At 44.2% G+C, this 121896-nt stretch overlaps 3 protein-coding genes across 3 annotated transcripts; 1 reads left to right on the forward strand and 2 right to left on the reverse strand.

Moving 5' to 3' along the window:
* Window positions 1-5113: 5113 nt before the first annotated feature.
* LOC149275745 (uncharacterized) lies at window positions 5114-10010 on the forward strand. Its single transcript, XM_089504373.1, has 3 exons — window positions 5114-5125; window positions 5537-5657; window positions 8101-10010. The coding sequence occupies exons 1-3, from the start codon at window positions 5114-5116 to the stop codon at window positions 9417-9419; spliced, it is 1452 nt and encodes a 483-aa protein (XP_089360499.1). The 3' UTR covers window positions 9420-10010.
* Window positions 10011-21571: 11561 nt separating this feature from the next.
* On the reverse strand, window positions 21572-90745 carry LOC149275746 (uncharacterized). Its single transcript, XM_089504374.1, has 4 exons — window positions 89954-90745; window positions 42044-42708; window positions 22340-23072; window positions 21572-21618 (listed from the first exon to the last, which is right to left on the reverse strand). The coding sequence occupies exons 1-4, from the start codon at window positions 90627-90629 to the stop codon at window positions 21572-21574; spliced, it is 2121 nt and encodes a 706-aa protein (XP_089360500.1). The 5' UTR covers window positions 90630-90745.
* A 23102-nt stretch (window positions 90746-113847) lies between these two features.
* Window positions 113848-121572, reverse strand: LOC149275747 (uncharacterized). The gene is made up of 3 exons (XM_089504375.1): window positions 121068-121572; window positions 118350-118357; window positions 113848-114821 (listed from the first exon to the last, which is right to left on the reverse strand). The coding sequence occupies exons 1-3, from the start codon at window positions 121391-121393 to the stop codon at window positions 113848-113850; spliced, it is 1308 nt and encodes a 435-aa protein (XP_089360501.1). The 5' UTR covers window positions 121394-121572.
* Window positions 121573-121896: the final 324 nt, after the last annotated feature.

Below are 121896 nucleotides of genomic sequence, written 5' to 3' on the forward strand. Positions count from 1 at the left end.
AAATTAAGAGGAGTAGCTAATAACCCAGAAGACAGGATCAAAATTCAAAATTACCTGAATAGACTAGAAAGCTGGGCCAAAGCTAACATAATGAAATTCAATATGGAGAAATGTAACGTACTACATAAGGGCAGAAAAATGAAATGCACATATACAGGATGGGGGGCACTTGGCTGAATGAAAATACACATGAAATGGATCTAGGAGTTCAAGTAGACTACAAGTGGAACATGAGTCAACAGTGTGATGCAGCAGCTAAAAAGGCAAATGCAATTTTAACCTGCATCAATAGAGGTATAGTGTCTAGATGAAGGGAAGTAATAGTCCCACTCTATTCTACTCTGGTCAGGCCCCACCTGGAATATTGTGTCCATTTCTGGGCCCCACAACTCAAAAAAGGATGTTGAGAAACTGGAGTGTGTCCAAAGGAGGGCGACTAAAATAGTGAAGGGTCTGGAAACCATATCCTATGAGGAACGACTTAGGGAACTGTGGATGTTTAGCCTGGAGAAGTGAAGGTTAAGAGGTGATATGACAGCCCTGTATAAATATTTGAAGGGATGCCATATTGTGCAGGGAGCAAGCTTGTTTTCTGCTGCTCCAGAGAACAAGAACCGGAGGAAAGGATGCAAGCTCCAGGAAAAGCGATTCCACCTCAACATTAGGAGGGACATTGGGACATAATCCTTCCTCAGAGTGCATTGGAGTCTCCTTCCTTGGAGGTTTTTAAATAGGGGCTGGATGGCCATCTCTCACTATGCTTTGATTGAGAGTTCCTCCATGGCAGGGGGGGCTGGATGGCCCCAGTGGTCTCTTCCAACTCTATGATTCTCTAATTCTCTGATTCTGAGATTACAATGGGACAGTCTCAATGCTTAAGGTAAGGAGCAGCAACCTGAAGTCACAATAGTGCCATCTGAATACTTCAGGCAAGGTACATCAGCCTGAAATCAAAATGGGCCGACTCAATGCATGAGGGTAGGAGCATCAGCCTTAGGTCACAATGGGCCATTCTCAATCCTTCAGAGAAGGTGCTTCAGGCTGAAGTCACAATGGGCCAGTCTCAATCCTTCAGGTAAAGAGCACCAGCCTCAACTCATAATAGTCCTATCTAAATCTTTAAGGCAAGGAGCTTGAGTCTGAGATCACAATGGGCCAGTCTCACTCTTCAGGAAAGGAGCATCAGCCTGAGATCACAATGGGACACTATCAATGCTTCAGGTAAGGAGCATCAGACTGAGGTCACAATGGGCCATTCTCAGCCCTTCATGTAAGGAGCATCAGTCTGAGGTCACAATGGGACACTATCAATGCTTCAGGTAAGGAACATCAGACTGAGGTCACAATGGGCCAGTCTCAAAATGGCTGCTGGACCACAAAATGGCTGCCAGAACACAAAATGGCCACCTCAACCTTAGCACTTCACAGTTGGCAGTTTGAGGCCTTCAGGAAACCCATAATGGAGGATGTAAAGTCCCTAAAGTCAGAAGTGACACCAAACAGGATTTCCCAACCTTAAGAATACCTAAAGGTTTTCCTGATGCTATAAAATAGAGACTCCCTGAGATAGTCAGTATTCGCAAGCAAAGGAGGGCCAAGAGAGCGCTGGAGAGCCTTGCTTTGGGGTGGCTCTGGATCTCTGGTGCCAAAGAAACTACAAATCCCAGGATTCCACAGGATGGAGCCAGGCGAGTTAAAGCGGTTTCGAACTGGAATATTACAGCCTGAGCTGGTTGTAATAGGGTCGAAGCACCCAAGTCTGGTTTTTACCCTCTTGATAATGGTTTTACTTTCAAAAAATAAGCACTTTTGTTTTTCTGTCTAATCCTTATTTTTGTTGTTGTTTGTTTGTTTCTATATTTGTTTGTTTCATTCTTGGTAATATGAGATGGTCTGGTTTGTCAACTTCCTTCGTGCATAAAAATCTCTTAATAAGAAAACTGGGGAGACTTTTAAAACCTCCCAAAGGAGCCACTTTTGGCCTTTTTGGGGGACTAGCCTCCTCTTAGAAGCCAAAGCCCTATGTTTCTGAATAATAATAATAAGGCTTGTATTAAAACTATGCTCCCCATTTCTGATCCTTTTTAAAACCCATGTTCCCCAGAAGAAGCAGAGCTTTGTAATAAGAAAACCCTCTCAGAAAAGAGACACAAAGAGACACACATCCTTCCTTTTGGCCCAAGGAGCCTGGCCTCCTTCTGACTCTGGAGTCTCAGGAGAGAAAGAGAGGACTCTGTTTAACTGAGGCCTCAGAGAAGGTTCTGGAACATTATTCCCTACAGTCACAAGCAGCACAAAATGGCCGCCAGAACACAAAATGTGAGTCTGGGGCAGTGGGCGTGGTCTTCCAGCTGCTCTGCCCCATTGGCCAGCTTCAAGAAGAGGCGGAGCTTCTGCTTCTCTATTTAGCTTTGCACGCAGAAGAGTGAGAGAGGAGTAGAGTTTTAGAGGGAGAAGGAGACAGAGAGACATTAAGGGAGGAAGGAAGGAAGGAGAGAGAGGGGAGTGAAGTGAAGTGAAGCGACAGCAGAGAGACAAGGCCTGGAATCACTAGGCTTCACTGCTGCACTGAGGTCTGTCTGGGCCTGGCTTGGGTCTAGTGCTGCTGGTGCTTTCCTTTGGCCACTGCCATTAAGGAGGGGAGGAAGGAGGCCCAGCAGTCCTTCTAAGCATAGCCCACTCTCTCTGAAGGTGGGAGAGTGGGACTCCCAAAGGGAATTTCAATGCTTTTAATGGTGGCTCTCATGTTGTAGCAAAGATGATGATGATGATGATGATATCAGGCCTGGGGGGGAGGATAGAGGTGCCCCCAGACCTTAATCATCATTAATGCCACCATCCCTGGGCATTCTTGTTCTGCACCACTGTAATGGCCATGGCTCAGTGCTATGGAGCTCTGGGAATGTACTTTTGGTTTGGCATTTTAGGGGTTGTTAAGGTTTGGAAATCCTGTTTGAGGATCCTTCTGACTTTGGGGCCCCTTCATCCTCCCTTCTGGGTTCCCTGAAGGCCTCAAACTGCCAAATGCCAAGTGCTTAGGAAGAGGCAGCCATTTTGTGTTCCAGAGGTCATTTTTTGTTCTGGCGGCCATTTTGTGTTCCAGAGGCCATTTTTTGTTCTGGCGGCCATTTTGTGTTCCAGAGGTCATTTTTTGTTCTGGCGGCCATTTTGTGTTCCAGAGGCCATTTTGTGTTCTGGCGGCCATTTTGTGTTCTGGCAGCCATTTTGTGTTCTTATGGCCATTTTGTGCTGCTTGTGACTGAGGGGAATACAGTGGTGCCTCGGGTTACGAAATTAATTCGTTCCGCTGTCAATTTCGTAACCCGAAAGGCTTTCGCAAGCCGAATCCCCATAGGCGCTAATGGGGAAAAGCCGCGATTCCGTGTGAAATCGCGCCGAAAAGCACCAAAAGTTTTTTCGTAACCCGAAAAAACTTTCTTAACCTGGAAAATTTTTTTTAAATTATTTTTTTTCGTATCCTGAAAATTTCGTAACCTGGGTATTTCGTATCCCGAGGTACCACTGTAATGTTCTAGAACCTTCTCTGAGTCTCAGTTGAACAGAGGCCTCTCTTTATCTCCTGTGGCTCCAGAGAGAGAAGGAGGCTCCTATCTAATTCCTCTTGAGAGTTTGTCCATTTTGTTTGTTTGTTTGTTGTTTTTTCTGTTTTTTAAATATTGCTTTGGATTTAATGCTTTTTTAAGGAGAGGAGGGTACCATTATTATTATTATTATTATTATTATTAACCTTTATTTATGAAGCGCTGTAAATTTACACAGTCTGGTTTTTAAAGGCTGCAATAGATTCCTCCCAGAGGACCTGAGGGTGCAGTGGGGCAGATTATATGGAAGCAGGCGATCCCTCAAATAGGTTGGACCCAAGCCATGTAGGTTTTTAAAGGTTATAATCAACACCTTCTACTGTGCCCAGAAACTAATAGGCCCGGAAACTAATAATAAATCAACTTCCAAAATTGTATCGCTTTCCCACAATTCCACCACATTTGATAGATTGAGCCCTGCTCCTTTTCACATTTTCAACACGAATTACTGCAATGCTTATACATCTTGCTTATTCTCTCTGGTGTTAAATACCATCAAAATGTTTTATAATAACTCTCTGTTTGATGTTTTGGCTGCAAGTATAGTTCAATCTTTTTTTCCAAGTGTATTCCCATTGGTCTAAGTCAATTACAAAACCAAAGTTTTGAGACCATCTGATCACATTTTCTTTAATAATGTTTTCTTATGTACAGATTTTAAGAATACAATTATAAAGTCTTGCTAACAAGGCATCTTTATTTGACATAATTTCTTGTTCTAGATCAGAGTCTGATTGGCAAATACCGGATTGTTTTTTATCCATTGGGAAGAGCTTACTTAAAAGAACCATGAAAGATAATACCCTGATAATTACGATCTTCTTGTGTCTTTATTCTAGAACCAGTTCTATTTGCATCGATTCTTTATAGGAGATCCAATTTGCGTCCTTTTTTGAATCTCTGGTCTCTTTTCTCAGGAACTGCATCTCGGCCCCTTGGACACAGCTTTGGGGCACCTTTTGCTGGAAGTGACCCAAGGGCCAGACCACCAGGACCCCTGCCCACCTGATGGCCGACACAGAGGCCAAGCGGAGGGAGTTGGGCTCCCAGAGAAAGAGGATGCAGAGGTACAAGAACTCTTTGGTGAGTCGAGGTTCTTGACTATTAGTTTCATCTGTGTCACTGCTGGGATAGTTCATGAAAGCAAGCAGGGAACATAATCTCCCAATTTAGCAGAGACAGTCCTGGTTAATCCTCTGTCGCCCCACTTTTTCAGGCGCTTCCAAACATGTCCCGGTTGGTCTCCCCTCCTCCCACTTTCCCCCTTCTCAGCTCACTTCAGCTCCTGAATGCCATTCAGTTTGCCCCCCATCAACTCAAAAGTGGGGAGAGGAGGGGAAAGAAAGAGGCAGGATATTGCCCTTCCCAGGAGACTGAAGCAAAAGCAAACTGTTGTGCACTTCCTAGCTTGTGTGATCTTCTTCATAAACAACTTTGGCCATCTTGAGCACCTTTTGGTGTTGCTTGTCCACATGTGTCTTCCTTTTCCCATCTGTGAAATGTTAGGGGACATGGTAGAACATGTCTGGGTCTAAATATGGGGTGGTCCCAGTGGCCCTCAAGCCCACAGTGCTCCCCAAAACAGTTTGTTAAAATTAACTTTGGCCTCTGAAATGTGGCAAGAAATATCTAAATGCACTATAATTCTTTGGTGGCTAAATGTACTGTATGTGTTGGGATAGTGAGTATCATAATCCATCCTCTATATCCCAGACATGGCCTAAATTATATTGTTTATTATATTGTATATTATATTGAAAGGATTCAAGACAAACTGGATCTCGAAGGCAGTAGTTTTTTTTTCTTGCTGACAGAATTTAAAGTTTATTTCCTGGACTGAATTCTAAAGTGATGAAATAATATTTGGAGGCACCATGTGCTTTCCTCCCCTTTTGTTTAGTCACTCTCTGGATGAGGGCTATTTTCTGTTGCAGGTGACCTTTGCAGATGTGGCTGTATATTTCACTGAGGAGGAATGGAAACTGTTAACAAACAAGCAGAGACTGATGTACAGTTCTGTGATGATGGAGAATTATGAAAATGTGGCCTCTGTGGGTAAGGAACTGGAATCCATTGTCTTTTCTATGAAGACTGAAGTCGTCTTTATGCTTAATTATCATGTTGCTATGATTCCACTAGAACTAGAGTTGAAATAGACCACAAGGGCCATCCTGTTCAACCCCCTTCTGCCATGCAGGAATACACATTCCAAGCCTCTGTTTAAAGACCTCCAAAGAAGAGGACTCTGCCAAACTCTAAGGGAGTATATTCCACTGTCGAAGAGCTCTTACTGTCCCAAAGTTCCTTCTAATATTTCGGTGGAACCTCTTTCCCTCTGGCTTGCATCCATTGTGGTGTCTCCTTTTTTCTGTAGCAGCAGAAAGTATGCTTGCTCCATCCTCAATACGACTCTTTCCGATATTTAAACAAGGATATCATATCCACTCTTAACTTTCTTTTCTCCAGGGTAAGCATTCCCAGCTGTCTAAGTCGCTCCACATAGGGCTTGATGGTTTCCAAATCCTTCACCACTTTGGTTACTCTCCTCTGGGCATGTTCCAATTGTCAACATCCTTTTTGAATTGTGGGGCCCAGAACTGGACACAGGATTATTCCAAGTGAGGCCTGACCAAAGCAGAATAGAGTGGCACTATTACTTCCCTTGATCTAGAAACTATACTCGTATTGATGCAGCCTAGAATCACATGGGCCTTTTTAGCTGCCGCATCACACTGTTGGCCCATGTTCAACTGGTGGTCTACTAGGAGTCCTATATCCCTTTCAAGCGTAGTTTAATTGTGATAGCAACATCCTGTAGAATATCTGAATGCGAAGTTTAGTGAGGCACTATTGGAGAGACACCAAAGGAGAGGGGTCTTGGGGATTGGGAGCCAGCCACAAACCTGACAGATTTTATGAACTGGTTTGAGGGAACCTCTGAGAATTGGTTCAAATCTTTGTTTTCAGACATATTTAGGGGTTGCATTTAGCAATTATGAGTGATTCCTATGAAGGGAGGAAAGAGGGACACAAAACCTACATTTTTCTCTTATGATTCTTTTCCTACCTGAGCTTGCTTAGTTCCATGGTTGATTCCAGAGGCCCTTTGTTACCCAGAATGCTGAAGTCTGGGGAAGACACCCGCAAGTACTATGCTTTTAGGGAGAATTTGGTACTTAGCTGAAAGCAGACATATAATTTGGTTGGGGCAAGAGCGACCTTGGAATTCAGCCCAACTATACCAGGCCTGGAAGCACAGAGAACTTCAAAGGCATTTGAAATAGGTTTTTATGTTTTATTTAGGGGAAAAGCAAAATACCCGCATACACACGCACATACAGATATAAGTGTTCACACACACACACACACACACACACACACGAACTAGGTAACAAAGGTGGGAGTGGTGAATAGTGTGAGGCTTTGCTAATGGTAAAACTTTACCTAGATGGATCTTGATTGCAATTGCTGAGGGTCCAGAAAGGGGAGAGAAGTCAGTAACTCCAATGGAAAGTGGGGCTGGTGAGTGCATTGAGGTGTTTAACAAACTGACAGACTGTCTGTCTGTAATTGGACTGACATAAAAGAACAGCCAGTCTGGGCAGATATTTATACTGTGATTGTTTCTTGGGGTCAGAAACCGAGTGTTCAAAAACGTTTAAATTGCTTTAGAAAGATTCCTGGGGGAGAGAATGGTTTGAAACCAAATTGAATGTAATGGGTGCTTGATGCAAATATCTCAGACAAAAAGGATTAGCACACTGGATCTTGGTCCTTCTTGGCTCTGAATTCTGATCACATTAACAAGCACAATCTGAGGGTAATGCTCCCAGATGCAGCCAAGAATAACATAGCAGAGTATGGAAACAGATGTCCAGATATAGATATTGGCAAAGCACTGGCCACTTTTCACATAAAAATAAGACACAAATGCAGTTGATTTCATCGAAATACTTGGAGGTTCTCTATTTTGCAAAACAATACAAATATTTGCCAGCTCTCCTCTCTGACTTCCATCAACTTCACCATCTCTTGTACACACAACTCTGGTCCAATCTACACCAATCCGCATGTGAGCTGTATACTGTATTGGTTGGGAGTCATCTCCTGGAGCCAAACAGCATGAAGTGTCCTCTGCAGTTAGGTCGCATCATCCCTTGGGCTCTGACTCTGTACTCTATGGCAGTCTCACAGGATATGATGCCACTTTTTAATCAAAATATCTTTACATATATTTAATGGAATATGTTTCACCAGCCTAACTCTCTGATTCCAGTTATTTTCTCATGAAAGTTCCCTCAATCTCTTCTTTGCTAGCTCCTATGGGTAAGGATACAATCATTATATGGATTTGGGGGTATCCAGAACAGGGTCACTCACACCAACTTTATTAATTTAATCTGAAATAGGGAGGGGTGAACGTGGAGCTAAATCTTTGGGTAACATCTTCCTCTCTTAACGCTGAGATTGTCTTGTCTCTCATTTTCCTTGTTTACAGAACTTGTCAGTCATGAAAGAGTCCACACAGGAGAGAAGCCATACAAATGCCAGCATTGTGGGAAATGTTTTTCTCAGAAGTCACATCTAGTGAGACATCAGAGAGTCCACACAGGAGCGAAGCCATACAAATGCCAGCATTGTGGGAAATGTTTTTCTCGGAAGTCACATCTAGTGACACATCAGAGAGTCCACACAGGAGAGAAGCCATACAAATGCCAGCATTGTGGGAAATGTTTTTCTCTGAAGTCAGACCTAGTGAGACATCAGAGAGTCCACACAGGAGCGAAGCCATACAAATGCCAGCATTGTGGGAAATGTTTTTCTCGGAAGTCACATCTAGTGACACATCAGAGAGTCCACACAGGAGAGAAGCCATACAAATGTCAGCATTGTGGGAAATGTTTTTCTCTGAAGTCAGACCTAGTGAGACATCAGAGAGTCCACACAGGAGCGAAGCCATACAAATGTCAGCATTGTGGGAAATGTTTTTCTCTGAAGTCAGACCTAGTGAGACATCAGAGAGTCCACACAGGAGCGAAGCCATACAAATGCCAGCATTGTGGGAAATGTTTTTCTCGGAAGTCACACCTAGTGAGACATCAGAGAGTCCACACAGGAGCGAAGCCATACAAATGCCAGCATTGTGTGAAATGTTTTTCATTGAAATCATACCTAGTGATACATCAGAGAATCCATACAGGAGAGAAGCCATACAAATGTCAGCATTGTGGGAAATGTTTTTCTCTGAAGTCAGACCTAGTGAGACATCAGAGAGTCCACACAGGAGCGAAGCCATACAAATGTCAGCATTGTGGGAAATGTTTTTCTCTGAAGTCAGACCTAGTGAGACATCAGAGAGTCCACACAGGAGCGAAGCCATACAAATGCCAGCATTGTGGGAAATGTTTTTCTCGGAAGTCACACCTAGTGAGACATCAGAGAGTCCACACAGGAGAGAAGCCATACAAATGCCAGCATTGTGGGAAATGTTTTTCTATGAAGTCACACCTAGTGACACATCAGAGAGGCCACACAGGAGAGAAGCCATACAAATGCCAGCATTGTGTGAAATGTTTTTCATTGAAATCATACCTAGTGATACATCAGAGAATCCATACAGGAGAGAAGCCATACAAATGCCAGCATTGTGGGAAATGTTTTTCTTTGAAGTCAAGCCTAGAGATACATCAGAGAGGCCACACAGGAGCGAAGCCATACAAATGCCAGCATTGTTGGAAATGCTTTTCTCGTAAATCAATCCTAGTGACACATCAGAGAGGCCACACAGGAGAGAAGCAACACAAATCCCAGCAGTGAACTAACATTATTTTTATCAATAAGGAATACAAAAAATATATTTTAATTCAGAGGTGCTACGAAAAGGCCCTTGTGATTTTGTTTGTAAGGTTTGTCTGTCCATATGTCTGTTTGTATTTTAAAGTTGTATTTCGATAAGTTTAGGTTTTATTTGCTAATAGTATAGATCGTTGCTTTGGGTTACAAATTTGGTTGGGGATTTTGGGTCATGGTATAGGTTTGCTAGATGGGGGGCTGGGATTTGTTGCAGCTATCTAGAATAGTTATAGCAATGATAGCTTTTGCAATGTTTGGGATGTTGGCTGAAGAAAGTTGGAGGCCGGTATTAACAGAAAGGGGTCTAGTTTCTGGGAATGGCAAAGAGGGGCTTGTTACCTTTGGGGCATAGATTATGGGAATTGGAGGTGGGGGCTAGGTTTGGAAGAGGGTGGAGTTTTAGGTTTTGAAGTTTGAATGTATTTGCTTGGAATGGGCAGTTCTGGCTCAAACACTGAATTCCTAAGTGTTCTCAATAAAGTTCTTTGCTATTTCAACACACTGGACTCTTTGATGCACAGAAGGTCTGAATTTGCTCAAAATGGACACTTTCTTCTCTCTTCAGTCCTCAGCTCCATTCCCAGCCATAAGAACAGCAGAGACAAACACATACACAGAAATAGAAGATACATAGAGAGAGCTTGATTTCCAAAGCAGAGCCTTCCTTTCCTGCCTTTCCCTCTGCACCTTGAGCTCTATTGCGGTCTCTTCAAAGGAGGAAAGGAGGGAAGGAAGAGGAGGCCGCTGAACCCCCAACGCATACCTTCTTTTCCCACAAAGGCCTTAGCTGAATAAGCAGCAGCAGTACCTAGGCCCTGGCAATCCCTGCGCATGCTGAGGAGGGGCATCGAGGAGATGTTGCGATCGCCCAAGACCAAAAGCCTAGGTGACTCCAGCAGCAGCTCAGTGACTAGTTGTCTCAACTTGGCTAGGGAGTCTGTTAAGGAACAGGACGGACCTTAAACCGACAGAATCCCTAGACTTTGCCTAGTCTTTAAGCTTAGGTAAATGCATTAGATGTGGTCCATCATACGGATAGGTATCCTGCTCAAGCAAAGATTGTCTTTATGGACCAAAGGCAGTCCTCTTACCTGCTCTCTGATGGAGAACCCGGATGGTAAGGCCCGATCCCAGGTGGCTGCGCTATCATCACCCAGCCAGGTCTCCGTGAAACAAGCCAAGTCAGCCTCTTGGTCCAGTAGGAGATCATAGACTATGTGCGTTTTATTTTGGACTGACCTGGCATTACACAAGAGCAGGGAAAGGTTCTGTGGTTGGCTCTCCAGCCCTTTTGGGATAGCAGGGTGAATGGAAGGGGAGAGAGATATCTGTCAGGGTCTTAATTGCAGCCCCTCTTGCAACACAAAAAGCAGTACTAATGGAAGTGAGTTTTTTTTTAGGAATGAAAGAAAGTATCAACATATCCCTTTTATAACCATATGAATCCACCGCACTCCATTCACCAATAAAGCTAATTAACTGGATAGCCCTTTCCCGCACAGCGTTCTCCCGCCCTTTTCTGCGCAGTGTCCTCCCATCTGGGATTCTGGCACTTTTCTAAAAGCAATTAAGCTCTCATGTGCCTTTTCTCAACCACTGCACCTGTGGCCTTGGACCACAGAACTCAGCCACACAACGGTTTTCATTAACATTATGGCTTAACTATATAGATAGCTATCTATAATATAAAACCCTATCAATCTCCACATAATATGATACCATATGAAAATATAATAAGCACAAACCTTATACTTTGAATTATTGCATTCTGGGAGTCACTGCTGGGAGGAGTCTCAACTTTAAATTCTACAGAAGGCTGGCAGAGGCGCGCGCCGTTAGTTCTGATCTCAGCCTGAGTTTCCTTGCCTGAAGAATTGAGACGGTAATATTGTGACTTCAGGGTGGTGCTCTTTACCTGAAGGATTAAGACTGGCCCATTGCAACCTCAGGCTGATGTTCCTTGCCTGAAAGATTGAGACAGGAGAATTGTCACTTCAGACTGGTGCTGTATACCTGAAGGATTAAGACTGGCCCATTGTGTGTCAGAATTAGTGTATAAGAGTTCTGTCATAAAGAGTAAAAATATCAGAGTTTGGTTATTAAAGTAGGAGTTATAGTTGTAGTTCATAGTAGGTAGTGTAGAGTGATGGGTTATAGAAAGCATATCATGGAAAATGATAGAAGGACAGATGTAGTGGCTTTTAGATGAAGGAGAGAGGGATGGGGTTGCAGCTGTAGATGGTTCTCAAGGAGGACTGAAGCTGGCTTGGGAAGACCGCTCTTCAAGGTGAGGCTGTCTGGGAGAAGGGAAGGGAAGTATAGACAACCTTGGTATCTATGCAACCTCCGCTTGTGTTGCTTTAGCTTGGGAATTGGGGGCTGGCTTAGGGAGGGGTTGAGTGGGTTAAGAAGGGAACAAGTTCCTTTGGACTTCAGACTTTGCAAAAAGGTGTTAATGGATGTTTCTGCCTGGATTCATCAATAAAGCTTCTTTTGTTTCAAATGAGATTTATTTTTGAGCACAGGACTGACTCCAGATCTCACCGACTGCAAAGTATCACACTTTTAACTCCAATGGAGACCCAGGAACAAGAAGAGTCCTTGGAGAACCCGGTGGTTCTGGAGAGTCTGGTGGTGTCTTCTTCAGAGGAACTAGGGCCAAGCCCAAGACTGGGAAACCTCCTGAAGCTCACACCATCCAGGCCACCACTGGAGGATTTGGGTTTCTGGCCCCAAACTGGGGAAAGGAAGGCCGTCAGGGGCAGAGTGACAGCCTGGGACCTGGCAGTGGGGGAGTCGCTTGATAGCCGCCCCAGGACAGAAGAACCCCAGGTAGACGTTTATCGAATGGAGGAAGACATAAAGGAATTAAAGGACCTTATGAAGTGGATGGTGCCCAAGTTAAAGATACGGAGGAGGAAGATGTGAGAGGCGAACCGAGGGCAGCTGATGCTCCTTGCCTGAAGCATTGGGACTCTCCCATTGTGACTTCAGTCTGATGCTCTTTGCCTGAAGCATTGAGACTATCCCATTGTGATCTCAGGCTGACCTCCATGGATGAGGAAGCTGGGCCAAGTCCATGACATACAATGGCCCAGTGAAATGATGTCCATGTTGTAGGAGCCAATGTCACCTAGTGGTTTGAGCATAGTGAAACTATGACTTTGGAGATCAGGGTTTGAATCATAGCTCCAACATAGAAACTCACTGGATGACTGGGTCACACTCTCTCAGCCTTAGAAGAAGGCAATGGGAAACATTAAATATAGACATTTAATATTGTGATTGCTATGGTTCTTATTGGGTTGTTGTTGTTATTGCTGTCTATCTATACAGTATGATTTTATGTAGCTTATTTTAAGAAAAAAATAAAAAATAGACCCATTAAAATCAATCAGACACATGAGTCCTACCCAGCCCTCCTCCTCTTGACCTCTTTGGGAGTGATGAAGGCTTGGGCCAACCCTAGGACTCCAATCCTAGCCCCATTTTCTGGAAATTAAGGGGATGTACAAGCTGCCCCTTTTAGCGCCAGATCAGGGCCAGGGCAAACATGCTGTTTTTTGCAACTCCTTTTTGCATTATGATAAGGCTACGCTGTGGCCCTGATGTAGCCTTTCCGTGGTGCAAAAAGGAGCCCCTTTCTGTGCCGGGGGGAAAGTGCCATATTCACCAATGGTGTGACTTTTCTGCACTCCTTTGGCACTGCGTCATCTGGATGTAGCGCCAGAGGAACACTGTGTCGTCACCTGCAATGTGGTGCAGTGTGCAGCGTCAAACCAGCATGCGTGAAGAGTCAGGGAGTGTGCTGTGCAGACGCCATCTTCACCCTCATGCCAGCTAACGATGCTGGTCTCTACGCCCCAAAAGGCCCAGTGAACTGTCTTAGTATTTCAGCATTCACTAGATTCTCTCTCTGAGGGTTTGGAGACGAGACTAATAATAATAATAATAATAATAATAATAATAATATAATCACTAATTTATATCCTGCTTTCCAATGGATTTATTTTGAATTTTAAGGAAGGTTCAGGTTTGATTTGCCCTTAGTGCTGTTGAATTGTATTTTCAGTGGTCCGTGAAAGATTGCATAAATATGTGAACATAAGAACACTTTGTATTTTCTGCAGGTGTGGAAAGAACCAAGATGGCTTCCAAAGGAAGGGAGAGAAGAGAAAGGACCCTCAATTCCTCCTTTGTGGAAGAAACTGGAGGAAAGAAGACCTCCAGACAGGTTAGTGTCCAGACCTCCTTTTTTGTGGTGGAGCCATTGGGAATTTGACTGACTAGGAAGCAATGGGGCTGTTATTTACAATCCTCTGTCTTTCAGCGAAGGCTATTTTCTATTGCAGATCACCTTTTGAGATGTGGCAGTGTTCTTCTCAGAGGAGGAATGGCCACTCTTGAGTCCAAAGCAGGAATTTCTGTACAAAGAGGTGATGATGGAAACCTATGAAAATGTGTCCTCTGTGGGTAAGGACCCATCGCCCTTCCTATAGAATGGGGGCAAGTGCTCTAGAAAGCTACATTGCATGCAACACTGGTTCCAATTCAATTTTTATAGCAACATCCTGTGAAATCATGGAATTTGTAGTTTGTATTTTCTACAACTGCCCACATTACACTGGTTCTTAAATCCCTCCACTGGCTGCCCATTAGTGTCTGGGCAAGATACAAGGTGTTGGTTGTAACCTTTATTTATTATTATTATTATTATTATTATTATTATTATTATTTATTAATTTTACATAGAAAAATACTACATAGCATATTATTACACAATAAACCATATTGAACAATATTACATTGTAGCAATACTTCAATATTACACAGTATCTATTTACTGTTTCACATCAAACAAAAAACTTTTGTTCACATCAATCAAAAAAAAAACCTTTTTAATAACTTCCTGTCTTTGCAAATCTTCTTTATACTACTAACATCTTTCTATATACCTTCTTGCTAATCTTATATACAACCCTTAAAGAGGTGAAAAATAAAAAGAAGCCAAACAATTTGTGTTGCATAGTCTTTTATGTATTCTCCCAACATCTTTAACTATCTGTAGCCTTGTTAAGAAAAACCAAAAGAGCTTTATATTTCCCTGGTCATAAATATTTCGTTTTCCACTTCACACACAAATATTTCTTTAATAGTGACCTACATTCATTTATATTATCCATTCAACCAGTCTTTCCTCCAAACCCCATCTTTTTTGCAAAAATAACATTATTTTTTCCCATTCCAGTTGCATTTTCTCTTTTTTATCCTCGTCAAGTCTATATGAGATCAAATCTAACTGCTTGATGTTATTTAATTTTGACAACCATTCCTCAATTTGCAGCTCTTCGGAGTCTTTCCAATGTTTAGCTATGATTAATCTCGCTGACGTTATCATATATAAAATTATTTTCCAATATCTTCTTTCATCTTCTCTTTTCACAAAATAAGTCATATTTAGTAAATAAATCTCCGGTGTCTTTTATAACTAATATTAAATACCTGTTGGATTATATCATGTATATTGTTCCAGAAAGGTTTTATCTTTTCACATCCCCACCACATGTGCACCATTGACCCCTTTTCCTTTTGACATCGCCAACATTTATCACTCTCTAATTTAAACATTCTTTTCAATCTTGCAGGGGTATAATACCATCTGTGACTGATCTTAATGAAGTTCTCCTTATAATCCAAACATTTTGTGAAACCATTTGTCCTTTTCCACGCCATTTCCCATGCCTCCATGGGGATTTCTCTTCCAAAGTCCCTGGCCCAATCCACCATGTATTGATTGATCGGTTCCATCTCTAAGGCCTGTTACAGACTGCCAAAATAAAGCTGCTTGGGGTCTCTTTGGAGGCATGCTGTTTAAATGATGCATGCATCCAAAGAATCTGGAAGCTGCACCAAAGCTGCACTCCAGTGCTTAGGAAGGGAGTGTGGCTTTGGCGCGACCTCTGGACTCTTAGGACCCAAGCATCATTTAAATAGCATACCTCCAAAGAGACCCCAAGCAGCTTTGTTTTGGCAGTCTGTAACAGGCCTAAGTCTCTTTGCCTTAAAATATTATAATATTTAGTTATCTTTTTTTCCTCATTTTCCAAAAGAAGTTTATCTAATTCTGATAATTTTGTCTCAATTCCAATTACTTTCTTATCATTATCAAATCTCATTTTTATTTGGTAATAACTAAATTAATTTAGATTTTTCCCTTCTCCTGAAAGCACATCCCTAGTTTTAATACATATTTCCTTACCATCTTTAACATCAAGCAGGTCCTTATATGTTATCCATTCATCTTGCCTATCCCATCTGTTAGCGAAGGCTTCCTGAGTTGAAACCCATGCCGGCACATTTATATCAGGGCCCTCCTTATCGGATTATTATAGAAGTCTTTATTAATGCTGTCCTTACCATACCAAAGATATCCGTGCCAGCCATACCTAAGATCCGCACCCTCCCAATTTAATATATCTTTATCTTTTAGTCTAATCCACTCCTCCAACCAGCTCAGATTCCAGGCTTGTTTATATAGTTTAAGATCAGGGAGCGCACATCCTCCATTTTCTTTCCTTTCCTTCAAACAGTTCCATTTAATTCTGGCTTTGCCCCCCTTCCAAATGAAGTTCTTTAAATCTTTATTCCATTGTTCTAACGTTTTATTATTAATATTAATTGGTAAATTTGAAAAAAGATATAGAATCCTAGGTAGGACTGACAGTTTGATGGCGTTAATTCTTCCCAGTAACGATAGATTTAGATACTTCCATTCATTTAATTTTCCCTTGATGTTGCTCCACATTTCTTTGTAATTATTATCGTATAGATTCATATTTTTATCCGAAATATATATTCCCATATATCTGACCTTTTTAGTCACTTCACATCCCGTTTTTTATGCAACATTTCTTTCTCAATATTAGTCATATTTTAGTGATTATTTTAGACTTCTCTCTATTTATATTAATGCCAGATAACCTGCCAAACACATTTATTTCCTTCATCAAACTTTCCACATGCCGGAGGGGTTCCTCCACTATAACCAACAAGTCATCTACAAACGCTTGTATTTTAAGTTCTCTTCCTTTAACTCTAATTCCCCTGATTTCTTTATTTCTCCTAATATTATTTAACAAATATTCCAGTATTATAATAAACAGGAGGGGGGAGAGGGGGCAGCCTTGCCTTGTTCCTCTCTTAATATCAAAATCTTCTGATTGTTCCCCATTTAATATTAATCTTGCCATTTGTTTAGAATATATTTCCTCCACATTCCTCACAAAGTTATTTCCCATGTTCATAATTTTTAGTAAGCAAAACATAAAATCCCACCTAACAGAATCGAACGCTTTAGTTGTAACCTTTAAAGCCCTTCATGGCTTGGGTCCTGACTACTTGCAGGAGAGCCTTCTTCCACACAATCCTTTCGCACTGGAAAAAGTCTCCTGAAGCCCAAGAAGGCTAGATTGGCTACAACAGGGGTAGGCAACCTGCGGCCCATGGGACAGATGCGGCCCGGCAAGGCCTTGGGACCGGCCCCCACCTGGTCCCACTGCCGATTGCCGCCAGAGCCTTTGGCCTCTCGCGTGAGGGCGTGGGGCCATTGGCCTATCAGGAGGAGGTGGGCAAGGAGGGCAATTGTCTATAGAAGCCTCCGAAACATAAATGTATATTAACATATTTTTAAAAATCAGCATTTTTTTTGCGTGTCCTCCATTTTAAAAAGCGTCCTCCACTTGAAAATTTTGTCCTACATTTGTTCCAGTTTATTTATTTATTTAATTTTTTAAAAATTATTTATTTATTTATTTATTTGGCTTTGGCTCCCTAGTTTTCTGAGGGACAGCAACCCGGCCCCTGGCTCAAAAAGGTTGCCTACCCCTGGGATACAACAACCCAGAGGACCTTTTCTTCTGCCACTCCTAGGCTTTGGAATGACCTGCTGGAAGAGATCCTTCACATCACCACCTTAGAAGCCTTTTAAAAGGCTGTTAAAATGGATCTCTTTTGGCAGGCCTTTCCAGATTAGGGCTTTTCACTGTCACCGACATTGTTATTGATACAGATACCCCAGCTACCCTGCATAGATAGAAGTTCTCCCCTCAGCCTCTTCACCTTATCTAGTCTTCACATGCAGTTTAAAGAATAAAGGAGGTAGGAAGGAGCAAGATGTAGATGGTAATAATAAGAACAAAAATAAGAACAAGTGTGATGTATTTTTGAATTATAATTTTATTGATTGTATGGTTGTTTATTCTGAAAACTAAAAGAATTTGAACATTATTTACAGTTTGACCTCAGTATCTGCTGAGGTTTGGTTTCAGGACCCCACTTAGTAACCAAAATCCGTGGATGTTCAAGTCCTATTACAAACAATGGGGTTGTAGTATGGTGTGCCTTACATAAAATGGCAAAATCAAGGTTGGCTTTTTGGGGATATATTGAGATGCAGAATCTGTGGATCCTGAGAGCTTACTGTGAAAGGTTAAAAAGCAGTTGAAATCATCCTATTAAGAGAAATGCAACCCATGTAATTGGACTCATGGAGAAGTGGTCAGATGGAACCAAGGAGAATGTGTTTCTTTGGTTGGTTTCCCTGGAAAGAACTGAGAATCTTGGCCAAGGTGGGAGTTGAGTCAGTTGAGGCTGAGAGAAGGAGGAGAGACCTCAGGACAAGAGCATTTCTCTGGGTTAGTTTCCATGTTTCCTATTCTATGTTAGTGTTTAGAGTACTGTCTTTCTTACAGTGGAACCTACTCCTGCTTTGTGAAGGCATCACAAGTTGGACTGGTTGATCTCACCTGAAAGCATCCTTCTTATTCATTCATTCCTATTGTATGTTCTTTGAACTGTATGGTTGTGTTATTTATTAGATTTCATCCCACCTTTCTCCCATGGATTGGTCTCAAGGTGGCTTACGATACAAAATGTAGAATGAACAAAAGCATTTCTTAAAAAAGAACAGATGCTAGTAAAATAAGGATACTGCTATTCATTCGGTTGGAAGTTTGTTCTCTAAGATCTGCAAAGGATAATCTACAAATGTTAACTGGGAGGGAAAGAGGACATTGGAGGACAATGGCTTGGAGTTATATCACATAGACAGTAGTGAATGGAGACTTCCATGTTAGTGGGTTGGTGAATCTGCTCTGTCTTTTAGTCTGAGCTCTCTCTGGTGCTGACTCTATTTTGGAAATGGGCTCCAGCCCCATGGATGAAAACCTGGAGGAAATTCAGTGCCCCAATAATATGGAAGTCACAGTCTGTCAAAGTTTACATGAACTGTGTGAAATGTGGTTTTTGTTTTGCTGTTGTCTGTCCTGAATTTCCCATCTCCACTAAATGACCCCAAGATCAAGCGAGAAGAGAGGAGGAGAAAACTGTGTCTCCTTCCACTTTCTCAACCCCATTTAGAAATGTATGAACCTCTTTCATGGCCATGCTTAGACACAGATTTGCTTCTTAAAAAACACAAGGCTTGTAATCTTTCACAGAAGACATATTATTTGGGAGGCAGTTCAAGAAAAATCCTACCAGGAAGGTGCCCTCAATTTCTTTTCTAGGCATAGAGGCTAGATGAATGAGAAAGGCCTCATGCGAAATGAAGAAGAGACGGCGATCCTGAACCAGACAATTCTTTCTGACCCAGAGGAAGGGAGCCAAGTGAGTCTGGGACACTTTTATGCAATAGGTTCTTGGCCTTAGGAGAAAAGCCGCAATATGGAAAAGGGGCACCAGCTCATCTTTCTACTCTTTGTTCAAATGGACAGGTTTTCTCTGACCTACGGAGTCAAAGCAGCCCATTTGGATGTTGAATGCGGATTGGAGGATGACTCACATTTGCCGCTGGGATCTTACTGGCATGGCTGCAGGAACATGGATCTCATAGAATCAGAGGACGACCTGGAGCTAAATGACAAGGTACAGAAGAAGCCTATGCACTTTCCATGTGTTTTAGAGTTGGGCAGCGTGTTTGCATCCGGCTGTCTTGCAAAGAGAGTTAGTTATTCCTCCCCACTGAGAATTTATCCTTTAAGTAACAGAGGTCAGGGCAGGGCAACATTAAATCCACCCCAAACTTTTTACTGAACTCTCTTCCCCCCAATTAATTCAATGCCTTGGACAGTCAGAAAACCAACGTTTTCATGTTTAAAATACCATTCAAAAAATATTTTGTAGTAGTTTTTCCTTAGGGCTTGGGAAGCTGTGTATTTTATCCTCCTTTTCCAGGTTAACTCCCATTCTTCCATCTCAATATTGTGTCCTGTTTTCTTGGCCATTGAACCATGTTTTCTTGAACCACTTCAGATTTCATATCATGTTTTAACAGGATTTTATACAATCTCCCCAAAAGTGGACCTTTCCCGATAGCAAGCACATTTCCTAGTATTTCTGTACTAATTATTTCTATTCCATATGTTTTCATATCCAACAAAAACCTCTCTCTTATTTGCCTGAAAATAAGCCAATTACATTGTTTACCTTCTTCTCTTATTTCCTCTAATGTTTTTAATTTAATCATATTGCCTTGGTTATTTATCAAATCATTGTATTATTATTATTATTATTATTATTATTATTATTATTATTATTGCGCTTCTCCAAACAGATCAAAGAGGCTAACAGTAAAAGCATAAGTAAAATACAATAGCAACTTATCATTGTTGCATCCAAAACTCTCCCAATTCCTCCCATCCACATTAAAATACAATTAAATTCTTAAACAATTATTAAAATAATTATTAAAAACAGAGCAGAGGCAGTTAGAGCAGTTGTTGAACAATTTATTAAATTAATTGGAGATTGCTGTAATGTTAATCTGAAAAGGCCTGCCGGAAGATATACGTCTTGATCGCATTTTTAAAGCCTTCAAGACGGGTGATATATCAGACCTCTTCCGGAGGCCATTCCATAAACTGGGAGCAGCAGAAGAGAGGGTCCTCTGGGTAAATGCAGAGAGCCTTGTTATGGTTGGCTGCAGTAACCTTTTACTAGAGGACCTCAATGTGTGGGGCAGATTGCGTGGGAAAAGAGGATCCTGTAAGTAAGCTGGACCCAAGCCATGAAGGGCTTTAAAGGTTATAACTATCACCTTGTACTGTCCCCGGAAATTAATGGGCAGCCAGTGAAGAGAGGTTAGTATAGGTGTGATATGGTCACCTCTAGATCTTCCAGTGACCACTCTGTCTGCCATATTTTGGATTAGTTGAAGTTTCCGGACTTGATATAAGGGTAGCGCTATGTAGAGCACATTACAGAAGTCAAGATGTGAGGTTACCAGCGCATGCACCATAGTTTTTAGGTCTTCAGGTTCCAGGAAGGGACGCAGTTGGTGTATCAGTCAAAGATGATAACATGCATTCTTGGCCATTGCATCTATCTGAGCTGACATCTGGAGCAATGGATTCAGGAGCACCCCCAAACTGCAAACACAGTCCTTTAGGGGAAGTGTGACTCCATCCAGGACCGGTTGACAAACCTCCATACCCAGATTAGGACCTCCAACAACACGCACCTCCGTTTTATCTGGATTCAGTTTCATTCTTTTCTTTCCTTATCCATCCCATTGCTGCCTCAAGACATTCATTCAGAGGGAGATGCCTTCTTTAGTTGACACAGAGATATCTCTGGATGTCATGAGCATACTGATAGCACCCACCCAATGCCTCTGGATGAACCCTCTTGGCCGTTTCATGTAGATGTTGAATAGCATTGGGGATAGGAAGGCGCCCTGGGGAATGCTGGATTTAAGCTCCTTTTTAGAGGAGCAACTGTCCCCAAGCATCTCCATCTGGAATCTGCTTGAGAAATAGGACCGGAACCATTGCAATGCATTGGCCCCTATCCCCAATTCTCTCAGGAGTTCCAGAAGGATGCCATGTTCACTAGTATCAAAAGCCACTGAGAGGTCCAAAAGCATCAACAGGGTCACACTTCCCCTGTCAATACTCAAGTGGAGATCATCTAAGGTGAGCATAGCAATCTTGACTCCGTATCCCATCCTGAAGCCAGTTTGAAATGGGTCTAGATAATCTGATTTTTCCAAGACTACTTGGTGTTGAAGAGCAACTGCCTTCTCAATCACCTTGTTTAGAAATGGAAGATGCTGCTGTTCATTCTGCTGGCGGCCTGTTCTTATAACTGGGAATGGAGCTGAGGGCTGAGGAGAGAAGAAGGTGTCAGTTTTGTGCAAATTCAGAACTTCTGTGCATCAAAGAGTCCAATGTGTTGAAATAGCAAAGAACTTTATTGAAAACATAGTCAGAAATTCAGTGTTTAAGCCAGAACTGCCCTCCCCAAGCCAAAGGATATATTGAAACCCAAAACCAAAAACTCCACCTTCTACCAAACCTAGCCCCCACCTACAATTCCCACCATCTATCCCCCATTATTAACCAGCCCCACTTTGCCATCCTTCTCACATGCACAATCTCTCCCTGCCCCAGACATTCGAAGAAGCTAGCTCCCTTTCTGTTACTACCGGTCCCCAACTTTCCTGAGCCAACATCCCACAAATTCTGAATGCTATCATTGGTATTCTAGCTAGCTCCAACAAATCCCAGCCCCCCGTCTAACTAACCTAAACCATGACCCATAATCCCCAGCCAAATTTATAACCCAAAGCAATTATCTAAACTAGTAGCAATTAAAACCTAAACTTAACAAAACATAACTTTAAAATATAAACAGACATATGGACAGATAAACCGTACATATAAAATCATAAGGGCCGTTTCTTAGCACCGCTGGATTGAAAAATAGTTTTTATTCCTTCTTTACAAAAATAATGTTGGTTCACTGCTTGGATTTGTGTGGCTTCTCTCCTGTGTGGATTCTCTGGTGTGTCAGTAGGTGGGACCGCTGAGAAAAACAGTTCCCACAATGCTGGCATTTGTAAGGCTTCTCTCCTGAGTGGATTCTCTGGTGTGTCAGTAGGGTTGACTGCTGAGAAAAACAGTTCCCACAATGCTGGCATTTGTACGGCTTCTCTCCTGAGTGGATTCTCTGGTGTGTCAGTAGGGTTGACTGCCAAGAAAAACATTTCCCACAATGCTGGCATTTGTATGGCTTCTCTCCTGAGTGGCTTCTCTGGTGTGTCAATAGGGTTGACTGCCGAGAAAAACAGTTCCCACAATGCTGGCATTTGTATGGCTTCTCTCCTGAGTGGATTCTCTGGTGTGTCAGTAGGGTTGACTGCCGAGAAAAACATTTCCCACAATGCTGGCATTTGTATGGCTTCTCTCCTGAGTGGATTCTCTGGTGTGTCAGTAGGGTTGACTGCCGAGAAAAACAGTTCCCACAATGCTGGCATTTGTATGGCTTCTCTCCTGTGTGGATTCTCTGGTGTGTCAGTAGGGCTGACAGCTGAGAAAAACAGTTCCCACAATGCTGGCATTTGTATGGTTTGTCTCCTGTGTGGATTCTCTGGTGTGTCAGTAGGTTTGACTGCTTAGAAAAACATTTCCCACAATGCTGGCATTTGTATGGCTTCTCTCCTGTGTGGATTCTCTGGTGTTTCAGTAGGGCTGACAGCTGAGAAAAACATTTCCCACAATGCTGGCATTTGTATGGCTTCTCTCCTGTGTGGACTCTCTGATGTGTCACTAGGCTTGACTTCAAATAAAAACATTTCCCACAATGCTGGCATTTGCATGGCTTCTCTCCGGTGTGGACTCTCTGATGCCTGACAAGGATCGACTTGTAAGCAAAATGTTTCCCACAATGCTGGCAGTTGTATGGCTTCTCTGATGTGTGGACTCTCTCATGACTGACAAGTTCTTCTGTAAAGAAGGATAATGACAGATAATACTGAATATCAGATTTAAGAGAGGAACGTTTTAGCCCAAGCCCACCTCTCTATGAGGTGAAGAAACCCAAATATCAGTGTTTGGTAATATGCAAGAATCAATGTATATCTAGATGGAATAAAGTATGAGAGTGAACCAAAGTACACAGTTTAGAATAGAGGCCTCTGGGAGAGTGGAATGCAGAAGGGAGGCAGATGTGAAGTTGTTCAAGGTGAAGCATTTGTCCAAGCACTTAAAGGAAACAAAGAGCCTTAGGAAAAGACTGATATAGAATGTAATTTCACTGGCAGAAGTTCCTCTGAGTGCCACCATATCTGATAAGGAGCAATGGGGTGTAGCCAAAGGTATTTTAAAGAATATTTAAATGTATTCATGTATCTGAACTATGATTGTTGGAAATGTATATGTTTGGAGTGTGAAGTGCCCAATAAAGTGATGAAGATGAGTTTTCTTTGTTTGTTTTCCTATAAAGGTAGCCATTTTCTTTGGCTCTGGGCCTTAGTTTTGTTAGAATGGGAATTCTACTGAGGACAGCTAGCTTTGAATAAATCTGAATTGTTAAAAAAATCTGGCTCCTCTGCCTTACTCTATTCTGTCAGAATCTTTTAAAGCCTATCACCCACAACACTTATTTGATATTAAATTAATAAAGTTAGAGTGGGTGACCTGAGCAATGCCCTGCTCCTTATGCCCCTAAATACATGGAATGATTGTATCCTTACTCATAGGAGATAGCAAAGAAGAGACTGGATGGGGATTGCCTTGAGAGAATCAGTGGAAGCTGATAGTCAAAGGGCTGTTGAAAAAATATTCCATTAAACATGAGTAAAAATATTTTGATTGACAGGTGGCATCATTTCCTGTGAGACTGCCATAGATTCTTAAGTCAGAGCACATGGCATGATGCAAGCTAACTGCAGAGGATGCTTCATGCTGTGTGGCACCAGGAGATGAATCACACCAATACAGTATACTCCTCACATGTGAATTGCTGTGTATAGGATTGGATTGGAGTTGTATATACAAGAGATGGTGAGCATGATGGAAGTCAGAGAGGAGAGCTTGCAAATACTTTTATTATTTTGCAACTCAAGATAGAGAACTCCCAAAGATTCAGATGAAATCAACTGTGTCTGTGACTTATTTTTAAGTGTGAAAAGTAGTCAGTGCATTGCCAAAACCTGTACCTGGAATTTTTTTTCCATACTTTGCTAAGTTGAGCTGCATCTGGGAGCATCATTCTCACATTGCGCTGTACATTGGCTTTTGAACAGGACTGGAATTCAGAGCCAACAAGGACCTGAGGACTGGTGTGCTAATCCCTTATGTCTGAGGTATTTGCACCAAGCACCTATTGCATTCAATTTGATTTTGGACTATATTTTCCCCACCCAGAAAACATTCTAAAGTGATTTAAACCTTATAGAAAACTCTGGTTCTGCCCACTAGCAACAATTTCAGTATAAATATTTCAGTCTGGTTGCAGACAGACTCTCTGTTGGTTTACATTGCTAAACATCTCACTACACTCACCAGCTCCACTTGCCTTGGGAGTTACTGACTTCTCTCCCCATTCTGGACCCTCAGCAATTGGAATCAAGTTCTGTCTAGGTTATGTATTACCATTAGCAAAGCCTAACATCTATTCACCACTCCCACCTTTGTTACCTAGTTCTTGTGTGTGCGTGTGAACACTTATATGTGTGTGCAAGCGTGTACAGTGCACCTATGTCACATGCGGGCACGCCTTGGGCGGATTTCAGCATACACTAAAAGCCACACTAGGAAAAAGGGAGGCGTGCCCCATAAGTGTTAATGGCGCCTGTGACTGTGCCGGGCACGGACATTCCACTGCGCGGAGCACCATTCATGTAAATAGGGCTCGAGAATACACTGAGTTCCCCTAATGCCGGGGGGGGGGGGCGGAACGGGATGACTCCCGAGGCCACTGTTGCCTCAATCTCTCCTTTGAGCTAAATATGAAATTCCCCTAAAAGCATAGCACTTGGGAGTGTCCTCCCCAGACTCCAGCATTTCGGGTAACAAAGGGCCTCTGGAATCAACCATGGAGCTAAGCAAACCCAGGTTGGAAAAGAAACATGAGAGAACAAGGAATTTTTGTGTCGCTCTTTCCTCTCTTCATTGCTCATAGACATTGCTCATAATTTCTAAATGGAACCCCTTAATATGTTTGAAAACAAGGACTTGAGCCGGTTCTCACCAGTTCAGTTCTTAAAATCTGTCAGGTTGGTGGCTGCCTCCCAATCCCCAAGGCCCCTCTCCTGGCCCTTCCCAGAGGTCCCTTCCTCTCCGCACAGAGCTAGGCAATCCTGGCTTTGCTCCTGCCTTCCCCTCCTGGCTCCCATCTGCCAGATCCCCTCTCCTTTCTTCCTCCACTCTCCAACCTTCCCTCTTGCTCATCTGCACTGCTTCAGCATCTCATTTTCAGCTTCCCTGCCTTTCAATTTTTCACTTTCTCTCCATCTCTCTCTCACAGACACATACCCACAGAGTGTGATTCAAAAAAAGGATACTTTGAGGCTCATTGGTTGATAATGGCAGGATAAGCAATATACAAATAACTCATTGGCAAAGGCAGAGCAAGGGGGCTGGGACTTGGACTCCAATTTTGGTGAGGGTCAAGCACCAGGGAGCAGCCTTAAAACATTATAAGACAGGCATGGACTACTGATGGGGTTTGGAGGAGACCTCAGGGGCAACCCCACATTGTATTGCCTGGGGGAGGTGAGTGAAATAATATTTTGCCCCTCAACATCCCACAGCATCCCTTTGGGGAAATGGAGGCCATTTTGCCACTTTTGGGCCCTCTCTGAGCCATTGCAGACCCAAGGGAGGTCTTTCCCCCAAGAAGACTCTCCAGAGCCTTTAAAGGATGGAAGAGGGGCCAAAAGAGGTAGGAAACTTGCCCAGGGATGTGCTGAGTACCATTTGGGTGAGAAAAGTATTAATCTCTATGGCTTTTTCCTACAAAATCCTATAATAGGCAGTTTAGGATGGAGTATTTAGAATCCTTAGAAACTGGAGAGCAATAGTGCCTCAGTGAACTACAGATTCAAATATTCTACAGGATGTTGCTATCACAATTAAACTAGGCTTGAAAGGGATCTAGGACTCCTAGTAGACTGCAAGGTGAACATGGGCCAACAGTGTGATGAGGCAGCTACAAAGGCCCATGTGATTCTAGGCTGCATCAATACAGGAATAGTTTCTAGATCAAGGGAAGTAATGGTGCCACTTTATTCTGCTTTGGTCAGTCCTCACTTGGAATAATCCTGTCTCCAGTTCTGGGCCCCACAATTCAAAAAGGATGTTGACAAATTGGAGCATGTCCAAAGGAGGGCAACCAAAGTGGTGAAGGGTATGAAAGCCATCAAGCTCTATGAGGAGCAGCTTAGAAAGCTGGTTATGTTTATCCTGGAGAAAAGAAAATAAAGAGTGGATATGATAGCCATGTTTAAATATTTGAAAGGGTGTCATGTTGCGCAAGCAGCAGGCTTGCTTTTTGCTGCTACAGAGAAAAGGAGACACTACAATGGATACAAGACACAGGGAAAGAGGTTCCACCTAAATATTAGGAGGAACTTCATGACAGTAAGAGCTCTTTGACAGTGGAATATACTCCCTTAGAGTTTGATGGAGTCCTCTTCTTTGGAGGTCTTTAAAGAGAGGCTGGATGGCCATCTCTTGGGGGTGATTTGAATGTGTATTCCTGCAGGGCAGAAGGGGGTTGAACTGGATGGCCCTTGTGGTCTATTCCAACTCTATGATTCTATTATTCTAGTGGAACCAAAGCAACATGATAATATAGTATGAAAGGACCCTCAGTCTTTATAGAACAAGCAACGGATTCAGGTTCCTTACCTACAGAAACCACATTTTCATAATTGTCCATCATTACATAATTGTACATCAGTCTCTGTTTCTTGGTCAACAGTTTCCATTCATCCTCTGAGAAATATACTGCCACATCTGCAAAGGTCACCTGAAATAGAAAATAGCCCTCATCCAGAGAGTGACTAAGCAAAAGGGGAGGAAAGCACATGGTGCATCCAAATATTATTTCATCACTTCAGAATTCAGTCCAGGAAATAAAGTTTAAATTCTGTTAGCAAGCAAAAAGCTACTGCCTTTTATTGTGGTAATACATCTTTTTTTTTTTTTTTTACAAAGCTTGCATGTTTACAACAAGATAAATAAAAACATATATCAACAAGCTATAAATCTGTTAGGCTTATTCCTGATAACTCTCCACAAGAAACTGTATAATTTTATCTTTTAATACAACATCTTATTCCCCTATCTCTAGGTATGAATAGAAAGGTTTTGTTTCTTGTACCTCTCCTTACTGAGCAGCCGCTAAATAAAGTCTTACAACTTCCCAATCCTTTCTCCATTTAACCATATCCTTCTTGTTTATTAATGCTGTTAATCTGTCTAGATCTTTCAATTCTTGAATTTCGTTTTGCCAAGTCTCTATTTGTGGGATTATTATAGGTAATTTCCAGTTCTTTGCTATTATCCTTCTGGCAGCCGATATTAAGTATAATATTTCCCAATATTTCCTTTCTTCCTCTGAGTCTAGTAATGAGGTTTTGTTTAACAGATATATTTCTGGTCCAAACTCAAAATCAATTTTTAATATTAACTTTATTTCCAAATGAATCTTCACCCAAAAAGACTTTATATATGTGCTTTGCCACCACATATGTAAATATGTACCCATTTCTTTTTGGCATCTCCAACACCGGTTATCCTTTAATTTATATTTTTTTCTACTGAGAATGGTGTTTGATACCATCTATTTACAACTTTCAAATAAATTTCTTTTATTTTTTGTGCTACAGTAATTATTTTGTTTTTAATCTAGCTTTCCCCCATTTTTCCAAGTCTAAATTGTATCCCAATTCTTGTGCCCATTTTGTCATAGAATCTTTAATTTCCACTTCTTCAAGGGATCTTTTCAGTAAGATGTTATATATTTTACATAATATATTTTTTCATCTTCTTTCATTAATATTCATTATATTCTTTCTCAAAACCAAATAAACTCTTATCCTTTGTAAATCTGGCTTGGTAGACCTATTGTGACAAGGTCTATCATGCACATGATGAATTGGCCACAAGGCCATGAAGGTTCATGTTGCGAATCTCTTCCTTTTAGTTGGTTTCAAGGTGCTACAAGATTCCTTTGCATACTGTTCGGCATGCTTTGATTGTGAATTCCTGCATGGCAGGGGTTGGACTTGATGGCCCTTCTGGTCTCTTCCAACCCTACGATTCTATGAGTCCTTCTTTAAGTTGAATATAATTCAGCCAATTCATATGGCCTATTTTAGTTATGATTTCTTCCTTTAACCTTAATATAACATTTCCTTCATTATCATGAGTAAATATGTCTCTGTACTTTATCCATTTCTGATCTTTTCCCCATTGGTCTAAAAAAGCCTCTTGTGTGGAAACCCAAAGTGGAAGTCCAATGTAAAACATTTTTTCACAGTTAGCCAGTTATTAATGAAAGGTTTCCTCAATAGATGTTCATTAAAGACTTTGTCCCATTGTGCACATCATATGAGACGTATACAAAAAAGGTACTGCCTTTGAGATCCAGTTTGTCTCAGATATTTTCAACATAATATACAATATAATAAACAGTATAATTTAGGCCATGGCTGGGATATTGAGGATGGATGAGGAAGGATACTGACATTCCCAAAACATATAGTATATTTAGCTACAAAAGAATTATGGTGCATTTAGCCATTTCTTGCCAAATTTTCGAGGCAAATGTCATTTTAAAAACCAGTTCTGGGGAGCACTCTGGACTTGAGGGCCACTGGGCCCACCCTCAGTTTAGATCCAGAGATGGTCTCCCATATCCCCAAAATTTCACAGACAGGAAAAGCAAGGCACATGTGGACAAGCAACACCAGAAGGTGGTGAGGATGGCCAAAGTTGTTTATTGGGAAGATCACACAAGCTATGAAGGGCACAGCAGTTTGCTTTTGCCTCAGCCTCCTGGCAAGGGAAGACCCTGGCAACCTATCTCCTCTCCTATCCCCCCTTTTGGGTTGATGGGTGCAAACTCCTTGGAAGTCATTTTTCACCGACCCAAGAGAGCTGAAGAGAAGGGGGAAAGTGGGAGGAGGAGAGAGAAACCGGGACATTTTTGAAAGCCCCTGAAAAGGTGGGGTGGCAGAGGATTAACCAGGACTTTCTCTGCCGAACTGGGACAATATGTTCTCCACTTGCTTTCATGAGCTGGCCCAGCAGAGACACAAATGAAACTAATAGTCAGGATGGCAACTCACCAAAGAGTTCTTGTACTTTGCCAGCCTCTTTCTCTTGGAGCCCAACTCCCTCTGCTTGGCTTCTCTGTTGGCCATTAGGTGGGAAGGGGTCCTGGTGGCCCTGCACTTGGGTCTCTTCCAGCAAAATATGTCACAAAGCTGTGTACAAGGAGACCAAGATGAGGTTCCTGAGAAAAGAGACTAGGGTTAGGCTTGGTTTGTCAAGAAATCCTGCATCACTCAAAGACACATAGAACAGCATGCTGCTACTGAGATATGCAGGTGACATATGCCTCCTTTGGGCCAATGCAGAGATGGGCATCCCCTTCCTCCCTCTTCACCAAACAAAGCCCCCTGGACCTAGCATAGATTCACTGCTGCTCCCCTACACAACAGATACTCCATGTTAAAACACTTTTGACATTGCTATATTGCGTAGCATGTGAGGCAACACGTTAACGTATGGTGCCAGATTCTCCACCTTGACTGTAGTCAGTAGATTGTGAGCTGAAGAAACACCTGTCGCTTTCTCAATGAGCAAAGAGACACTGTAATCTTCTCTCAGATGAGGCTTTTATTCATATAAGAAATTCCACTGTGTACAACACAATATACATCGACACTCTCCACCATCCACACCAGTAACAACCTACTCTGAGGCACACACTGTCTGACTCTTCCTCAGTGACAGTTGAGAATGACAGCTGACAGTTGCATCAACATTCCAACGATGCTCTGTTTAAATGCTGACACATCTAACTGCCACTAGAGCTGTCAATGACTTCCACAACAGCTCCACCTAGTGGCCACATGCATGTCATTTCCTGAGACCTGTTCACCATGGTCCTGACACTCCATGCCTTGTGAGAGTGGAGGGGGGTCAGGGGATGGGGAATTGGAGAGGACCCTGGCTATGTCCCTGTAGCTAGATGTGAAAGGAGCGCATCATCTGCTGAAACCTCCTGACCTGGCTCTTTGATCTTTATACATTGCCTTTATCCATCTTAAATAAGAAGCTCCTGTTTAGATTTTTTCAAGTCTTGCAAATGACATATCCCATCCTATGTTATCGAAGGCCTTTTCTAAATCAACAAAGATAAGTGCAAGTTATTTTTTATAAACCCAGTGAAACAAACACCTTACAAAGCTCTAGTAAACACCATGTACACACACAGTCCCCACACAAAGGAGTCACTGGCTCACTGTGTGTCTGGGTCTGGAAATCTCACTTCCACCTTCCGGGAAGACAATGCTGCCAGAGACTGAATTTGGGGCTTTATGCCTGCAAAGCATGGGCTCAGTCTCTCAGCTGCAACCCTTCCACACAATCCTAGACTGATGCATTTAAACAAAGTCATCATTCAGCTCCAGGAATAAAGGCCTATCTTCAGTACAAAGAGCCTGATTCCTGCAGCCCCAGAAAGGCCTATTCTGCAGTCCTTTATGGCCGGAGCTTCCCTGGGTCAGAGGCCGTCTCCTCAGCCATAGAGAAGGGTTGCTCTGAGTGCGAAGGAGGAAGAGGTCCACAGGGCTGAGGGAGGGAAGGCAATGGGGAAAGGTCAGTGCCAATGGCCATGGAGGGCAGAAGGTGACAATGCCTAGGAAACTCCCCTGAGTCCCAGCCATTCTAGGAATGAGTGGCAGGAGTGAGTCCAGGGGCTGAGGGGGTCTCCTTTCCCAAAGGGGGAAGCAAGGACCGATGGACCCTCCCCAGCTAGGGTCCAAAGGGAGGGTCTCTTTCCCCACCTCTCTCTCCCAGCCCCGAAAGCCCAGCCCTGGGTCCCCTGCCTCCCCTTCCTCAGACCCCCACAGGCCCCTTCCTTCCTTCCTTTCTTCACCTCAAAATGGAGGGTCAGAGGCACAAAGGGACACCCTTCCTTTTTGCCCAAGGAACCTGGCCTCCTTCTCACTCTGGAGCCTCAGGAGAGAAAGAGAAGCCTCTGTTCAACTGAGGTCTCAGAGAAGGTTCTGGAACATTATTTCCCACAGTCACAAGCAGCACAAAATGGCCGCCAGAACACAAAATGGCCGCCTCTGCCTCAGCGCTTGGCAGTTTTCACTTTGTGGCCTTCAGGGAAACCAAAATGGAGGATGAAAGGGCCCCAAAGTCAGAAGGGACCCAAACAGGACTTCTAAACCTTAACAAAACCTAAACATTTTCCTGATGCTATTGAAAGGAGGGACCTGATTAGTTACAATCAATAGTGAAAGATATCAATATTAATATTAAGAGTGCCCATCGTCCACGACCCAGCTCAGGTCTTGACCGCTCAGGGAGGCCAGTCCAGGTGCAGGTGGCCCTCTGTCTGTCCGTCTGTCCTCCTTTCGTTCTGCATTCCTCCTCTTTTCCCCAGCATCAGCCCCTTTCCCAAGAAGGCTGCATCTGCACTTTAGAAATAAGGCACTTTGACACCGCTTTAACTGCTCAGTGCTGTGGAATCTAATCTAATGAGAGCTGAGAGGAACACAATAATAATAATGCTTTCTTGCTTCTGTACTTTGCTTTGCAAAAGAATCAATAGTTACAGAAGGCCCATAGATTGAGCCTACAGAGTAAAGTGCAAATGGGCTATGCTGGCCCCCACTCTTTCTTTCTGTGTGTGGCAGTAGCAAACACACTCACATAATCACCCCCTCCTTCCTCTGGAGGGCTCTGAATACAATGGCCTGTGTTTAACCAGCGGCCTTGAAGAGCCTAGCTTAGCCGAGTATGTATCTTACAGTTATCTCTCTGTACATTCCAAGCAAGCAAGCAAATGTAATGCCAAGCAAATGTAATGCCAAAAAGACAATGTAGGACATAATGCTGTTTCGCTTTTGTGATTGGCTTACGCTAGGAAAAGTAGAGTTAGAAGGGCATAAAAGAAGATGGCAAGAGGCCCTCGGGGCTGCAGTTTTGATAACGCCCACCTTGCTGTGTGTGTGCGTGCTGCTGCCCTTGGCCAAGAAAATAAAGCGTTTTTTTATCCTAGCCAGTTCGGTCTCTTTGACTCTGCTTGTCCTCTGGCAGGCCACGGGCCTTCGGGTTTGTGGATTTGGGGTTCACCCACTACATTTTCTGGGGGCTCGTCCGGGATTCCCCCCTGCCGTTTTGGAGGACAGAGTCAGGGAAGAGGGTGTTAGCCCCGCCACACTGACACCACCCCGGCGGACGACGGGACTTCTGTGCGACGAGAGGGGCCCCTACTGATAACCGTTGGCAGTCTTCACGCTGTCCGACGTGGCTGTCCCAGTGTTAGGTGCCGAACCAGGTGGCTAGGATAACCGCTTCGGGACGACCGGTGCACCGGAGGAGGAGGAGGAGGCAAGTATGAACACAAGGGGAATGTCTTAATCAAATGTGGGAGGCTTTTGTGTGCAGAGTGCATGACCTATGAGGCTGGTACGGTTTCTGTCGCTTGCCATGATCGTCTGGGGGCACAGGCTACCAGTCTGAGTGTTCAAGTGGTTACTCCCCCATTTCCTTAAGTAACCACGAACTCCCTGTCAACCCTTGTGTGAATGGTGATTTATGTACCGCGGTTGGGAATAAAGAAAAGAAAAGGAAAGTCTAGGCTATAAAAGTCGGTCTAGGTGAGGGTGATCCGAGACCCTAGTTACCGCAATGGATATAAAAATAGGTTGTAACCTAAGGGAAACTGCAGTTAAAGTCGGTCTAGGTGAGGGTGATCCGAGACCCTAGTTACCGCAATGGGATCGGGGAAGTCAAAGGGACTGACCCCCTTGGATTGTATGTTAAAAGAAAAAGGAAAAGGGAAAAAAAAAAAGGTTCAAAAGGCAACAGCTGTTAAGACGGGCTAGTGAGGGTGGGTGTCCCCACCCAAGACCTAGTCTGCAATAAGACAGACTAAATCTAGTCTGCAATGGGAGGAAAAAGTTCAAAAGGCAAGGTGCCATTAGGCTAATAAAAACAGCTGTTCAAAAGACTAGGGAGGGTGCCCCAACACCTGGTCTGCAAGGGTTAATGGAAAATCAAAAACTGGAGGCAAGACGTCTTTGGATTGTATGCTAGCAAACTTTAGAGAAAAAACACATTTCGGCAGGCACCGAAAAGCAGGGAAGTTGAAACAAACAAGCAAACCTTTTGTATGTTAGAGTGGCCACTTTTCCCTTTAGATTCCCCCTGGCCAGCTATTGTGTCCTTGGACCTAAAACTTATAAAGAAAGTGTTAACCTTTACAGCAAAGTACCATCCAGATCAACACTACATTAATGCATGGTACAATGTTGTAAAAGAAAATCTGCCATGGTTAAGAACAATGTTGCATGGTAGTTAAAATACAAACTACATGAGAAAAATCTACAATTCTGTGATTCTTCATGTGCTAAAGACATGGAGACCAATTGTGAAGGAGACTGGCAACAGTAATGCAAGTTTGCCTAAGGCAAGAAGAAGATTCAAAAACAAAACAACAGAGAGGGTTCTCGAGTTTTGTGATCTATGGCCCAGTGAATGAGAACCTGAAGGAAAAAACAGAGACTGAGTAATAAAATGCTAAGAGTTTTAATTGTAAAATAAGACCCCTTTTGTCAACCTATTGGAAGAGATTAAAGTTTATGCAATACACTGAATAGCCCATAAGTTCTAAAATGCTCCTAGATGCCCAGTGCCTTTGAAACAGACTTTGCCTGAAACTAGAAATTTGTGATGAAATTTGAAAAAGCCTATGTCCGTTTGCTCTGAGGACTGTGTCTAAAATTTAAAAAGGAGCAAACAGAAGATAAACACAGGAGCATGGGCAGAAGAAAGATTAAAAGCCTGGAGTGTTTAAAATGAAAAATGAAAGATGGGTGTTAGAGTAATTTAAAAGCACCCAAATGGACTGTATATCATATAAGAAGAAAAATCACATTAATGAAATACCAGTTTCTGTGGAAAACACTCCTGTTAAAGAAAAATATAATCCCAATCTGTGTGAGTTTAAAGGAACTATTATTATTATTATTAACCTTTATTTATAAAGCACTGTAAATTTACACAGTGCTATACATTATAATACATACAATATACAAACAACAAACTTCCACAGATTGAGTGAGAAAACAGATGAGTTTTGCTGTCCTAAAGTAACAGAGAACCTGGAGTAACAAAGCAGGACAAGCTTCAAATTTGGTTGTGAGAGCAGTAGAACAACCACATTTAAAGAGTAAAGACGGGTTTGCAAAGTTATGCAGAACACATGAAAGAACCAAGCATGTTTGTAAAAGGAAAGAGACTCACAAGAAGCCTTTGGATTGTGGAAATCCAGGCTGAGGAAGGGTGTATGCATGGAGGCCTGAGAGAGGAATCCTGAGAGAGAAATCCTGAAATATAATACAGAGCACACAGCCAACCACCCAGAGAAAAGCAGCAGACAATGAGGAAATAAATGGGACAGGATTGCTAACAGCTTTTTGGGAAAACTTTCATTGAGCAATTTAAAAAGGAAAAGTTTCCTTCTAGAGAGCGAAGGCTTTCTTTTTTCTCCTGCCCCCCTTTATTCTTGCCATGGAGGATGAAAAAAAAATACTTTCAGTTCCTCAAGGCAAGGCCAGAGATAAGACACTGTGTGCACTACAGAGAGGACAAAGAAGGTTTCTTTTAAGAAAGCATGAGAGAGAGAAAGAGCGAGTTCTCGTAATACCTTAAAAGTGAACAGTGGAGGCACTAAAGAGTCAACAAGGGTTCCAAGCATAACAAGAGTGCTATCTTAATGAAAAAGGAGATGAAGTTACCATTGCAGAATAAGTTTTAGCTGCACTTGATAACAGCAGCAACAACAACAACAATAAAATTACAGAGAGACATCTTGCTAAGTTGAAAGAGTCTGAGAAGGATTTCTAACAAAGAAAAGCATTTCCAGACTTTAAACAGTTTTTCAGTTTTTGCTTTTTAAACTTTTGATGTTTATGAAATTCAACCACTTTTGAGAGTGTTTGGGACTGTTTGGATTTTGATTTTTGGGAAAAGGACATTTTTTCATCAATTTAGTGTTTTTGAGTTTTGGAGGTTGTAATCCTGAGTGAGTTTTAAATGTTTTGTAACCATACCTGGAAGAAGTTGTAGAAGGACTGAGGAATGTCCCAGCCTTGGCAGACAGAAGTTTAAGGAAATGTGAGAAGCAGATGCAGGAAAAAGCAAGTTTGCTGGCCCAGCAGCACTGAAGGAGGATGATGTGTCCCATTGGACTGGAGAGGCCAGATGAGAGTATGTGGAATGATGATGCATGAGGATGAGGAAGAAGGCGTGGATGCGGAAAGGGTGCCATGAATTCAATGCTAGAGCTCCCCTTCTATTCCTCTTCCTAGGATGTTCCTGCCATGGTAATGAGAGATGTGGAGGAAAAAGAAGACTAAAGTAGAAAACAGAATACAAGAGTCTTAGCAGACAGCTGATGGCAAGATACTGTCAAATATGGATTTTAAACCTTGCTTCTCTGGTGAAGCCACTGTATGATATGTTAAAAGAAAAACTACTAGAGTCTGCACTTTTTTTGTGGACAGGCAAACACCAAGAAGACAACTGTAGCCCACCTGTTTTAGGATTACCAGACATCAGCAGACTTAGCATCTTGGTTCCTGGAATAAGCCTGTAGCCTGTTTCAATAAAAATAGGGACCCTGTGAGCCAAAGATAGCCAGGCTGTCTCAGAAACATTGTGGCTATCTCTCTTTTGTTGGAAGAAGCTGTTAAACTTATTTATGGGCAAACTGTTAAAGTTATGAGCTCACATTAAATTCAAACCCTGTTGGAAATTTAAAGGCCTAAGTAGAAGACAAGTTTGAGATTGGAGAAATAATAATAACTTTATTACAGCCATTTGGTCAGCACAGTTAAAGACTGAGCTATGCTTAACTCAGCCACACTGTTTCCCATCCCAAAAGGCTAGGCCATCCCAACTTGGTCTAGAAGTTGTAATTTACATGTACAGCCTGTGTCACTTAGGAGAAGAGACCCTGAGATATTTGACTGAACAAACTATATATATATATTGACTGGCTCTCAAGTATGTGCAGAAATGCCTCCAAAGGTTGTGTGACCAAAGCCAAGTCAAAACCCCTACAAGAGACCTGTGTTACAGCCCGAAGTTGTACTTGAAGAAAATGTGCTAGGAAACTAAACTAAATTGGGTTAAGGTTTTACCAATGGCGTTGTTAAAAGTCAGGTGTACACCCACCAGGTTTTTGGGATTGTCACCTTATGAATTGGTGTTTGGCAGACCACCATTAGCAATTCCCCAATTGCATGCAGATCCAGGAATTTTGGGTCCCAACAGGTTAGCTAAAGAGGTCCAAGCATTAGGGATTATTTTGCAACAGTTGTACAAATATGTGGGAGAAATAAGGTACCCGTTCCCCTTTACTGCTTTACATTCTTTCTCTCCAGGGGACACTGTGTGGTTAGAAGATTGGAAAATGACTACCCTGGGACCCAAGTGGAAGGGACCATTTGTGATTTTGCTGACAACTCCAACTGCAGTTAAACTGGAAGGAGTTAAACCTTGGGTCCATTACACTCGCATCAAGAAGGACCACACCCAACAGAGACCTGTGTGGACCGTACAGACCAATAAAGACAATCCTTTGCAGGTAAAGATCACCAAACATCCTACAGATGGAGATGGAGGAAGGGGCAGCATCGCAACGTGAGCCCCCCTTCCGAGGTCATGATGCTAAGATCAGCCTCGAAGTAACAGGAGGAATGGCTTCCGAGAGCCATTCTGAAAGACAGAAGGGACTTATGGGAAACGGGATGTGTTGCACAGTTGATGTAGAAACACAAACACAAACATTTTCATCACCCCCTCCTATATGCCCACCTTCATCCAGATTAAGCTGCCTCACACTTAACCATATGATAATCATTTGGTTAGTTGGTTTCATAGCAATGATGTTCATATTCCCACTGAGATGTCATGGATTTTCAGAAAGTAATTCCCTTTTGGTATACTCACAGAAAATTGGGAACGCTTTAAATGTATCTGACTGCTGGGTGTGTCACCAAATGCCCCTTGAATCACACACTGGGATGCCCTTTGAGGTAGTACCATTGAACTCTGCTGAATTGGCCAAACCATATAGACCAGACAACAGCACGGGCTGGAGTTGGATAAAGTCTGAACCCTCCACCCAAGGGTACTATAGAATTGGTCAAAAGGCAGGACGATGGTGCTGGCAATGCAATGAAACCACAGGACCAAGAGTGGGCATCAGTAAGTGTAAAGTCAACCTAAAAATAAATGGGGCATATATCAATGGTAGCTGGGTGGCAGGATACACCTTGCAAAATCAGAATGTAAGTGGTTATTATGCATCATGGACAGTGTCTGCATCATGTAAAAGGTCGTTCCCTGCTTTGAAAGGACATTATTTTATCTGTGGGATACGTGTATATGCCATTTTGCCTGAGAATTGGAGTGGGAATTGTTATGTAGCCACCATACTTCCAGCTATTAGAAATGAACTACCTGAGGGAATAATTAGAAATTACTGAGATTTGGAAGAAAGCAAGCAGCTTGTAAAAACTTATGCTCCAATGAGACACTGGAGAGGCCATAGAGGCCTATTGAATGCAGTATATAGACTGCAGGCGGTGGTAGAAATCATGGCAAATGAGACAGGTGAAGCCCTTATTGGTCTAGCCAAAGAATAGAAAGAAATCAGAAAAATGGTGTTGCAGAACAGGCTAGCACTGGACACCATGTTAGCCAGTCAGGGAGGAGTGTGTACACTAATAAAACAGGAGTGTTGTGTATACATCCCAGACAATAAAGAAGATGTCAGACAGCATGTCGACAGAATAGCAAAAATAGCAGAGGTTCCACACATGGGAAAAGGATGGAATCTATGGGACTGGCTGACATCTTGGTTGCCAAACTTTGGATGGTTAAAAGGTCTGTTTGGAACAGGAATAATTGTCCTCACAATAGGGCTATTGTTATGTATGTTAGTGCCATGCTTATTGCAATGTATAAAGAGAAGTATTACTAAGACCACTGCAAGCTTTGTAGCAAAAGAAATGATGATAATGAGGGCATATGATGAACATTCATAGTGAAACTTGTTTTCACAACTTTCAAAGAGAAAAAGGGGGGAATGAGAGGAACACAATAATAATAATGCTTTCTTGCTTCTGTACTTTGCTTTGCAAAAGAATCAATAGTTACAGAAGGCCCATAGATTGAGCCTACAGAGTAAAGTGCAAATGGGCTATGCTGGCCCCCACTCTTTCTTTCTGTGTGTGGCAGTAGCAAACACACTCACATAATCACCCCCTCCTTCCTCTGGAGGGCTCTGAATACAATGGCCTGTGTTTAACCAGCGGCCTTGAAGAGCCTAGCTTAGCCGAGTATGTATCTTACAGTTATCTCTCTGTACATTCCAAGCAAGCAAGCAAATGTAATGCCAAGCAAATGTAATGCCAAAAAGACAATGTAGGACATAATGCTGTTTCGCTTTTGTGATTGGCTTACGCTAGGAAAAGTAGAGTTAGAAGGGCATAAAAGAAGATGGCAAGAGGCCCTCAGCGCTGCAGTTTTGATAACGCCCACCTTGCTGTGTGTGTGCGTGCTGCTGCCCTTGGCCAAGAAAATAAAGCGTTTTTTTTTATCCTAGCCAGTTCGGTCTCTTTGACTCTGCTTGTCCTCTGGCAGGCCATGGGCCTTCCGGTTTGTGGATTTGGGGTTCACCCACTACAGAGCGATTTTGTATCAAGTGTTTTACAATTTTAATGAGGACTGCAAGAGAAAACAAATTATTTGTAAGGATAAGTATAAGTAGAACAATATATATTTACTTTTTACTTATTAACAGATAATTAAAAAATGAATGAGATAGAAATAAAAGTTTGTCTGGTAGTTTGGAAGCAGCGGATGGTAAATGCGAGTAATAGGTTTGTCTTTAACCCTCAGTGCTATGGAATCCTGGGATTTTACCTTTGGACACTTATCCTTCTCTCCCAGAGAGCTCTCATGCCACAAAAACTAGAAATCCCAGGATTCCATAGGATGGGACCAGGAGAGTTAAAGTGGTTTCAAACCGGATTATTTCTGTAGTGCAGATACAGCCAAAGTCGGTTGTAAAAAGATCGAAACACCCATGTCAAATTTTTATCCTGTTAAATATGGTTTTGCCTTTTTTGAAATATAAGCAGTTTGTTTTTCTGTTTTATCCTTATTCTTCTTATTTGTGTTTGTTTGTATGTTTGTATGTATCATTCTTAGTAATATGAGATGGTCGGGTCTGCCTCTCTCCGTCTTCCCTGAAAATGTATTAATAAGAAAACTGGGGAGACTTTAAAAAATTCCAAAGGAGCTACATTTGGCTTTTTTGGGGGGACAAGCCTCCTCTTAGAAGCCAAATCCCAATGTTTGTGAAGAAGAAGAATAAGGCTTATATTAAAACTCTCCTCCCCATTTCTGATCCCTCTTAAAACCCATGTTCCCCAGAAGGAGCAGAACTGTATGAAACACACAAAAGACACACAAAGAGACACACTTCTTTCCTTTTGGCCCAAGGAGCCTGGCCTCCTTCTCTCTCTGGAGCCTCAGGAGAGAAAGAGAGGCCTCTGTTCAACTGAGGCCTCAGAGAAGGTTCTGGAACATTATTCCCCACAGTCACAAGCAGCACAAAATCTATGATACATCTCAGGTAAGTCCTAAGAGCATCTCCTCTTTGGATGACTAGCCATGAAGGGCAAGGGTTGAGAGGGCAAGTTGTCTTCTTCACACTTCCAAGGAGCTTGTCCATGTCTTTAGTACTCACAGATTTAAATTGATCCAGGATGATCCCATTCACAGAGTCACTGGACAACTCACCTATAGCATCAGCAATAATGTCAGCATCCAAGTTGGCTCTTATCTGAGAGATTTTATTTGCAAAATGGTCATTTAAAGCATCACAGTGAGCTGTGGAAGGCTCTAATAATGGGTTCTGGGGGGGGAGTGCCTGAGTCAGGTCCCAGATTCCCCCCTCCTCCCCCCAAGACCCCAGAGAAAACTCCCCCCCCCCCCCCCCCAATAATGTTGTTTCCAATGCTATTGAAGCCTATGCTGTGTGGTGCTCTTTATTTGGCACAAAAATCTTCTCCAAATGAGGCATCAGAAGGGAGGGACTCTCATCTGCCCCAGTTTCCAGGATGGAGGGGACTCCTCAAAGCCCTTTTTATCTTTGGACCCCCCTCCATGGTCATGCCTGTCTCCAATGGTCCCCCTTCCCTCTCTTCTCATGATAACCCCCAAGTACCAGGGCCCCAAGGAATCCCCCGAGGAGGGGGCAGGGAAGGAAAGAGGGAGAGGAGACCTGGCAGGCCCCCTGCGTTTTGGTTGGGGGGAGAAGAGGGGATTCCTTCTTATAATCCCCAAGCCCCCCCAGAAGACATTCCAGCCATTCCTCTGAACCCTTTCCCCCCATTTCCATCCTTCCTTCCCTCAGAACAGAGTGTGAGGGCAGCAATGGCTTTAGGGCTGAGACTGTGCATGCGCACATACATCCAAAGACCCCTTCTGATCATGCGCAGGGATCACCAGGGCTTTACTGGTCCTGCTGTTTATTCCATTGGCGGCCTTTGAGGGAAGGGAAGGAGTGTGCCGGGGGTTCAGCAACCTCCCCGTCCTTCCATATTTTGAGGACACTTCGAAGAGGCCACAATGGAGCCCAGGAAAGGCAAGAAAGGAAGGCTCTGCATTGGAAATAAAGTCTATGTATACTGTATGTATGTAGATATAATACACACACACACACACACACACACACAAACACAAATATATACATATATATATATATAAATGTATGTGTGTTTGCCTCTGCTGTTCTTATAGCTTGGAATGGAGATGATGGCTGAGGAGAGAAGAAAGGGTAAATTTTGGGCAAATGCAGAACTTCTGTACACCAATGAGTCCAGTCTGTTGAAACAACAAAGAATTTTATTGAGAACACATAGTCAGAAATTCAGCGTTTACGTCAGAACTGCCCACTCCAATCCAAACAATACATTAAAACCCCCAAACCTAAAACTCCACCCTCTTAAAACCTAGCCCCCACCTTCAATTCCCACAGTCTATGCCCCACAGGTAACAAGCCCCCCTTTGCCATTCCCAGAAACTAGCCACCTTCCTGTTAATATCAGCCTCCACTTTCTTCAGCCAACATCCTACAAATTCCAAACGCTATCTTTCCCAAAACTATTCTAACCAACTGCAACAAATCCCATCCCCCCATTTAGCTAACTTATACAACGAACCACAATCCCCAGCCAAAGTTACAACCCGAAACAATTATCTATCCTATTAGCAATTAAAACCTAAATCTAACAAAATACAATTTTAAAACATAAACAGACATATGGACAGAAAAACAAAATCACAAGGGCCTTTTCTTAGCACAGCAGGACTGCAAATATATTTTTTGTATTCCTTATTGACAAAAATAATGTTAGTTCACTGCTGGCATTTTTATGGCTTCTCTCCTGTGTGGATTCTTTGATGTCTCACTTGGTGTGACTTTGAAGTAAAACATTTCTCACAATGCTGGCATTTGTATGGCTTCTCTCCTGTGTGGACTCTCTGGTGTGTCACTAGGTCTGACTTCTGAGAAAGAAATTTCCCACAATGCTGGCATTTGTATGGCTTCTCTCCTGTGTGGACTCTCTGATGTATCATTAGGACTGACTTCTGAGAAAAACATTTCCCACAACGCTGGCATTTGTATGGCTTCTCTCCTGTGTGGACTCTCTGATGTGACACTACGTGTGACTTACAAGAAAAACATTTCCCACAACGCTGGCATTTGTATGGCTTCTCTCCTGTGTGGATTCTCTGATGTATCATTAGGATTGACTTCCGAGAAAAACATTTCCCACAACGCTGGCATTTGTATGGCTTCTCTCCTGTGTGGACTCTCTGATGTGTCACTAGGTGTGACTTCGAATAAAAACATTTCTCACAATGCTGGCATTTGTATGGCTTCTCTCCTGTGTGGACTCTCTGATGTGACACTACGTGTGACTTACAAGAAAAACATTTCCCACAACGCTGGCATTTGTATGGCTTCTCTCCTGTGTGGACTCTCTGATGTATCATTAGGATTGACTTCTGAGAAAAACATTTCCCACAATGCTGGCATTGGTATGGCTTCTCTCCTGTGTGGACTCTTTGATGTTTCACTAGGTGTGACTTCATAGAAAAACATTTCCCACAATGCTGGCATTTGTATGGCTTCTCTCCTGTATGGACCCTTCGATGCATGACAAGGATTGACTTGTAAGCAAAATGTCTCCCACAATGCTGGCATTTATGTGACTTCTTTCCTGTGTGGATTCTCTCATGACTCAAATATTTTTCTGTAAAGAAGCACAGTGACAGATAAGACTGAGAATCAGCGTTAAGAGAGGAGGGTGTTACCCATGATTTAGCCCTCATTAACCCCTCCTTATTAGAGATTAAATTAAGAGAGTTTCTGCTAGTAACCCAAGGATGACCGTACTACTTATGCCCCTAAATCCATGGAACAATTGTATCTTTATTTATAGGAGTTAACAAAGAAGAGATTGGAGGGGGACTTAAGGGAATCACTGGAAGCAGATAGTCAGAAAAAGGAATGTTGCAAAAATATTCTATTAAACATGTGGAGAAATAGTTTGATTGGCAAGTGGCATCATATCCTGTGAGACTGCCATAAAGTCCTAAGTCAGAGACCAAGGCATGATGGAAGCTAACTGCAGAGGTCCCTTCATGCTGTGTGGCACCAGGAGATGACTCACAACCAATACAGTATACAGCTCACATGTGGATTGGTGTGGATTAGAGTTGTGTGTACAAGGGATGGTGAAGTTGATGGAAGTCGGAGAGGACAGCTTGCAAATAATTGTATTATTAGGAGCAGGTAACTGTTAAAGTTGCCAGATATTGTGCATCTGCGTTTATTTGTAGCAGATTTTTTTTTGGAACAGACGTAGAAACACCCATGTAATATCTTGAAATAATTATGACCCAGAGTCAGGCTATTACATTTTTATACAACTTCCATTTTGGAATGAATAGGATTGTATACGGTGTTTTCTGCACTATATCCATTTGACTCTTCTGTTTTATATGAATCATTTTAGAAGTTTGAAGTTAATGAGTGGGTTGCCACTATAAACACTATAAACACGCCATGTGCAGCTTGTATTCTGCTTGAAATGTTATATAACTCAGCTTGGGAGATACTCGATTAGGATACAACTTTCTAAGCAACCGTGCCAAAGCTACTATTTTAAGTCTATATTTCTCAAAGTTATTTGGGACAATTTTTACCTGCCAGGTTTAGGATTTCATTTTATGGATTGATGTTTACCCTTATTGCTACAATACAAATTACTTGTTGTGATGCTTTGTGTGTTTTTCAAGCTAGGCGATCCTGGCTTTGCTCCTGCCTTCCCCTCCTGGATCCCAGAGGCCTGATCCCCTTCCTTTTCTCCCTCCGCTCTCCAACCTTGCCTCTTGCCCATCTGCACTGCTTTACCATTTGACCTTCAGCATCTCTTCCATGCCTTTCTGTTTTTCACATTGCCTCCATCTCTCTATCACAGATACACACCCACAGAGTGTGATGCACAAAAGGGACACTTTGAGGCTCATTTCTTGAGAAAGGCAAAACAACCATTATACAACTAATGCATTAGGAAAGGCAGAACAAGGAGTCTGGGACCTGGTTTCTGATATTAGTGAGGGTCAAGTGTGAGGGATGAGCCTTAAAACAACCTTAAGGCATCTCTAAGACAGAGATGGACTACTATTCGGAAGTGGGGTGGTCACATTGGACCCCAGGGGATCTCAGGGGAAACCCCAAATTGTGTTGCCTAAAAATATGGTATAATGTTTTGCCCCTCAATATCCCACAGCATCCCTTTGTGGAAGTGGAGGCCATTTTGCCACTGTTGGGCCCTTTCTGAGCCATTGCAAGGGAGGCCTTTTTCCCACGAAGCCTCTCCAGAGCCTCAAAAGGCTGGAAGAGGGGCCACAAAAGCCAGGAAACTTGCTCAGGAATGGGCTGAGGACCATTTAGGGGCAAAAAGCATTAATCTCCATGGCTCCTTCCCACAAAATTCCAGAATTGGCAGTTTAGGATTGGATATTGAGAATCCTTACAAAGTGGAGAACAATAGTGCCTCACTAAAACTAGAAATTCCAAGATTCCACAGGAAGTTGTTATGACAATTAAATTACGTGTGAAAGGGAACTAGGAATGGTAGTAGAGCACAAGTTGAACATGTGTCCACAGTGTGATGCAGCAGCTAAAAAGGCCAATGTGATCCTAGGCTGCATCAATAGGAGTATAGTGTCAAGATCAAGGGAAGTAATAGTTCCACTCTATTCTGTTTTGGTCAGGGCTCACTTGCAATGATCCTGTGTCCAGTTCTGGGCACCACAATTCAAACAGATGTTGAGAGACTAGAGCATGTCCAGAGGAAGGAAACCAAAATGGTGAAGGGTCTGGAAACCATGCTCTCTGAGGAATGACTTAGGGAGCTGGGTATGTTTAGCTTGGAGAAGAGAAGGTTAAGAGTGGATATGACAGCCCTGTTCAAGTATTTGAAGAGATACTGAGTATGGAGCAAGCTTGCTTTCTGCTGGTCTAGAACAAAGGACACAGAACAGTGGATGCAAGTGTTAGGAAAGATCATATCAGGGGAATTTAATTAGCTCAAATTTACAAGAGGCGTGTCCTAACAATGCATGCAGCAGATTGGGTCCCTATGTGTATACCAGAGGTCATATAGTCCAACCCCAAGAAACAGAGACTGCAATGTCAATGAGTTGCAAATAAAATATAAACATTTATGAAAGCCACACAACCAAAAAGGGATCACACACGCACATGCACATTCAATGCTAAAGCAAGGGAGGGAAGAGTTGGGGGTAAAGGAGAAAGGATAGAGGCACCGTTGAAATATTTACCTTAGGAGTCTTCTCCAAGCGACAGATGTGAGGGATGTTGGTAAGTGAACACGGCAGCGGGGAACAGAAAGCAAGCGGCAACCGCGATGGCTAGGAGCTAAGTTCCAGCGGGCTAAGCTAACAAGAGACCCGAAAGAGACAGTGGGCTTTGGCTTGCCCAAGTGATTTCAGCAGGGCACAGTGCCCAAGAGAGCTCCGGAGCGATTGCTCGACAGAGTTGAGGTTTGGAACTGTAGCTCACAAAGCCCAAAGGAGGGCTGGAATCTGGGTCTTATTTATACTGCGAAACGTATCCTCAGGCTATAGCTACCTGCAGAACAAAGGTCTTCATGGCTATCTATTGACTAAGACTAAAGTTAAACAATGGATACACAAAAGAGTCTGCCACTTCTTTGGGAGAAGACTACTATGTAGATGGCTGGGTACTTAATACCATCAATAGGTGAGGCAAACTTCCTTTGTCCTCATTCATGTTGCCTGCGACAATGGCAACTCCCAGAACTGGTTTTAAAGGTTTAAATCTACCTTTCTGCTTTAGCCATGGCCTCCTAGGCTTGTCTGGCTACGTGGTCAGTTCGCTTTTGGGATAATGGCGGCTGTGATGGGGTCAGTCAGGGGTCATGATTTTTGATCGCTTGGTACCCAAAATTTATATAAATCCAAACTCGATCACACAAGCCACAGGAAAAAAGGTTCCACCAAAATATTAGGAGCAACTTCCTGACAATAAGAGCTATTCAACAGTAGAATATACTCCATCAGAGCATGGTGGCATCGCATTATGGTTATTATTATTATTAATTTCAAATTAATGGACATGGAACAATGGATGCAAGCCACAGGGACAAGAGATTCCACTTAAACCTTAGGAGGAACTTCCTGATAGTAAGAGCTCTTCAAAAGTGGAATATACTCCCTCAGAGTTTGGTGGAGTCTCTTTCTTTGGAGGTCTTTAAACAGAGGCTGGATGGCCATCTCTTGGGGGTGCGCAGAAGATTGAACCGGATGCTCCTTGTGGTCTATTTCAACTCTTTGATTTTATAATTCTAAAGTGGAATCATAGCACTCTGACAGTGAATTATGAAAGGGCCCTCAGTCTTCAAAGGAAGTGAAATGGATTCAGGTTCCTTACCCACAGAGGCTACATTTCCATAATTCTCCATCATCACATAACTGTACATCAGTCTCTGTTTCTTCGTTAACAGTTTCCATTCCTCCTCAGTGAAATATACAGCCACATCCGCAAAGGTCACCTGCAATAGAAAATAGCCCTGATCCAGAGAGTGACTAAACAAAAGGGGAGGAAAGCACATTGTGCATTGCAAATATTATTTCAACACTTCAGAATTCAGTCCAGGAAATAAACTTTAAATTCTGCAAGAAAGCAAAAAGCTACAGCCATTGACATCCAGTTTGTCTCGAATCCTTTCAATATAATATACAATATGATAAACAATATAATTTCAGCCATTTCTGGAATAATATTGATTGATTAACATACTGGCTATTCCAACATGTATATTAGTTTTCATTTAGCCATATTTCACCTAATTTCAGAGGCAAATTTCATTTTTAATAAACAGTTCTGGGGAGTACTCTGGGCTTGAGGGCCACTGGGCCCACCCTCAATTTAAGTCCAGAGATATTCTTCCATATCATCCAGCATTTCACAGATGGGGAAAGCAACACACATGTGGACAAGCAACACCAGAAGGGGGTCAAGATGGCCAAAGTTGTTAATGATAAAGATCACACAAGCGAGAAAGGGTACAGCATTTTGCTTTTGGCTCAGACTCCTGGCAAGGGCAAGACCCTGCCCCCTTCTCTCCTCCCCTCTCCCCTCTCCCCTCTTTTGCATTGATGGGCTGTAGACTCTTTTGAACCTGGAATGCACTTTGCAGCAACTGAACTGACCTGAGGAGAAAGGAGGAAATGGGAGGAGGAGAGTGAAATAGGACATTTCCTAAGCCCCTGAAAAAATGAGGAGACAGAGGATTAACCAGGACTCTCTCTGCCAAACCGGGACAGTATCTTCTCCGCTTGCTTTCATGATCCAGCACAGACACAGATGAAAATAACAGTCAGGATGGCAACTTACCAAAGAGCTGTTAACCCTCGGCAGCCTCTTTCTGTTGGAGCCCAGCTCCGTCTGCTTGGCCTTTGTGTTGGCCATCAGGTGGGAAGGGGGATCCTGGTGGCCCTGCACTTTGGTCACTTCCAGCAAACAATGTCCCAACGCTGTGTACAAGGGGATCACGATGAAGTTCCTGAGAAAAGAGACCGGGGTAAGGCTTGCAAGAAAGCCTGCAGCAGTCAAAGACACAGAGAAGAGCATCCTGCTGATGACATATGCAGGTAACATATGCCTCCTTTGGGCCGATGTAGAGGTGAGCATCCCCTTCCTCCCTCTGCACCAAACAAAACCCCCTGGACCTAGCACAGACTCACTGCAGCTCCCCTACACAACAGTTACACCATGCCTTGTGAGAGTAGCTGGGGATCAGGGGATGGGGAATTGGAAAGGGTCCTGACTATGTCCTCATAGCTGGATGTGAAATGAGTGCATTATCTGCTGAAACCTGTAGAGGTCCACAATGCCCTCAGAGGAAGATTTCTTCAGTTTGCTTCTGACTACAGAAACACAGCTGGATGCTTCTCTAATACCTCACACCAACACTCTCACCAGGCATGGAATGGCCATGCGGGATGCCTTCCACAACTGTATGGTAGGACCTGGGTCACTGAATGGCCAGTTGTAGTCTGATTCCATTCGGAGCAACACTGGAGCATAGACGGTTTTGCTGGGTCAGGCTGTCTGGTCTGGTGGTTCCTCATTCTCCCAGTGGCCAAACCAGCAGAACTCTCTATGCTCCAGTGTTGCTCTGGGTGGAATGGGTCTACAAATGGCCCTTCCCCAGGGAGGCCCCTCGTCAGGAAGGGCAGGAAAGGAGCTCTCTCTTCTCAGGTTATTCCCCTTCCATGGGATCCAGCCCTTCTCCCAGGATTGAGCTGATGGAAAGGGAGCACCCAATTCCCATGGCAGCCTTCTGCACGCAGAGAAGTCACAATTCTGATAGTGTCTTTGCCCATGTGGAGAGTGCCCATTTTCCACACTGTTGCCTGTCCATCTTGTCTTGGGAATATCCTGTTCCAGCCACATGCAGACCTAAATCCTAGCCTCTATCTTGTGCCTAGTCCTGATCAGAGTAGAATCACTGAATCATTTGGATTTATCTATATGTTAACTCACCAGTCACTTATGGTTTCAGTGGGTCTGCTCTCTAGGGTTAACCAACAGGATTCAGGACTCCTCAGATTTTTAAATGCAGGAATGCAAATTTTTCATGCTATGTCATCATGACTGATGAGAATTTGACTTCTCTTTCACACAGAGGAGGAGGGGAGGGCCTGCTTTATGTCCCAGGTGGAGAAGCTCTAGCTCTAGGGCTGGATGAGACATGAATTACTTTACAGATGTAATCCATGTCCTCCCACCATCATGGCCTCCTTCCCATTTAGACACTGGCCAAAATAATTATTTCATTTTTGCAGATGAGACTATTTCTCTAAGCTTAACTGCTGTGTTTGTCTATGTCAGTCATAGCAGGAGCATGAGGTATCTACCTCCTCCCTCTTCTTGCTAAAGCCACATAGAAATTGAGGCGTGTACATTTGTGTGCATTGTTTCTGAATGGATCTATTGTTAAAATTTCTTCATTTTTCCTTGAATATTTTTAAAAAAGATGCACACTGCTGAATATGTTGCACTTGATATAACAAATATCTATAAATGTATAGCTTTATGACTTGAATATTGCACCCTGGATTATGCTCATTTGGGGTAAGTGAAGACGTATATAAATTCATTTTATAAACCCAGTGAAACTAATATCTCACAAAGTTCTAGTAAACAACACATACACACACAGTTCCCATAAAAAGGACTCACTTGCGCACTGTGTGCCTGAGGTCTGGAAATCTCCATTCCACCTTCTGGGAAGACAATGCTGTTAGAGAGCGAATTTGGGGCTTTATGCCTGCAAAGCATAGGCTCAGTCTCTCAGCTGCAACATTTCCATACAATTCTGGACTGAAACATTTAAACAAAGGTCCTCTTTCAGCTCCAGGAATAAAGGCCTACCTTCAGTACAAGGACACTGATTCCTGCAGACCCAGAAAGGCCTCTTCTGCAGTCCTTTATGGCCGGAGCTTCCCTGGGTCAGAGGCCGTCTCCTCAGCCGTAGAGAAGGGTTGCTCTGAGTGCGAAGGAGGAGGAGGTCCAAGGGCTGAGGGAGGGAAGGCAATGGGGAAAGGTCAGTGCCAATGGCCATGGAGGGCAGAAGGTGACAATGCCTAGGAAACTCCTCTGAGTCCCAGCCATTCTAGGAATGAGTGGTAGGAGTGAGTCCAGGGGGCTGAGGGGGTCTCCTTTCCCAAAGGGGGAGGCAAGGACCGGTGGGACCCCCCCAGCTAGGGCCCAAAGGGAGGGTCTCTGTCCCAACTCTCTCTTCCAGTCCCCAAAGCCCAGCCTCCCCACTGGCCCTGAGTCCCCAGAACATTATTCCCCACAGTCCCAAGCAGCACAAAATGGCCACCAGAACACAAAATGGCCGCCTCTGCCTCAGCGCTTGGCAGTTGGCAGTTTGAGGCCTTCTGGGAACCCAAAATGGAGGATGAAAGGGCCTCAAAGTCGGAAGGGCCCCAAACAGGATTTCTGATCCTAAAGAAAGGTTTTCCTGATCGCACCCGATGGCTGTGAGAACACAAAAGTCCCCAAACAGTCCCTTATCCTTGTTTGTTTGTTTATATGTTTGCTTGTTTGTTTCATTCTTGATAACATGAGATGGTCTGGTCTTCCTTCTTGCCTGAAAATCTATTAATAAGGAAACTGGGGAGACATTTAAAAACTCCCAAAGGAGCTCCTTTTGGCCTTTTTTGGGGAACAAGCCTCCTCTTAGAAGCCAAAGCCCAATGTTTGTGAAGAAGAAGAATAAGGCTTGTATTAAAACTATCCTCCCCATTTCTGATCCCTTTTAAAACCCATGTTCCCCAGAAGGAGCAGAGCTGTGTAATAAGAAAACCCTCTCAGAAAAGAGACACAAAGAGACACACTTCCTCCCTTTTGGCCCAAGGAGCCTGGCCTCCTTCTGACTCTGGAGCCTCAGGAGAGAAAGAGATGCCTCTGTTCAACTGAGACTCAGAGAAGGTTCTGGAACATTATTCCCACAGTCACAAGAAGCACAAAATGGCCGCCAGAACACAAAATGGCTGCCTCTGCCTCAGCGCTTGGCATTTGGCAGTTTGAGGCCTCCAGGGACCCCAAAATGGCGGGTGAAAGGGCCCCAAAGTCGGAAGGGATCCCAAACAGGATTTCCAAACCTTAACAATACCTAAAATGCCAAACAAAAAGAACAGTCCCAGAGTTCCATGACACTGAGCCATGGCCATTACAGTGCTTCAGAGCAAGAAGGCCTAGCGACAGTGGCATTAATGATGATTAAGGTCTGGCGGCAGCTCCATCCCCCCCCCCAGGCCTGATATCATCATCATCATCATCATCATCATCATCATCATCATCATCATCATCATCTTTGCTACAGCATGAGAGCCACCATTAAAATAATTGAAATCCGTTTTGGGGAGCCCCACTCTCCCACCTTCAGAGAGACTGGGCCATGCCTACAAGGACTGCTGGGCCTCCTTCCTCCCCATCTTAATGGCAGTGGCGAAAGAAAAGCAGCAGCAGTAGACCCAAGCCAGGCCCAGCCAGACCTCAGGGCAGCAGGGAAGCCTAGTGGTTCCAGGCCTTGTCTCTCTGCTGTCGCTTCACTCCACTCCCCCCTCTCTCTCCTTCCTTCCTCCCTTAATGTCTGTCTGTCTGTCTCTTTCTCCCTCTAAAACGCTGCTGCTCTCTCCTCACTCACTCTTCCCCACCGAGAGCTAAATATAGATGCTGAAGCTCCGCCTCTTCTTGAAGCTGGCCAATGGGGGCAGAGCAGCTGGAAGACCCCACCCACTGCCCCAGACTCACATTTTGCCTTCTGGCAGCCATTTTGTGTGCTGCTTGTGACTGTGGGGAATAATGTTCCAGAACCTTCTCTAAGGCCTCAGTTGAACTGACCATTGGCTTCTCTTTCTCTCCTGAGGCTCCAGAGAGAGAAGGAGGCCAGGCTCCTTGGGCCAAAAGGGAGGAAGTGTGTCTTTTGTGTCTCTTTTCTGAGAGTGTTTTCTTACACAGTTCTGCTCCCTCTGGGGAACATGGGTTTTAAAAGGGATCAGAAATGGGGAAGATAGTTTTAATACACCTCACAAACAACTCTATGATATTGTGTAATAGAGCACCACATTCAAGACATATTAGTTCAAAACCACAATCATATCCCCTGTCCAAGCAAGAGGTAAACTACAAAGTGCCCTTCCGTTAACCTTCTGAATAGATTGGAATTGAATCCAAGGCAAGTCACATGGTGCTGATTCAGGCAAAGCGGAGCGAGTGCAAATTGTATCACCACACGGTGCATACCATTCAGATTCAACGATTTTAACTGGGACCCTTGCGCATGCTCAGTGGGGGTCTGAACGCATCCTGAACCTTTGCACTTCCGGGGTGAAGAAAGGAGCCTGGTTCCACTTTCACCTGAATGCTAGCCTCACCTGAATGACAGCTGCACCTTTCTTCCTCCCTTCCATTTCCCCATCCCTGGCAGCCAAATTCAGAGCCCCCATCCATTTCAGCCACGTCTACATCTATCCTCCTGTCATTCTCCTCTTCTATTTCATCTACATCTCTCCTTCCCTTCGTAACAGTTGCCTTCTCTTAAATTGCATCCACACTGAGGAGATAATCTGGTTTAACTCCACTTTAACTGTCCTGGTTCAGTGCTATGGAATTCTGGGAACTGTAGTGTCCTGAGACATTGAGCCTTCTCTGCCAGAGAGCTCTGGTGCCTCAGCAAACTAATTTAATTAATGAATACAAATTAATCAGATGCAACTGATTGGGGTAACTTCATTAGACTTTATTCCCAAACTAGATTAGTTTCATGGTATGATAAAATACGGCCATACCTCCTCATTTACAAATTTTACGGTTAAATCAAGCCATCTATACAGATTTTGAGATTATATTATAAAATATTACATCTGTTTAACAAACTTTTTACAGTTAACTGCTATTAAGAGACAAAGCTATGAGAATCTAGGATATGGGGTGCACTATAAACCTTTTAATAAATGAACAGGAATTGCAATCCTATTTATACATATTATCAGACATAACTCCAGATAATGTTAGCCTTTTGGATGCCAGAAGGTTCCTCTCATTATTCAGAGCAAGAAGCAACACTTCAGCTGCCTTCTAGAAGATAAAGCAAAAAGGCTTCCAAAAGAACTGAAGCCTTGGGCAAGTCTCACTCTCTCAGCCTCAGAGGATGGCCATGGGAAACCCACTCTGAAGAAACCTGCCAAGAAAACCCCTTCAGAGACTCCCATAAGGTCACCATAAGATCTGGAAACAACTGGAAGGCAGACCCCAAGAACAACATTGGGAAATAGGGGCAAGCCTTGCCTTGGGAAAGTGTAATGACTGGGCTCCAGTCAATGGAGGTCTTCTTCAGGCAGAAAAGGGAGGTTTATGCAAATGCAGAGTGACATCACTGCTACGGAAGGCTCACTTGACCAATCAGAGAGCAAGATAAAGGTTCTTCTGGAAGCTTCCGTGAGAAGGAGATATAAGGCCTGAGAGACCAAGAGACAGTTGGGGGAATTGTGTCGGTTGGAGATCGAGAGAGAGAGAGTGAAAGAGCGGATCTTGGAAGTTAGTCTCAGAATTGGATGTTCGGGTTTATTTAATACTTTATATGAATTGAATATTATATACTTACAAATATTGTTCCTGCAAGATTCTTAGTATCTTGCATGACTTATATTTCAGTTATATTTTGTTATTTATAGTAAATATCTCCTTGGAGTATCTACTACTCATTGCTCCTTTTACACGTGTCTTGGATCAGTTGATGCTTGGAAAGATCAGTAAAGAAGGAGAAATAAGGTTCCTTAACTGGTCCCAGTGTAGATTAAGGGAAACCCTTTTATAATTCACTGGATGATGGCAGCGTGATTTAAGGAATTTAAGGGTCTGCTGGGCTAAGAGCCATAATGTCTAAATGTCTAATTAACAATTTGTAATCCACTCTGATAGCCTTTTGGCTGAAGAGAGGTTATAAAACTACTATTATTATTATTATTATTATTATTATTATTATTATTACAGGGTCGCAGTTTGGCTTCTTGGACCACCGGAGATCATCACAGTGAGTCAGTTGGAAAAGCCCATCTCACTCCAGAAAATAAAGGTACTTGAGGAGTTTGCACTCTATCTCTTTCTGTAATAATAGCTATAAAACTGATAATAGCATTTGGGACATTTAGTGTTTTAATAACAAATATGGTAGATTTAAATGCTGCTTTAAAACCTCTTTCCATCTGCCAGCTTTGTGCTGGTTTTGGGGGGAAATGCGAAAGTGTTGGGAGGGAAGGACTTATTGTAGCACCAGAGCCCTCTGACAGAGAAGGATCAATGTCTCACAAAACTACATTTCCCAAAATTCCTTAGCACTGACCCAGGGCAGTTAAAGCAATCTCAGATTGGATTATTGCTGCAGTGTGTTTTGGACTTAGGTGACCCTTGGCAAGTCACACACTCTCAGCCTCAATGGCATTGGAGACCCCTCTCTGAAGAAACATACCAAGGAAACCCCATGATAAGGTTGCCTTAGGGTCACCATAAGTTAGAAATGACTTGAAGACACACATGAAGAACAGAAATAAGTCTGCAATTATTTCACAAGTTGTACATGGGAATGGGAGGCAGTGTGGTTCAGTGGTTTGAGTGTTGGGTTTCAACTCTGGAGGCCAGAGTCTAGTGCCCCACTCCTCCATGAAACCATCTGGGTCCCTTGGGCAAGAACCCACACTCTCTCAGCCTCAGGGAAGGCAATGGCAAATCTCCTTTGAACAACTCTTGCCAAGAAAACTCCAGGAGAGGCTCCCCAGAAGTCGGCAATGAATTCGGGCCACTCCACAAAAAACAACAAAGCCTGAAAAAAGAGACAGTGTGGATTAGTGGCTGGAGCATTGGACTGTGACCCTGGAGCCCAGGGTTCGAATACCCTTTTGGCCATGGAAACTCACTGAATGACCTTAGGCAGGTCACACTCTCTCAGCCTCAGAGGGAGGCACTTGCAAAACCACTTCTGAACAAATCTTGCCAAGAAAACCCTGCAACAGGCTTTTCTTAGGGTTGCCATAAGTTAGAAACAACTTGGAGGCACACAACGACAACAAGAGCAGTAACACCACTAACACAAGGCAGCTAGGTAGAAAGAAAGAAAGAAAGAAAGAAAGAAAGAAAGAAAGAAAGAAGACATGGGAGTTGTAGTCCTCAGTTCAGAGGGATTGGAGGGACCTTACTGCAGGGCAGGGCCCCCTTTTCTTTCTGGCCATGTGGATGCTGGGAGATCCTGTCCAGGAAATACACTTTAAGTCCCATTGGCAAGAGAAAAGGCTACTACTGCCATTCAGATCCAGTTTGCCCCAAATCCTTTATGATGCCAGAAACCCCTTTGTTAGGAAGCAAACCCCGAATATCTCAGGAAGGCCCAATATCTCCCAAGGCCCCCTCCCTGCAGGACCTCCTTCCTCTCTTCCCCTCAGTCTCTCTCTCTCCCCTGAAGGCCTCAAATGTTAACTGCCAACTGCCAAGTGCTTAGGCGGAAGCAGCCATTTTGTGTTTCAGCTGCCATTTTGTGTTCTAGTGGCAATTTTGTGTTCTGGCAGCCATTTTGTGTTCTGGTGGCCATTTTGTGTTCTGGCAGCCATTTTGTGTTCTGGTGGCCATTTTGTGTTGCGGCAGCCATTTTGTGTTCTGGTGGACATTTTGTGCTGCTTGTGACTGTGGGGAATAATGTTCCAGAACCTTCTCTGAGGTCTCAATTGAACAGAGGCCTCTCTTCCTCTCCTGAGGCTCCAGAGTCAGAAGGAGGCCAGGCTCTTTGGGCCAAAAGGAAGGAAGTGTGTCTCTTTGTGTGCCATTTGTGTCTCTTTTCTGAGAGAGTTTTCTTATTACAAAGCTCTGCTCCTTCTGGGGAACATGGGTTTTAAAAGGGATCAGAAATGGGGAGGACAGTTTTAATACAAGCCTTATTATTATTCTTCACAAACATTGGGCCTCTATTCTCCAGTGTTGCTACAAGTGGGATCAGGCTAAAACTGGCCATTCACTGACACAGGTCCTACCATAGAATTGTGGAAGCAATCCCATATAGCCATTCCATGCCTAGTGAGAGTGTTGGGTGTGAGGTATTGAAGAAGCATGCAGCTGTGTTTATGTAGTGAGAAGCAAAATGAAGGCATCTTCCCCTGAGGGTTACTGGGGAGGTCAGGAGGTTTCAACAAATGATGCAACCATTTCACATCTAGCTACTGGGACATAACCATGGCCCTCTCCAATTCCCCATCCCCTGATCCCCCACCACTCCAAGAAGGAATGGAGTATCTCTTGTGTAGGGGAGCTGCAGTGAATCTATGCTAGGTCCAGGGGGCTTTATTTGATGCAGAGGGAGGAAGGGGATGCCCCCCTCTGCATTGGCCCAAAGGAGGCATATGTCACCTGCGTATCTCACCAGCAGGATGATGTTCTTTGTGTCTTTGGGTGCTGCAGTGTTTCTTGCCAAGCCAATCCTAATCCTGGTCCCTTCTCTCAGGAACTTCATCTCGGCCTCCTTGGACACAGCTTTGGGCCTCTCTTTCTGGAATTGACCAAGTGCAGGGCCACAAGGACCCCCTGCCCACCTGATGGCTGACACAGAGGCCAAGCGGAGGGAGTTGTGCTCGAAGAGAAAGAGGCTGCCGAAGTACAACAGCTCTTTGGTGAGTCACTATCCTTATAGCTTCATCTGTGTCACTGCTGGGCCAATTTATGAAAGGAAGCAAATAAAATATTGTCGGAGTTTGGCAGAGAAAGTCCTGGTTAATCCTCTGTCACCTCATTATTTCAGGGGCTTTTAAAAATGTCCTGGTTGCTCTCTCCTCCTCCCACTTCCCCCTTCTCAGCTCACTTCAGTTCCTGAGTGCAATGGAGTCTGCACCCCATCAACTCAAAAGTGGGGAGAGGAGAGGAAAGAAGGAGACAGGATATGGCCCTTCCCAGGAGGCTGAAGCAAAAGCAAACTGCTGTGCCCTTCCTAGCTTGTGTGTTCTTCCTCAGAAACAACTTTGGCCATCTTTACTGCCTTCTGGGTTGCTTGTCCACATGTGTCTTGCTTTTGCAATCTGTGAAATATTGGGGGCTATGGGAGAACATCTCTGGATCTAAATATGGGGTGGGCCCAGTGGCCTTCAAGCCCAGAGTGCTCCCCAGAAATGTTATTAAAAATGATGTTTGCCTCCGAAATGTGGCAAGAAATGTCTAACTGCACCATAATTCTTTGGTGGCTAAATGTACTGTATGTGTTGGGATAGTCAGTATCCTAATCCATCTTCAATATCCCAGGCATGGCCTAAATTATATTATGTATTATATTGAAAAGATTCTAGACAAACTGGATCTCAAAGGCAGTAGCTTTTTTCTTGCTGACAGAATTTAAAGTTTATTTCTTGGACTGAATTGTGAAGTGATGAAATAATATTTGGATGCACCATGTGCTTTCCTCCCCTTTTGCTTAGTCATTCTCTGGATGAGGGCTATTTTCTGTTGCAGGTAACCTTTGCGGATGTGGCAGTATATTTCACTGAGGACGAATGGAAACTGTTGACGAAGAAACAGAGACTTATGTACAAGGATGTGATGATGGAGAATTACGAGAATGTGGCCTCTGTGGGTAAGGAAGCTGAATTCATTGCCTTTCCTATGAAGACTGAGGTCCCTTTCATACTACATTATCATGGCACTATGATTCCACTTTAGAATCATAGAATCATAGAGTTGGAATAGACCACAAGGACCATCTGGTTCAAGCCCTTGCCATGCAGGAAACACATTGAAAGAATACCCAGTAGATGGCAACCCAGCCTTTGTTTAAAGTCTTTCAAAGACCTTTAAAACCCTTCAAAGAAGGAATAATAGTAATAACCAGAATGAGACGCTAATATGCTCTGAGGGAGTATATTCCACTGTTGAATAGCTCTTACTGTCAGGAAGTTCTTCCTAATGTTTAGGCTGAACCTCTTTCCCTGTGCCTTGCTTCCATTGTTCTGTCCTTTTTGAATTGTGGGGTCTAGAACTGGACACAGTATTCCAGGTGGGCTCTGACCAAAGCAGAATAGAGTGGCACTATTACTTCCCTTGTTCTAGACACTATACTTTTATTGATGCAGCCAAAAACTGCATTGGCCTTTTTAGCTGCCGCATCACACTGTTGACTCATGTTCAACTTGTGGTATACTTGGACTCCTAGATCCCTTTCACATGTAGTTTCATTCAGCCAGGACTCACCCATCCTATATCTGTGCATTTATTTTTCCGGCCTGAGTACAGTACCTTACATTTCCCTATGTTGAAATTTATTTTTTTAGCTTTGGCCCAGCTTTGTCTATTCAGGTCATACTGAAGTTTGATCCATTCCTCAGAGGTATTAGCTACTCCTCCTAATTTGGGGTCATCTGCAAATTTGATAAGTATACCCTCAATTCTGTCATCCAGGTCATTGATAAAAATTTTGAATAGCACTGGGCCCAGGACAGAACCCTGTGGGACCCCACTGATCACTTCTCTCCAGGATGAAAAGGAGCCATCATTGGGTTCAGCCAATCAACCAGTTACAAATCCATGTAACCGAGGCCTGTTCCAGACTGCCAAAATAAAGCTGCTTTGGGTCTCTTTGGAGGTATGTTGTTTAAATGATGTATGCACCCTAAGAATCTGGAAGCTGCACCAAAGCTGCACTCCAGTGCTTAGGAATGGAGTGTAGCTTTGGCGCGACCTCCGGACTCTTAGGACCCATGCATCATTTAAATAGCATACCTCCAAAGAGACCCGAAGCAGCTTTATTTTGGCAGTCTGTAACAGGCCCGAGTGTTCAAAAAGGTTTAAATCACTTTAGAATGTTTCTGGCGGGGGGGGGGGGGGGGAAATGGTCTGAAACCAAATTGAATGCAATGGGTCCTTGGTGCAAATATCTCAGACAAAAATCATTAGCACATAGCATCTCGAGTCCTTCTTGGCTCCGAATTTCGATTGTGTTCAAAATCCAGTGTACACTACAATCTGAGGGTGACACTTTGAGATGCAGCTCAGCAATAACATAGCAGAGTACGGAAGTAAATAGCCAGATATATAGATATTGGCAATGCACTGACCACTTTTCACACTTAAAAATAAGTCACAAACACAGTTGGTTTCATCTAAATCCTTAGAGGTTCTCTATCTTGAGTTGCAAAATAATACAAATATTTGCAAGCTCTCCTCTCTGAATTCCATCATCTTCACCATCTCTTGTACACACAACTCCTATCCAATCCGCATGAGAGCTGCATACTGTATTGGTTGTGAGTCATCTCCTGGTGCCAAACAGCATGAAGGGACCTCTGCATTTAGCTTCCATCATGCCTTGGGCTGTGACTTAGGACTCGATGGCAGTCTCACAGGATATGATGACACCTGTCAATCAAAGTATTTTTGCACATGTTTAATGGAATATTTTTTCAACAGTCCTTTGTCTGAATATCTCCTTCTAGTGATTCCCTTAAGGTAGACACCCTCCAATCTCTTCTTTGTTGACTCTTATAAGTAAATATACAATCGTTCCATGGATTTAGGGCCATAAACAGCAGGATCATGCTTCAGTTACTCACAGAAACTTTCTTAATTTTATCTCTAATAAGGAGGGATGAATGAGGGCTAAACCATGGGGTAATACCCTCCTCTCTTAACTCTGATTTTCAGTCTCATCTGTGCTTGTCTTTCTTTACAGAAGAACACTTGAGTCATGAGAGAGTCCACAGAGGAAAGAAGTCATATAAATGCCAGCATTGTGGGAAACATTTTGCTTACATGTCAATCCTTGTCATACATCAGAGGGTCCACACAGGAGAGAAGCCATACAAATGCCAGCATTGTGGGAAATGTTTTTCTCAGAAGTCAGACCTAGTGACCCATCAGAGAGTCCACACAGGAGAGAAGCCATACAAATGCCAGGATTGTGGCAAATGTTTTTCTCGGAAGTCAATCCTCGTGACACATCAGAGAGTCCACACAGGAGAGAAGCCATACAAATGCCAGCATTGTGGGAAATGTTTTTGTTTGAAGTCACACCTAGTGACACATCAGAGAGTCCACACAGGAGAGAAGCCATACAAATGCCAGCATTGTGGGAAATGTTTTTCTACGAAGTCAATCCTCGTGACACATCAGAGAGTCCACACAGGAGAGAAGTCATACAGATGCCAGCATTGTGGGAAATGTTTTTGTTTGAAGTCACACCTAGTGAGACATCAGAGAGTTCACACAGGAGAGAAGCCACACAAATGCCAGCATTGTGGGAAATGTTTTGCTCAGAGGTCAGACCTAGTAAAACATCAGAGAGTCCACACAGGAGAGAAGCCACACAAAACCCAGTAGTGAACTAATGTTACTTTTGTCATTAAGGAATACAAAAAATATATGTTCAATCCAGTTGTGCTAAGAATAGTCCCTTGTGATTTTGCTTGTAAGGTTTGTCTATCTATATGTCTATGTTTTAAGGTTGTATTTTGTTAAGTTTGGGTTTTTATTGGTAATAGTATATGTAGATAATTACTTTGGCTTGTAAATTGTGGGTTGTGGTATAGTTTAGGTAGCTGGGGGAGGGCTGGGATTTGTTATATATGAGTTATGGGAATGATAGCTTTTGGAATTTGTGGCATGTTCGCTGAAGAAAGTTTGAGGTCGGTATTCAAAGAAAGGGCTAGTTTGTGGAAATTGCGAAGGGGCCTTGTTACCTGTGGGGCATAGACTGTGGGAACTGGAGGTGGGGGCTAGGTTTGGAAGAGGGTGATATTTTAGGTTTTGGGGTTTTAATATATTGTTTGGATTGGAGTGGACAGTTCTGGCTTAAACACTGAATTTCTATGTGTTCTCAATAAAGTTATTTGCTATTTCAACACAGTGGACTCTTTGATGCAAAGAAGTTCTGAATTTGCCCAAACTGAACCTTTCTTCTCTCCTCAGTCCTCCGCTCCATTCCCAGCCATAACAACAGCAGAGGCAAATACACACACACATATACACACACAAACATACAGGATACACAGAGAGAGCTTTATTTCCAAATCAGAGCCTTCCTTTCCTGACTTTCCCTCCTGAGTCCAGCTCTGCACCTTGGGCTCCATTGCTGTCTCCTCAAAGGAAGAGAGGAGGGAAGGAAGGGGAGGCTGCTGAATCCCTGGCACATACCTTCATTTCCTGCAAAGACCGCCAGTAGAATAAGCAGCAGCATCTAGGCCTTGGCAATCCCTGCGCATGCTGAGGAGGGGTCTTTGGGGGCATCTGTGTATGCACAGTCTCAGCCCCTGAAGCCATTGCTGCCTTCACAGTCTGTTCTGAGGGAGGGAGAGAAGTGGGGAGAGCCCTCATTCATTCAGAGGAATGGCTGGAGGGTCTTCTGGGGGCCCTTGAGGCGTTATAAGAAGGAAGGAAGCCCCTCTTCTCCCCCAAAGAAAGGCAAGGGGCTTGTCAGGCTTCCTCTCCCTCTTTCCTTTCCTACCCCTCCTCGGGGGATTCCTTGGGGCCCAGGTGTTTGGGGGGTTATTATGATAAAAGGGGGCAGGAGGGACCCTTGGAGAGAGGCATGACCATGGAGGGGAGGGGGATCCAAAGGTAAAAAGGTCTTTGAGGAGCTCCCTCCCTCCTGGAAAGTCGGGCAGAGGAGAGACCCTCCCTTCTGATTCCTCATTTGGAGAAGGGTTTTGTGCCAAATAGAAAGCATCATACAGGATAGGGTTCAATAGCATTGGAAGCAACATATTTTTTGGGGGGAGAGAAGTTTTCTCTGGAGTCCTGGGGGAGGGGTCTCTGGGTGGGGGGGAGAGAAGAACCAAAATCTAAGCCAAAGCCAAAAGAAGGGAGACAGGGACCTCAAAGCTCTGGCAATCCCCTGGCAATGCGGGAACTAGGCTTAGACACCCACAGGATCCGAATTGGGCACCCCCTCACATACTTACCTTTCCCCTCATAACAACCCTGCAGAGGAGGACCAACAGAGAGACCCACAGCCCCAGAAACACCCCCCTTGGTTCTGGGAGCATTCTGAAAGGGCCTTGGATACCCCTGAAGGGATGTTGTTATTATTATTATTATTATTATTATTATTATTATTTCTTTATATTCCACCTTTTCTCAAAGGAATAAAAGTGGATTACAGTAATAAAATGACATACAATTTCAGAAATACAATTAAAATTCCAAACCCCCAACCCTCCTCCCAATTATAAATGGGTCATTTTCTGAAGGCAAGAGGGGAGGGCAGGAACGATACATCAGTAACAATTTCCATAACAGTAATAATAATAAATAATAATAATAAAAATTATTTATATACCGCTATTCCATGGATCATAGTGGTTTACAGCATAGTAAAAACAATTTAAAAACACAATATACAATAAAATAACAAGATAAAAACAACAGTACAATTACAAGGCTGACAGAATGGAAAAACGGCACATTCAGGGGGAGAAAAATAACACCAACATTCATGGGGGGAACGCCTGACGAAAAAGGTAAGTCTTCAAGTTTTTCTTGAAAACGTCAAGGGAAGTGGACATGCGGAGCTCATTAGGGAATGCATTCCAGAGTCTAGGGGCTGAGACAGAATAAGCCCTCCTTGTGACAGCGTAGCGGGCATCTGGAACCGTCAACAGATGTCTTTCTCCTGATCTAAGAGTGCGGGGCGGACTATATGGGGAGAGGCGGTCCTCCAAGTACCCTAGGCCCAAGCCATTTAGGGCTTTATAGGTGATAACCAACACCTTGTATTCGGCCCGGAAGCGAATAGGCAGCCAATGGAGAGCTTTCAGAACAGGTGTTATATGGCTGGCCCTGGAGCAACCAGTGACCAGCCTTGCTGCCATATTCTGCACTAATTGAAGCTTCCGAGATTGGTACAAGGGTTGCCCCATGTAAAGCGCATTACAGAAATCTAGTCGAGAGGTTACCAAAGCATGTACAACGGTTTCAAGGTCCCCCCGGTCCAAGAAGGGTCGCAGTTGGCGTATCAGCCAAAGCTGATAACAGGTGCTCCTACACCTGAGATGTAAGGTGGAGCGACGAGTCAAGGAGCACCCCCAAACTGCGAACCGAGTCCTTCACAGGGAGCCTGACCCCATTCAGGACAGGTGGAAAAACTTTCTTACCTGGACCAGGAGAACCTATCACCAGTACTTCCGTTTTCTCTGGATTCACACTGAGTCTGTTTTCCCTCATCCAACCCATTACCGACTCCAAGCAGGCATCAAGAGGAGAGATGCCATCCTTAGTTACTGCATCAGTCGGAGACATAGAGAAGACTATTTGGGTGTCATCAGCATACTGATAACACCGCGCCCCATATCTCCGGATGATCTCTCCTAGCGGCTTCATGTAAATGTTAAATAGCATAGGGGACAAAATCGCTCCCTGAGGGACCCCAGATGTAAGGGCCCTCTTGTCGGAACGACAGTCCCCCAGCTCCACCATCTGGAATCTGACCGAGAGGTAGGAACGGAACCACTGCAAAGCAGAGCCCCCGATACCTAACTAAGGCGATCCAGAAGGATACCATGGTCGATGGTATCGAAGGCCGCTGAGATGTCCAAGAGCACTAACAGGGACACACTCCCCTGCCCAGACGGAGATCATCAACTAAGGCGACCATGGCAGTCTCAACTCCATAGCCCGCCTGGAACCCGGTTTGAAATGGGTCGAGATAATCTGTTTCATCCAGGAGTCCCTGAAGCTGAAAGGCGACTGCCCTCTCGATCACCTTCCCTAAAAATGGCAGCAGTGAGACAGGCCGATAATTATTCCGAATTAGGGGGTCAAGGGCGGGCTTTTTTAATAGAGGTTTTACTATGGCAATCTTTAATGCAGATGGAAATTGCCCATCCCTGAGAGATGTATTGATGATTTGGTGTAACATACTAGTCACAACCGTTCCCCCTTGAGCTGTCAGTCATGAAGGACAGGGATCGAGAGAGCAAGTCTTCTTCCTAACACTTCGCAGAATCCTGTCCACATCCTCAGTACAGACAAACTCAAAGTGATCCAGTTTAACCAAGTCCACGGAAGCTCTGGACACCTCTACTCTATATTCTGAACTAATGCTGGCATCAAGATCAGCCCTTATCCGAGAGATTTTATCCGCAAAGAAGTTGTTAAATTCGTCACAACAGGCTTTAGATGGTTCCAGAATAGGGTTCGGGGCAGGGGGTAGCCGAGGGGGACTCCAGTAACGATGGCAAGGGTAAGGGTCAGGGGGAGGGAGAGGCATTCAGTAGATCTAATCTAGTCTGGAAAGGCCTGCCAAAGAGATCCGTCTTAATAGCCTTCCTAAAGGCTTCCAAGGTGGAAATATGTTCCAGAGCTTGGGAGCGGCTGAAGAGAAGGACCTCTGGGTCACTGCTGAAAGTCTGGTCTTCTTGAGTTGTAGCAGGTTCTTCCCAGAGGACCTGAGTCTCCGGATGGATTGTATGGGAGGAGGCTCTCCCTCAAGTAGTCAGGACCCAAGTCATGGAGAGCTTTACGGGTTAAAACCAATATTTTGTATCTTGTCAGGAAACTAATGGGCAGCGAGTGGAGGGATTTAAGAACCGTTGTAATGTGGGCAGTTCTAGAAGTGCCCATAACCAACTTGGCTGCCATATTCTGTACCAATTGAAGTTTCCAAACTTGGCACAAGGGTAGCCCCATGTAGAGTGAGTTACAGAAGTCTAGCCGAGAGGTGACCAGCGCATGTACTTCTGTTTCAAAGTCTCCCTGCTCCAGGAAGTGGCGCAGTTGGCATATCAGCCGAAGCTGATAACAAGTGCTCCTGACCTTTGCATCCACCTGAGCTGTCAGATGAAGTGATGAACCCAGGAGCACTCCCAAACTGCAGACAGAGCCTTTCAGGGGAAGTGTGACCCCATCCAGAACTGGCTGACATAACTCCATTCCCAGATTAAGGTCCCTCTTACAAGTACCTCCGTTTTACCTGGATTCCATTTGACTATGTTGGGATAGTAGGGTGAATGGAAGGGGAGATAGATATTTGTCAGGCTCCTAATTGTAGCCCTTCTTGCAACACAAAAGGCATATATATAATAGGAAACCCCATCAATCCCAATGTAATATGATACCATATGAAAATATAATAAGCATAAACCCATAACAACATACTACAATATAAAACTACCAATAACTCTCTATGTTCCCCCCTCCTTTTACAGAGACCAGTCTTTTAAAGTCAAGCCTCTGTTAGAAGGATGATTCCCATACATTCCAACCCTAGGAAAGAAGCACATTTTTTAGCCATGATCTCCCTACTTCTTTATAGTATCTTCTATTAAAGCACATAATAAAACATATTATTTTAACCCACCATAAATACCATCTATCTTAACTCTAATTTAAACCTAAACCTATAACCCTTATGGCATGAATCCCTAAATGAATAAATGAATAAATGCATGAATAAAGGGATTAATGACATATTGTGACTTCAGCCTGATGCTCCTTGCCTGCAGCAATGCAATGGGACCATTGTGAATTTAGGCTAATGCTGCTTACCTGTAGGTTTGAGATGAGACCATTGCAACTTGAGGCTGATGCTTCTAGCCTGAAACATTGAGACTGGCCCATTGCGATCTCAGGCTGATTCTCGTTGCCTGAGAGACCGAGATTGGCCCATTGTGACTTCAGTCTGATGCTCCTTGGATGAAAGATTGAGATGGTACTATTGTGACTTCAGGATGGTGCTCTATACCTGAAGGACTGAGACTGGCCCTTTGCAACCTCAGGCTGATGCTCCTTTCCTGAAAGATTGAGACCAGAGAACTGTCACTTCAGACTGGTGCTATATACCTGAAGGATTGGGACTGGCCCATTGCGTGTCAGTGTATAAGTGTCCTGTCATAAACATTAAAAATATTAGGGTTTGATTATTAGAGTTAAAGTAGGAGTTATAGTTGTAGTTCATAGTAAGTAGTGTAGAGTGATGGGTTATAGAAAGCATGTAGTGGGAAATGTTAGAAAGACAGATGATTAAGGAGGGCGTTTGGAAAGACGGATGGGGTTGCAGCTGGAGACTGGTTATCAAGGAGGAGTGAAGCTGGCTTGGGAACACCGCTCTTCAAGGTGAGGCTGTCTGGGAGAAGGGAAGGGAAGTATAGACAACCTTGGTATCTATGCAACCTCCGCTTGTGTTGCTTTAGCTTGGGAATTGGGGTCTGGCTTAGGGAGGGGTTGAGCTAGTTCCTTTGGACTTCAGACTTTGCAAAAAGGTGTTAATGGATGTTTCTGCCTGGATTCATCAATAAAGCTTCTTTAGTTTCAAAGGGGTTTTATTTTTTGAGCACGGGACTGACTCCAGATCTCACATTGCAACTTCAGGCTGATGCTCTTTGCCTGAGAGATAGAGACTGTCCATTGTGACCTCAGTCTGATGCTCCTTGCCTGAAGCATTGAGATGGGATTATTGTGATCTCACCCTGAGGTTCCTTGCCTGAAAGACTTAGATGAGACTATTATGACTCCAGGCTGGTGCTCTTTCCCGAAGCATTGAGACTGTCCAAATTGTGATCTCAGGCTGATGCTCCTTGCATGAAGGATTGAGACAGGACTATTGTGACTTCGCAAAGATGCTTCTTTCCTGAAGCATTGAGACTGGCCCACTGTGAGTTCAGTCTGATGCTGTTGCCTGAAAGATGGAGACGGGACTATTGTGATTTAAGGTTGGTGCCTCTTACTTGCAGGAATGAGATGGGACTATTGTCATTTGAGACTGGTGCTTCAAACCTGGAGCATTGATACTGGCCCATTACGACCTCAGGCTGACACTCATTGCCTGAGAGACTGAGACTGGCGCAGTGTGACTTAAGTCTGATGCTCCTTGCCTGAACAATAGAGACTGTCATATTGTGACCTCAGGCTGATGCTCCTTTACTGATGGATTGAGACCAAACTATTGTTAGTTCAGGAAGATGTTCTTTCCTGAAGGATTGAGACTGTCCCATTGTGATCTCAGGCTAATGCTCCTTGCCTGAAGCATTGAGACTGTGCATTCAAGCTCATGCTCCTGGGTTGAAGGATTTAGACTATCCCATTGTGACTTCAGGCTGATGCTTCTTTCCCGAAAGACTGGGGATGGCTCATTGTGACCTCAGGCTGATTCTTGTTGCCTGAGAGGTTGTGACTTCAGGCTGCTCCTTCCTTACCTGAACACATGAGACTGGCCCATTGCTATCTCAGACTGATGCTCCTTTTCTGAAGGACTGACACTAACTCATTGTGACTTTGGGCTGATGCTCCTTCCCTGAAGGATTAAGATGGGCTTATAGACTACAGGCAGGTGTTCCTTACCTGAAGGATTGAGCCTGGCCCATAGCGACCAAAGGGTTATGATCCTTGTCTGAAGCATTGAGGCTGTCCCATTGAGATCTCAGCCTGAGGCACCTTTCCTGAAAGATTGTGACGGGTCTATTATGAATTCAGACTGATGCTCCTTGCCTGAAGGATTGAGACTGGCCCATTGAGATCCATACCTGAAGCATTAAGATTGTCCCATTGTGATCTCAAAGCCATCCAGTCCAACCTCCTTCTGCCATGAAGAAAATCTCAATCAAAGCATATCTGACAGATGGCCATCCAGACTCTGTTTAAAGGCCTCCAGAGAAGGAGACTCCATCATTCTCCATTGAGGGAGTGTGTTCCACTGTCAAACAGCCCTTTCTGTCAAGAAGTTCCTCCTATTGTTAAGGTGGAATCTCTTTTCCTGGAGCTTGCATCCATTGTTCTGGGTTCTCTTCTCTGGAGCAGCAGAAAACAAGCTAGCTGCCTTCTCAGTATGACATCCCTTCAAATATTTAAACAGGGCTTTCGTATCACGTCTTAACCTTCTCTTCTCCAGGCTAAACATCCCCAGCTCCCTAAGTCTCTCCATTGTGGTGACCCTCCTCTGGACATACTCCAAACTTGTGAATGCTGATCCTGTCCTCTGGGGTATTAGCTACTCCTCCTAGTTTGGTGTCATCTGCAAATTTGATAAACATGCCCTGTATTAAAGCAGGGCTGCACAAGTTGTGGCCCAACAAAGGATCACAAGCGAACGACTCTACAGAACGGAAATACAGAGTAATCATACTAATTCCTCAATAACCAAACAAGAGGTAGAAAGAGTAATGCAAGATTTAAAAGGAATTAGATCTCCTGGCCCAGACGGATTCACATCTATATTTTATAAAACCTTTAAAAATGAACTGAGTGAGCATTTGACTAAAAATTACAATGAAATATTGGATAATAAAATAATCCCAGAAACACAGAAATTATCTGAAATTATATCAATACTTAAACCCAATAAAGATCCAGCCAATTCCAAATCTTATCGTACGATCACATTAAGCAATCATAATTATAACATTTTAATGAAAATCTAAGCCAATAGATTAAAAAGAATATTTACCTACTTTAATTAAAGAAGAACAATATGGATTTGAGGAAGCCAGATATATTTATGAACCAATAAGGAATATATTTAATATACTACATCATGCCAAACAATACAAAAATAAATTAGCTTTGATAAAACTAGATGTTTACAAAGCATTCAATTCAATAAATCATGAATATCTATATAAAATTTGTAGGGATTTTGGATTAGGGGAAAGGTTTAGTGAAACCATCAAAGAAATATATAATGATACAGAAGCACAAATTATGATAAATGGAGAGAGATCAAGAAAATCTAAAATGAAAAGTGGAGTAAGGCAAGTTGCCCGCTTTCCCCTTTATTATTTACATTAGCAATGGAAGCGTTTGCAAATATGATTCGGGATCAGAAGAGATAAAGGGATATGAAATAGATTATTGCCAATGGCTCCGATATTACATTTGCCAGTTCTTTTAACACCCTTGGATGTAGCTCATCTGGAAACCATGCCCTATGAGGAACGACTTAGGGAGCTGGGGATGTTTAGCCTGGAGAAAAGAAGGTTAAGAGGTGATATGATAGCCCTGTTCAAATATTTGAATGGATGTCATATTGAGGAGGGAGCAAGCTTGTTTTCTGCTGCTCCAGAAACTAGGACCCGAAGCAATGGATGCAAACTGCAGGAAAAGAGATTCCACCTCAACATTAGGAGGAATTAACTGACAGTAAGGGCTGTTCGACAATGGAATGCACTCCTTCCTCGGAGTGTAGTGGAGTCTCCCTCCTTGGAGGTCTTCAAGTAGAGGCTGGATGGCCATCTGTCGGGGATGCTTTGATTTGGATTTCCTGCATGGCAGAATGGGGTTGGACTGGATGGCCCTTGTGGTCTCTTCCAACTCTATGATTCTATGATTCTAGATAAAGAAGAGATAAAGTTGAATTTATTTGCTGATGATGATCCTCTGATAATGACACAGAAACCGAATGAAGCTGTAATCAAGTTATTGGAAATATTTCAGACATTTGAAAACATTTCTGGGCTTAACTTTAATATGGATAAATCAGATATAATGTTTAGGAATACGAATTGGCCGGAACAAAAAGAAACCCAAATTGTGTCAGGATTGAAATTGGGGATTAAAAATGTGAGATATTTAGGGGTGAATTTACCAATTAAGTTAGATAATATTGTACAAGGTAATTATAATCAATTAAGGGGGAAATTAATAATCAAATTTCTAAATGGACAAGAAAAAATGGGAAAATGTTAACAAAAATTAGAATGCTTAAAATGATGGTACTACAAAAGATTTTATATTTATTTCAAATGATCCCAGAAATAATTCCTAGTAAAGTTTTAAAGGCGGGATACAAACCGCCATATAGTACATCTTCTATACGTACTAGGGTTAGGAAGGGGCGGTGCTTCCGCACCCCCCAACCCTAGTACGTATAGAATACGTACAAGATGGCGGCGCCCCTTCCACATGGGTGCCGCCATCTTGACGTATTGGACGCATAGCGTCCAGACGTGTCGCGGGGGTTGTGACGTAGCGAGTGCGCCCCTGGCGCCTCGCTACGTCGCAAACGCGACTCAAGAAGAAGCTCCATTTTGGAGCTTGTTTTTTGCTCCGCGCGGGAGTCGCACCGTATGGAGGCTCCGGCTCCCCCACGGACTAACCGGCGGCGGCAGACCGCCGCAAAGCAGCGGTTTGTATCCTGCCAAAGAAATAGGAAAGGTCAATATTAAAATGGATATCAGGGAATAAAAAAGCCAGACTATCTAAGGCATTATTATATGAGCATCAAAGTAATGGAGGATGGGGAGCTCCATCCCTGGAATGATATTTTGAGGCGGTTCAATGGCTAAGAATGATAGAGGCAGAATAGAACCATGATATAAAGTGGGTTGAACTAGAAAGACAGAGCAACCAAATGGAGTATGTCTCTGTCTTTAAGGGGAAAATATGGGGGAGATATGAATTTTAAACATGAGGAGACTCTGAGGGCTGCCATTGGCTGGAATCCCCGTCCCTCCCACCATCCCTGGCCCTGATTGGCTGGAATCCCAGTCCCTCCCACTATCCCTGGCCCTGATTGGCTGGAATCCCACTCCCTCCCACCATTCCTGGCCCTGATTGGCTGCAACCCCTGTCCCTCCCACCATCCCTGGCCCTGATTGGCTGGAATCCCTGTCCCTCCCACCATCCCTGGCCCTGATTGGCTGGAATCCCTGTCCCTCCCACCATCCCTGGCCCTGATTGGCTGGAATCCCTGTCCCTCCCACCATCCCTGGCTATCTTGTGTTCTGGCATCCATTTTGTGTTCCAGTGGCCATTTTGTTCCAGAACCTTCTCTGAGTCTCAGTTGAACAGAGGCTCCTCTTTCTCTCCTGAGGCTCCAGAGAGAGAAGGAGGCCAGGCTCCTTGGGCCAAAAGGAAGGAAGTGTGTCTCTTTGTGTGTCTTTTCTGTCTCTTTTCTGAGAGGGCTTTCTTATTACAAAGCTCTGCTCCTTCTGGGGAACTTGGGTTTTACAAGAGATCATAAATGGAGAGGATAGTTTTAATACAAGCCTTATTATTATTCTTCACAAACATTGGGCTTTGGCTTCTAAGAGGAGGCTAGTCCCCCCAAAAAGTATAGTTCAATCTGTTTTTCCAAGTGTATTCCCAATGGTCTAATTCAATTGCAAAACCAAAGTTTTGAGACTATCTGATCATAGTTTCTTTAATAACATTCTCTTATGTATAGATTTCAACAATACAATTATAAAGTCTTGCTAATAAGGCATCTTTATTCAACATTATTTCCTGTTCCAGATCAGAGTCTGATTTGCCAATACAGTATTGTTTTTTATCCTTTAGGAAGAGCTCTCTTAATTGTCTGTAAAAGAACCATGAAAGATCACAGCCCTGATCATTAGGATCTTCTTTAAGATGAATGTACTCCCCAAAATGATTTTCCTCTTTCAAAGCTTACCTATTATAATTAGTGATGTCCCATTCAAACAATGGGAGAGAGATCTATCTAAATTTATTTGGAATGGGGAAAAGCCCAGAATTAAAATGAAAATATTGTATGATTCGGTGAATAGGGGGGGAATGGCACTTCCAAATTTAAAATGGTACTACCAAGCATGCTCTTTAGATTGGATTCTGGATTGGGTAAGGTTAGAAAATAAAAGAAATATAAATTTAGAAAAAATCGAATTAAAATTTGGCTTACATGGATACTTAATCTATGACAAAATAAAATTAGATAAAAATTTTAATAATCGTATTATCAAAACATCTTTATTACGGATCTGGGAAAACTTTAAGAGAAAGTGGTGTCCTAAATCCCGTTATGGGCATCACTAAACGAGGCTATGTTTGGAAGGGAGCAATATAAAAAGGATGACTGAGTGACTTACAATGATATTACTAAAATGGTTGAGGGAAATAGGACTATGAAAACACAGGAGGAATTACAAGATGAGGATATTATTAGTAACTGGTTTGCCTACAGACAAATCCGGGAACGCTTTCTAGTGGATACAAAAGAGGAAGGAATTGGGGAGGGTGATCTAAATCTAGAAAAGATTATAAAAGACCCAAAAAAACAAATTTCAAATTTATATAAATTAATATTGGAATATGAATTAGAATCTGAAACAGTAAAAGAATTCATGATTAAATGGGCCAAAGATATAAATGAAACAATACAATTGGATGAATGGGAAAATCTTTGGAGGGGAAAAATCAAAAATATGATAAGTGTTGACGTAAAAGAAAACATATCTAAGTCCATGTATCGGTGGTACCTTACCCCACTTAGATTGGCAAAAATGTTTTAAAATAATAAAAATTTGTGTTGGAAATGTAACAAAGAGATAGGTAGCTATTTACATATTTGGTGGAATTGTCCTACAGCGAAACAATTTTGGAAAAAGATACATATCGAAAGGAAAAAAAATTGGATTAAAGGGAAGACTGACTGTTAAATTTTACCTCTTAAATATATTTGACATCAAGGAATACGGTAAAGAAATACATGAAAAAGTATTATTCTACGCTTTGGCCGCGGCTAGAACTATATATGCGAAGAATTGGAAGAAAGAGGAAAGTCCTGGAGTAGAAGAATGGAGATGGAAAATGTTGGATTTGTTTGAGATGGATAAACTGACACATTTGGTTAATGACAAAATATGGAAGAATTTAATGATGAATGGGATATTTGGAAGTCATATCTGATTAGTATGAAAGAGGATAAAATGTCTACTATAATAGAAACATAAGAAAAAGAATTAATAGCAGTGGAAATGTAAAAGCAATACTATTGACTTTTAGAACGTAGAACGTATAGAAACTGTTTAGAAAAAGGGGTGCAAGTCATAACTAAGAGTGGAAATATTTAAGGATGGATAAGCTAATAATAACAGGGGAAAGTAGAAAACGCTAATGTATTAGGATGTTTGAATAAGATATTTCTTTTTTATATAGGATTTAATAGGGGAAAAGGGTTTTTGTAGACTCCAGTTGAAATAATTAAGATAATAAAGAACGAACGAGATAAGTCAGTAATCTAGGAAGTAAACAACTTTATTAAGAACTGAAGAAAAATATCTTATAGGATGTAGTGGAATGTATTTTAATTAATGTGAATAAGATTGTATTGTACTTTTTTTCTTTTAGAATGTTTAATAAAATTTATATTAAAAAAAGAAGAAGAAAAGAGACACAAAAGAGACACAAAGAGACACACTTCCTTCCTTTTGGCCCAAGGAGCCTGGCCTCCTTCTCCCTCTGGAGCCTCAGGAGAGAAAGAGAGGCCTCTGTTCAACTGAGGAATCAGAGAAGGTTCTGGAACATTGTTCCCCACAGTCACAAGCACCACAAAATGGCTGCCAGAACACAAAATATGAGTCTGTGGCAGGGGGCGGGGTCTTCCAGGTCCTCTGCCCCCATTGGCCAGCCTCAAAAAGAGGCGGAGCTTCTGCTTCTCTATTTAGCTCTGCTTGCGGAAGAGAGAGCAGCAGAGTTTTAGAGGGAGAAAGAGATAGACAGACAGACAGGAAGGAGAGAGAGAGGGATGGAGTGAAGCAACAGCAGAGAGACAAGGCCTGCTACTACTAGGCTTTACTGCTGCCCTGAGGTCTGGCTGGGCCTGGCTTGGTTCTACTGCTGCTGCTGCTTTTCTTTGGCCACTGCCATTAAGGAGGGGAGGAAGAAGGCCCAGCAGTCCTTCTAGGCATGGCCCACTCTCTCTGAAGGTGGGAGAGTGGGACTCCCCAAAGGGGATTTCAATGCTTTTAATGGTGGCTCTCATGCAGTAGCAAAGATGATGATGATGATGATGATATTATCAGGTCTGGGGGAGGGATGGAGCTGCTGCCTTAATCATCATTAGTGCCACCATCACTAGGCATTCTTGCTTTGCACCACTGTAATGGCCATGGCTCAGTGCTATGGAACTCTGGGAATGTTCTTTTGGTTTGGCATTTTAGGTGTTGTTAAGGTTTGGAAATCCTGTTTGGGGTCCCTTCCGACTTTGGGGCCCTTTCGTCCTCAATTTTGGGTACCCAGAAGGCCAGAACTGCCAAGCGCTGAGGCAGAGGCAGCCATTTTGTGTTCCAGTGGCCATTTTGTGCTTCTTGTGACTGTAGGGTATAATATTCTGGAACCTTCTCTGAGGCCTCAGTTGAACAGAGGCCTCTCTTTCTCTCCTGAAGCTCCAGAGAGAGAAGGAGGCCAGGCTCCTTGGGCCAGAAGGGAGGAAGTGTGTCCCTTTGCCTCTGGCCCTCCATTTTGGGGCAAAGGGAGGGAGGGAGGGACCTGTGGGGGTCTGAGGAAGGGGAGGCAGGGACTCAGGGCCAGTGGGGGCTGGGAGAGAGAGGTGGAGAATGAGACAGTCCCTTTGGGCCCTAGCTGGGGAGGGTCCCACTGGTCCTTTCCTCCCCCTTTGGGAAAGGAGACCCCCTCAGCCCCCTGGACTAACTCCTGCCACTCATTCCTAGGGCTGGGACTCAGAGGGGTTTCTTAGGCATTGTCACCTTCTGCCCTCCATGGCCATTGGCACTGACCTTTCCCCATTGCCTTCCCTCCCTCAGCCCTGTGGACCTCCTCCTCCTTCGCACTCAGAGCAACCCTTCTTATGGCTGAGGAGTGGCTTCCCAGTACAGTGGTGCCTCGGGTTACGAAATTAATTCGTTCCGCGGCCGCTTTCGTAACCCGAAAAGCCTTCGTAAGCCGAATTGCCATAGGCGCTAATGGGGAAAAGCCGCGTTTCGTGCGAAAAAGCCGAAAAAAGCACCAAAAATTTTCTTCGTATCCCGAAAAAACATTCGTAACCCGGAACAATGATTTTCTATGGGATTTTTTCGTATCCCGAAAATTTCGTAACCTGGGTATTTCGTATCCCGAGGTACCACTGTATATCTGCACATAAGAGTATTGTGCTAACATTTGAACCGTCTCCAATTCCTCTTCTGTTGGTGAAAATGAAGGGGGTTTTGACCAACTTTCAAATAATACTCAGGTGAGTTTATAGCGATAGTACGACTTCCCCTGACACTTCCGCTGTTATGAGGTCAACTTGTAAGAAGGCACTTTTAAAACAGAGAAGACACATGCACTAGAACATAATGGAGTCAATGAGCGCTAGCTGTGAAGACAAAGAAAGAGAAGCAATTTTGGGGCGATCTATTCTGCCTCCTTTGGATTCGACTATTCTTTCAGAAAGGGTTTTTCTTTTTTAATTTCCTGTCTGATTTTAACTCTTAAGGTTTCTCCTTTTTCCCTGGCAGCAGTGAAGATTGGGGCTAGATATATTACCAATATTGCTGTTGATTGCTTTGAGGACGCCCTCATTTAGTTATAGTTTTGTTGTCTATATTTTAACCGAATTGAATTTTATACCTTTTACATGCAAGATTATTATGTAATTTACTTGTGTTGTACTTTTATTATGCTGTTCCTACAGCTGTATTGTATTTTAACATTTTGTATGCAAATGGCCTTTGTTCTAAGTATTAATAACTGATTGATTGCTAATGTTATAATTGCAGGGCTTAATGGATTTGTTGCTTCGACTGGCAAAGATTGCAGGGGAATCACTCTCTACTCTGCATCCTCCATCTGGCTAGAAACAAGGAGGCTAAATTACATCTTCTTCATCCTGTCTCTCCAAGGAAGTGGAAAAGAGTATTTCTCTCAGTTCCCAATGATCTGGGAATAGCCTGTTTAAAATGTCAGTCTTCATTTCCACACAGGAAAACATATTGTGAATATCTGAATGACAAGCTGAAGGCAACTGTGGTTGGTACTTTATGCATTAGGCTGAATGGCGTTGCTAGAGGCCCTGCCCCAGGAGCTAGGATTCAGCTCCCAAACCTCAGGTCCTGGGAGGATTCAGGGAGAGCTTATGGGGAATGTTGCCTTCTCCTCCTGGTTGCTTTCCTGCACTCTTTTGTCAGGCTTGAAGACAACACAAGGTCAGTTCATGTAGTAATTCTGGAGTAGGAAGAAGAAAGTTCAACTGAAAACCAACCCTAGGATGGGATGGGATGGGATGGGAAAGAAGGACTCAGGCTCTTAGACTGTTCCTGACCGCTTTTAATTTCCCAGTGAGAGTGGGTTTGTTCTTCATTGGAATCCTATTCTTGGGGGTTTACAGACAAGAGAGTCTTCTTAAAGACTAAGGGTTTTTTTCCAAAATCCCTCTGCTTCTCCCTCCCAGAGAACATGGCTTCCCTTTGACTTCTACCTATGATGCTACACAAAGATTTCCCCATCTTCCTTCTTGAAATGGTTCTGGTTCTGGAGGGAGAAAACCACTCCTTCTTTCCACAAAGTGTTGGCCAGCCTTGCTCCAAGATGCTGTGAAAGTCCCTGGTCTAGAGAGGCCTGTGGGGAGGATGGCATGGACCCACGGTGGGTGGGTTTCCCCACTGTCTCTTGGCTAAAGAGAGCCTCCGTGTCGAGAGGCAGGCGGCCCTTTCCCTCTGAATCCCAGCTGCCCAGGAGGAGAGCAACCTCAGCAGAGGAAGGCTCTCTCTTTGGAGCAATGGAAAGGCATTTCTTGGCCTGTCTCTTCCTGGGAAAAGGAGACGGGGCTCGCTGGGCTTTTTCTGGACCCTTGGCTTATTTGGCTGTTTAGTAGGGCTAGCGCAAGGTGAGCTTATGGCAGAAGGAGGAGAACCGGCTTATGATGTTCTTCAGATGCAAAAAAGAAAGACTGGTTTGTCCTCAGAAACCCACCTTAGGATGGGAAAGGAGACAGACCAAAGAGGCCATTCTGTACTTTCCAGTCCCCAAAGGCTGGCTCTTGCATGTGGGGATGAGCTAACCACAATCCATGTGGGATTTGCAGCATACAGAGAGGCATTTAGAAATCCAAGCCAGAGAGACCTAGTGCCTCGTAAACTACACATCCCACCATTTCATAGCATGTAGGCATTAAAACTCCAAAAAGAAACAGTGCTGTGACAGTGTAGTGTGAAAGAACCCTTTGATTCCTCTTTATCTGTTTAGACTACATCTTACGGGATCCTGGGATTTGTAGTGTAGTCGGCACTAGAACTTTCTTGCAGAAAACTCCAAGTATCCCTTCCAAATGTGCAAAGCCTGAGGGATTCCCTACAGTGATGTCATATCACTTAAAGTAGAATCCTTGTAGTGTAATTCTCTGGGCATCAGCCCAAAGGAACCATTTCATAGGAGCTGTTGAAATCCACATTCCTGTTGGAGTACTCTGCAAACACAGCCAATAACTTCAAGAGGCTGAGAGGTCTGTCCCTTTCTCTTCCTGACAGACCCTGAAACCAATCCTGGCCAGTTCCATCAGGGCTAGCCTGCAAGAAGAAACTCTTCCGTCTATAACTGTCGTCTTCCGGCCTGCGAGGGAGTTGACCAGGCAGGCCGAGCTCCATCAGGGCTAGCCTGCAAGAAGAGACTCCTCCCTCCGTAACTGCCATCTTCTGGCCTGCAACAAATCCCAGCCCCCCATCTGTCCAAAGGAGGGCAACTAAAATGTTGAAGGGTCTGGAAGGCTGAGAGAGTGAGGCTTGCACAAGGCTTCAGTCCTTTTGAAAGCCTTTTTGCTTTGTCTTCTAGAAGGTGTTGCTTCTTGCACTGAAGAATGAGAGGAACCTTGTGCCAACCAAAAGGTTAACATTCTCTGGAGTTATGTCTGATAATATGTATATATAGGATTGCAATACTTGTTCATTTATTAAAACGTGTTTAGTGCATCCCATATCATAGACTCTCATAGCTATGTCTCTTAATAGCAGTTAACCAAATTAAAGAGTATATAAAACAAAAACATGAAACAAGCTAGACAAGGAAACTGTTACATGGATTTGTAATTGGTTGACTGGCTGAACCCAAAGGGTGCTCAACTATGGCTCCTTTTCATCCTGGAGAGAAGTGACCAGTCAGGTGTCCAGTGGGGTTCTGTCCAGGGCCCACTGCTATTCAACATCTTTATCAATGACTTGGATGACAGAATTGGGGGCATACTTATCAAATTTGCAGATGGCACCAAAAGGGATCTTAAATTTGCCATCCTTCATCGCATCATCCTGTCTTGAATGCTATTTAACATCTACATGAAACCACCTGGAGAGATCATCCGGAGGTATGGGATGGGGTTTTATCAGTACGCTTATGACATCCATATCTCTCCATGACCCAGACTTCAACGTCAACTAAGGAAGGCATCTCCCAATCTGAATGAATGTCTTGAGGGAGTAACGGGCAAGATGAGGAAATCAGATTGAAAGTGAATCCATTGAAGACAGACGTACTTGTTGTTGGAGCCTCTAACCCAGGTATGGAGGTTTGTCTACCGCTCCTGGACGGGGTCACAGTTCCCCTAAAGGACTATGTTTGCAGTTTGGGGGTGCTCCTGGTTCCTTTGCTCCAGATGTTAGCTCAGATAGATGCGACGGCCAAGAGTGCCTGTTATCAGCTTCGGTTGATACGCCAGCTGCGCCCTTTCCTGGAACCTGAAGACCCCAAAACTATGGTTCATGCGCTGGTAAGCTCACATCTTGACTTCTGCAATGCGCTCTACATAGGGCTACCCTTGCAGTAAGTCTGGAAACTTCAACTAATTCAAAATATGGCAGCTCACTGTGACAATTTATTGATTGATTGATTTAGGTTCAGGAGAGCTTTATTTATAAATTCACATACAGTTATACATTTGCGATGGTACTTTCCAGTTATTTATAACTTCTGTCAGCATCTCTTGAACATACACAATATTTACAGATGGATCATATTTACAACTTCTAATACCTTCCAATACATGTTCTATTTATTATCTTGGCACAACCTATATATTCTGGACTGATATTTTGCCCTTTCCTGTATTTTCCGCTTACATTAGAAAAGAGGCAGAGAACAAACTCTTCAAGTATCTTTATCTTATTTTCTGGAGTGAGATGGGCTTTTCCAACTGACTCACTTATAATTAGTATTAACTATTAATAAGTCCTTCTTTCTGGGAATGGCTCAAGCCCTTAAAGGCTCCGGCCCCTTCCTCCTCCTCCATTTTCTCCTCTGGAGGGACTGAGCATGCTCAGTGGCAGCCAGGGCAGCCATCTTCCTTCAGGGCAGAGGGGCTTCAGTGGCTGCTACTGAGCATGCCCAGATCTCTTGAGGACCATCCTCAGTACTCTCCCTCCCTCCCTTGGTGTTTCCATGGTGACAACAGACTCTGCCTGGCAACAGTGAAGGAGGCCATTCTCAGAGCACAAAGACACTCCTCTGGGGGATGACATCACTGGTGGGCAACCGTCCAATCAGAGGGCAGCTGTTGGGGAAGAAGCTTCTAGAAGGTGGCTGCTGAGACTAGAGAGGCCTGAATGGGGTCCTAGGATGCTGTGGCTTTGACCATTGGCTGCTTAGGAAGAAGAAGGGCTCCTTCTGGGTCTCCTTGGCAGGGAAGGGAAGGTGGGGCCTCCATGGGGGACTCCCCAGTTTAGTTCCTCTGTGAGAATGAGGACTGGAGAGGAAGAGCTCCATTTTGGAGCCAGTGATGGGGGGATGGAGGGCCTTCTGTAGGGAGGCAGCTTTGGGGATGGAAGCAAGGAAGGCCCCTTCTCCTCCTCCTTCCTCCTAATAAGACAGAAAGGCTCCTCTGGCTGCCAGGCCTCCTCTTCCTTCTTGGGGGTCTCTGTGGGTCTATGAGATTTCAGAGGGGAATCAAAGGGTGTCTCTGTGTGAATATATACATCTGCTTCTGTTCAGGCAAAAGAGGACCATCTCTGGTGTTGAAGCTCTTTCCAGACTCCTCTCCAAAGGCTGGATCCTGGAGGGAGAGGGCTCTGGCTCTGTTTCCTTCATTGCAAACAGTTGGTCTTCTTTCAACTGGGATGGACATCCTATCGCCCACCAGATGTTGACAGACTACAGCTCCCATCATCCCCTTGGACAGCATAACAAATAAAAGAAGGATGCTGGGAGTTGTAGTACACTGACACCTGGAGGCCAAAAGAAATCCCATCCCTAGTTTAGGACCAAGCCTTGTGCGTAATCCCAGCTAGAGGGGTTTGGGGTTGGTTTTCTTAATGAAGAAAGAAGGAACCCAAGACAAGAGCCTTTTCCTGTTCCTTCGTCTGTTCAGTTGGCTTCACTCTGGAGCAACCCTAAGAAGGAGGGAACGCCAAAGACCTTGTTATTAACTGACTGAACAAGGTCTTGCAAGCTGAAAGTCTTCCTTTCCTTGACTCAGTCCACCTCCAGCCACTCTTTCTCTTTCCTGATGCCTTCCACTTTACTGACCATCCTCCTTTTTTCCAGGGAGTCATGTCATCTAACTATCTGCCCAAAGTACAATAGCTTCATTGATTTGTTTGATCTTCTAGGAAAGGTTGAGGCTTGCTTTGCTCTGAGAGCCATTGAATTCTATCTTTGGTGGTCCATGGAAGACTGCATAAGTGTTGCACATGTAAAACACCTCCATTTGTACTTTCTGCAGGTGTGCAAAGAACCAAGATGGCCTCCAAAGGAAGGAAGAGAGGAGAAACTACCCTCAGTTCCTCCTTCGAGGAAGAAAATGGAGGAAAGAAGACCTTGGGACAGTAAATGTTCAGCCCTCCTTTTTTGAAGTGGAGCCACTGGGAATTTGAGAGACTGGGATGCAATGGGGGTCACTTATGTACAATCCTCTGTCTTTCAGTGATTAGTTGATCCGTGGTTCCTGCCATCTTGCCCTTGCTTCCCCTCCCAGCCAATCAGGGCCAGGGATGGATTGAGGGATTGGGATTCCAGCCAACCAGAGCCAGGGATGGAGGGAGGGACTGTGATTCCAGCCAATGATGGCCCCTCAGAGTGTCCTCAGCAGGACTTCTTCTGTTGCTGCCTTTGTCCTTCTGTAAAATTGATTAAGGGAGAAAAAGATGACAAATGCAATGAACTATAAGGGAAGGTTATTGTTGGGGTATCTTTCCCCTTTTTGTTGATTTGTTTTTAGTGGTTTTAATTCTGTGGAGAGTTTGTTTAATTGGGTTTTAGGAATAACCTTTTGAGGTCTTTACTTATGTTTTTGCATATTCTTTGGTCAGCATTGGTTTTAATTCTTGTTAGCCACTCCTGCAGTCCCAGGGCTGGGGAAAAGACAGAAAGAAGACAGAGCAAGCAGAGAAGGTGGGTGGGTGGAATGTGGTGGAAATATTCCTTGTTGAAATAAAAAGCTATAGAAAGATGGAGTCACCTTTGTCAGCCAGAGAGATAGTTTTTAAAATAGAGGCTTGGAGTTTAGAAAAACTAGAGCAAAGGAATAATGAGTGCATCTTGACCTGGATGGAAGCTGGCACCAGTAAAAAGACATAACATAAACTACTGAGATAAGGACATTCAGAAGCAAGGTTAGGAGGAAAGCCACTGAATTCCTACAGGAGGGGGTAAGGAGTGATGATGCAGTTTTAATGTATGCATGTATTTCTGTTCTGATTGTAAGAATTCTGTATGTTTAAATTGTAATTAGCCAATCAGGTGTATTGAAGAAGCTTCTTTGTCTTGAATAATATAAAAAGAGCCATTTTGTCTTGTTCGGGGTCTCAGCTTTTGGAACTTGAATTCCACTGAGTTCATTGTTTTCCTTTGTCGACAATTGGAAATAAACTTATGGATTTTCAATTACTAGGTCCTCTTGCCAATTCTTTTGCTCTGTCAGGCCTAGATTTTTAAGTTTCCTGAAATTTCTGTTACAGTTCCATCATATTTAACAAAAATAGTCTGGGATCTATTTAGATTTATTTGCAAAATCCCTATTATCATAAGATAAATGTCTGTCCAGAATTTCTTCGCTTGTTTTTACATTTCCACCAACAGTGGTAATATGTCCTGACTTCTTCCTCACATTTCCAACATTGGTTTTTAGGTTTTGGGGTTTTAATGTATTGTTTGGATTGGAGTGTGCAGTTCTGGCTTAAACACTGAATTTCTATGTGTTCTCAATAAAGTTCTTTGCTATTTCAACACAATGGACTCTTTGATGCACAGAAGATTTGATTTGCCCAAAAGTGACCCTTTCTTCTTTCCTCAGTTCCATTCCCAACCATAAGAACAGCAGAGGCAAACAAACACAAACACACACACACACACACACACACACACAGCATACACAGGGACAGCTATATTTCCAAAGCAGAGCCTCCCTTTCCTGTCTTTCCCCCTGACTCCAGCTCTGAACCTTGGACTACATTTTGGTCTCCTCAAAGGAAGGAAGGGGAGGCCGCTGAGCCCCCAGCACATACTTTCCTTTCCCACAAAGGCCGCCAGCAGTATAAGCAGCAGCATCTAGGACCTGGCAATCCCTGCACATGCTGAGGAGGGGCCTTTGGGGGCATCTGTGTATGCACAGTCTCAGCCCCTGAAGCCATTGCTGCCCTCACAGTCTGTTCTGAGTAGGGAGGGATGTGAGGAGAGCCCTGGTTCATTCAGAGGAATGGCTGGAGGGTCTTCTGGAGGGCCCTTGGGGAGCTATAAGAAGGAATGAAGCCCCTCTTCTTCCCCCAAAGGAAAGCAGAGGTACTGCCAGGCCTCATCTCGCTCTTTCCTTCCCTGCCCCCTCCTTGGGGGATTTCTTAGGCCCCATGTACTTGGGGGGTTATTATGAGAAAAGGGAGCAGGAGGGACCCTTGGAGAGAAGCCTGGCTAAGGAGGGGAGGGGGATCTAAAGGTAAAAAAGGGCTTTGAGGAGCCCCCTCCCTCCTGGAAAGTGGAGCAAAAGAGAGAGCCTCCCTTCTGATGCCTCATTTGGGGAAGAGTTTTGTGCCTAGTAGAAAGTATCGCTCAGGATATGGTTCAATAGCATTGAAAACAACATTTTTTGGGAAGTGGGGAGAAGTTTTCTCTGCAGTCCTGGGGGGAGGGGGCTCTGGGGGGGGGGGGTAAAAGAGCCAAATCTAGGCCAAAGCCAAGAGGAGGGAGACGGAGGGACCTCAAAGCTCTGGCAATCTCCCTGGCAAACTGGGAACTCGGCTTAGAGGCCCACAGGATCCGGATTGGGCACCCCCCTCAAATACTTACCTTTTCCTTCACAACAACCCTGCAGAGGAGGACCAAGAGAGAGACCCACAGCCACAGAAATATCTCCCCCCCCCCCGGTTCTGGGAGCATTGATGCAGCGTAGAAAGACTTCTTAGCTGCATCTATTGCCACTCTATAGGATTTTAAAATAAACCCTTATCAGGTATGTGACTATATTTCTGCCATCGGCACTCTAGCTATTGTCCAGCTCACTTCATTATTTTGAGATCTTTAGTATAGCACGAATTGAGATTTGAAGCGGGTTGGAAAGGGGGCTTGGGAGCGTTAGTGTCTATAGCTCTGGTAGGACCGTTGTTCCAAGTATTGACCAGAGCTTCAACAGAATCACAGGCATTACCAGCCATCAAACCCTCTAAGGCCTCTGGGAATCTAGTGGGTTCCATCAACCTTCAAGGGTGGACCATTTTAATAGGTCCTCCACCTACGATGGGGGGAATAGTGGCCTTCAGCCTGACCTTGACCAGGAAATGATCCATGGTCCATGACAATGCGGAGATATTGACTACCTCTCCCCATGGATGTATCTGTTCCGTACAGAAGAGCACATCGAGAGCATGACCTGCACAGTGCGTGGGCTCAGAGACATGGGAAAGGCCCATGTTTGTCATGCTGACCATGGACTCCCGAGCTGTACCAGATACGTTCATTAAACCGGCCTCGAGGGGGATGTTGCAGTCACCCAGGACTAAAAGCCTAGGTGAATCCAGCAGCAGCTCAAAGACCAGTTGTGTCAGTTCCGCTAGAGAGTCTGTTAAGCAACGGAGTGGACATTAAACCAACAGAATCCCCAGACTTTCCCTAGTCTTTAAGCTGAGGCAAATACACTCGATGTGGTCCATCGTACGGATACGTATCTTGGCCAAAGCAAGATTGTCTTGATGGACCAAAGCGACGTCCCCTTACCTGCTCTCTGATGGAGAACCCGGCTGGTCAGGCCCGAGCCCAGGTGGCTGAGCAATCCTCACCCAGCCAGGTCTCCGTGAAACAAGCCAGGTCAGCCTCTTGGTCCAGTAGGAGATCATAGACTATGTGCGTTTTATTTTTGACTGACCTGGCATTACACAAGAGCAGGGGAAGGTTCTGTGGCTGGTTTGGTATGCTCTCCAGCCCTTTTGGGATAGCAGGGTGAATGGAACGGGAGAGAGATATTTGTCAGGCTCCTAACTGCAGCCCCTCTTGCAACACAAAAGGCAGTACTTTGAAAAAGGAACAGCTTTTATTGAAGAAGATACATGCAATAGACATGACTTTTTTGTCAGGAAAGAAAGAAAGTATAAACATATCACTTTTATAACCATATCAATGAACCCCACCCCATTAACCAATAAAGCTAATTAATTGGATAGCCCTTTCCTGCACAGTGTCCTCCCATCTGGGATCCTGGCAGCATTTCTAAAAACAATTAAGCTCTCAGGTGCCTTTTCTCAACCACTGCACCTGAGGCCTTGGACCACTGAACTCAGCCACACAACAGTTTTAATTAACATTATGGCTTAACAATGTGTGTGTGTGTGTGTGTGTGTATAATAGGAAACCCCATCAATCCCAATCTAATATGATACCATATGAAAATATCATAAGCGTAAACCCATAACCACATAATACAATATAAAAATACCAATAACTCTCTATGTTCCCCCTCCTTTTACAGAGACCAGTCTTTTAAACCCAAGCCTCTGTTAGAAGTACGGTCCTGCCCCAAATCATTGACTCCAAAATGGGAGCTGTTCCCCCTTCAGTCATCGTTCTCACATAGGAACCAAATTTGGGGGTCCTCACCTTCCATTTCCTGCCAAGAAAATCCAGAAGGAGCCCTTTTCCCAAACCAGCCAACAGTCAAACCCACCAGCCTTCTAGAACCCTATTCAGGCTCCAAGCTAACTGCCAGCCTCTCCCAGAATTCCACACTCTCCCTTCCTCCCAGCAGAGGAGACCGGGAGACGGAGAAATGGGTGCAAACTGCAGGAAAAGAGATCCCCCTCAGCATTTCTCCCTTTTCCCTTCTTCCCTTTTCGTGTCACTTTCAGGTCCCTTTGCTTCCACTTCTAGAGGGAGAGCTAAATTGGTTTAATTCTTTTAAATTCTATTTTAATGACTATTTTCAAATGTTTTAATTATATTTTTTTAAAAATTTGTAATTTGAGTTGTGTATCTTTATGGGGGGGGTTAATGGGATAATAATAATAATAATAATAATAATAATAATAAATCTCTTGTCAACAAAACCACAGATCCTGCTGAAAACAAAGACTAACAGAGATCCAAAACACACTGAATAAATACTCCAGTTTGGGACTGCTTTCACTGCCCTGGCTCAATGCTAGGGAATTCTGGGAACTGTAGTTTTGTGAGACATTTAGCTTTCTTTGTCACAGAGCTCTGGTGCCACAGTAAACTACAATCCCCAGGACTGTCTATTGCTGAACAAAGGCAGTTAAAGCGAACTCTAAGTGGATTATTTCTGCCATGTGATTTGGACCTCTATTAGTCTTTCAACTTCCACAAGGCTTTTGGTTTTGAAGGGAAGAGTCTTATTATTATCATCATCATGACCATGATGACCATCTTCATCATCATTTCAGCACTGTGTTTTGCACCAGACTTCACTGGGATTCAACTTCAAGAAAATGGGGCCAGGATTGCAGTCCTAGGGTTGGTCCCAGCCTTCTTCATTCCCAAAGAAGTCAATGGGAGGAGGGCTGGGTGGGACTCATGTCTCTCAATGATTTCAATGGGTCTGCTTCTTTTCTTTTTTATTCTAATACTCTACCTAAAATCATATTGTACAGACAATCGCAGAGGAATAAGCACAACATTAAATCCAATAACAACAATAGTAAATGCAACATTGAATTGTTTATAGGTCTATATTCTTACATTTCCTCTGGTTTGTTGTCAACTTTCTGAAAGGTTAATAAATTGTTATTATAACATTTTTGAGACTCCATTATAAACATTTTTTTCCGCTTTGACTTCTATCCAGTCAGTTCCACCTGTAATAGTTGAATCTCATTTCATCTAGAAATAGTATAATATGTAATATCTTCCCTATTCACAAGTTGAGAGGTTCAAGTATCAAAGAGAAGCTCCTCAATGGGTCTATTTTAAGTCTGGCTAAAAAAAAAAAAATCAAACCAGGAATAGTTTTTTGTGGGTTTTTTGGGCTATGTCGCCATGTTCTAGAAGAGTTTATTCCTGACGTTTTGCTGGTATCTGTGGCTGCCATCTTCAGAGAATGCTGACCTAGAAAAAAGAGAGAGAGAGAGAGAGAGAGAGAGAGAGAGAGTGAGTATACACACACACACACATACACACACATATATATACACACTGTGTGATCTTGGGTAAGGAGAAGTGATTTCCATGTTAATCTGTGTATTGTTCTGTTGTTGATGGCCTGGCCTCAGGGTTGGGGGATATTACCAGTGTGTGCATCCGTTTTCAGCTCTTCAGGTTCCAGGAAGGGGTGCAGTTAGCGTATCAACTGAAGCTAATAACAGGCATTCCTGGCCATTGTATCTATCTGAGCCAACGTCTGGAGCGACGGATCCAGGAGCACCCCCAAACTGCAAACACAGTCCTTTAGGGGAAGTGTGACCCCGTCCACAGATGGATCACAGGTGACAAACCTCCATATCTGGATTAGGATCTCCAACAATGAGCAGCTCCGTCTTATCTGGATTCAGCTTCACTCTGTTTTTCCTCATCTAGACCATTGCTTTCTCAAGACATTCACTCAGAGGGGAGATGCCTTCCTTAGTTGACACTAAGATCTGGGGCATGAAGAGGTATAGTTGGGTGTCATCAGCATACTGATAGCACCCCACTCTATGCCTCCAGATGATCTCTTCCAGCAGTTTCATGTTTATGTTAAACAGCATTTGGGACAGGATGGCACCCTGGAGAACACCAGATTTAATCTCCCTCTTAGAGGACCAAGCATCACCATCTGGAATCTTCTCAAGAGATAGGACCAGAACCACTTCAATGCAGTGCCCCCGATCCCCAATTCCCTCAGGCGTTCCAGAAGGATACCATGATTGATGGTACTGAAAGCCACTGAGAGGTCCAAAGACACCAGCAGAGTCACACTTCCCCATCAGTACTCAAGCGGAGATCATCTACTAAGGTGACCGTAACAGTCTCGACTCCATATCCGGTCCTGAAGCCAGTTTGAAATGGGTCTAGACAATCTGTTTCATCCAAGACCACTTGGACTTGAAGAGCAACTGCCCTCTCAATCACCTTGTATAGAAATGAAAGATGGGAGACCGGTCTGTAATTGTTCATGACCAAGGGATCTAGGGAGGGCTTTTTCAGGAGTGGCCGTGCCTCCGCTTCTTTTGAGCAAGATGGAAAATAGCCCTCCCTAAGGGCCTGAACAGACAGGCCAAAATAAAGCTGCTTCGGATCACTTTAGAGGTATGCTGTTTAAATGCTGCATGCGTCCTAAGATACCAGAAGCCACACCAAAGCCATGCTCCAGTCCTAAGGACTGGGGGGTAGCTTTGGTGCAGCTTCTGGCCTCTTAAGATACATGTGTAATTTAAACAGCATATTCAGTGAGTCACTGGACACCTCATCTATAGCCTCTCCAATAACACTGGCGTCCAATTCAGCTCTTATCTGAGAGATGTTATCTGTGAAATGGTCATTTAAAGCATCACAGTGAGGGGTGGAAGGCTCTAATATTGAGTTCCGGAGGGAAGATGCCTGAGTCATGTCCCAGATTCCCCCCCCCCCCCTTTAACCGTCCCTCTATGCTTCTCTTCCCTTGGCACTTTCACTCCTTCACTCCTTCATTCTCTTCCTTTAACCTACATCCCTTTTGGGGGGGGGGTCCAAGGCCCCCCAGGGGGGACATTCTTTCTCGGGCTGAGGGTCTCTCTACTGGTCCTTTTCTGCAAGATTGTTGTGAAGGGAAAGGTATGTATGTGTGGGGGTGCCTAATCCTGTGGGTCTTCAAGCCAAGTTCCCAGGTAGCCAGGGGGGTGTCAGTTGTTTCCCCCCCATCTCCCTCCTCTTGGATTTGGCCTCTACGTCTCTTCTCCCCCCCAGACATACCCCCTCCCCCAGAGATACCCCCCATGTTGTTTCTAATGCTATTGAAGCCTATGGTGTGTGATGCTCTGTATTTGGCACAAAAACCTCCCCCAAAAGAGGCATCAGAAGGGAGGGTCTCTCCTCTGCCCCACTTTCCATGAGGAAGGGGGCTCCTCAAAGCCCTTTTTACCTTTGGATCCCCCTCCCATCCATGGCCATACCTCTCTCCAAGGGTCCCCCTGCACCCTTTCCTGGAAGTAAAGGACCGAGAAACTGTTGTACATTCACTGGTAACTTCACAACTTGATTTCTGTAATGCGCTCTACATGGGGCTACCCTTGTGCCTAGTCCAGAAACTTCAACTAGTGCAAAATATGGCAACCAGGCTGGTCGCCAGAAAAACTAGGAGTGACCAAATAACACCCATCCTAAAATCTCTATGCTGGCTGCCTATTCGTTTCCAGGCACAGTACAAGGTGTTGGTTATAACCTTTAAAGCCCTGCATGGCTTGGGTCCAACCTATTTGAGGGATCGCCTGCTCCCACATAATCCGCCCCGCACCCTCAGGTCCTCTGGGAGAAATCTATTGCAGCCTTTAAAAACCAGGGCCTTCTCTGCAATTGCTCCCAAACTATGGAACGGCCTGCCAGATGAGATCCGTCAAATTGCCAGCTTAGACAACTTTAAAGAAGCTGTCAAGACGGATCTCTTCCGGCAGGCCTCTCCTGAATAAAAGTGCCGGCCACAGAATGACTTCCCCCCGCATCATGTATCAGCCCACCGCTCTGTCCTCGTTGTATTTTTTATTGTGTTTTTAATAGATATTTTAACATGTTTAATCCTGTTTTAAGAGGGGGGAATTTGGGACATAATTTTGTAAATGTGGATTTTAATGTGTTGTGAGCCGCTTTGATTGTCTCGTCACAGAAAAGCGGGATACAAATAAAAGTTTTATTTATTTATTTATTATTTATACACACACACCCCAGTACCTGGGCCCCAAGAAATCCCCCAAGGAGGGGCTGGGAAGGAAAGAAGAACAGGAGGCCTGGCAGACCCCTTGCTTTTCTTTGGGGGAAGAAGAGGGGCTTCCTTCCTTCTTACAACACCCCAACTCTCCCCAGAAGACCCTCCAGCCATTCCTCTGTTTGGACGAGAGCTATCCCCACTTCACTCCCTCCCTCTGAACAGACTGTGAGGGCAGTAATGGCTTCAGGGGCTCAGACTGTGCATGCATAGATGCCCCGAAGGCCCCTCCTCAGCATGCGCAGGGATTGAAAGGCCCTTGCTGCTGCTGCTGCTGCTTTTTCCACTGTCGGCCTTTGGAAGAAGGGAAGGAGTACGCCCTTCCTTCCTTCCTTCCTTCCTTCCTTCCTTCCTTCCAGAATGGAGCCCATGCTGCAGAGCTGGACTAAGGAGGGAAAGGCTGGGAAGGCTCTGCTTTGTACATATAGCTCCCCCCCCCTCTCTCTCTCTCTGTGTGTGTATATATATAAATGTGTGTGTGTTTGCCTCTGTTTTTGTGGCTAGAAAAGGATCTAAGGACTGACGAAAGAAGGAAGTGTCAAATTCGTGCAAATGCAGAACTTCTGTGCATCAATGAGTACAGTGTGTTGAAACAACAAAGAACTTTATTAAGAACACATAGTCAGAAATTCAGCATTTAAGTCAGAACTGCCCACCCCAAGCCAAAGAATACATTTAAACCCCAAAACCTAACACTCCACCCTCTTCCAAACCTAGCCCCCACCTCCAATACGCACAGTCTATGCCCCACAGGTAACAAGGCCCCTTTTGCCATTCCCAGAGACTAGCCCTTTCTGTTAATATTGGCCTCTAACTTTCATCAACCAACATCCCACAAATTCCAAGAGCTATCATTGCCATAACTATACTAGCCAGCTGCAACAAATCCCATCCCTCTATTCAGCTAACCTATACCACGACCAATAATCCCCAGTCAATTTTATAAACTAAAGCAATGATATATACTAATAGCAATTAAAACCTAAACCTAACAAAATACAACTTTAAAGTATAAACAGACATACAGACAGACACACCTAACACAAAACATCACAATTCTTGACAAAAATAATGTTAGTTCACTTCTGGGATTTGTGTGGCTTCTCTCCTGTTTGGACTCTCTGATGTGTCACTAGTTGTGACTTCCAAGAAAAACATTTCCCACAATGCTGGCATTTGTATTACTTTCCTCCTGCGTGGACTCTTTGATGTGTCACTAGGTGTGACTGCCGAGAAAAACATTTCCCACAATGCTGGCATTTGTATGGCTTCTCTCCTGTGTGGACTCTCCGATGCATCACTAGGACTGACTTCTGAGAGAAACATTTCCCACAATGCTGGCATTTGTATGGCTTCTCTCCTGTGTGGACTCTCTGATGTCTCACTAGGTCTAACTTCTGAGAGAAACATTTCCCACAATGCTGGCATTTGTATGGCTTCTCTCCTGTGTGGCCTCTCCGATGCATCACTAGGACTGACTTCCGAGAAAAACATTTCCCACAATGCTGGCATTTGTATGGCTTCTCTCCTGTGTGGCCTCTCCGATGCATCACTAGGATTGACTTCTGAGCGAAACATTTCCCACAATGCTGGCATTTGTATGGCTTCTCTCCTGTGTGGACTCTCTGATGTGTCACTAGGTCTGACTTCCGAGAAAAACATTTCCCACAATGTTGGCATTTGTATGGCTTCTCTCCTGTGTGGACTCTCTGATGTGTCACTAGGTCTGACTTCCAAGAAAAACATTTGCCACAATGTTGGCATTTGTATGGCTTCTCTCCTGTGTGGACTCTCTGATGTGTCACCAGGACTGACTTCTGAGAAAAACATTTCCCACAATGCTGGCATTTGTATGGCTTCTCTCCTGTGTGGACTCTCTGATGCATGACTAGGACTGACTTGTAAGCAAATTTTTTCCCACAGTGATGGCATTTATGTGACTTCTTTGTTGTGTGGATTCGCTCACGACTGACAAGTTCTTCTGTAAAGGAGAACAATGACAGAGAAGACTGAATCTCAGCGTTAAGAGAGGAAGGTGTTACCCCAAGATTTAGCCCTACGTTCGCCCCTCCCTATTTCAGGTTAAATTAATAAAGTTGGTGTGAGTGACCCGACATGACCCTGTTCTGGATGCCCCCAAATCCATATAATGGTTGTATCCTTACTTATAGGAGCTTGCAAAGAAGAGATTGTAGGAAAACTGCCATAAGGAAATCAGTCGAAGCAGAAAATCAGGCAGTTAAAAAATTCCATTAAATATATGTTAAAACATTTTGATTGAAAAGTGGCATCGTATCTTGTGAGACGGCCATAGAGTCCTGATCCAGAGCCCAAGGCATGATGCAAGTTAACTGCAGAGGATGCTTCATGCTGTGTGACACCAGGAGATGACTCACAACCAATACAGTATACAGCTCACATGCGGATTGATGTGGGTTGGAGTTGGGTGTAGAAGAGATTATGAAGTTGATGGAAGTCGGCGAGGAGAGCTGGTACATATTTGTTTTCTATTCCAACTCAAGATAAAGAACCTCCAAGGACTTGGAGGAAATCAACTGTGTCTATGAGTTATTTTTAAGTGTGGCAAATAGTCAGTGCATTGCCAGTACCTATATCTGGAGATTTTCTTCTGTTCTCTGCTATGTTATTGTTGATCTCTGGGAGTGTCGCCTTCAGATTGTGCTATACATTGGCTTGTGAATGGGACCCAAATTCAGAGCCAAGAAGGACCTGAGAGCCAGTGTGATGATCCTTTTTGGCTGAAGAATTTCCACCAAGGACCCACTGCATTTAATTCAGTTTCAGACAATTCTTTCCCCACCCAGGAAACATTCTAAAGCAATTTAAACCTTTTCGAATGTTTCGTTTCTGCCCCCAAGCAACAATTTCAGTATAAATATCAGCCCCAACTGACTAGTCTTCAGCATCAGTCCAGTTGCAGAGAGACACTCCATTGGTTTACATTGCTAAACACCTCACTACACTCGCCAGCCTCACTTGTCATGGGAGTTACTGACTTCTCTCCCCATTCTGGACCCTCAGCAATTGCAATCAAGTTCCATCTAGGTAATGTATTACCATTAGCAAAGCCTTACACTATTCACCACAACCACCTTTGTTACCTAGTTCTTGTGTATGTTCATGAACACTTAGATGTATGTGTGTGTGTGTTTTGCTTTCCCCTTAAATGAAACACAGAAACCTATTTGAAATGCCTTTGGAGTCTGTGTGCTTTGGGGCCTGATATAGTTGGGATGAATCCCGAGATCACTGTTGCCCCAATCTCTCCTTTGAGCTAAGCATGAAATTTCCCTAAAAGCATAGCACTTGGGAGTATCCTCCCCAGACTCCAGCATTTCAGGTAACAAAGCACTTCTAGAATCAACCATGGAGCCAAGCAAGCTCAGGTTGGAAAACAAACATCAGAGAAAAAGGAAATTTTTTCTGTCCCTCTTTCCTCTCTTTAGACATTGCTCATAATTGCTAAATATGTTAGAAAACAAGGGCCTGAACCAGTTCTCACCAGTTCAGGTCTTAAAATCTATCGAGTTGGTGGCTGCCTCCCAATCCCCAAGGCCCCTCTCCTGGCCCTTCCTAGAGATCCCTTCCTGTCTGCACAAAGCTAGGCAATCCTGGCTTTGCTCCTCCTGGCTCCCAGAGGCCTGATCCCCTTCCCTTTCTCTCTCTGCTCTCCAGCCTTCACTCTTGCCCATCTGCACTGCTTCAGCATTTCACCTTCACCTTCACCATCTCTTTCCTGCTTTTCTGTTTTTCACATTGCCTCCATCTCTATCACAGACACACACCCACAGAGTGTGATGCACAAAAGGGACACTTTGAGACTCATTTCTTGAGAAAGGCAGGACAATCAATTTACAAATAATGCATTAGGAAAAGCAGAATAAAGGGGCTGGGACCTGGATTCCAATTTTGGTGAGGTTCAAGGAGAGCCTTAAAACAGCTTTAAGACAACTCCAAGACAGGGATGGACTACTGTTGGGGATTGGGGAGAGTCACATTGGCTGCCACAGGATCTTGAGGCAACCTCACATTGTGTCGCCTAAAAATATGGCATAATATTTTGCCCCTCAATATCCCACAGCATCCCTTTGGGGAAGTGGAGGCCATTTGGCACTGCTGGGCCCTCTCTGGGCCACTGCAGGGCCAAGGGAGGCCTTTTTCCCACAAAGCCTCTCCAGAGCCTGGAAAAGTGGAAACAAAAGCCAGGAAACTTGTTCAGGAATGGGCTGAGGACCATTTAGGGGCAAAAAGCATTAATATCCATGGCTCCTTCCCACAAAATTCCAGAATTAGCAGTTTAGGGTTGGATATCCTTACAAAGTGGAGGACAATAGTGCCTCACTAAAACTAAAAATTCCAAGATTCCACAGGAATATGTTTTGACAATTAAATAATGTGTGAAAGGGAACTAGGAATGGTAGTAGAGGACAAGTTGGGCATGTGTCAACAGTGTGATGCAGCAGCTGAAAAGGCCAATGTGATCCTAGGCTGTATCAATAGGAGTATAGTGTCAAGATCTGGGGAAGTAATAGTGCCACTCTATTCTGTTTTGGTCAGGGCTCACTTGCAATAATCCTGTGTCCAGTTCTGGGCACCACAATTCAAACAAATGCTGAGAAGCTGGAGCATGTCCAGAGAAGGAAAACCAAAATGGTGAATGGTCTGAAAACCATGCTCTCTGAGGAACGACTTAGGGAGCTGGGTATGTTTAGCTTAGAGAAGAGAAGGTTAAGAGGGGACATGACAGCCCTATTGAAATGTTTGTAGAGATGTCATATTCAAGATGGAGCAGGATTGCTTTCTGCTACTCCAGAAAAAGACCATGGAACAATGGATGCAAGCCATAGGGACAAGAGATTCCACTTAAACTTTAGGAGGATCTTCCTGACAGTAAGAGCTCTTCAACAGTGGAATATAGGCCCAGTACTGACCATGGAAAAGGGGTGGTCTGCAGCTGCCCCTTTCCGCGGGGGATTTGGGCCAGGGCAGCGGTACTGGCAGCCAAGAGGCCCCAATCCAGCACAATTCCAGGCCATGGAGAAGCGGCAAAATGCTGCTTCCCTGTGGCCTGGAAATGGATGTCCTTGGGGCTTCATGCCCCTGGACACCATGGGAGCCAGAGCTATGGCAGAAAAGGGCCTCTCTCCCTGCCATCATTCTCGCAGCCGTTTGGTGGCTGTGAGAACGAGGTGCGTGCCCAGAAGGAGCTCTTTCAGGTTTAGACATGGTGCGTGCGTGACATCATAATAGCAGTGCCCATGTACACAGGGCGCTGGCATTATGGCGCTGCTGGTATGTATTACGGTTAGGGAGCATGTACATGATGCGCTCTTCCCAACCCTAATACCGGTGCTGGTACGCCGCTTGTTGACGGTCTGTACTGCGCCATATTCCCTCAGAGTTTGGTGCTCTTTCTTTGCAGGTTTTTTGACAGAGACGGGATGGCCATCTCTCGGAGATGGTTTGAATGTCTATTCCTGCATGGCAGAGGATTGAACCGGATGGTCCTTGCAGTCTGTTTCAACTCTTTGATTCAATAATTCTAAAGTGGAATTATAGCGTTCTGACATTGAATTATGAAAGGGCCCTCAGTCTCCACAGGAAGGGCAATGGATTCAGCTTCCTTACCCACAGAGGCCACATTTTCATAATTCTCCATCATCACAGAACTGTACATAAGTTTCTGCTTCTTTGTCAACAGTTTCCATTCCTCCTCGGTGAAATATATCGCCACATCCGCAAAGGTCACCTGCAATAGAAAATAGCCCTCATCCAGAGAATGACCAATAAAAAAAGGGGGGGGGGGAAGCACATGGTGCATTGCAAATATTATTTCAACACTTCAGAATTCAGTCCAGCAAATAAACTTTAAATTCTGCAAGCAAGCAAAAAGCTAAAGCCTCTGAGATCCAGATTGTCTTGAACCCTTTCAATATAATATACAATATAATAAAGAATATAATTTAGGCCATTTCTGGGATATTATTGATTGATTAAGATACTGACTATCCAGACATGTATAGTACATTTAGTCACCAATGAATTATAGTGCATTTAGCCATATCTCACCTAATTTCAGAGGCAAATTCCATTTTTAAAAAACAGTTCTGGGGAGTACTCTGGGCTTGAGGGCCACTGGGCCCACCCTCAATTTAGCTCCAGATATATTCTTCCATATCCCTCAGCATTTCACAGATGGGGAAAGAAAGACACATCTGGATAAGCAACACCAAAAGGGGGTCAAGATAGCCAAAGTTGTTAATGATGAAGATCACAAAAGTGAGGAAGGGTACAGCAGTTTGATTTGGCCCCCAACTCCTGACAAGGGCAAGACCCTGCCCCTTCTCTCCTCCCTTCTCCTCTTTTGAGTTGTTGAGCTGCACACATCTTTTGAACTTGGAACACATTTTGCAGCAACTGAACTGAAGGGAGAAAGTGCGAGGAGGAGAGAGAACTAGGACATTTTCAAAGCCCCTGAAAAAATGAGGTGACAGAGGATTAACCAGGACTCTCTCTGCCACACTGGGACAGTATGTTCTCCGCTTGGTTTCATGAGGTGGCCCAGCAGGGACACAAATGAAACTAATAGTCAGAAAATTCTTCTCTATGCTATAATAGCAGCAAGGTCAGTGTTTGCAAAACAATGGAAAAAAGAAGAATGTCCTACAATTGAAGAATGGGGATTGAAAATGTTAAGATTTTTTCAAAATGAATAAATTGACTTACTTTGTAAATAATAAATCATTAGATAATTTCTATAAAGAGTGGAATGTTTCGAAGGAATATATTAAGGAATGGAATGTTTAGGATGAGTACTGTAGAATATGCCAAAAGAGTTGAAATGATATTGGAAAATATGAAATATAGAACATATGAAGGTAAATATATGAAGAAAAATAAATAAACAACACAGTGGTGATATTGATAACACAGTATATGGTATAAGGTGGAATGACAAAAGTATAGAAAAGTAACGTGATAACAGGTATACAAGCCTTTATTCAGAAGTATTAAGAAGCCATTGGTAAATAGTTGGTAAAGAGATAAGAGTTCAGTTAAAATAAAATGGTTTTTATTTTTGGAGAGATCTGGAGAACCAGGAAGTTTATTTAAAGAAATCTACATAAGTCTAATAGATAAAAGGGTTTGCTTCATAATGTAATTGGATTGTCATATGTCTTTTTGTCATTTGTAATTTTTAATATTTTCAATAAAAACTTTTTAAAAAGAAATTAATAGTCAGGGTGGCAACTTACAAAAGAGTTGTTGTACCTCGGCAACCTCTTTCTCTTGGAGCCCAACTCCCTCCGCTTGGCCCCTGTGTCGGCCATTAGGTAGAGAGGTCTTGGTGGCCTTGCTCTTGGATCACGTCCAGCAAAAGATACCCCAAAGCAGTGTACAAGGGGGCCAAGATGAAGTTCCTGAGAAAAGAGACCAGGGTTAGGCTTGGTTTGGCAAGAAACCCTGCAGCACTCAAAGTCACAAAGATTGTCATCCTGCTGGTGACATATGCAGGTCACATATGCTTTCCTTCTGGCTACCAAAACACAGCTGGATCCTTCTCTAATACCTCGCACCCAACTCTCCCACCAGGGTGGACCCTCATTCTTCCAGTGGCCAAACCAGTTGCACTCCATTGACCAGTGAAGCCCCTGGCCAGGCAGGGCAGGAAAGGAGCTCTCTCTTCTCAGGTTTCTTCCCTTCCATGGTAACCAGCCCTCCTCCCAGGATCAAGGGGCATCAGAGGATTGAGCTGATGGGAAAGGAGCACCCAATTCCCATGGCAGCCTTCTGCATGCAAAAAAGTCACAATTCGGAGAGTGTCTCTTCCCATGTGGAGAGTGCCCACTTTCCAAACTGTTGCCTGGCCATCATGGCTTGGGAGTATCCTGTTCTAGGCATATGCTGGCCTAAATCCTAGTCTGTATCCTATGCTTAGTCCTGATCAGAGTAGAATCACTGAATTGCTTGGATTTATCTATATGTGGACATCAGCAGTCACTTATGGGTTGAGTGAGTCTACACTCAAGGGTTAACCAACAGGATTCAGGACTCCTCAGATTTTTAAATGCAGGAATGCAATTTTTTCAGGCTGTGTCATCCTCACTGATAAGAATTTGACTTCTCATTCACACAGAGGAAGAGGAGGAGGACCTGCTTTGTGTCCCAGGTGGAGAAGCTCTAGCTCCTGGGCTGGATAAGACCTGCATTACCTTAAGGATCTGATCCATGGCCTCCCCTCATCATAGCCCCTCCTCATTTACACACTGGTGAAATTAATTATTTTATTTTTGCAAATAAGACCATTTATCTGAGCTTAACTGCTGTGTTTATATTTCGGTCAGAGATGGAGCATGAGGTGTGCATCACCTCTCTTTGTTTCCTGAAGGCACGCAGAAATTGATGCATGTACATTTGTGTGCACTGTTTCTGAATTAACATATTGTCAAAATCACATTCACTTCACTTTACCTTGCATGTTTTTAAAAAGTCTGCACAATGCTGAATGTGGTGCATTTGAAAAAACAAAAGTCTATAAATGTATAGGTCTTTGATGGAACATTGCACCCTGGACTGTGGTCATTTTTAAGAAGTGAAATCATATGTAAATTCCATGAAACAAATATCTCACAAAGCTCTAGTAAACAACACGTACACACAGTCCCCACACAAAGGACTTACTGTGTGTCTGGGTCTGGAAATCTCACTTCCATCTTCTGGGAAGACAGTGCTGCCAGAGACTGAATTTGGGGCTTTATGCCTGCAAAACATGGGCTCATTCTCTCAGCTGCAGCCCTTCCACACAATCCTGGACTGAAACATCTAAACAAAGGTCCTCTTCCAGCTCCAGGAATAAAGGCCTACCTTCAGTACAAAGACCCTGATTCTTGCAGCCCCAGAAAGGCCTCTTCTGAAGTCTTTTGTGGCCGAAGCTTCCCTGGGTCAGAGGCCGTCTCCTCAGCCGTAGAGAAGGGTTGCTCTGAGTGCGAAGGAGGCGGAGGTCCACAGGGCTGAGGGAGGGAAGGCAATGGGGAAAGGTCAGTGCCAATGGCCATGGAGGGCAGAAGGTGACAATGCCTAGGAAACTCCTCTGAGTCCCAGCCATTCTAGGAATGAGTGGCAGGAGTGAGTCCAGGGGGCTGAGGGGGTCTCCTTTCCCAAAGGGGGAGGCAAGGACCGGTGGGACCCTCCCCAGCTAGGGCCCAAAGGGAGGGTCTCTTTCCCACCTCTCTCTCCCAGCCCCCAAAGCCCAGCCTCCTCACTGGCCCTCAGTCCCTCAGATCCCCACAGACCCCTTCCTTCCTTCCTTCCTTCCTTCCTTCCTTCCTTCCTTCCTTCCTTCTCCCCAAAATGGAAGGCCAGAGGCACAAAGGGACACACTTCTTTCCCTTTGGCCCAAGGAGCCTGGCTTCCTTCTCTCTCTGGAGCCTCAGGAGAGAAAGAGAAGCCTCTGTTCAACTGAGGCCTCAGAGAAGGTTCCGGAACATTATTCCCCACAGTCATAAGCAGCACAAAATGGCCTCCTGAGTCTCAGCGCTTGACAGTTGGCAGTTTGAGGCCTTCAGGGAACCCAAAATGGAGGATGAAAGTCAGAAGGGACCCCAAACAGGATTTCTGATCCTAAAGCAAGGTTTTCCTGATGGCACCCGATGGCTGTGAGAACAGAAAAAGTCCCCAAACAGGACTTCCAAACCTTAACAACACCAAAACATTTTCTGGAAGCTATTGAAAGGAGGAACCTGATTCTCTCATTAATTACAATCAATAGTGAAAGATATTGATATTAATATTAAGAGTGCCCATTGTCCACAACCCAGATCAGGTCTTGACCGCTCAGAGAGGCCAGTCCAGCTGCAGGTGGCCCTCCGTCCATCCATCCGTCCGTCCTCCTTTCCTTCTGCATTCCTCCTCTTTTCCCCATCATCAGCCCCTTTCCCAAGAAGGCTGCATCCGCACTATTGAAAGAAGGCACTTTGACACTGCTTTAACCACTCAGTGCTATGGAATCCTGGGATTTTACCTTTGGACACTTAGCCTTCTCTGCCAGAGAGCTCTCATGCCACAACAAACTACAAATCCCAGGATTCCATAGGATGGAAGCAGGAAAGTTAAAGCGGTTTCAAAGCGAATTATTTCTGTAGTGCAGATACAGCCTGAGTCGGTTGTAAAAGGATGGAAGCACCCAAATTGAATTTTTATCCTATTAAAAATGGTTTTGAGTTTTAAAAATATAAGCAGTTTGTTTTTCTGACTAATCCTTATTCTTATTTTTGTTGTTTGTTTGTATGTTTGTCTTGGTCATATGAGTTATTCTGGTCTGCCTCCTTCCTTCTTGCCTGAAAATCTATTAATAAGGAAACTGGGGAGACTTTTAAAACCTCCCAAAGGAGCCAATTTTGGCCTTTTTGGGGGACTAGCCTCCTCTTAGAAGCCAAAGCCCAATGTTTGTGAAGAATAAGAATAAGGCATGTATTAAATCCCCTGAACACAAAATGGCTGCCTCTGCCTGAGTAGTAGATACTCCAAGGAGGTATTTATTATAGATAACAAAATATAACTAAAATATAAGTCATACTAGATATTAAGAATCTTGCAGGTACAATATTTGTAAGTATATAATATTCAATTCATAAAAGCTATTAGAAAATAAATAAACCTAAGCGTCGAATTCTGAGACTAACTTCCAAGATCCGCTCTTTAACTCTCTCTCTCTTGATCTCCAACCGACACAATTCCCCCAACTGTCTCTTGGTCTCTTTGGCCTTATATCTCCTTCTCACGGAAGCTTCCAGAAGAACCTTCATCTTGCTCTCTGATTGGTCAAGAGAGCCTTCCGTAGCAGTGATGTCACTCTACATTTGCATAAACCTCCCTTTTCTGCCTGAAGAAGACCTCCATTGACTGGAGTCCAGTCATTGCACTTTCCCAAGGCAAGGCTTGCACCTATTTCCAATGTTGTTCTTGGTGTCTGCCTTTCAGTTGTTTCCAGGTCTTATGGTGACCTTATGGGAGTCTCTGAAGGGGTTTTCTTGGGAGGTTTCTTCAGAGTGGGTTTCCCATGGCCATCCTCTGAGGCTGAGAGAGTGTGACTTGCCCAAGGCTTCAGTTCTTTTGGAAGCCTTTTTGCTTTATCTTCTAGAAGGCAGCTGAAGTGTTGCTTCTTGCTCTGAAGAATGAGAGGAACCTTCTGGCATCCAAAAGTCTAACATTCTCTGGAGTTATGTCTGATGATATGTATATATAGGATTGCAATCCCTGTTCATTTATTAAAAGGTTTATAGTGCACCCCATATCATAGAATCTCATAGCAATGCCCCTTAATAGCAGTTAACCAAATTAAACAGTATATAAAACAAAACAAAAAATATGAAAACAACCTAGATAAGGTAACTGTTACATGGATTTGTAATTGGTTGATTGGCAAAACCCAAAGGGTGCTCACAAATGGCTCCTTTTCATCCTGGAGAGAAGTGACCAGTGCTGTGTCCAGTGGGGCTCTGTCCTGAGCCCAGTTCTATTCAACTTGTTTATCAATGACTTGGACGACAGAAACAGGGGAATACTTATCAAATTTTCAGATGACACCAAATTAGGAGGAGTAGCTAATACTCCAGAGGACAGGATCAAAATTCAAAAGGACCTGAATAGACTAGAAAGCTGGGCCAAAGCTAACAAAATGAAATTTGACACAGAGAAATGTAAGGTTAATGGTGGAAAAATGAAATGCACAGATATAGGATGGGTGACACCTGGCTTAAGGAGACTACATGGGAAAGGTATCTAGGAGTCCAAGTAGACCACAAGTTGAACATGAGTTAACAGTGCGATGCAGCAGCTAAAAAGGTCAATGCGATTTTAGGCTGCATCGATAGAAGTATAGTGTCTAGATCAAGGGAAGTAATAGTGCCACTCTATTCTGCTTTGGTCAGCCCCCTCCTGGAATACTGTGTCCAGTTCTGGGCCCCACAATTCAAAAAGGATGTTGATTTTAGGAGGGCGATTTAAATGGTGGAGGGCCCATGAAGCCCTATGAGGAAGGCCTTAGGGAGCTGGGGATGTTTATCCTGGAGAAGAGAAGGTTAAGGGGTGATATGATCGCTCTGTTTAAATATTTGAAGGGATGTCATATTGAGAAGGCAGCTAGCTTGTTTTAGCTGCTCCAGAGACTTGAACCCGGAGCAATGGATGCAATCTCCAAGAAAAGAGATTCCACCTCAACATTAGGAGGAACTTCCTGACAGAAAGGGCTGTTTTTTTTTAATTGACAAATTTTTATTAGTTTAAAAAATTACACACTATATTCCCTAAATTAATACAAGGTCTTCTTTCCTCAATGCAGAGTCATATTTAAGCTTCTTATTTACATTATGAGAGACATCTATCTTGATCCTCTTCTTTCTCTTTCTTTCTTCTTTAACCTCTCATTCTTTAATTAACCTGAACCTTTGCTTTCCTTGATTCTTCTTGTCATCTTCTTGTTTCTAAGTCAGTCACTTGCTTTGCCTTTCGCCCCTTCATTATTAAACACTAACACTTTCTCTCTACTCTTACATTCATAACACACACATTCCTACTTATCTGTGACTTCCTCCACTTTGTGAGAATGATCCAACTAAATACTCTCTTATACCTTGCTCTCTCGCTTATACCCTCCTTCTCCAATATCTTAACAATACTATACTTTCTAAATGTCCCAACTATTCTCTTGTATCTGATATGAATATCTTTGACACAGATAACCACTAGGTTTTCCAGTCTTCTTTTTCTTCCTCTATAATCATCATCGTCGAGATTCTATAATACACTATATTGCTTTATTATTTGTTTGTTTGTTTCTATACTTCTTCCTTAGTTTATCTCTTTCTCCCTCTAACAAAAATACAAATTATTTTCTTATATCATAAAATTAAAAATACACTGTACAATTACATAGTTAGTAAATTAAAGTGCAAGAAGAAGGATCGTCAATAGATAATCAAATAATTTCTGTGATGTCCTGCCAGGACTGATTGAATTTCGCCTGCATTTTCTTTCGTGTTGGTTCAGGCCATAGAATATTTTAGTGTAGGAAAGTCATTGTTTGTGGGAGGAGCTGTAGGATTCCCCTGCATTATTTCCAGGTTTGGTTTGCCCTTTCCCACGATGTTCTGTTGTAGCTGGAAGCTTTTAGTTTTGGAGCAGTCTTTGCTGTGAGCAGGCAGAGAGCTGTCTTGTGGTGGCAAACAGGCCCAGACAGCCGGAAAGAGCATTTCTTACACTTTAGCCATTTTAGTTACCAATTTAGCCAAATTAGTTACCATCAGCAAGCGAATAAAGGAATTCAGGAGCTGAAAGACCCTGCACCAGCTCCATTGAGTGAGGAGAGCAAACCAACATCAGACCCAGAAAGATGACATCCGGAAGATTGCTGAAACTGTCAAGTATCTTTTATTTAGAGCTGGGGAGGAGAAAACTCTTTATTTTTGTCCGTTAAATTAAATTTCCACCCTTTTGAACTTTACATTCAGCTTCAGAGCCTTTTGGGGTAAAAGAGTTTGATCTCACCAGGGTACCGGCGTTGCACACTCAAACCTGCCACCACCTTTAGTTGGGTGTGTCTTCAAAATTTCTCCATTTCTTCCTAATGAAACCTAATACTTTCCCCCAGTCTTCTGATATAGTTTCTCCCGAATTTTCTCTCAGTATGGGTGATAGTTTCTCCATCTGCAATAAATCATAGAGAGAGTTAATCCGTTCTTCTGTTTCTGGTATTCCTTTTGTCTCCCATTTCCTCGTGTATAAACCCTGGCGCTAGCTAACATAGACATCCATATCCTCCCATACTTCTTATCTGTATTGTCCTCCAATATCCTTAATAACATTCTTCCTGGTGTTTCTTCTGGTGTAATTTCTAGTATCGTATTTATTGCATCCATTATCTGCTCCAGTATTCTTTCGCTTTTCCGCATTTCCACCAACAATGAAAATAGGAGCCTGCTGCTTTTCCACATTTCCAACATAAATCATTCGTTTTCTTATATATTTTGGCTATTTTTATTGGGGTTAGATGCCATCTCAAGTAAATTTCAACCAGTTTTCTCTCAAGCTTTGTGCCAATGCAAATTTGACATCTTTCTTCCATATGTTTTCCCATTTATCGTAATCAATCGCGTGTCCTATGTCCTTAGCCCAACTGAGCACTACCTCTTTAACTGTTTCTTGCTCCGTGTCCCACAATAATATTAATACTTTATAAATTTTGCCCATCATTCCTTTTTTGTTTTCTCTAATTTCTAATATTTCTTTTAAATCACATTGTGTTCTCTCTTGAATTTGTCAATATTCAAACCAAACCAATATTCTCCCAAACAGCCTCATCTTGAAGAGTGATGTTCCCAAACCAGCTTCACTCCTCCTTGATAGCCTGTCTCCAGCTGCAACCCCAGCCCCTCTTCAAATGCCCTCCTTATTGTAAAAGCCACTCTATACGTCTTTCTAACATTCCCCAGTACATGCTTTCTATAACCCATCACTCTACCTACTATGAACGACAACTATAACTCCTACTTTAACTCTAATAACCAAGGCCTAATATTTTTACTCTTTATGACAGAAATCTTATACACTGTTTCTGACATGCAATGGACCAGTCCCAATCCTTCAGGTATACAGCACCAGTCTGAAGTGACAATTCTCCCATCTCAACCTTTCAGGCAAGGAGCATCAGCCTGAGGTTGCAATGGGCCAGTCTCAATCCTTTGGGTAAAGAGCACCACCCTGAAGTCACAATATTACCGTCTCAATCCTTCATTCAAGGAACATCAGACTGAAGTCACAATGGGCCAGTCTTAATCTCTCAGGCAACGAGATTCAGCCTGAGGTCACAATGGGCCAATCTCAGTCCTTTAGGTAAGCAGCATTAGCCTGAGGTTGCAATGGTCACATCTCAAACTTTCAGGTAAGCAGCATTAGACTAAATTCACAATGGTCCCATCTCATTGCTGCAGGAAAGGAGCAGCAGCCTCAGGTCGCAATGGGCCAGTCTCATTCAGGTAAGGAGCACCAGCCTGAAGTCACAATATGTCATGAATCCCTTTATTCATGCATTTATTCATTTAGTGATTCATGCCATAAGGGTTATAGGTTTAGGTTTAAATTAGAGTTAAGACAGATGGGATTTATGGTGGGTTAAAATAATATGTTTTAATATGTGCTTTAAAAGAAGATACTAGAAAGAGGTAGAGAGATCATGGCTAAAGAATGTGATTGTTTGCTAGGATTGGAATGTGTGGGAATCATCCTTCTAACAGAGGCTTGTGTTTAAAAGACTGGTCTCTGTAAAAGGAGGGGGAACATAGAGGGTTATTGGTATTTTTAAATTGTATTATGTTGTTATGGGTTTATGCTTATTATATTTTCATATGGTATCATATTAGATTGGGATTGATGGGGTATATATATATATATATATATATATATATATAGTTAAGCTATAATGTTAATTAAGTCGCTGAGTTCTGTGGTCCAAGGCCACAGGTGCAGTGGTTGAGAGAAGGCACATGAGAGCTTAATTGCTTTTAGAAAAGCTGCCAGAATCCCGGATGGGAGGACACTGCGCAGGAAAGGGCTATCCAATTGAGTAGCTTTATTAGTTAATGGGGTGGGGTTCATTGATATGGTTATAAAAGTGAAATGTTTATACTTTCTTTCTTTCTTGACCAAAAAAGTCACTTCTATTGCATGTATCTTCTTCCTTGAAAGCTGTTCCTTTTTCAAAGTACTGCCTTTTGTGTTGCAAGATGGGCTGCAATTAGAAGCCTGACAGATATCTATCTCCCCTTCCATTCACCCTGCTATTCCCGAAAGGGCTGGAGAGCAAACCAAACCAACCACAGAACCTTTCCCTGCTCTTGTGTAACTCCAGGTCAGTCCAAAATACAACGCACATAGTCTATGATCTCCTACTGGACGAAGAGGCTGACCTGGCTTGTTTCACGGAGACCTGGCTGGGTAATGATAGCTCAGCCACCTGGGCTCAGGCCTTACCAGCCGGGTTCTCTGTCAGTGAGCAGGTAAGAGGACGTCGCTTTGGTCCATGAAGACAATCTTGCTTTGGCCAGGATACCTGATGCCGATGGGAGACCCCTAAATTTGGTTCCTTTGTAAGAATGCTGACTGAAGGGGAAGAGAAGGGTGATGGATTTGGTCCCCAGTGAGGCCCCAGGGCAGGCAAGGCAGGCCACACAACATTCGCTGACTCCCAAGTCAAATCCTGGTTTCCCTTCTTTTGCCCAGGACCTAAACCTGGACCAGAAAGGATCAGGTTTTATTTGCTTTCTTCTCCTGTAACAGGTGTTTTTCCTTGCCCTTTTTACACGTGGCAGTAAAGATACGATACAGCAGGGCCTGGCATTGAGCTTCCAGTTTTCATGCATGATCTTCAGACAGGAGATGAGGCTGCCTCTTCTCCATTTTGGAGGGAGCCCAATTCCAGGAAAGAGGAAAGGGCTCTGTGCAAACATCCAGATCAGATGTGAGAGCAGTAGCTTAATATAATTTGCAAGGCTTAGTTCATTGGTTTCTATAACTAGAAAAATTGCAGGGGTCTATGGATTGGTTTAGTTTCTTGCTTTCTCTCAGTTGTGGTGGTACAAGGGCTCACTACTATACTCTGCATTCGCCATCTGGCTAGAAAGAAGGAGGCTAAATTAAATGCTTTTTATCCTTAGTTTTTTGTGGATATTTGGGACTATGTGGCCATGTTCTAGAAGAGTTTCTTCCTGACATTTCGTCAGCATCTGTGGCTGAAATCTCTGAAGATGCCAGACACAGATGCTGGCCAAACATTAGAAGAAACTCTTCTAGAACGGGGCCACATAGGCTGAAAAACCCACAAAAAGCTATGGAAGCTGGCCATGAAAGCCTTCGACTTCACGCTTTTTATCCTGTCCCTCAAGGCAAGTGAGAAAGAATAGTTGTCTCATTTCCCCTTGATCTGAGAACAGACCTTTAAAAATTTCTCTCTTCATTTCTACACAGGAAAGTATATTGAGTAGATTTGAATGACAAACTGTGAGCGACTGTGTTTTGTAATTTATGCATTGGGCTGAATGAGATCGCTAGAGGTCCACAAACCTCAGGACCTGGCACAATCCTGAATTCACAACCCTACAAGAGAGATGGAGGGACACCAGAAAGGATGCAACCAAAGTCCTATACATATTACCCAACTGTAGCAGTTTGGTGCCATGTTAACAGCTGTGGATCCATCCTACAGAAACCTGGGAATGGGCTGCTTAGAATTGGCTGCTTGGTAGAAGAGCCCCAGTGCAATCATTCATGAAAGTTGCTATATAATTCTAAGTACCTGAAAGATGAAATCCCAGGATTCTGTTGGACAGAGTCCTAGAAGTTTCATGGTATCAAAGTGCTAGGTATGGGCAATGGAGATACAACCCAGGTGCCAAAAATGACCCATAGCAATTATGGACAGACTTGTTCAGTCTCTGTCTCTATGGGTGGAGGGCTATTTACACCAAGAAACCCATGGATCCTCAAGGGATCTCCAGTTAATTTACTTTATTTACATACATACATCCTTTCTCCCAATATAGGGACTCAGGGTGGCTAACAGCAAATTTAATACAGTACAAATTCAAAACAATGCAAAGGCATTAAAATTATAAGTTGGACCTTGAAAATAGTAAATTGCATCAGAAACCACATACAAACCTTGACCTCTGAATTGCAGTTCAAACCGCATCTCTGTTTTGCTTAGGATCCAGCCCTTGAGGCATCAGCATTTCCAGAAAGGAGAGAAAGTGGAAGTGTGAAATACTTTTTGTTTGGAGGAAGTGTCTTTCCAGATTCTGTCCTGTAAAACTATTAGAGCCCCCTTTGATGCTGTCTTTGATTCAGATCATATGATTTTAAGGCATCTTACACTTCTATCTCCATCCAATAAACCTTTGAATTCTTTGAAGCATTCTGTTTTCCTGGCTGCCCATCATAAGAGTATGAAACTTAGCACCAGTCATGGAGATTCAGTCTTTTTCTTAATGGGATACAGAGCGAGAGCCCCAGGATCCCCACTCCTGACGCAAGACCTGGCCCAGTTCATTGCAGATATCTGACATACTTAATGCTAGAACCAGACTAGGAGGATTTGGGAGTCCCTGTATCTCCAAAATTAACTTTCCCAAGAGCAGTCTAGGTCTCCCTTCCAAAGACCAGAAGTGGATGGAGAAGGAGGCCTTGGGGAAGCAGAGGAGAGCTTGGCTTGACCCCCAAAGACTCTCCCTTGAAGGTTTCCATCTCTTTAGGAAACGGTGGAGCCTGGGAGGGAGACTGAGGACTAGGGCATGCTGGAAAAAGCTTCAGGGGGAGCTTATGGGAGCAAATGTGGGACTTTGCTTTCTCCCCCCGATTACTTTCCTGCTCTCTTTTGACAAAGTAAGCTCAATGGTGGAAAAGACTGCAAAAGCCACCTTCCCTGTACGTTCCATGCTCATCTCCATGGCACCTTAGGAGTAAGCAAGTCTCCACTGAGGGCAACACAGTCAAAAGACAAAATCCAAAATGGGGAGTGGTCTTTGAGATCCTGATGGTCCTCTGAGAGGAAAATGCCAGCCCCTGAAACCAATCCTGGCCAGCTTTTGGGAAAGTGCCCTCAAGGTTTGGTCCAAGCGGCTCTCAGCCCATTACAGACTGTCCCTTCCCTGAGTCTTGCTCTCCTGGAGGCTCAGAGGGGATTCTGGGGGGGCTGGTCACCTCCCCTTCTTAGGGACCCTGAGCCTCAAGTTCAGCTGACAAACGGCCATTCACCCATGAGGAGCCCCCCGTTCCCCGCTCTGTCCTGGCACATGCCTTAGGAAACCTCTTCCATGGGAATTTGGGAGTTCCTAATCTTAGTGGAAATGGGAACCTCTGGAATCCTCCTATTCTTCCCAGCAGGGAAACAAGGTATAGTTGTGAATCTCTTCCAAGGAAAAGAGGGGTTGTTGTTGTTGTTGTTGTTGTAATAACAGGGCTCCAGTCAATGGAGGTTTTCTTCAGGCAGTAAAGGGAGGTTTATGCAAATGCAGAATGACATCACTGCGGAAGGCTCTCTTGACCAATCAGAGACCAGGATAAAGGCCCTTCTGGAAGCTTCCATGAGAAGGAGATATAAGGCCTGAGAGACCAAGAGACAGTTGGGTGAATTGTGTCGGTTGGATATCGAGAGAGAGAGAGTTAAAGAGAGGATCTTGGAAGTTACTCTCAGAACTGGACGTTTAGGTCTATTTATTATTTTAATAGCTTTTATATATTGAATATTATATACTTACAAATATTGTACCTGCAAGATTCTTAATATCTTGCATGACTTATATTTTAGTTATATTTTGTTAGCTGTAATAAATACCTCCTTAGAGTATCTACTACTTGACACTCCTTTTACACGTGTCTTGGTTCGGTTGATAATTGTCAGAAACAAGTCTAACAAAGTCTTCATCAACAAAGTCAAATTTCAGAACAGGAATCTAAACTAAAAATTTTATTGAAAGTAAGAGATTGCATAAAAGGCACAGTTCATGGCGTTATAGTCAGATCTAGCTAACGATAAAAATTTGACCATTTTATATCCCTAATTAACATCCCACCCCACAACAAGACCTATTGGGTATTTTATTCCTGCTAAAAATATAATTGACAAGTTAATTACCTCATCATCCAAAATCTCCCCCCAAATATGTTGTTTTGAGAACCACTGAATGGCCAGCAAGTTCCCACCAAACCTCCCCACAACAGTGAGATAATTCCCATCTGCTCCCACCATTTTGAAACCTTAAATTAAACCAAACAAGGTCCCAATAAACCCAGTCAAGCAATCTCACCAAGTTAACATACATTAAAATTAACTCAAACCAACCCTTTCACCTTCTCAGCTTTCGCATCGGGGGGTGGGGGGTGAGGAGGGGGCATGTGGCCGAGTGAGGCTTGGCTGCTTGCTATGGTTCCCATTCCTTTCCCTCCACATTATGTTCACTCCAGGAATTAACCCTTCCGTTAGCCAGCTCCACAAACTCAATGAATTAACCTTCCCACCATCCAGTTGCACTAACTTCACTCAACCATAACACCATTACCTTTTTCTATAAACTATATAATTACATTCAGTTTGGATTCTTCCATATCTCTCCAACAACAAATATGGAAGAATCCAATTATACATCAACATTTATGGAAGAATCCAAATTTTACTGGTTCAACTGGTTCAAGTAATTGGTGTGAACCAGCTCAAGTCCTTGTTTTCCAACTTTTTAAGGAGTTCCATTTAGCAACTGTGACTAATATGAAGGAAAGGGGACACAGAAACTACTTTATCTCTCCAGTTTTTTTGCCTAGATGACCTTTGCTTAGCTCCATAGTAGATCCCAGGCGTCTCTCCTCTCTTAATGCTGATATGACTCTTCTCTGTCTTTGCCCTTCTTTATAGAAGAACTTGAAACTCGTCAGAGAATCGAAACTGAGGAGAAATCAAACAAATGCCAGCAGTGTGCGAAATGCTTTGCTTTTAAGTCAAAGCTTTTCAGGCATCAGAAAGTCCACAGTGGAGAAAAACACACAAATGTCAGCAGTGTGGGAAATGCTTTGTTCAGAAGTCAACCCTTTTGAGGCATCAGAGAGTCCACACAGGGGAGAAGCCATACAAATGCCAGGAGTATGGCAAGCCTTTTACTTTAGGTACCAACCTTACTCGCCACCATAGCATTCACACAGGAGAGAAGCATAGTAATGTAAGGCTTTGGAAAGCATTTTTTTCTCAGAATTTATACCTTTAGAGGTATCCACTAGAGAGAAAGTGTAGAAATATGAGCAGTTGAAAGTACGTTTTTGATGGTTTATAAGTTTATTATTTGATAAGACTTAATTAACAAAAACTAAATAGGAATTTTTTTTTTGGAGAAGCAGCCTTCACACATTTTGTTGTACAGTTGTCACTCCCTTTTTGCGGACTTAGTATCCACAGCCTCACTCCTCGTGGGAGGACAGGTGACCATTAATAAAACGGCATGCTCCTGCATACGCCTCCCCTCCCGGTGCCATGGGTGTGCAGCCCATTATTTTCTATGGGACTCGAGTATGTGAGAGTCATCATTTTCGTGAGGGGTCCGGAATGGATCCCCCGTGAATTGGGAGGGGCTACTGTATTTTGTAAATCTCTATTATAATCATCATTTATGCTACTTCTGCTACAAAGTTCTTGGTCTGAAAGTATCTTGTCCTTACAGAAACATTCAAATAAACCTCTGCCCTATTTTGAGCATCCTGTATTCTTCACTGAGAATCTGAAGGACAGTGTCAATTACGGAAGCATCACTTTTAGCATAAATGAGGTGTTGCTACAATTCAACTGGTTGTGACTATGAGAAAGGATGCTGAAGATGAATTTCTGTCTCCTATCTAGCCCTATATCGACACACACAACATGCACTGACTCCCGAGTCAAACTCAGATTTCCCTCTCTGTCCCCAGGATCTAAACCTGGGCTAGAAAGGATCAGGTTTTATTTGGGATCTTCTACTGTAACATGTGTTTTTCCTTGTCCTTTTTACATGGAGCAGTAGGGGTGTAGCCAAGGGTCCGTTAGGGGAATTTTATTATTGTTGTTATTAGCTCAAATATTGCAAGAGGGGGCCTGCTACGACGGTCCCTCCCAGGATCGCCCTCCCAATATTTATACCAAGAGACCAGGGTATCCCAATAACTGAAGCTGAGACAGATTGCAATAACTAAATGTTTACTCTATTGAAAACAAGGGGGAACACACTCAATGCACACACTCACACACACACATTCAAGGCTCAGGAAGGTAGGTTGGTAATATGGAAAAGATGTTTTAGGCTTTGCTAATGGTATACTCACCAAGATGTAGTCTTCCTCCGAGAAGCGAATGGGATGTGGGACAGTGGGACAAGTCTGCTCCGCAACATGGGTTTGAGCAGAAATGCTGGCTACCAGAACAGAGGTCTAACTGACGTGGAGTAAGTAGACCTTTGGGATGGTGCGCTGAGCAGCAAAAGTTGGGACTTTTTATAGGCGAAATCTCGCCTGAGGCAAAGAGGCTGGCTTGGCCGAAACAAAGGTGTTTAATTGTTTTCTTTTCACCTGGATGTCTGAATCTGATAGTATCACTGACTTAAGTTGTTCGGACAACAGACTTGAGGAGGGGGTGATAGCTTCAGGGAAGGCAAACATTTCACTCCTTCTGACTCAAGATAATCCCTTCATGCGACTTCCCAGACCTTCTAAGATGTAAATGGGGCTTCTCCCCTCAGGGGAGGTGTACATGTCCTCTCGCTTTGCCAGTAATGGCAGACAGGCTTGGAGTCTGGCCAGGGGTCATCCAAGGGTTATCATTGATTCCAAAATTTATATAAAGCAGCATGGGTAACAGGGGGGCTGTACATCAGGGCTTGGCATTGAACTTCCAGTTTTCCGGGATCATTTTCAGGAAGGTGACGATTGTGCCTCTTTTCCATTTTGGGGGGGGGGGGCAACTCAAGAGGAAAGGACTCTGCACTAATATCCAGCTCATATGGAAGAGCAGTAGCTTATTGGAATAGGGAAGGCTTAATTCATTGGTTGCTTCAACTGGCAAAGATTCTACACTACCTACTATGAACTACAACTATAACTCCTACTTTAATAACCAAACCCTAATATTTTTACTCTTTATGACAGAACCCTTATACACTGTTTCTGACATGCAATGGGCCAGTCCCAATACTTCAGGTATACAGCACCAGTCTGAAGTCACAATTCTCCCAACTCAATCTTTCAGGCAAGGAGCATCAGCCTGAGGTTGCAATGGGCCAGTCTCAGTTTTTCAGGCAAGGAGCATCAGCGTGAAGTCATAATGAGCCTGAGTTCAAATTGGACCAGTCTGAATCTTTCAGGTAAAGAGCTCCATCCTGAAGTCACAATAGTACCATCTCAATTCTTCAGGCAAGGAACCTCAGGCTGAGATCACAATGGTCCAGTTTCAATCCTTCAGGAAAGGAGCATCAGCCTGAGGTTGCAATGGGCCAGTCTCAATCCTTCAGGTAAAGAGCACCACCCTGAAGTCACAATCCTTCATCCAAGGAGCATAAGACTGAAGTCACAATGGGCCAGTCTCAATCTCTCAGGCAACGAGAATCAGCCTGAGGTTGCAATGGGCCAGACTCAATTTTCAGGCAAGAAGCATCAGCCTGAGGTTGCAATGGGCCAGTCTCATTCAGGTAAGGAGCACCAGCCTGAAGTCACAATATGTCATGAATACCTTTATTCATGCATTTATTCATTTAGGGATTCATGCCATAAGAATTATAGGTTTAGGTTTAGAATAGAGTTAAGATAGATAGGATTTATGGTGGGTTAAAATAATATGTTTTAATATGTGCTTTAATAGAAGATACTAGAAAGAGGTAGGGAGATCATGGCTAAAGAATGTGATTGTTTGCTAGCATTGGAATGTGTGGGAATTATCCTTCTAACAGAGGCTTGAGTTTAAAAGACTGCTCTGTAAAAGGAGGAGGAACATAGAGAGTTATTGGTATTTTTATATTGTATTATGTTGTTATGGGTCTATTATATTTTCATATGGTATCATATTAGATTGGGATTGATGGGGTTTCAATATATATACACACACACACACACACACACACATATATATAGTTAAGCCATAATGTTAATGAAAATTGTTGTGTGGCTGAGTTCTGTGGTCCAAGGCCACAGGTGCAGTGATTGTGAGAAGGCACATGAGAGCTTAATTGTTTTTAGAAACGCTGCCACAATCCCAGATGGGAGGACACTGCGCAGGAAAGGGCTATCCAATTAATTATCTTTATAGCCTAATTGGGTGGGGTAAATTGATATGGTTATAAAAATGATATGTTTATACTTTCTTTCATTCCTGACATAAAAAAGTCACTTCTATTACATGTATCTTCTTCAATACAAGCTGTTCCTTTTTCAAAGTACTGCCTTTTGTGTTGCAAGAGGGGCTGCAATTAGGAGCCTGACAAATATCTATCTCCCTTCCATTCACCCTCCTATCCCAAAAGGGCTGGAGAGCATACCAAACCAACCACAGAACCTTTCCCTGCTCTTGTGTAATGCCAGGTCAGTCCAAAATACAACGCACATAGTCTATGATCTCCTACTGGACGAAGAGGCTGACCTGGGATGTTTCACGGAGACCTGGCTGGGTGATGATAGCTCAGTCACCTAGGATCAGGCCTTCCCAGCCGGGTTCTCTGTCAGTGAGCTGGTAAGAGGACGTCGCTTTGGTCCATGAAGACAATCTTGCTTTGGTCAGGATACCTATCCATAAGATGGACCACATCTTGGAGCCCAAAATGCAGAGCTGGACTCAGGAGGGAAAGGCAGGAAAGGAAGGCTCTAGTTAGTCTCTGTGTGTATGTATTTTCCTCTGCTGTTCTTATGGCTGGGAATGGAGCTGAGGACTAAGGAGAGAAGAAAGGGTCAATTTTGGGCAAATTCAGAACTTCTGTGCATCAAAGAGTCCAGTGTGTTGAAATAGCAAAGAACTTTATTGAAAATACATAGAAGGAATTTAGTGTTTAAACTAGAACTACCCTCCCGAATCCAAAGAATATATTGAAACCCCAACACCTAAAACTCCCCCCTCTTCCAAACCGAGCCTCACCTCCAATTCCCACAGTCTATGCCCCACAGGAAACAAGGCCCCCTTTGCCATTCCCACAAACTAGCCCTTTCTGTCAATACCTGCCCCCAACTTTCTTCAGCCAACATCCAACACATTGCAAAGCTATAATTCCATAACTATTCTAGACAGCTCTAACAAATCCCAGCCCCCCATCTACCTAACCTATACTTCGATCCACAATCCCCACCCAAATTTACAAGCTAAAGAAATTAACTATACTATTAGCAATTAAAACCTAAAAATAACAAAATACAACTTTAGAACACAAACAGACATATCGACAGACAAAGCTTACAAACAAAATCACAAGGGCCTTTTCTTAGCACCACTGGATTGAAAGTATATTTTTTGTATTCATTATTGACAATAATAATGTTAGTTCACTATTGGGATTTGTGTGGCTTCTCTCCTGTGTGGCCTCTCTGATGTGACACTAGGATTGACTTCAAATAAAAACCTTTCCCACAATGCTGGCATTTGTATGGCTTCTCTCTTGTGTGGACTCTCTGATGCCTCACTAGGTTTGACTTCTGAGAGAAACATTTCCCACAATGCTGGCATTTGTATGGCTTCGCTCCTGTGTGGACTCTCTGATGTGTCACTATGTTTGACTTCAAAGAAAAACATTTCCCACAATGCTGGCATTTGTATGGCTTCTCTCCTGTGTGGACTCTCTGATGGGTCACTAGGTCTGACTTCTGAGGAAAACATTTCCCACAATGCTGGCATTTGTATGGCTTCTCTCCTGTGTGGACTCTCTGATGTATCACTAGGTGTGACTTGGTAGAAAAACATTTCCCACAATGCTGGCATTTGTATGGCTTCTCTCCTGTGTGGATTCTCTGATGGATCACTAGGTCTGACTTCGAAGAAAAACCTTTCCCACAATGCTGACATTTGTTTGGCTTCTCTCCTGTGTGGACTCTCTGATGTCTCACTAGGTTTGACTTCTGAGAGAAACATTTCCCACAATGCTGGCATTTGTATGGCTTCGCTCCTGTGTGGACTCTCTGATGTGTCAGAAGGCTTGACTTCCGAGAAAAACATTTCCCACAATGCTGGCATTTGTATGGCTTCTCTCCTGTGTGGACTCTTTGATGTAACACTAGGATTGACTTCAAATAAAAACATTTCCCACAATGCTGGCATTTGTATGGCTTCTCTCCTGTGTGGACTCTTTGATGTAACACTAGGATTGACTTCAAATAAAAACATTTCCCACAATGCTGGCATTTGTATGGCTTCTCTCCTGTGTGGACTCTCTGATGCATCACTAGGTGTGACTTTGTAGAAAAACATTTCCCACAATGCTGGCATTTGTATGGCTTCTCTCCTGTGTGGACTCTCTGATGGATCACTAGGTCTGACTTCGAAGAAGGACAGGTTGCTTACCTGTAACGGTATTTCTTCGAGTGGTCATCTGCGAATACATACAAATGGGTTGTACTGCGCCTGCGCAGTGCCTTCGGAAACTTCTGGAATCACTAGGCAAAGTACACTTTGCAACATGTTGAAACTTTTTGGCGGTAACCCCGCCCATCCCCTATAAAGCCTCCGTTCCCGCTCTTTTCCCCAGTTCCGCAATTTTCCGCCGTGCAGGCGACACAAAAGAGCCAATCAGAGCAGGACACTGAGGGGAGGATGGGCGGGATTTGTATGTATTCGCAGATGACCACTCGAAGAAATACCGTTACAGGTAAGCAACCTGTCCTTCTTCTTCGTGGTCTCTGCGAATCATACAAATGGGTTGAGACTGGCAAGCTAAGGTCAGTGGAGGTGGGAGTGTCATAGAAATCAGTGAACCAATAAGTAATGGACAATAAAGATAACTAAAACAAGTATAAGAGTTGATGGTTTGTTTATATACTTGTAAAGAAATCCCACCTCGTAAAGGCAAGCCCAAAAGGACCTCGAACCCCAGCATTGAGTCATTCGAGAACAGTCATATTGATGCTGTCGGTATGGAACACAGTCAACAGCGAACACAATCAATGTAGTCCTGACACCAACACAGCCCTCCCGAAAGCTGCGTCCTTTTTGGCCCTAGTGTCCAACCTGTAGTGTTTAATAAAGGTTAGGGGCTGAGACCACACGGCAGCCTTGCAAATCTCGTCCAAAGGGATACCAGACAAGAAAGCAGAAGAGGCCGCTAATGCCCTTGTGGCATGGGAGCGGATCCTGGTCGGCAAGGGCTTGCCCAAAAGCTCATAAGATAGGGCAATAGTACTCGAAATCCACTTAGAGAGTCTCTGGGCCGACACGGGCAGTCCTCTTTTCGGCCCCGAGTAACACTGGAACAGTCTCTCCGAGCGGCTCGAGTGTCTAGTTCTGTCCAGGTAAAAGGCTAAAGCCCTACGCACGTCCAGGGAGTGGAGGGCCCGCTCGGTATCGGTAGTCGGGCTGGGTGCCAGAGTTGGTAAAACAATGTCCTGGCACATATGGAAAGTGGAAACAACCTTGGGTAAGAAGGAAATATCTGTCCTGAGAACTACCTTGTCCAAGTGGAATCTAAGAAAGGGTTGGTCCCGACGCAGGGCACAAAGTTCGCCCGCCCGGCGGGCAGAAGTGATAGCCACCAAAAACACCGTTTTCCAGGTTAACAGTCTAATGTCAGTGGTGGCTAAAGGTTCAAACGGTTTAGACTGCAAGGCCCCCAACACCGTCTCGAGACTCCAGGCCGGAGTCGGGACCGACACCTGGGGGTATAAATTATTGCAGCCCCTCAGGAATCCCTTGACAAGGGGGTCTTTAAAAAAGGAGGGCTTCCCATCAAATTGGAAGGACGAGCAAATAGCAGATAGATAGCACTTAACAGATGTGGTAGAGAGGCCCGCATCGATGAGGGACATCAGGAACTCCAGGACCACTGGCGTATTCACCTGGGCTAGGGAGAGGCGTCTGTCAGACAGGAACCGAAGAAACCTGTCCCACTTGAGTCTGTAGGATTTTTGGGTGGCCGGTTTCCGGGCAGCCAAGATGACTTTCCGTACCGAGGCCGGTAGCCGGGCTAGGGATGGATTCTCCACGCCACCAGGGGAAGGGTCTCGATGTCCGGGTGTTGAACGCGACCTCCTTGAACCGTGAGGAGATCTGGTCTGGGCTCGAGCCGGAGAAAGTTGGCTCGAGAGAGGTGAAGAAGGCAAGGAAACCAGGGCTGCCCGGGCCACCAAGGCGTGATCAGGATCGCGTCCGCTGAATCCGAAACCATCTTCGAGACTGTCCTGGTGATCAGCGGGAAGGGGGGAAAGGCGTAGAGTGCTATCCCCGACCATCGGAACCCGAACGCATCCCCGAGGGAGTCGTCGTCCGGCGTCCGGGAGCAGAACTGGGGACAATGGGAGTTGTACACGGTCGCAAACAGGTCTATTTGTGGGGTTCCCCATCGGGCAAAGAGGTCGTGTACAGTCTCCGGGTGGAGCCTCCACTCGTGGCACGACGAGAGGGACCTGCTTAGCAGGTCCGCCTGAGTGTTCTGGGTGCCTGGCAAATGTACCGCTTGGAGCAAAATGTTCCGGGCTATGCACCAGTCCCAAAGCCGAAGTGTGATGTCTAGGAGGGTGCGTGACCTGGTGCCACCTTGTTTGTTCAGGTAGTACATCACCGTGGTGTTGTCTGTTCTGAGCTGAACAACTTTCCCCGACAGTGAGGACTCGAAAGCCCTTAAGGCCTTTTCCACCGCCAACAGCTCTAATGCGTTGATGTGGAGTGTCTTCTCGTCCAGGGACCAGATGCCTTTGGCCCATAGGTCTAAGGCGTGGGCACCCCAGCCGTCTTCCGATGCGTCTGTGGTCAACACCAACTCTGGTTGGGGCGGTGAAAAGGGCATGCCGGCGCAGACGTTCCGGCAGTCGAGCCACCAACGGAGGGAGCGAATGACTGGTCTTGGCACGGTAAGTCTGCGGGAAGGGGGGTCTCTTTCCAGATCGAAGACCGACAGGAACCATGACTGCAGTGGTCGAGCCCGGAGCCTTGACCACGGAGTGACAAATGTTGTCGACGCCATGTGACCCAATGCCACCTGAATGTCCCTTGCCATAACCCGCCTTCGGGTGGTGCACCTGCTGACGGCCCGGGCCAAGGCCTGGAAACGGTCCGGAGGCAGAAAGGCCATACAACTGTTTGAGTCGAGGAGGGACCCGATGAACTTTATCTGCCTTGTGGGAAGCAACTGAGATTTCTCGAGGTTGACCACTAGGCCCAGGTCCCGTAAGAGCTCGAGTGTCTCTGAGGTGTGTCGTTGTAGCTCTTGACGTGAGGGGGACACGAGGAGCCAGTCGTCGAGATACGGGAAGACTCTCATGCCGCGGCGATGTAGGTGAGCAACCACGGGCGCCATGCACTTGGTGAAGATGCGAGGAGCGGTAGATAGGCCGAAGGGGAGGACGTTGTATCTGTAGACGTCCGTCCCGACGGCGAACGCCAGAAACCTGCGGTGGGACTCCCGGATGCTGACATGGAAGTAAGCGTCCTTTAAGTCTATCGTTGCAAACCACAGGTCCTGCTGCAACAAAGGTAAAATAGAAGCAAGCGTTACCATCCGGAAACGGCGATAAGACAGGTAAGCATTCAACTGTCTAAGGTCCAATATGGGCCTGATTCCCCCATCAGGTTTCGGAACCGTAAAATAACGGGAGAAGAAGCATCTAGGGACGTCGACGGGATCGACAATGGAGATGGCGCCTTTGGCGAGAAGGGTGCGTACTTCGTCGAGAAGGGTGTCTGAGGGGGGAGTGGACAGAATAGCTCCAGTTGGTGGGAGCTCCTCAAATTCAAGGGCATAACCCCTACAGACGATGGTGAGGGCCCAAGAATTGGTGGTGATTGCGGCCCAGGTGTTAGAAAAGGGCCTCAGTCTGTCCAGAAAGAAAGGAGCAGTAGAAGCGACGGAGTACGCTAAGTCCCATCAGTTCCTCTTCTTAGCCGGGTCCGAATCTTGCCTCCTGTAATTCTTTTTGTATTTGGGCCCTGACCGACGGCCCGAGGAGGAGGAAGACTGGGACGGGAAGCGTTGCCTGCCCTGATCCTGGCGCTGGAAAGGCCTATCTTGTTGGTAGGGCCTCTGGCCCTGGCCATACCACTGGCGTACAGCAGTGAAGCGCTTGCGAGAAGACGACTGGGGGGAAGAAGACATACCGTGCTTCTTGGCAGCGGTCCTCATCCTGTACTTAAAATTAAGCTTTTCGTCCGTCTCACGATGGAAGAGGCCGTCCTCGTCGAAGGGCATGTCTTCGATGGTCGAGCGAGCATTCTGGTTCAAGTCCGAAGACCTTAGCCAGGCGTGCCTGCGGAGTGCTATGGCAGCCGCCATAGACTTAGCGGAGCAGTCCGTGGCGTGTCTGGCCGAAGTGATAAGCCATCCTCCAATTGAGTGGGCCTCGTCGCGGACTTCCGAGAGGATAGCCTGGGAATCATCAGGTAAGTCCGGAATGAGAGGGGACACCTTTTCCATGAGCCACTGTATGTAAGCGCCCATGCACGCGTTGTAATTTGCCACTCTCATGCCCAACGCCGAGGAGAAATACGCCTTCTTGGCCAGGGCGTCGATCTTCTTAGCTTCCTTGTCGGATGGCATCAAGGAAGCTTTCGGGGTGGACGCACGCTGCGAGCCTTCTACGATGGCTGAGCTTTGCTTGGGGTGCCCAAACAGCCAAGACGGAGTCGGTGGAGAGATTCTATAGAGGGACTCAACCTTCCTGTTGTTGGACGCCGTGGATGCAGGGGCCTCCCAAGAACGCCTGGCTAACTTCTCCAAGGAGGGAAGAAGAGGTATTGCCGGTGGGGTGGGCAGTCTTCCATGTATCCGTCTCTCAACCGGGTCGGAGGCCTCCTCTTCAGCTTGGGAGATCTTGATGTCCAGAGCGTTGCCCATTTTGATGACATGCTCCGCGAAGGTTCGGACATCGTCGGAGGGGGACACCGCACCCGGTTGGGCAAAGTCCTGGTTGGCCGACTGATAGTCATCGTCCCGGGAAGAAATTGAGTCGTGTCTCGGGCGGTAACGGGCCTGGGAAGCCGTTTCGTCATCCGACTCGAGGTTCACGACATCCGGGTCGGTAGCGGCCTCCACTCGGTGGGGTGAAAATGCAGACACCCTGGAGGGTCTGGAAGAAGCTCTTGGTCTCGGTCTCCGATGTTCGAGGAGGGACTCCACATCCTCTTGAGGGACCAGTCTGTAGTACCTCCCTGTTTCAGAATCGTAGTAGTACTCAGGCTGAGGGTCCCTGGGTGGGGATGGAGAGACGGCTCGACGTACGCGGGTTGGCATTGGAGTCGGAGAGCGACGGTCATCCCTGGAGCCCGCAGGGGAAGCCGGTTCCGAGAGGAGTTGAGCAGCTTCCTCGGGAGCATGCCGGAAGGTAGACAGGGGTCGGGACCCCGAGGCTAGATCACGAGAACGGTCCCCACGGCTGGTGCCTGTGACGTGCGACCCGGAGGTCGAAGTCTTAGCTCTTTTGGCCGCCAGGCGTGGGTCTGATGGTCGGGAGTCGGCCTCCGACGGTCTACGGTCGGCATCCGAGTGCCTGCGTACCGAGTCAGAACGGTCTTCTGGGCGAGCCTGTGGAGTGTCCTCCTGGCCTCGATCCAGGGAGAGACATCTAGACGGCTGACGGTCGTCGTCCAAAGAAGAAGATCGGGGTCTCTTGGATGACACGTGAGCCCCAGTTGGAGGTTTAGTTGCTCCCGTAGACTTCGAAGTCTTAGTAGACGAAGGCCTCGAAGCGGAACCCGACTTCGGAGTGGTAGAAGTGGGCGCCTTCGGGACAGAGGAGCTCGAGGCAGAACCCTTATGGGAGCTCGAGTCCTTCTCGGTGGTCCGGCTCTCCTTAGGGACCTTCTTATGCTTTTTATCCTTCTTGGAAGCTTTGGGGATGGGTTCAGCCGGGCCCTGTGGTTCAGACGGACCATCCCCGGGGAGGGTTGACGGATCCACCGGTGGCGACTGAATCGGAGACTCGGCAAGGGTCGGTAGGGAAGTCGCGGCCGAAGATGAAGCCCCCACCGAAGACATCGCCCCTGAGGTGAAGACTTTAGTGTAGATAGCAGCCTTCAACCTTGTCTCCCGATTTTTCCTCGCTTGAGGAGTCAAAGACTTACACAAGGCACAAGAGGCCGGAACGTGGGTCTCTCCCAAACACAGGAGGCAAGAGGAATGGGGGTCCTGGCCAGGAATCTTACCCCCACACACGGAGCACTTTTTAAAGGGTACTGATGGCATGATCCGAAGAGCGAGGTCAGGCGGTCCGGGTCGGCAACGAGCGAGGAGACAAGTCCGAGGGAGAAGCAGGTGCGAGGTCAAACACGTTCCGGGGTCTAAATGCCAAAATCAGATCAAGGGCTAGTCGCAGAGAAGAGTCAAAAACGGTCCGAGGTCAATTTCCAGTGATTCCTTTCTAACACAGAGAGCGAAGTTCCTAGTGGCAGCTAACGCGGCGGAAAAAAGGAACTGGGGAAAAGAGCGGGAACGGAGGCTTTATAGGGGATGGGCGGGGTTACCGCCAAAAAGTTTCAACATGTTGCAAAGTGTACTTTGCCTAGTGATTCCAGAAGTTTCCGAAGGCACTGCGCAGGCGCAGTACAACCCATTTGTATGATTCGCAGAGACCACGAAGAAGAAAAACCTTTCCCACAAGGCTGACATTTGTTTGGCTTCTCTCCTGTGTGGACTCTCTGATGTGCCAATAGGTATGACTTTGAAGAAAAACATTTCCCACAACGCTGGCATTTGAATGGCTTCTCTCCTGTGTGGACTCTCTGATGTCTCACTAGGTGTGACTTTGTAGAAAAACCTTTCCCACAATGCTGGCATTTGTATGGCTTCTCTCCTGTGTGGATTCTCTGATGTGTCACTAGGAGTGACTTCAAATAAAAACCTTTCCCACAATGCTGGCATTTGTATGGCTTCTCTCCTGTGTGGAGTCTCTGATGCATGACTAAGATTGACTTGTAAGCAAATTTTCCCCCACAATGCTGACATTTATGTGACTTCTTTCTTGTGTGGATTCTCTCATGACTGACAAGTGATTCTGTAAACAAGGAAAATGACAGACAAGACTAATCTCAGCATTAAGAGAGGAAGATGTTACCCCAAGATTTAGCCCCACGTTCACCCCTGCCTATTTCAAATTAGATTAATAAAGTTGGTGTGAGTGACCTGGGCATGACCCTGTTCTGGATGCCCCCAAATCCATATAATGATTGTATCCTTATTCATTGGAGCTACCAAAGAAGAGACCGTATGGGGACTGCCTTGAGGGAATCAGTGGAAGCAGATAGTCAAAGGACTGTTGGAAAAAATATTCCATTAAAAACGTGCAAAAATACTTTGATTGACAGGTGGCATAATATCCTGTGAGAGTGCCATAGAGTCCTGAGTCAAAAGCTAACTGCAGGGGTCCCTCCATGGTGTTTGGCACTAGGAGATGACTCACAAA

Source organism: Sceloporus occidentalis, unplaced genomic scaffold (genome assembly GCF_023333645.1).
Source record: "Sceloporus occidentalis isolate IW3139 unplaced genomic scaffold, rSceOcc1.0.p SCAF_268, whole genome shotgun sequence".
Taxonomy (NCBI): Eukaryota; Metazoa; Chordata; class Lepidosauria; order Squamata; family Phrynosomatidae; genus Sceloporus; species Sceloporus occidentalis.

What these genes read in the sequence shown, in the direction of transcription:
- LOC149275747 (XM_089504375.1), bottom strand. Translation starts at nt 121,393, where the DNA reads ATGCATCAGAGACTCCACACAGGAGAGAAGCCATACAAATGCCAGCAT.
- LOC149275746 (XM_089504374.1), bottom strand. Translation starts at nt 90,629, where the DNA reads ATGCATCAGAGAGTCCACACAGGAGAGAAGCCATACAAATGCCAGCAT. An exon ending in GCAGTCACACCTAGTGACAC is followed by an intron (nt 42,709 to 89,953) that starts ATCAAAGAGTCC and finishes ACCTAGTGAAAC; the next exon opens with ATCAAAGAGTCCACACAGGA. An exon ending in TTACTTCAAAGTCACACCAA is followed by an intron (nt 23,073 to 42,043) that starts GTGAGACATCAA and finishes TTTTATTTGAAG; the next exon opens with TCAAGCCTAGTGACACATCA.
- LOC149275745 (XM_089504373.1), top strand. An exon ending in TGAAAATGTGGCCTCTGTGG is followed by an intron (nt 5,658 to 8,100) that starts GTAAGGAACTGG and finishes CCTTGTTTACAG; the next exon opens with AACTTGTCAGTCATGAAAGA.